At 40.6% G+C, this 112,584-nt stretch overlaps 10 protein-coding genes across 10 annotated transcripts; all 10 read right to left on the reverse strand.

Annotated features, from left to right (window-relative positions):
• Positions 1 to 8,822: 8,822 nt before the first annotated feature.
• On the reverse strand, positions 8,823 to 9,890 carry LOC146387763 (odorant receptor 131-2-like). Its single transcript, XM_084927266.1, has 2 exons — positions 9,759 to 9,890; positions 8,823 to 9,602 (listed from the first exon to the last, which is right to left on the reverse strand). The coding sequence occupies exons 1-2, from the start codon at positions 9,888 to 9,890 to the stop codon at positions 8,823 to 8,825; spliced, it is 912 nt and encodes a 303-aa protein (XP_084783392.1).
• A 3,512-nt stretch (positions 9,891 to 13,402) lies between these two features.
• LOC146387764 (odorant receptor 131-2-like) lies at positions 13,403 to 14,470 on the reverse strand. Its single transcript, XM_084927267.1, has 2 exons — positions 14,339 to 14,470; positions 13,403 to 14,182 (listed from the first exon to the last, which is right to left on the reverse strand). Exons 1-2 carry the CDS (start codon positions 14,468 to 14,470, stop codon positions 13,403 to 13,405), a joined length of 912 nt encoding a protein of 303 aa, XP_084783393.1.
• A 17,243-nt stretch (positions 14,471 to 31,713) lies between these two features.
• On the reverse strand, positions 31,714 to 32,896 carry LOC146387765 (odorant receptor 131-2-like). Its single transcript, XM_084929734.1, has 2 exons — positions 32,744 to 32,896; positions 31,714 to 32,493 (listed from the first exon to the last, which is right to left on the reverse strand). Exons 1-2 carry the CDS (start codon positions 32,894 to 32,896, stop codon positions 31,714 to 31,716), a joined length of 933 nt encoding a protein of 310 aa, XP_084785860.1.
• Positions 32,897 to 45,882: 12,986 nt separating this feature from the next.
• LOC146387766 (odorant receptor 131-2-like) lies at positions 45,883 to 51,415 on the reverse strand. The gene is made up of 3 exons (XM_084929736.1): positions 51,263 to 51,415; positions 50,234 to 51,012; positions 45,883 to 45,940 (listed from the first exon to the last, which is right to left on the reverse strand). Exons 1-3 carry the CDS (start codon positions 51,413 to 51,415, stop codon positions 45,883 to 45,885), a joined length of 990 nt encoding a protein of 329 aa, XP_084785862.1.
• Positions 51,416 to 61,627: 10,212 nt separating this feature from the next.
• Positions 61,628 to 62,705, reverse strand: LOC146387767 (odorant receptor 131-2-like). Its single transcript, XM_084929737.1, has 2 exons — positions 62,550 to 62,705; positions 61,628 to 62,425 (listed from the first exon to the last, which is right to left on the reverse strand). Exons 1-2 carry the CDS (start codon positions 62,703 to 62,705, stop codon positions 61,628 to 61,630), a joined length of 954 nt encoding a protein of 317 aa, XP_084785863.1.
• Positions 62,706 to 68,171: 5,466 nt separating this feature from the next.
• On the reverse strand, positions 68,172 to 69,667 carry LOC146387768 (odorant receptor 131-2-like). The gene is made up of 2 exons (XM_084929738.1): positions 69,512 to 69,667; positions 68,172 to 68,957 (listed from the first exon to the last, which is right to left on the reverse strand). Exons 1-2 carry the CDS (start codon positions 69,665 to 69,667, stop codon positions 68,172 to 68,174), a joined length of 942 nt encoding a protein of 313 aa, XP_084785864.1.
• Positions 69,668 to 71,343: 1,676 nt separating this feature from the next.
• LOC146387769 (odorant receptor 131-2-like) lies at positions 71,344 to 73,411 on the reverse strand. Its single transcript, XM_084929739.1, has 3 exons — positions 73,262 to 73,411; positions 72,088 to 72,872; positions 71,344 to 71,695 (listed from the first exon to the last, which is right to left on the reverse strand). The coding sequence occupies exons 1-3, from the start codon at positions 73,409 to 73,411 to the stop codon at positions 71,344 to 71,346; spliced, it is 1,287 nt and encodes a 428-aa protein (XP_084785865.1).
• A 4,506-nt stretch (positions 73,412 to 77,917) lies between these two features.
• LOC146387770 (odorant receptor 131-2-like) lies at positions 77,918 to 79,937 on the reverse strand. Its single transcript, XM_084929740.1, has 2 exons — positions 79,788 to 79,937; positions 77,918 to 78,268 (listed from the first exon to the last, which is right to left on the reverse strand). Exons 1-2 carry the CDS (start codon positions 79,935 to 79,937, stop codon positions 77,918 to 77,920), a joined length of 501 nt encoding a protein of 166 aa, XP_084785866.1.
• A 13,285-nt stretch (positions 79,938 to 93,222) lies between these two features.
• Positions 93,223 to 94,383, reverse strand: LOC146387771 (odorant receptor 131-2-like). Its single transcript, XM_084927261.1, has 2 exons — positions 94,234 to 94,383; positions 93,223 to 93,987 (listed from the first exon to the last, which is right to left on the reverse strand). Exons 1-2 carry the CDS (start codon positions 94,381 to 94,383, stop codon positions 93,223 to 93,225), a joined length of 915 nt encoding a protein of 304 aa, XP_084783387.1.
• Positions 94,384 to 109,589: 15,206 nt separating this feature from the next.
• Positions 109,590 to 110,345, reverse strand: LOC146387772 (odorant receptor 131-2-like). Its single transcript, XM_084929741.1, has one exon. It carries the CDS (start codon positions 110,343 to 110,345, stop codon positions 109,590 to 109,592), a length of 756 nt encoding a protein of 251 aa, XP_084785867.1.
• Positions 110,346 to 112,584: the final 2,239 nt, after the last annotated feature.

A 112,584-nucleotide genomic window follows, 5' to 3' on the forward strand; every position in this document is an offset into this window, starting at 1 on the left:
CCTGTCCTCATTTGTTCAGTGTCAGGTCATCGGTTGTCTTTGGTGCCACGTTTCCATGTTCCAGGTATCTTTGTATCCATGTCAGGTTTCATGGTTTGTTTGTTTTTTAATAAAAAATATTTTCCCCAGGTTAGGTTATTGTTTAGCTTCACCTCTGCCTTTTGTTTTGTAATCTTTTAATTAAATTAAATTACATTTTATTTATATAGCGCCAAATCACAACAACAATCGCCTGAAGGCGCTTTATATTGTACAGTAGATCGCACAATAACAGATACAGAGAAAAACCCAACAATCATAGGACCACCTATGAGCAAGCGCTTTGGCGACAGTGGGAAGGAAAAAGTCCCTTTTAACAGGAAGAAACCTCCAGCAGAACCAGGCTCAGGGAGGGGCGGGCATCTGCTGTGACCAGTTGGGGTGAGAAAAGGAAGACAGGACAAAGACATGCTGTGGATTAATAACAAGTATGATTCAGTGCAGAGAGGTCTATTAACACACAGTGAGTGAGAAAGGTGACTGGAAAGGAAAAAACTCAGTGCATCATGGGAATCCCCTGGCAGCCTACGTCTACTGCAGCACAACCAAGGGAGGATCCAGGGTCACCTGATCCAGCCCTAACTATATGCTTTAGCAAAAAGGAAAGTTTGAAGCCTAATCTTAAAAGTAGAGATTAATAAACGGCTTGCTTTCTGTTAATATTCAAATTTTCTTTCACGTTCCTTTGTGTCTGCATTTTGGGTCCACTCCTCAAATTCATACATATGCCTAACCGTTTTTCCCCACTCGGCGACACACCCGTCGGGGGTCAAACTCTGGTAATTGGTAATTCTGTTCTCAGACATGTGAAGCTAGAGACACCGGCAACCATAGTCAATTGTCTTCCAGGGGCCAGAGCAGGCGACATTGAAGGAAATTTAAAACTGCTGGCTAAGGGTAAACGTAAATTCAGTAAAATCATAATTCACGTCGGCAGTAATGACACCCGGTTACGCCAATTGGAGGTCACTAAAATCAATATCGAATCGGTGTGTAACTTTGCCAAAACAATGTCGGACTCTGTAGTTTTCTCTGGTCCCCTCCCCAATCAGACCAGGAGTGACATGTTTAGCCGCATGTTCTCCTTAAATTGCTGGCTGTCTGAGTGGTGTCCCAGAAACGATGTGGGCTTCATAGATAATTGGCAAACCTTCTGAAGGAAACCTGGTATTGTTAGGAGAGACGGCATCCATCCCACTTTGGATGGAGCAGCTCTCATTTCTAGAAATATGGACAAATTAATTAAACCCCCCAAAATATGACTATCCAGAGTTGGGACCAGGAAGCAGAGTTGCAGTCTTACACACCTCTCTGCAGCTTCTCTCCTCCTGTTACCCCCCCCCCCCCCCCCCCCCCCCCCCCAAAAAAAACCCATCTCCTTTGAGACTGTGTCAGCTCCCAAACAGACAAAAAACAAAATAAAAACCAGCAATAAACAACTTAAACTTAAAAAAATCACAAAGAAAGAACAATACAGTATCCACATCTTAACCAAAGAGTAAAACAGTGAAATGTGGATTATTAAATATTAGGTCTCTCTCCTCCAAGTCTCTGTTAGTACATGACTTAATAATTGATCAACAAATCGATTTACTCTGCCTTACAGAAACCTGGTTGCAGGTTTGAATTCAAAATTCTACTCCTCACATACAAGGTCTTAAATAATCAGGCCCCATCTTATCTTAATGACCTTGTAGTACCATATCACCCTATTAGAGCACTTCGCTCTCGCACTGCAGGCCTACTTGTTGTTCCTAGAGTATTTAAAAGTAGAATGGGAGGGAGAGCCTTCAGTTTTCAGGCCCCTCTTCTGTGGAACCAGCTTCCAGTTTGGATTCGGGAGACAGACACTATCTCTACTTTCAAGATTAGGCTTCAAACTTTCCTTTTTGCTAAAGCATATAGTTAGGGCTGGACCAGGTGACCCTGAATCCTCCCTTAGTTATGCTGCAATAGACGTAGGCAGCCGGGGATTCCCATGATGCATTGAGTTTTTCCTTTCCAGTCACCTTTATAACTCAGTATGTGTTAATAGACCTCTCTGCATTGAATCATATCTGTTATTAACCTCTGTCTCTCTTCCACAGCATGTCTTTCATCCTGTTTTCCTTCTCTCACCCCAACCGGTCGCAACAGATGGCCGCCCCTCCTTGAGCCTGGTTCTGCTAGAGGTTTCTTCCTGTTAAAAGGGAGTTTTTCCTTCCCACTGTCGCCAAAGCGCTTGCTCATAGGTGGTCATATGATTGTTGGGTTTTTCTCTGTACCTATGAAGCGCCTTGAGGCGACTTTTTTTGTGATTTGGCGCTATATAAATAAAATTGAATTGAAATTGAATTGTACTGCTGCATACTGTGACATTTACAGTTGCTTAGTTAATTAAGTGACTTAATTACTCACTTTTATTTACTAATTGAATTACTAAATGAAGCTGGAATTGAGCATTCTGCAGTTTTTAATAGTGTGTTATTAGTTTTTAAAGAAACAATATGCATTTTATACTATATTGTAAAAAGTATAAGGTAAGTTGAATTTAAAATATAATTAATGAAGTGTTGACTTTTTTCATCAATTCTTGTAGATACACAGAGTCGAGACTGAGCCTGATGATCATACTGAATCAGATGACAGCGGCAGGAATCTCCAAGTTCAACTGCAGATTGCAGATGCAATTATATTAATGCAGATTAATATAAACTCTTCAAGGGTCAAAATCTGCACACACATCATTCTGCATAGTGAAGGTCAGACAATTTGTGCATTGATCTTGAGAAGTAAGACTCATTAATTAATAGTAATATAATTAGACAAATGTTGAAACTTTATATTTCGATACATTTTGTCAACAACAAAAAAAAACCAAGCAGTGCAGGCACTGATAACTGAATCTAAAGACCTTCATTTTTGTCAAGATTTGCCTGATTTAACTGTTGTTACCCTTGCTTATAGCTCACCTTAATATGTATAAAAATGTGAAAAGTTTTTGATGCGTGTTAGAATGATTGTTTAATTGGCAAGGTTTGAACAAACAATTTTCAGAAGCCTCAAAATTCATCTGTTATTATTCCACGAATGATTCAAATAAAGTTCACCTCCATTTCAACATTGAATACGACTGTGGACATAAGAGCTAAAAGGTGCTGTCCACGCATGTGTCCGCTAAGCCCCAGAAGGGTATAACCTGGGTCAAATGTGTTATTGTGTCTGACACACCTACAATATGAGGACTCGCAGAGTGACGTCACTGAAAGTGTGTTTAAAGTGTGTTAAGTTCCAAAACTGGCCAGTAGGGCGTGAAACTGAAAGTGAGCAAAAACGCTAAACACACTTAAACACACTTTTTCATAAAATTGTGATGTTTCAGGACTTTCGAGATTTTTGGTTTGGGAGCATGTTGGGAGCCTCTAGAACACTTTAGAAGGCTCAGAAAAATGAGGACCTCAAAAATGTCCTCATTTTTCTGAGCGTCCTCATTTTGTGAGTGTGTTATCATAAAATTGTCCTAAGATGTCACGAAAACAAGTACACACACACACACACAGATAGTGTTGGAGGTTACTGTGTGGCATTGAAAAGGCTCAAACATTCATGAGTAAAAGAGCTGTTACAGTACAGCGCATTGATCTGTGAAAGACACTCGATCTTTCAAACACAGCTTGAAACTTTATCAAATCACAACTGCTCACATGTTCTTTACTTTCTTTGTTAAAATCAAACCTCCACCAAACAAATCCAAGTGACTACAGGAAACTGCATTCATTACACTTCAGTTCTAACTGCAATAAAACTGCTAAGACAACACTTGTAATCTAATAATCTAAAATTAAAACCCCCCAAAAAGTTACAATTATAAAACAAATATGGCAAACAGCAAAAAAGGATATCAAACAACAACACAGTAATTTATAGTCTGCAAAGTATTTCCAGTCCAGTAATGCAGTAACAGTACACACTAAATAAAGATTGTACTTACCCTCACAAACAACATGCTCAATTAGATTGTAGGGAGTGCAAGGAATTTATATAGATGCCAGTGTTTGCACGCCGGCTGCTCGCTTCCTCCATCTCGCCAAGAGGTTTGGAGTTAGATTGGATAATCCCAAATGATGTTATATGCAGTGATTGGTTGTTTAGTCTGTTTGGTTGCATCATTATGTTGAATATTTGCCCACTTCTGGTGCACATGAGTGAAAAGTTCCAGGATGAAGAAAAAAATTCAACACAGAAGTAAAAACAAAAAACTGGAGCCACATCAAAAATGAGTTGATCCCCACAGACTCTCACTTTAACTTCCTGAAAGGACAGTTTTACAGTCTGCTTTAAAAAAAGGTTTCATTCCTGGTGTGGAGTTCCTCCCTTTATAAACACGGTATGTTGGGTGATAATATTTTCTTTTTCTTCTGTTTAAAAAAAATCTTAACAGGCATGTCTGCTAATCGGAGTCACTAAACTGGACTTTGCATGTTTATGCCACTGGTGCAGTGTCACTGTGCAAATTGTTACTGATTTAACGTTATTAGATATATTTGTGGTTTTGTACTCTTTTACCTGAATCCTCATGCCATGAGACAAATGTTTTCAAAAACATCATCATCATCATTTATTTATATAGCACTTTAAAAACACACCTGGTAGACCAAAGTGCTGTACAATATGAATATGCACATAGTAATAAAACCAGAAATAGCAATTAAAAAAAAAAAATCAGTTACCCACAGAGTTAAAAGCCAGGGAATAAAAATAGGACTTAAAAACTGGCACTGATGTAGCCTGTCTAATATGGAGAGGAAGGTTATTCCAAAGCATCGGCGCTGCAACAGAGAACGCTCGGTCTCCTCTAAGTTTCAGCCGTGACTTTGGGACCGAAAGCAGCAACTGCTCAGCTGACCGAAGGGAACGAGTGGGGACGTGGGGCTTCAACAAGTCAGACAAATAAACAGGTGCCAGACCATTTAGAGATTTAAAAACCAATAAAAGGACTTTAAAACGGGTCCTAAATTAATAATTCGTCACCTATGAGGTGTTTTCAGTTTTGCTCATCATTGAGTGTTTTTTAGGTCTTAATCTCTTAAACTTGTACTTTCTTTTAAATTCTTATTCTTTTTGTTTCTTCCCCACATGCAGTGGGTTTTCAGGTGAAAGTAAAAAACTGGCAGTTCTTCTGAGATTTGGGGAAAAAATAGACAAGAGAAAATAATTTTGTACCTTGGTCTGGATGTCAGCTGATTTAGCTTTATCTAAACTTTTACAGGTTCCACTGATTACAGTAGGTGCGAGTTACGAGCTGAGCTGCTGGTTCTTTTGGTGCCTCTCTTTTTGTTTGGTTTTCATGTTGCTGAGTAACTTTTGTTTCAAGTCTCCTGAAGCGCTCAGATTGAGATTTTTGATAACTGTGAAGGTGTTTTTCTTTATCATGATGTCTTGTGTGGACATAAAAACCTTTTTATATTTCAGATCATTATTATTATTATTATTATTATTATTATTATCATCAATAAATGTGTTTTAGTGGCATAAAAAACCAAAACGTGTTAAAAATGTGCTACTATCAAAACATTTCCCGACCTCAGGATAAGTGTGGATTTGACATACCTGTAGGAGAAATTTGATCTGCCTTCACTCTTCAGAACAAAGCACATAAAGAGCCTGCAAGGCTTTATTTGGTTAGGACATAAATGAGCATCATTTGAACATGAATGATGATCAGAAATGGTTGGTTGGTTTTAGTTTACTGTAATTGGCAGTTTAGAAACATACAAACATATTTCTGGCAAAAAACACACATTTCAAAAGATGTGCTACACCTAAAGCTGTTTCTGTTTGGGTGGATCCAGAAGAAAACCATAATTAGATGAAGAAAGACTGATGAACCTCAGTCTTTAAAACAGAATAAAGCTAGTGATGTTGTTTTGGTGTTAATTATCAGAGTCAGACTTTGGTGTATAACACTGGTATCTTTTCAAGTACTTTCTGAATGTCTTGTCCTGTATGCCATAAACTGACGAGTCGAGCCAGAATGTGAACGAGCACTGAGATTGTGTAGCGAACAGTCAGCACTCATTTTGGGAACAACCTTGTCAAACCACCTAGTATCAAATCACAAATCAGCACCGTTGTTTACAGTGCACTCAGTTTCTCATCCACTCATCTTCTTTAGTTTTTTTTTAATTCACTGTGTTTATGCACTATTTACCTTCCCACTGTTGCCAGATTGCTTGCTCATAGGGGGTCATCTGATTGTTGGGGTTTTCCCTGTTTTCGCTGTATTGTAGGGTCTATACCAGGGGTCCCCAATCCCAGTCCATGTGGGCCGGTGTCCCTGCAGGTTTTAGATGTGTCCTTGATCCAACACAGCTGATTTAAATGGATAAATTAGCTTCTCGACATGTCTTGAAGTTCTCCAGAGGCCTGGTAATGAACTAATCATGTGATTCAGGTGTGTTGACCCTGGGTGAGATCTAAAACCTGCAGGACACCGGCCCTTGTGGACTGGGATTGGGGACCCCTGGTCTATACCTTAAAAGATAGAGCCCCTTGAGACAATTGGAGATTATGGATCGGAATTTCAGGAGCGGGACCACACCTCCAAACACGCTCCTTCTGGCTTTCATCTATATAGGTTCTCCCAGTTCTGCAAGCTGTCATTCTTGTTTACATGCACCTCCCTCCCTTCCTCCCCTTTTCAATTCTGTAACTACTTCACTTCTATTTAGTACATGGGGATATACCAGGGCTGGGAGCTGCCGCCTGTCTCCTTCGAGACCTGCTGCCGCGGCTCAATTCAGGTCCAAGCCATTCACCTTTACCTACTAAAATGCTGTCAAATCTAAAATGAGGATGTGGACGTGACTTTATATAAATAAAACTGAACTGAATTGAACTGAATCTGATAACATCTCTGGAGTGGGTAACACTCTTAGAGATCATTTCCTGTGAACTAAAAGTAATACGAACTGAGAAACTCCCATTTTTAGGTTGGTTAGATGCTGAAAGACCACGTCTTTCATGTGAACATGGAGGGGAAACCCTTGGTATGTTGGACCCTCTTTATATGTTTGTGAAGGTTCTCAGTCATCCAGGTCATGATAGTTTAAGGAGCTTGAAAAGAAAAGTGTCTGGACTTCTTTAAGTCATTCACACACATGGACCAGTACCTACTCTTTGACTTCCACTACCCTCTGGAACACAAACTTGGAGTAATCAGGACTGTTCCCTCTGGGACTGTGGCAGAAGGGGAAAAGGAGGAACACACACATGTAGGGAAAGCCCATCTATGTCCACTGTGAATGACTATCTTTGAAAAGAGGTGTGCCTTCTGACGCCAACTCTCTGCCATCTATAATCCAATTTTGAGAATGGCCCAAATGCCTTAATGCCCACTCACATCCTGGGCCATTTGACCTCAGTAAGTCACTCGATAGGGTGGGGCTATGTTTCACAATGGGTTCACCTGAAACCTTGGCTGATTGTGACCCACACATGTTTTCAAACCTAGGCTCTTGGGATTTGGCAGAGGATCAATAGGGGGTTCAGGACCCTCTTAAGGAAACTCCCAATAGCCCTTAAAAATCTGGGCCTCTGGGATTGCTCTTAGAACTGAATACACTTCTTGGATGAAACGTCTTCAAGAAACTTACAGAAGTCCGGATGCTTTTCTTTCCAAGCTCCTTAAACGGTCTTTGTAGTATAGGGCCCAGGATGGACTATGGCAAAGACATAAATAATGAGGATCATTTGTACATGAATAATGAAAAATGGTTGGTTTTGGTTTTAAAAAGCCTCATCTACAGAAGACTGAAGATGGTTTTAGAAGAAGATGGCTTTAGTTGATCTCTAATAAGAAACAACACATTTACATAAGTACTATGACTCTGCCAAGAAATAAAGCAGACTACAGATCATGCACTTCTCAAGAAAAGAATGTAATAGCACATTAAGGTAGGTGTCATCAGCATCGATCAACATGCTGCTATTTTTATGAGCACCACACTAATGCTGAAGAACTTTCCATTGTGTGAACCTTAGTGTTTTTACCTTAATGCATTAAGTCATTTAAAAATATCACTTGGAATGTATTAGTTAATTAAAGAGAAACTCTTAAACTCAAAAGAATGTATTTTGGATCTTATTTTATCAAGGAAAAATTACTGCATTCAACTAGTTTAAATATAGATAATATGATAAATAACTGCACATAATAAATGTCAGGAAAGACTCTTTATATTTCATGTGTCTGAAATAAAGTTTTACCATTTTTTAAGTCACCAAATATTGGCTTGAAAAATCCTGGCTGGGCTCTACTGACATCTTCTGGTGGGCGCTTCTGACTGTTTTACAGCTCTTGGGTTCCTTCACATTGCTCCTAAAAATGTATATATTTAAAATAGTTTTCTGTATTATTTAGTTATACTTACTCTTTTTGCATTGGTTCTTTTGGTAATATCTACTTCTTATGTTGATGGCTTTTGTTTTGCCTTTTTGTGCAACATTTTCTTCCATCTTTATTAACTTTGCTTTCATTTTGTCCAGTTTTATTTCGGTCCATATTTTCAGCTCTCTGGTTGAATTCTGCAGTTTTTGTCTTTCCGAACACTAAAGTGTCTTATAAAATCGTCTCTTATAAAATTGTGTCTTATAAAATTGCCACATAGTGAAAGTTACTGTTCGACACATTCACTGTGACATTAGATTAGAAAGATATGCAAACAAAAAAGGACAATAGAATAAGATAAACAAAGACTACTCAATCTCAGTATTTTAAATTAAAAGAGCTGATGGCATTGTTTTTAACTTTTGTTAACATTAGCCTTTGGTGAGTAGAACAGATATTTTCTCAGATATCTTCTGAATGCCTTGTCTCGTATCCCATAAACAAGTGGACTAACAAGTCGAGGCAGAACGTGAACAAATATTGAGGTTGTGTAGCGAATAGTCAGGACTCCTTTTGGGAACAAGGATGTCAAACCATTCAGCAGCAAATCATACATGTAGGTGAGCATGCACAGCAGCAGCTGGAAGCCGTGCAGCAGTACAGTGTTTCTTGCTTTCCTGGCGTTTGCAGCAGCTGCCTGTGCAGCGAAAAGGATTCTGAAATATGTGTAGACAAGGGTGAGCCAAACAATAACCAGAAATACAATGTTGGATATAGTTCTCTTCTTTTCTAATTCAGGAAGTCTGAAAACAGTTTCTCTAAGGCAGAAAACTCTTGAATGAAAGAAATCTCTGGATTCTGTGGCCAGGCTGGTGAATAAATATGGCAGAATTGTAAGTGAACTTAGCACCCATATCACTGTGATCACAACGGTTACATTTTTGACTGTACAGATCTGTGAGTGCTGGAGAGGGAAGCATATGGCAACATGACACTCTACTGCCATCACAGCGAGGGTCAGGGGATTGTTCAGGCTACAAATTATGGAAATCAACAATAAAATGATGCAAAATGGGACAGGAAGAGTGAAAATGATGTAACTGAGGACTTGAAGGAGGGTGAACATTATGAGCAGCAGGATATCAATGATTACCAGATGAATGTACAGGATGTAACGAGGATTTGTGTTGAAAACCTGAAGAGAAGGACAGGATAGTTTAGACTCATAGGTACATTACAGATGATCACCTAAGAATATGCATGAAATAAATCACATTATATGATGTCCCGCATACATCCCAAACGTATTGAATTATACAAAATTAATACCAGGAATGAATAAAATACAGACCTCATGTTTTTTGAATGTGTGCACCAAGCTGCTGTTGATATAGATGATGGAGACAGAGAGACCCACAGTAATCAGATTCTTGATGATGGCTGTGCTTAAGGAGTCCCGATACACCGCTGTTGTCGAATTCATACCAGCATTTGAACGGTTCTTGAGACGTCTGAAAAGTTTTCTAAAAACTGGACACTTTATTCATCAGCATTTCAGGTTCATATAACATAAAACATTAATATAGGAAAGCTTCAATACTGAAGGTTGATTATCTTGGAAACATTATTCTCAATAAGAAAAATAGCAAATAGAAGCCAGAAGAGTAAATAAATATACATATATGTATTCATTATATGCTTTTGTTTTTTCTTGTGAGCCCAATCATAATGATAATGATGATGATCCTTCTGTTATATGTTTCATTTTTATGCACCATGTCATTTTTTAACCTACCAATCTGTTGCCATGGAAAGAAAAACAGCAAACAGTAAAACAACGGTTTGTAAGGCACACATATTATTTATACTGTAACACTTGATAACATTTAAAAAAAAATCAAGTGAACACAATGATGAAAAAGCTCGTTATCATATGATATCGTTTTATCTCTTTACACACAAACAATTCAAGAACAGGCACTCACCTGGTTATGATCTCATACCACACAGGTCTAGTAAGTCAGGTAGATTTGATGTCACTTCTAATATAGAGTACTGGTACTAGTCAGGTAATAGTGAAGGGGTCTGGTTGTGTGTGTGTGTGCATGTGCACGTGGTTTCATGAGAGCCTTCAGAGTGCGTGTGCCTTAGAGGACACCCAAAGCTCATTACGTTTCATAAGTCCTGATGCTTACGCGCAGTACTGAACAAACCAATTTAGATGAATGAAATCTTAAATAAAATTCTACTACAGCTCTTTACAATCCACTTCTTTTGCCACATACTTTTTTTCAGTTGTGACTGATGACCTAAGGAGGGTATAATGAAAGCGAACCTGAACTTTCAATCATTTTCATGGCATGAGAGACAAAATTTCAACAACACCATGGTGGTTGCTGGTTTACTTGTGGTTCCTGGAGTATTTTAACCTCCACTGCATGCATTTTTAATTTCTCTTTGATATTTGGGCTGATTGGGGAGAAATGTAAAAATAAAGAATTACCAGCTTTATTTTTTTTTTTTACCTTATTTTTGTTTTTAAGAAAAAATATGAGCCACATCTGAGGATATTCGTTTAAAATTTTGATAGAACAGTAGCAGTATAATGTCCTGGATATCAGGCCCTTGCAGAGCAAAATTGAGTATTTTGGTCTAAATAAGCCAAAATGTGATGTCCACATATGTGGACGGAGGTAAAAATTAGAATGGGAGGCAGAGCCTTCAGCTTTCAGGCCCCTCTTCTGTGGAACCAGCTTCCAGTTGGGATTCAGGAGACAGAGACCCACTCCTGACGTTATTCATCAGCATGTCACTTCTCAGGGAATATATAACAGAGAAAACTTTAATACTGACATTGTTTGTCCTCTCATAAATATTATTATCACAAAACAATCTATGGCTTTTAAATCAATTTACAAATATAATTTTGATAATATGTTTATTACATAGTTTTGTCTTACATTGTAATGCCTACCATAAACTAGTTTTCTCATTTTCTGGTGATTGAGGATGACAATTATTTTAAATGCATCACACTTCTTATGGACCATGTCCATCCATCCTCTCATCCTATTCAGGGTCATGGGGCGTTGGAGCCTATCCCAGCTGTCTTCAGAGTAGGGTACACCCTGAACAGGCCACCAGTCTGTTACAGGGCTAACACGCAGAGACAGACAACACTCACATTAGTGCAAAAGGTTGCCCTATTTCCAATTTCGAATCAATTAACACTAAAACAGGGACAGACAGGGAAAACATGAAAACTCCACACAGATGTTAGAACTGAACTCAGGACTTTCTTGCTGTGAGGTAACAATGCTAACCACTAAACTACCATGCTGCCATGTGCTGCCACCATGCTACCATATCATTTTTTTAAACTTACTCATTTATCGGCATAGGGGAAAACAAAGGGAGAAAAATGGTACACCATAGACAAAAATAATTTATTCAAATCAGCATTTTTGAATTCAGCTAAAGTACTAACAGCACATTAAATTGAAGCTGCTAATTTAACCTTGGTCTTCAGTTGTTATTTTCAACATGTCTGTTGTGAGAAACAACTTCTATTCTCGCTCAAGCTCGATTTGTAAGTGATTTTATATGCACACATTTTTAAGTTCACACATATAACTCTCATTTCATAAGAGTAAATAGAAGAAGATCCAGACAATGTTTATTTCTAAACATGAAGTTATAACTGAAGTAATAGTTGATATACAGGCAAAATATTATATTATGAATTTATATGCTAGAAAACACAGAAGAGGCACTCACGTGGTTACCGTCATGTCAAACATCTGTCTAGTAGGTCAGCTACTAATACAGGGTAGTCAAGTAATAGCAAAGGCCTTTGTGTGTGTGAGAGAGTTTGGTGAGAGTGTGGTTTAGTGAAGGCCTCAAACTGTTGCCCCATTATGTGAGGTGTGACTCATGAACGCGTTTAGATAAAACTTAGCAACTTAACAAATTCACAAATGTGAATGAAAACATTTTAAATACTGCTTCAGCTCTTTACAATCCACTTTTTAGGGTTAGGGTTAAGGTTAGCATATTTTACTTGTGTTTACTAGTAAGATTTTTTTCTAATATTTAAATTTGTGATCGTGCTGGAGGTATTAAAGAGATTCGGTTGCAGTGGTTTGAATCCTATCTATCTCATAGAGTCCAATTTGTTCATGTATTTGCAGACTCCACTTCATACACTTAGGTTGATTATGGAGTTCCACAGGGTTCTGTGCTAGGACTAGTTCTGTTTACTTTATACATGATTATTTTAGGCAATGTCGTTACAGGGCGTAGCATCTATTTTCACTGCTATGCAGTTTATCTATGCATGAAGCCAGATAACGCACACCAATTTGTTAAACCTAAGGAATGGCCTAAAGACTAAATGACATGGATGGCCTCTCATTTTTTACTTCTAAATTCAGATGAAACTGGGGTTATTGTACTCAGGCCTAAAAATCTTGGAAATATGGTATCTAACCAGATATCTACTCTGGATGGCATTACCTTGGTCTCCAGAGACACTGTGAGGAACTTTGGAGTCATTTTTGACCACGAAATGTCCTTCAATGCACATATTAAACAATGTGTACCGTCCCTTCCTGAGCCTGGTTCTGCTGGAGGTTTCTTCCTGTTGCTAGCTCATAGGGGGTCATATGATTTGTGGGGTTTGCTCTGTTGTCTTTTTATTATTGTAGAGTGTTTACATTAGAATTCAAAGCACCTTGAGGCGAAATTGAATTGAATTAAATGTACGCAAAAGGGGGCAAACTATTTTTCACACCACTGCAATTATCAGTTAACATTCATTCATTCATATATATATATATATATATATATATATATGTATATATAAAGTTACTGTTCGACACATTCACTGTGACATTAGATTAGAAAGATATGCAAACAAAAAAGGACAATAGAATAAGATAAACAAAGACTACTCAATCTCAGTATTTTAAATTAAAAGAGCTGATGGCATTGTTTTTAACTTTTGTTAACATTAGCTTTTGGTGAGTAGAACAGATATTTTCTCAGATATCTTCTGAATGCCTTGTCTCGTATCCCATAAACAAGTGGACTAACAAGTCGAGGCAGAACGTGAACAAATATTGAGATTGTGTAGCGAATAGTCATTACTCCTTTTGGGAACAAGGATGTCAAACCATTCAGCAGCAAATCATACATGTAGGTGAGCATGCACAGCAGCAGCTGGAAGCCGTGCAGCAGTACAGTGTTTCTTGCTTTCCTGGCGTTTGCAGCAGCTGCCTGTGCAGCGAAAAGGATTCTGAAATATGTGTAGACAAGGATGAGCCAAACAATAACCAGAAATACAATGTTGGATATAGTTCTCTTCTTTTCTAATTCAGGAAGTCTGAAAACAGTTTCTCTAAGGCAGAAAACTCTTGAATGAAAGAAATCTCTGGATTCTGTGGCCAGGATGGTGAATAAATCTGGCAGAATTGTAAGTGAACTTAGCACCCATATCACTGTGATCACAACGGTTACATTTTTGACTGTACAGATCTGTGAGTGCTGGAGAGGGAAGCATATGGCAACATGACACTCTACTGCCATCACAGCAAGGGTCAGGGGATTGTTCAGGCTACAAATTATGGAAATCAACAATAAAATGATGCAAAATGGGACAGGAAGAGTGAAAATGATGTAACTGAGGACTTGAAGGAGGGTGAACATTATGAGCAGCAGGATATCAATGATTACCAGATGAATGTACAGGATGTAACGAGGATTTGTGTTGAAAACCTGAAGAGAAGGACAGGATAGTTTAGACTCATAGGTACATTACAGATGATCACCTAAGAATATGCATGAAATAAATCACATTATATGATGTCCCGCATACATCCCAAACGTATTGAATTATACAAAATTAATACCAGGAATGAATAAAATACAGACCTCATGTTTTTTGAATGTGTGCACCAAGCTGCTGTTGATATAGATGATGGAGACAGAGAGACCCACAGTAATCAGATTCTTGATGATGGCTGTGCTTAAGGAGTCCCGATACACCGCTGTTGTCGAATTCATACCAGCATTTGAACGGTTCTTGAGACGTCTGAAAAGTTTTCTAAAAACTGGACACTTTATTCATCAGCATTTCAGGTTCATATAACATAAAACGTTAATATAGGAAAGCTTCAATACTGAAGGTTGATTATCTTGGAAACATTATTCTCAATAAGAAAAATAGCAAATAGAAGCCAGAAGAGTAAATAAATATACATATATGTATTCATTATATGCTTTTGTTTTTTCTTGTGAGCCCAATCATAATGATAATGATGATGATCCTTCTGTTATATGTTTCATTTTTATGCACCATGTCATTTTTTAACCTACCAATCTGTTGCCATGGAAAGAAAAACAGCAAACAGTAAAACAACGGTTTGTAAGGCACACATATTATTTATACTGTAACACTTGATAACATTTAAAAAAAAATCAAGTGAACACAATGATGAAAAAGCTCGTTATCATATGATATCGTTTTATCTCTTTACACACAAACAATTCAAGAACAGGCACTCACCTGGTTATGATCTCATACCACACAGGTCTAGTAAGTCAGGTAGATTTGATGTCACTTCTAATATAGAGTACTGGTACTAGTCAGGTAATAGTGAAGGGGTCTGGTTGTGTGTGTGTGTGCATGTGCACGTGGTTTCATGAGAGCCTTCAGAGTGCGTGTGCCTTAGAGGACACCCAAAGCTCATTACGTTTCATAAGTCCTGATGCTTACGCGCAGTACTGAACAAACCAATTTAGATGAATGAAATCTTAAATAAAATTCTACTACAGCTCTTTACAATCCACTTCTTTTGCCACATACTTTTTTTCAGTTGTGACTGATGACCTAAGGAGGGTATAATGAAAGCGAACCTGAACTTTCAATCATTTTCATGGCATGAGAGACAAAATTTCAACAACACCATGGTGGTTGCTGGTTTACTTGTGGTTCCTGGAGTATTTTAACCTCCACTGCATGCATTTTTAATTTCTCTTTGATATTTGGGCTGATTGGGGAGAAATGTAAAAATAAAGAATTACCAGCTTTATTTTTTTTTTTTACCTTATTTTTGTTTTTAAGAAAAAATATGAGCCACATCTGAGGATATTCGTTTAAAATTTTGATAGAACAGTAGCAGTATAATGTCCTGGATATCAGGCCCTTGCAGAGCAAAATTGAGTATTTTGGTCTAAATAAGCCAAAATGTGATGTCCACATATGTGGACGGAGGTAAAAATTAGAATGGGAGGCAGAGCCTTCAGCTTTCAGGCCCCTCTTCTGTGGAACCAGCTTCCAGTTGGGATTCAGGAGACAGAGACCCACTCCTGACGTTATTCATCAGCATGTCACTTCTCAGGGAATATATAACAGAGAAAACTTTAATACTGACATTGTTTGTCCTCTCATAAATATTATTATCACAAAACAATCTATGGCTTTTAAATCAATTTACAAATATAATTTTGATAATATGTTTATTACATAGTTTTGTCTTACATTGTAATGCCTACCATAAACTAGTTTTCTCATTTTCTGGTGATTGAGGATGACAATTATTTTAAATGCATCACACTTCTTATGGACCATGTCCATCCATCCTCTCATCCTATTCAGGGTCATGGGGCGTTGGAGCCTATCCCAGCTGTCTTCAGAGTAGGGTACACCCTGAACAGGCCACCAGTCTGTTACAGGGCTAACACGCAGAGACAGACAACACTCACATTAGTGCAAAAGGTTGCCCTATTTCCAATTTCGAATCAATTAACACTAAAACAGGGACAGACAGGGAAAACATGAAAACTCCACACAGATGTTAGAACTGAACTCAGGACTTTCTTGCTGTGAGGTAACAATGCTAACCACTAAACTACCATGCTGCCATGTGCTGCCACCATGCTACCATATCATTTTTTTAAACTTACTCATTTATCGGCATAGGGGAAAACAAAGGGAGAAAAATGGTACACCATAGACAAAAATAATTTATTCAAATCAGCATTTTTGAATTCAGCTAAAGTACTAACAGCACATTAAATTGAAGCTGCTAATTTAACCTTGGTCTTCAGTTGTTATTTTCAACATGTCTGCTGTGAGAAACAACTTCTATTCTCGCTCAAGCTCGATTTGTAAGTGATTTTATATGCACACATTTTTAAGTTCACACATATAACTCTCATTTCATAAGAGTAAATAGAAGAAGATCCAGACAATGTTTATTTCTAAACATGAAGTTATAACTGAAGTAATAGTTGATATACAGGCAAAATATTATATTATGAATTTATATGCAAGAAAACACAGAAGAGGCACTCACGTGGTTACCGTCATGTCAAACATCTGTCTAGTAGGTCAGCTACTAATACAGGGTAGTCAAGTAATAGCAAAGGCCTTTGTGTGTGTGAGAGAGTTTGGTGAGAGTGTGGTTTAGTGAAGGCCTCAAACTGTTGCCCCATTATGTGAGGTGTGACTCATGAACGCGTTTAGATAAAACTTAGCAACTTAACAAATTCACAAATGTGAATGAAAACATTTTAAATACTGCTTCAGCTCTTTACAATCCACTTTTTAGGGTTAGGGTTAAGGTTAGCATATTTTACTTGTGTTTACTAGTAAGATTTTTTTCTAATATTTAAATTTGTGATCGTGCTGGAGGTATTAAAGAGATTCGGTTGCAGTGGTTTGAATCCTATCTATCTCATAGAGTCCAATTTGTTCATGTATTTGCAGACTCCACTTCATACACTTAGGTTGATTATGGAGTTCCACAGGGTTCTGTGCTAGGACTAGTTCTGTTTACTTTATACATGATTATTTTAGGCAATGTCGTTACAGGGCGTAGCATCTATTTTCACTGCTATGCAGTTTATCTATGCATGAAGCCAGATAACGCACACCAATTTGTTAAACCTAAGGAATGGCCTAAAGACTAAATGACATGGATGGCCTCTCATTTTTTACTTCTAAATTCAGATGAAACTGGGGTTATTGTACTCAGGCCTAAAAATCTTGGAAATATGGTATCTAACCAGATATCTACTCTGGATGGCATTACCTTGGTCTCCAGAGACACTGTGAGGAACTTTGGAGTCATTTTTGACCACGAAATGTCCTTCAATGCACATATTAAACAATGTGTACCGTCCCTTCCTGAGCCTGGTTCTGCTGGAGGTTTCTTCCTGTTGCTAGCTCATAGGGGGTCATATGATTTGTGGGGTTTGCTCTGTTGTCTTTTTATTATTGTAGAGTGTTTACATTAGAATTCAAAGCACCTTGAGGTAAAATTGAATTGAATTAAATGTACGCAAAAGGGGTCAAACTATTTTTCACACCACTGCAATTATCAGTTAACATAAGGGTCATTCCATTTCAAATCATCAAATTTTCAGAACAATTTCTGCACAATAATTTCTGATGGGTTTAAAAAAATTACATTCAAAATTTTGGACATATGTAATATTTGCTATGAAACTATAGCTTCATACTTAAAATATTTTTAAAGATATATGTTCTTGAAAAAAGAGTTTTGGTCGACACAGTTGCAGCATGTTATGTTTTTCACTTTGGAATCTGAGATCATGTTTGAACAGTATTATATCAAAATCTATTAAAGACTAGTGATGAGATTTCCGGCTCTTTTTAGAGAACCGGCTCTTTCGGCTCGGCTCACTAAAAAGAGCCAGCTCATATATATATATATATATATATATATATATATACATATAACACCCAGCACGCCCCTGCGGGCTGTTTATCCTTCAAGCTCGGGTCCTCTACCAGAGGCCTGGGAGCTTGAGGGTCCTGCGCAGTATCTTAGCTGTTCCTAGGACTGCGCTCTTCTGGACAGAGATCTCCGATGTTGTTCCCGGGATCTGCTGGAGCCACTCGCCTAGCTTGGGAGTCACCACACCTAGTGCTCCGATTACCACGGGGACCACCGTTACCTTCACCCTCCACATCCTCTCGAGCTCTTCTCTGAGCCCTTGGTATTTCTCCAGCTTCTCGTGTTCCTTCTTCCTGATATTGCTGTCATTCGGAACCGCTACATCGATCACTACGGTCGTCTTCTTCTGTTTGTCTACCACCACTATGTCCGGTTGGTTAGCCACCACCATTTTGTCCGTCTGTATCTGGAAGTCCCACAGGATCTTAGCTCGGTCATTCTCCACCACCCTTGGGGGCATCTCCCATTTTGACCTTGGGACTTCCAGATTATACTCGGCACAGATGTTCCTGTACACTATGCCGGCCACTTGGTTATGGCGTTCCATGTATGCCTTGCCCGCTAGCATCTTGCATCCTACTGTTATGTGCTGGATTGTCTCTGGGGCATCTTTACACAGCCTGCACCTGGGGTCTTGCCTGGTGTGATAGACCTCAGCCTCTATGGATCTTGTACTCAGAGCTTGTTCTTGTGCTGCTATGATTAGTGCCTCTGTGCCAAAGGCAGTGTAGTCTAACCACTACGCTATCCAGCTAAGATACTGCGCAGGACCCTCAATCTCCCAGGCCTCTGGTAGAGGACCCGAGCTTGAAGGATAAACCGCCCGCAGGGGCGTGCTGGGTGTTTTTTTTTTTTTAATATGGTATATATATATATATATATATATATATATATATATATATATTTATATATATATGCCTCTCCGTGAATCGCTACCTTATCGTGGTGGAGGGGTTTGTGTGTCCCAGGGATCCCAGGGGCCATGTTGTCTGGGGGCTTTTGCCCCCTGGTAGGGTCTCCCATGGCAAATTGGTCCTGGGTGAGGGACCAGACAAAGAGCGATTCAGAAGACCCTTATGAAGAGAACATCGAGGGAACAGTTTACCCTGCCCGGGAGAGGGTTACCGGGGCCCCGCCCTGGAGCCAGGCCCGGGGAGGGTGCCCGAGGGCGAGCGTCTGGTGGCCGGGCCTTAGTCCATGGGGCCCGGCCGTGCACAGCCCGAAGAGGAGACATGGGCCCATCCTCCTGCAGGCCCACCACCCACAGGAGGCACCATAGGGGTCGGGTGCATTGTGTGCCGGGTGGCGGCCAGGAGCGGAGGCCCTGGCGGACTGATCCCCGGCTGCCAAGACTGGCAATAGGGACATGGAATGTCACCTCTCTGGTGGGGAAGGAGCCTGAGTTAGTGCGTGAGGTTGAGAGGTACCGGCTAGATATAGTCGGGCTCGCCTCTACGCATGGCTTGGGCTCTGGAACCAGTCTCCTGGAGAGGGGCTTGACTCTGTCTCAGTCTGGAGTTGCCCCTGGTGAGAGGCGGCGGGCTGGGGTGGGTATTCTAATATCCCCTCGGCTTGCTGCCGGTACGTTGGGGTTTTTCCCAGTGGATGAGAGGGTTTGTTCCCTGCGCCTTAGGGTCGGGGAACGGGTCCTGACTGTCATCTGCGCTTACGCGCCGAGTGGCAGTTCAGAGTACCCAGCCTTCTTAGAGTCCCTGGGGGGTGCTGGAAGGTGCTCCACCTGGAGACTCTGTTGTCCTCCTGGGAGACTTCAATGCTCACGTGGGTAACGATAGCGAGACCTGGAGGGGCGTGATTGGGAGGAACGGCCTCCCTGATCTGAACCCGAGTGGCGTTTTGTTATTGGACTTCTGTGCAAATCACAGTTTGGCCATAACGAACACCTTGTTCGAACATAAGAGTGTCCATAAGTACACGTGGCACCAGGACGCTCTAGGCCGTAGGTTGATGATCGATTTTATAATCGTATCACCAGACCTGCGACCATATGTTCTGGACACTCGGGTAAAGAGAGGGGCTGAGCTGTCAACTGATCACCACCTGGTGGTGAGTTGGATCAGGTGGCGGGGGAGGACGCTGGACAGACCCGGTGCACCTAAACGCGTAGTGAGGGTGTGCTGGGAACGTCTAGCAGAGGCCCCAGTCCGCGAGATCTTCAACGCACTCCTCCGGCAGAGCTTCAACAGCATTCCGAGGTTGGTGCCTGCCGTGGTGGTAATCCCCGAACCAAATGGTGGACACCAGAGGTGAAGGGAGCCACCAGGCTGAAGAAGGAGTCCTATCAGGCTTGGTTAGCATGTGGGACTCCAGAGGCAGCCGACAGGTATTGACAGGCCAAGCGGAATGCGGCTCGGGCAGTGGCTGAAGCAAAAACTCGGGTGTGGGAGGAGTTCGGAGAGGCCATGGAAAAAGACTTTCGGACTGCCTCGAAGAGATTCTGGCAAACCGTCAGGCGTCTCAGGAGGGGAAAGCGGTGCTCTACCTGCACTGTGTATAGTGCTGGCGGAGCGCTGCTGACGTCGACTGAGAAAATTGTCAGGCGGTGGAAGGAATACTTCGAGGACCTCCTTAATCCCACTGACACGTCTTCCGAGGAGGAAGCAGAGTCTGGGGATGAGGGGAATGACCCACCAATTTCTGGGGGCGAGGTCACTGAGGCAGAGCAGAACTCCTTGGTGGCAGAGCCCCTGGTGTTGATGAGGTCCGCCCCGAGTTCCTGAAGGCTCTGGACGTTGTAGGGCTGTCCTGGTTGCATGGAGATCGGGGGCAGTACCCCTGGACTGGCAGACCGGGGTGGTGGTCCCCATCTTTAAGAGGGGGGACCGGAGGGTGTGTTCCAACTACAGGGGGATCACACTCCTCAGCCTCCCTGGGAAAGTCTATGCCAGGGTGCTGGAAAGGAGAGTTCGTCCGCTAGTCGAACCTCGGATAGAGGAGGAACAATGCAGCTTTCGTCCTGGTTGCGGAACACTGGACCAGCTCTTTATCCTCTCGAGGATACTTGAGGGTGCATGGGAGTTTGCCCAACCAGTCTACATGTGTTTTGTGGACTTGGAGAAGGCATTCGACCGTGTCCCTCGGGGTGTCCTGTGGGAGGTGTTGCGGGAGTATGGGGTGTCTGGCCCATTGCTACGGGCCATTCGATCCCTATACAACCGTTGCAAGAGCTTGGTTCGCATTGCCGGCAATAAGTCGGACTCATTCCCGGTGGGTGATGGGCTCCGCCAGGGCTGCCCTTTGTCACCGGTTCTGTTCATAAATTTTATGGACAGGATTTCTAGGTGCAGCCAAGTGGCGGAGGGCTTTCACTTTGGTGGCCTCAGAATCTCATCTCTGCTTTTTGCGGATGATGTGGTTCTGTTGACTTCATCGGGTGGGGGCCTCCAGCTCGCACTGGAACGGTTCGCAGCCGAGTGTGAAGCAGCGGGAATGAGGATCAGCACCTCCAAATCTGAGGCCATGGTTCTAAGCCGGAACCGAGTGATGGGAGAAGGGAGCCGGAGATCGACAGACGGATTGGGGCTGCAGCTGCAGTAATGCGGACGCTGCACCGGTCCGTCGTGGTGAAGAGGGAGCTGAGTGTAAAAGCTCTCAATTTACCAGTCGATCTACGTCCCTACCCTCACCTATGGCCACGAGCTGTGGGTAGTGACCGAAAGAACGAGATCGCGGATACAAGTGGCAGAAATGAGCGTCCTCCGAAGGGTGGCTGGCCTCTCCCTTAGAGATAGGGTGAGAAGTTTGGCCATCCGGGAGGGGCTCAGAGTAGAGCCGCTGCTGCTCCACATCGAAAGGAGCCAGCTGAGGTGGTTCGGGCATCTGACAAGGATGCCTCCTGGGTGAGGTGTTCCGGGCATGTCCCACCGGGAGGAGGCACCGGGGCAGACCCAGGACACGCTGGAGAGATTATATCTCTCGGCTGGCCTGGGAATGCCTTGGTGTTCCCCCGGATAAGCTGGAGGAGGTGGCTGGGGAGAGGGAGGTCTGGGCCTCTCTGCTTAGGCTGCTGCCCCCACGACCCGGCCTCGGATAAAGCGGATGAAGATGGATGGATGGATGGATGGATGGATATATATATATATATATATATATATATATATATATATACCACTCATATATATTCAAATGATTTAGTAAAAAAGTTCATTTACCTGTTACTACCACACACCAAATCCGGTTGTTGGTACTTGCTGGCTTGTGTAGCCACTAGGTAACAAAAGCTCAACACTTCGCCTGCATCCTGGAGCACTTCTGTTGTGTTTTGTACATGTTTTGGAGTTTTTACATGTTTTGGAGTTTGTACGTGTTTTGGAGTTTGTACGTGCTTTGTCTCTAGGGGCCACCGTAAATCTACTTTTATTTATTCTCTCCACATAAAATGTAATAAATAAATCATATATTACAAAAACCAACTATTCGCAGTTCAACTTTTAGCTATTTAAATTTTCAGCTTTTTCCTTGTAAACAAATTTTAAGTAAAACAACACAAAACACTGCAAACCACAACACAATTACATATAAATTAAAATATGTGTGCTACTGCAAGTGTAAATACCGCCCCTCCCCCCTCTTCCCAGCACAAAGCACAAGGCTCGCGTGCTGAGTGAAGCGGAAAAAAAGAGTGACAGAGAGAAAGAGGGTGAGAGAAAGAAAAAACGGAGAACGCTCGGTCTCCTCTAAGTTTCAGCCGTGACTTTGGGACCGAAAGCAGCAACTGCTCAGCTGACTGAAGGGAACGAGTGGGGACGTGGGGCTTCAACAAGTCAGACAAATAAACACGTGCCAGACCATTTAGAGCTTTAAAAACCAATAAAAGGACTTTAAAACGGGTCCTAAATTAATAATTCGTCACCTATGAGGTGTTTTCAGTTTTGCTCATCATTGAGTGTTTTTTAGGTCTTAATCTCTTAAACTTGTACTTTCTTTTAAATTCTTATTCTTTTTGTTTCTTCCCCACATGCAGTGGGTTTTCAGGTGAAAGTAAAAAACTGGCAGTTCTTCTGGGATTTGGGGAAAAAATAGACAAGAGAAAATAATTTTGTACCTTGGTCTGGATGTCAGCTGATTTAGCTTTTTTTTTTTTTTTTTTTTTTGTGTCCCGTTTGGATCTTTAGCCATCAGAATTGTTGTCTTAAGGCCAAGAAAGATGCCAAGCGGATTTATTTTACCAAGTGGCCAAGTGGAGCATCATGGTCTTGCCATATTGGTCCATTTGATTGACCTTTATTATAATTATGAATTTATTTGATTTTCGGTTGCTACAAATGGGACAGACATGACTGGGGGATAGGACAGGGAGAAAGAATGAAAGAAAGAGAGGGAGAGAAAGAAAGCCAAAGGGGAGAAGAGACGGTGAGAAGGGGGGGAAGAAAGAAAAAAACAAAAAAAAACAAACAAACAAAACACCTGGATCACCTGTATGGAGAAAAAAAACAGAAGAGAAAGCAAACAACAAAGAGCAACATAATAAAAAAAACAGCACCATCACAATAAACTAGCTAGCAGTAGATAACAGTAGATACTAAATAATAAACGATATTGTGCAGCACGCAAGATAGACAGCGCACAATGTGCTTTGAGGCAGCAGCCAAGAAAGGTGTAGTCCGCGTCTGTGAACACCCGTGTGTACACCTGTGTGCACACCTGTGTGCATACCTGTGTGGATCAGCATGCTTGTATTCCAAAGGTTTCTCCATGTAACGATCTGCTAGGGAGTGTGGGGAGCCATAACCCCGTCCACCAGGGTATGAAGCAGGTATGGAGGAGATCCAGGCCCCAGATATCCAGAGGCCCCAGAGTACAAGGACCCGAGGAGGACCACCAATGGGGGGGGAACCGTGCCACCCTCCTGGGAAGAGCTGAGTAGAGCCCCAAACGAGAGGTCACCCCGCAGCTACGGAGCAGAGGCCAGAGGGGGTTGCAGAGGCCAGAGGGGGTTGCAGTGGCGTGCCCGCGGGTTCTGCCGGCAGCCAGCTGTGCCAGAGAGGACAGAGCTTCAGGCCCAGAGGCCTGAGGGCATCCCACCCCCCGGAAGGAGCCCAGCCGGGCCGCAGGCCACCAGGAGTGAGCCGGTACATGCATGAGCGCAAAGCCCCAGACGACAAGGACCACCAACACACCAACGTCTGAGGGCATCAGCCACCGGCAGGGAGTGTGGTGAGGGGAGATAGGCCTCCGTACTTTGGAGGGCCTGAGATGTACCCAGAGAGGTTGAGTCTAAGACCCAACCTGACATATAGACACAGACGAACAGGCGCACGCGGACACAAACGTGCATTCCCACCCCATATGCACAACCAAATACTCGGCACTCACCCAACGTGTAGACAGACACAAATAGACACTGCACAGACAGTCGCACTCCCCAAACATACTCTATATCCCAGGTCCAGGTACCCCCGCCCTCAGAGGGGCAAGCCGCACCGAGACCCAGGAGATGTAACCCTTCTCTCTGGGGTGGAGGCAAGCGGACCACCTCCTTATCTGCAGTAGCAGGGAGGCCCCGCATCCCAGACCCCAGTCTGACGGCCAGCACCTCCTCCCAGCCCCCCAGCCCTGACGGCTAACAGAACCGGGGTGAGTGAAGACCTCAAACCTCCCTACGCCCGCTCATATGTAGTGTTGCTGTGTGCTGTTCTAAAGTGCATTTAAAACTCAGGAAAGCATGGTACTAGCGTCCTCTCAGAGAGCAGCACGGCTCCTCCCGAAAACCCTTAGCGTCTAAATGCATTTAAAATTGAGGGTAGGGCACCAGCGCCAGAGGTGGGTTGGAGTACACCGACCATCCTCTGGATGCTGTAAAACGTGCCCACCCCCAAGGCCCTATATGTATGTGTTGTGTGAGAGTGTGAGTAATGTGGATGTCTAGGTTGCAGAATAAAATTGAGGCACAGGCGGCCAGAAGGGGACAGAGGGGGAGTGCCTCCCCTGCACCCTGGTGACATATCTGCACCCCAAGCCCTGCGTGTGTGGGTGGGTGTGGTAGAGCGGGAATAGGGAGGCAGCTGAGGATGGGGAGGGAAGAAAGGGAGGGCCAAGCGGCCCCTCCCTGGGGCCAGCTCCCCCGCTGACCACAGTAGGCACCCCCACACTCTGGAACCCACCAGGGCAAGGGGGCCAAGGCCCATCCGGACCGGGGCCTGCAGCAGCAGCACCGCCCAGCCCCACAAAGTCCGGGGCAGCCCACCCGACTCCACCCCAGAGAAAACTGCACCCACCCCATCATCCAATCATCTCCCAAACTACACAAGACAATAGACACCCAGGTTGAGTTCATTCTCCACCTCTCCTATATCTCTCCCCCCACCTGCAGCTGATTTAGCTTTATCTAAACTTTTAAAGGTTCCACTGATTACAGTAGGTGCGAGTTACGAGCTGAGCTGCTGGTTCTTTTGGTGCCTCTCTTTTTGTTTGGTTTTCATGTTGCTGAGTAACTTTTGTTTCAAGTCTCCTGAAGCGCTCAGATTGAGATTTTTGATAACTGTGAAGGTGTTTTTCTTTATCATGATGTCATGATTTACATTTACAATAATTGATTACACAGCGGTGGAGAGTAGACTTTATCAAAGTAGATGTCTTTCTGAAAGCGCTGTAACTAAGTTTAAGAATATAATCCACCTTCAATGCCCTGTACCAACACAGAGCAGAGTAGCTATCTGAACGCTACCCCAACAGAGGTCGATTATCTTGTTAATAATTTCACCTCCTCACTACGTACGACTCTGGATACTGTAGCTCCAGTGAAAACTAAGGTCTCTAATCAGAAGTACCTGACTCCGTGGTATAATTCTCAAACACGTTGCCTAAAGCAGATGACTCGTAATCTGGAGAGGAAATGGCGTGTCACAAATTTAGAGGATCATCATTTAGCCTGGAGAAATAGTTTGCTGCTTTATAAGAAAGCCCTCCGCAAAGCCAGAACATCTTACTATTCATCACTGATTGAAGAAAATAAGAACAACCCCAGGTTTCTCTTCAGCACTGCAGCCAGGCTGACAAACAGTCACAGCTCTGTTGAGCCAACCATCCCTTTAACGTTAACTAGTAATGACTTCATGAACTTCTTCACAAATAAAATTTTTATCATTAGAGAAAAAATTACCAGTAATCATCCCACAGATGTAATATTATCTACAGCTACTCTTAGTACCATTGATGTTAAGTTAGACTCTTTTTCTCCAATTGATCTTTCTGAGTTAACTTCAATAATTACTTCCTCCAAACCATCAACGTGTCTTTTAGACCCCATTCCTACAAAACTGCTCAAAGAAGTCCTGCCATTAATTAATTCTTCGATCTTAAATATGATCAACCTATCTCTAATAATCGGCTATGTACCACAGGCCTTCAAGCTGGCTGTAGTTAAACCTTTACTCAAAAAGCCATCTCTAGACCCAGCAGTCTTAGCTAATTATAGGCCAATCTCCAACCTTCCTTTCATATCAAAAATCCTTGAAAGAGTAGTTGTCAAACAGCTAACAGATCATCTGCAGAGGAATGGTTTATTTGAAGAGTTTCAGTCAGGTTTCAGAGCTCATCACAGCACAGAAACAGCTTTAGTGAAGGTTACAAATGATCTTCTTATGGCCTCTGACAGTGGACTCATCTCTGTGCTTGTCCTGCTAGACCTCAGTGCAGCGTTCGATACTGTTGACCATAATATCCTATTAGAGCGATTAGAACATGCTGTAGGTATTACAGGTACTGCACTGCAGTGGTTTGTATCATATCTATCTAATAGACTCCAATTTGTGCATGTAAATGGAGAGTCCTCTTCACACACTGAGGTTAATTATGGAGTTCCACAGGGTTCAGTGCTAGGACCAATTCTGTTTACATTATACATGCTTCCCTTAGGCAGCATCATTAGAAGACATAGCATACATTTTCACTGCTATGCAGATGACACCCAGCTCTATCTGTCCATGAAGCCAGATAACACACACCAATTAGTTAAATTGCAGGAATGTCTTAAAGACATAAAGACCTGGATGGCCGCTAACTTTCTGCTTCTTAATTCAGATAAAACTGAGGTTATTGTACTCGGCCCTGAAAATCTTAGAAATATGGTATCTAACCAGATTCATACTGTGGATGGCATTACCTTGGCCTCCAGTAATGCTGTGAGGAACCTTGGAGTCATTTTTGACCAGGACATGTCCTTCAACGCACATATTAAACAAATATGTAAGACTGCTTTCTTCCATTTGCGCAACATCTCTAAAATTAGAAATATCCTGTCTCAGAGTGACGCTGAAAAACTAGTTCATGCATTTATTACTTCCAGGCTGGACGACTGTAATTCATTATTATCAGGATGTCCAAAAAACTCACTGAAAAGCCTTCAGCTAATCCAAAATGCTGCAGCAAGAGTACTGACAGGGACTAGAAAGAGAGAGCATATTTCTCCTGTTTTGGCTTCCCTTCATTGGCTTCCTGTTAAGTCCAGAATTGAATTCAAAATCCTGCTCCTCACATACAAGGTCTTAAATAATCAGGCCCAATCTTATCTTAATGACCTTGTAGTACCATATCACCCTATTAGAGCACTGCGCTCTCGCTCTGCAGGCCTACTTGTTGTTCCTAGAGTATTTAAAAGTAGAATGGGAGGCAGAGCCTTCAGTTTTCAGGCCCCTCTTCTGTGGAACCAGCTTCCAGTTTGGATTCGGGAGACAGAAACTATCTCTACTTTTAAGATTAGGCTTAAAACTTTCCTTTTTGCTAAAGCATATAGTTAGGGCTGGACCAGGTGACCCTGAATCCTCCCTTAGTTATGCTGCAATAGACGTAGGCTGCCGGGGGATTCCCATGATGCATTGAGTTTTTCCTTTCCAGTCACCTTTCTCACTAACTATGTATTAATAGACCTCTCTGCATTGAATCATATCTGTTATTAACCTCTGTCTCTCTTCCACAGCATGTCTTTTATCCTGTCTTCCTTCTCTCACCCCAACCGGTCGCAGCAGATGGCCGCCCCTCCCTGAGCCTGGTTCTGCCGGAGGTTTCTTCCTGTTAAAAGGGAGTTTTTCCTTCCCACTGTCGCCAAAGTGCTTGCTCATAGGGGGTCATATGATTGTTGGGTTTTTCTCTGTATCTATGAAGCGCCTTGAGGCGACTTTTGTTGTGATTTGGCGCTATATAAATAAAATTGAATTGAATTGAATTGTGTGGACATAAAAACCTTTTTATATTTCAGATCATTATTATTATTATTATTATTATTATCATCATCAATAAATGTGTTTTAGTGGCATAAAAAACCAAAACGTGTTAAAAATGTGTTACTATCAAAACATTTCCCGACCTCAGGATAAGTGTGGATTTGACATACCTGGAGGAGAAATTTGATCTGCCTTCACTCTTCAGAACAAAGCACATAAAGAGCCTGCAAGGCTTTATTTGGTTAGGACATAAATGAGCGTCATTTGAACATGAATGATGATCAGAAATGGTTGGTTGGTTTTAGTTTACTGTAATTGGCAGTTTAGAAACATACAAACATATTTCTGGCAAAAAACACACATTTCAAAAGAAGATGTGCTACACCTAAAGCTGTTTCTGTTTGGGTGGATCCAGAAGAAAACCATAATTAGATGAAGAAAGACTGATGAACCTCAGTCTTTAAAACAGAATAAAGCTAGTGATGTTGTTTTGGTGTTAATTATCAGAGTCAGACTTTGGTGTATAACGCTGGTATCCTTTCAAGTACTTTCTGAATGTCTTGTCCTGTATGCCATAAACTGATGAGTCGAGCCAGAATGTGAACGAGCACTGAGATTGTGTAGCGAACAGTCAGCACTCATTTTGGGAACAACTTTGTCAAACCACCTAGTATCAAATCACAAATCAGCACCGTTGTTTACAGTGCACTCAGTTTCTCATCCACTCATCTTCTTTAGTTTTTTTTAATTCACTGTGTTTATGCACTATTTACCTTCCCACTGTTGCCAGATTGCTTGCTCATAGGGGGTCATCTGATTGTTGGGGTTTTCCCTGTTTTCGCTGTATTGTAGGCTCTATACCAGGGGTCCCCAATCCCAGTCCATGAGGGCCGGTGTCCCTGCAGGTTTTAGATGTGTCCTTGATCCAACACAGCTGATTTAAATGGATAAATTACCTTCTCGACATGTCTTGAAGTTCTCCAGAGGCCTGGTAATGAACTAATCATGTGATTCAGGTGTGTTGACCCTGGGTGAGATCTAAAACCTGCAGGACACCGGCCCTTGTGGACTGGGATTGGGGACCCCTGGTCTATACCTTAAAACATAGAGCCCCTTGAGACAATTGGAGATTATGGATCGGAATTTCAGGAGCGGGACCACGCCTCCAAACACGCTCCTTCTGGCTTTCATCTATATAGGTTCTCCCAGTTCTGCAAGCTGTCATTCTCGTTTACATGCACCTCCCTCCCTTCCTCCCCTTTTCAATTCTGTAACTACTTCACTTCTATTTAGTACATGGGGATCTGCCAGGGCTGGGAGCCGCCGCCAGTCCCCTTCGAGACCTGCTGCCGCGGCTCAATTCAGGTCCAAGCCATTCACCTTTACCTACTAAAGTGCTGTCAAATCTAAAATGAGGATGTGGACGTGACTTTATATAAATAAAACTGAACTGAATTGAACTGAATCTGATAACATCTCTGGAGTGGGTAACACTCTTAGAGATCATTTCTTGTGAACTAAAAGTAATACGAACTGAGAAACTCCCATTTTTAGGTTGGTTAGATGCTGAAAGACCACGTCTTTCATGTGAACATGGAGGGGAAACCCTTGGTATGTTGAACCCTCTTTATATGTTTGTGAAGGTTCTCAGTCATCCAGGTCATGATAGTTTAAGGAGCTTGAAAAGAAAAGTGTCTGGACTTCTTTAAGTCGTTCACACACATGGACCGGTACCTACTCTTTGACTTCCACTACCCTCTGGAACACAAACTTGGAGTAATCAGGACTGTTCCCTCTGGGACTGTGGCAGAAGGGGAAAAGGAGGAACACACACATGTAGGGAAAGCCCATCTATGTCCACTGTGAATGACTATCTTTGAAAAGAGGTGTGCCTTCTGACACCAACTCTCTGCCATCTATAATCCAATTTTGAGAATGGCCCAAATGCCTTAATGCCCACTCACATCCTGGGCCATTTGACCTCAGTACGTCACTCGATAGGGTGGGGCTATGTTTCACAATGGGTTCACCTGAAACCTTGGCTGATTGTGACCCACACATGTTTTCAAACCTAGGCTCTTGGGATTTGGCAGAGGATCAATAGGGGGTTCAGGACCCTCTTAAGGAAACTCCCAATAGCCCTTAAAAATCTGGGCCTCTGGGATTGCTCTTAGAACTGAATACACTTCTTGGATGAAACGTCTTCAAGAAACTTAAAGAAGTCCGGATGCTTTTCTTTCCAAGCTCCTTAAACGGTCTTTGTAGTATAGGGCCCAGGATGGACTACGGCAAAGACATAAATAATGAGGATCATTTGTACATGAATAATGAAAAATGGTTGGTTTTGGTTTTAAAAAGCCTCATCTACAGAAGACTGAAGATGGTTTTAGAAGAAGATGGCTTTAGTTGATCTCTAATAAGAAACAACACATTTACATAAGTACTATGACTCTGACAAGAAATAAAGCAGACTACAGATCATGCACTTCTCATGAAAAGAATGTAATAGCACATTAAGGTAGGTGTCATCAGCATCGATCAACATGCTGCTATTTTTATGAGCACCACACTAATGCTGAAGAACTTTCCATTCTGTAAACCTTAGTGTTTTTACCTTAATGCATTAAGTCATTTAAAAATATCACTTGGAATGTATTAGTTAATTAAAGAGAAACTCTTAAACTCAGAAGAATGTATTTTGGATCTTATTTTATCAAGGAAAAATTACTGCATTCAACTAGTTTAAATATAGATAATATGATAAATAACTGCACATAAGAAATGTCAGGAAAGACTCTTTATATTTCATGTGTCTGAAATAAAGTTTTACCATTTTTTAAGTCACCAAATATTGGCTTGAAAAATCCTGGCTGGGCTCTACTGACATCTTCTGGTGGGCGCTTCTGACTGTTTTACAGCTCTTGGGTTCCTTCACATTGCTCCTAAAAATGTATATATTTAAAATAGTTTTCTGTATTATTTAGTTATACTTAATCTTTTTGCATTGGTTCTTTTCGTAATATCTACTTCTTATGTTGATGGCTTTTGTTTTGCCTTTTTGTGCAACATTTTCTTCCATCTTTATTAACTTTGCTTTCATTTTGTCCAGTTTTATTTCGGTCCATATTTTCAGCTCTCTGGTTGAATTCTGCAGTTTTTGTCTTTCCGAACACTAAAGTGTCTTATAAAATTGTCTCATAAAATTGTGTCTTATAAAATTGCCACATAGTGAAAGTTACTGTTCGACACATTCACTGTGACATTAGATTAGAAAGATATGCAAACAAAAAAGGACAATAGAATAAGATAAACAAAGACTACTCAATCTCAGTATTTTAAATTAAAAGAGCTGATGGCATTGTTTTTAACTTTTGTTAACATTAGCCTTTGGTGAGTAGAACAGATATTTTCTCAGATATCTTCTGAATGCCTTGTCTCGTATCCCATAAACAAGTGGACTAACAAGTCGAGGCAGAACGTGAACAAATATTGAGATTGTGTAGCGAATAGTCAGGACTCCTTTTGGGAACAAGGATGTCAAACCATTCAGCAGCAAATCATACACGTAGGTGAGCATGCACAGCAGCAGCTGGAAGCCGTGCAGCAGTACAGTGTTTCTTGCTTTCCTGGCGTTTGCAGCAGCTGCCTGTGCAGCGAAAAGGATTCTGAAATATGTGTAGACAAGGATGAGCCAAACAATAACCAGAAATACAATGTTGGCTATAGTTCTCTTCTTTTCTAATTCAGGAAGTCTGAAAACAGTTTCTCTGAAGCAGAAAACTCTTGAATGAAAGAAATCTCTGGATTCTGTGGCCAGGCTGGTGAATAAATTTGGCAGAATTGTAAGTGAACTTAGCACCCATATCACTGTGATCACAACGGTTACATTTTTGACTGTACAGATCTGTGAGTGCTGGAGAGGGAAGCATATGGCAACATAACACTCTACTGCCATCACAGCGAGGGTCATTGGAGTGTTAAGGCTGGGAATGACGGCAATCACTAGCAAAATAATACAGAAGGGCACATGAAGAGTGAAAATGGCGTAACTGAGAACTTGAATGAGGGTGAACATGATGAGCAGGAGGATATCATTGATTACCAGATGAATGTACAGGATGTAACGAGGATTTGTGTTGAAAACCTGAAGAGAAGGACAGGATTTAGAACATGAAAGGTGAATTATCCCACTAAACATTGAACGGTGGATAAAAAAACAACTGCTTCAGTGACCAAACTTGGACGTCCAAAAATATCATTTAAAAGACGTCACTCCAACGTCTCTTTGCGCGATGGAATGTTCGCAGTGCAGAATATATCACATTCTGTCATCTAGTATCTAGTTCTAAATGGATGTAATAAATAGATGCAAAATTTATGAGCAGGATACAGACCTCATGTCTTTTGAATGTGTGCAGCAAGGTGCCGTTGACATAGATGATGGCGATACAGAGGACCACAGTTATCACATTCTTGACAATAGCTATGTTTAACGGGTCCCGATACATAACTGTTGTCAAATTCATGGCAGCATTTGAAAGGTTCATGAGTTGGCCAAAAAACCTGTAGACATCATTGATTGTTATGGCAGGTTGTAACACAGAAGGTGTTAACTTTAAAAACACGGCAAAGTTTTGATATCTATGAGCATTCCTTATCTGATCAATAATACTCTTAGAAATCTTAAATATTCTGCAACACTATTACACCAACCATAAAACACCATATCCAAGCATCAAAAGAAATTCATTTTGCTTAAGCAAATAATTTACATTTCAGAAAATGCATTTTCTGCAATGTAATCCACCATAAATTATTTATTCTCATCAATTTTATAAAGTTCAAAAACCTTTCTGCTCCAGTTTACAACAAACTATGCTTTTCTGCACTAAACTCTGCTTTAGTTAAGTGTGAACTGCAATAAGACATTTTCATTAAAGAAAAAACTCCACATGTTTGACCTATAACATTAACTTAGTCACAACGAGCTGGATAATAGTAGCATTCTCATTCAAAGCAGTAACTTAAATGATAGTTGATAATTGCGCCTGGTTGTGTTACAATCAGAGTTATTATATAGCTGATCACAGAAAAAAGATTATACTACACTAAATGATTCAATACAATACAAATCTCAAAGAATATATAAATTGTTTTTATAAACAACCCCGCCCACCAAAGAATAGGTGCTCACCTGGTTATGGTTGACTTCTGTCTAATAAGTTAGTAGCACTTGCCAGTGATTGATAATTTATAATAGTGGTTATATGCAAATGGCGTCAGGTGTGTCTATGTGTGTGAGAGAGGGAGATATCCCCTCCCCCAGGAGTGCTCGTACCCGTTAGTGCATGCACGTGTGTATTAGGCACTTTTGCTAGCTCACGGAGAAGAGACAAGAATCACTGCAAATGTGTCAATATCATGCTTTGTCTTATGTTCAAAAAAAAAAAAAAAAAAATCAAAATTCAAATTTTATTTGTCACATACACAGTCATACACAGTACGATATGCAGTGAAATGCTTACACAACTGCTCGTGACCTAAAGAAAAAAGAAAAGGCTGTGAATAAGAGGAAGGAAATAAATATGAAAATTAAAAAGGGTAAATTTAACTAGGAAGGAATAAAATATAAAAATTAAAGTTAAAAATGAAATAACTGTACAACACAAATTAGAATGAAGGGTAAATTTAACTGGGAAAGAATAAGATAAAATATATAAATTAAAGTTGAAAATAAAATAACTGTACAACAAAATACACAATACACAGTATAGAAATATATAAGAATGTATGAAGAAATATAAATATATATATACACAATAACAGCAGCTGTACAAGTATTAAATGGAAATGAAGAATATAATGTCCAGTGGTCCATCTCCTTAGGTTGACATGACACCAACACATGGTCTAGTGTCTATGTTTAAAGTTTGAAAAGTCAGAGGATATTGTCAGCATTTAGGCTACAACATCCACTAACCCCAGCTCTCCAGCTAACCTGAAACATCTCTCTGTATTATATGTGTATCAGGGCCCTAGGCCATGTGCATGCATTAAAGGACTCCATTCAAAAGGCCTGCTCATTAAGGGCCTTAATACCCATTATTTTTTGTCTTTTACATCAGTATGACAAAACATAGATAGATTTTCTTTAGAACATGCAAATATAATTGAAATAACAAGGGAAAAAAGAAAAAACAAAATTTATAAAAAATGAAGTTTCATGTATATATCTATGTCTATACAATGTATGTGTTCGAAAAGGAGTAGGATTACATTTTTCCTGTTCCTACCCCCTTATTTCAAATTTCATTACTTACAGATCAATATTCAGAATTCGACATTAAATGATCCATACATGTTTAACTATATACAAGTCTACACTCATGTACAACACATGAACACACACACATAAAACATTTTCACTTAAACCAAAACAACAACAAACTACATTGTTACATAACCTAAGCACCCTGTGGTTAACACTAGGGTTGGACGATATGTAAAAATTTTCCAACCGACAATTGTCAGTCCAATAATGAACGTTGGGCGATATATATTCGCACAGACTTTTTGATGGGCGGAGCCATGCAATCATGCATGGACTGATTTGCGTGTTCACAACTCAGAAGTCCAAGCACATCTTTGCAGGAGGTCTCCTCTCTGTTGCGCCTGTGCGTTCGTGTCTATATGTCAGCTTGGGTCTTAGACTCCACCTCTCTGGGAACTGTTAGGACTGAAAGTGTTTGTTTTCTCTTTGATCTTGTTATTAGAATAAGCGGTTATAATAGTTTTTTATACATATTGCAAAGTATGCTCATAAAGAGTTAAGCATTCAGTCGTTCGAGGGTCAGAAGCTTCATTTGGCGGGACTGTCCAGATGATACATGGGGAGAGGAGACTTGGAGTGTAATAAGGTCAACACCAACACGCTTACACACACATATATTACATAGATTTATTTCTAGGGTAGAAGTGAAACACATTTTGCTTTGTCTTTGCTTAGCAACTGGTGATGCAGAAGGTGTTAAAGATAAGCATGCCCTGAATAAGTTGATAGGAAACATGTTGAGAGTGGGACAACCATATAGGGCAAAATGTGGTTGAGCTTGTAACTGTATTTGTGCCTGTAAAAGTAACAGTTTTGTACAAGCCGTGCTCAAGATGTTCCAGAGATAAAGGGGAAGAGAGCAATGACAGGAAACTCTTGGAGCGGAGAGGGTGAAAATGTTTCTTTAAGTGTGTTAAAGGTTGTCAAAAGTGTCGCTTACACAAATAAATAAAATTGAAGATTAAATACATATAAAGGATAGAGCCCAGAACATGATAGGTTGAACCAACTTTGAATAATTAAGAGAACAATTGATGAACATAGTAGGTTATGGAGGCGTAGCAGAGAGAGAGAGTCCTTTACAGAAGAAGGAGCAGATTCCAGAACCACAGCAAAACTACGAAGGGGTTGGCGAGAATCCAGGAACCAACCAAAGAAAGGGGGACCCAAAAGAAGCACAGAGCACAGAGAATCGCACAGTTCCAGAAAATTTGTTGTTTAGGAGATTAAAAGCTTGTTAGACAGAGGTTAAATGTGAGCATAAATTAATGAAGAGTAATGAGAGGGACTTTAGTAATAGTTGGTAGGATTTTTATGTTATGTAAATTGCCCAAAAAATTGTGTTAAGGCCGGAAAAGCGCTACCCATTAAAGGGGGCGAGGAAACGAGCAGTAAATTTTTGAAAGAGGAAACGGGTTAACTCTATAGAGGCTGTTTTCAAAGAGAGACAAGAGTAATATAGGACCTTTTTATAGGAGAAAGTTAATTATATCTGATTGGATTTTACCGTGAGCATTGAGGGAAGTCAGAAGTGGGGTTAAATTGTGACTCTGGGGTCAAAAGGGGTGGTAGGAACAGAAGGAACGACAGCTCACAGCCCAGTGTAAACGCGAGGTGCTGTATGAGGGCTTGATTTATTTGTTTGATTTATTTGTTGTGGATACAAGTAATTACGCTAGAATAATAAGGGAACATTGAAAACATACAACCCGTTGAGGGGACAGATGACCTAAATGCTTGGGCAATGGAAAGGTTTTATTTTTCGGCATGATTTGTTTTGTTATACTTTAGCTATTATTCTCACATGCAAGTAAACTTAACGGGATAGATCAGGAATTATGTCGTCTTTTAAAAAAAGATGAAAAGGGAGACTGTTAGGATTTAAATATATATTCTTAATGCTTATTTTCTGGTTATATTGTTTTATGTATTTTAATAAGAGAGGCCTTTAGAAACCAACCCCAGACGAGACAAAACTAGGTCAGAGGGAGACAGGTCGCCCTGGCAACAGACTTTAGAAAGGGGAAGTTTAGTGCAGAGCTGCACAGGAAGTAAGACACAAAGAAAGAGGAACTAGGGACATATAAGGAGTTGTTTTGATCGCGTAGCCGAACTATACAAACGTCACTGCTGTGTAGTTTTCTGTCTTCATTCATGTTGGAAGTCATAGCAGAGCTGTACGTTTTATTTTTGCCCAGAAATCTCTCAGTCAGAACATGCTATATCATGTTTAGGTAACTAGCGAAACTAGCGAGCTATCTTTCTGCTAACTTTCTGCTAACTTCTAACTCCGTTAAATTTAATAAATTCTGTTTTCATGGATGCCTGGATGTTAAACTTAATTGTTAAACCTGGTAAAGCAGCAACACTGATCATTTTATTAAAGATGAAAGAATTTACAGGTCGTTTAGGACCTGACACGAACTGAGTTTTAGACCCAGATTAGTATGAGCCGCGAGGCTTCTGACTACGGTAGCCATAACGCTCAGACAATCCATCAAGCGGTACGGCTTCGTAGCTTAGCAAAGTCCTACTAAAACATTTTTTGACAGATTTTTGAGCGCCATGTACCACATAAAATCGGTTCGAGGTCAGTAAGCACAGCCAGGATTCATAGATAAGGCGCACTGCCAATTTTTGAGAAAATTAAAGGATTTTAAGTGCGCCTTATAGTGCTGAAAATACGGTAATTACTTTTGCAAAGTAACTTGCCGAACACTGCTCTTTTGCCCTCTTGGTTAGTTGACACAACAACCTATACATGAACAAAGCTGCAAAGCTACTTTGAGTAACTGTTTGCCAGTCCTTTCAAGAGTATTGTTAAGGTTTATTCAAGTTATAGTATGTTTTATAAATACAGAAAAGGTTTACAGCTCACAGTTCAGTGAAAAATGTCATCAGGTTTTCTTCCACACTTGGGTGACTTGTAGTAAACAAAAGGTTGGTTTGTTCTGACAGCTTGATTCACAAAATGGGAGGTGAAAATAATCTTTATCTTACTGATGTAGAAGACAAATACAAATAATGGGTATTAAGGCCCTTTTGAAAGGAGTCCTTTAATGCTCCCCTGAACCACCAAACCGTCGAGGCCCCTCCTTAACACACACAAACACACACGCTGTTGTCAGCGTTTGACATGATATGTTGGCGCATGTGTTGTGTCTGTGTATATGAGTTTTAAAGCATGAGTGTGTGTGTGTAAACTACAGTGCTATTTAATTTAGAGACAGATAACATGAGCATGTGACTGCTGATTAGGGATGGGTACCGGTATCCGGTGCCATGATGGCACCGGTTCTGACATAAACGGTAGTAACCAGACCGAAAAGCAGCGCACATTTCGGTGCTTTTTTTTCCTGAGCTGTGATACACTTTAGATTCTAGCCAATCATTTTACGTTTCCGAGGATAGTAGGCGGGCCCAGGCATGTACGTTCTTTTAGAGCAGAGCTACAGATTAAAAATGCCCAAGACAAAGCGGTCAAAAGTCTGGCTGTACTTCACAGCAAAAGATGCAAACTCATCAGCCTGCAACAAGTGCTTTAAGCTGATACTGTGATACTGTCAAAGGAGGTAACACCTCAAATCCGATGAAACACCTGGTGACGCATAGCGTTTTTTTTTAAAGCCGAGAAATGCGCCGTATTTGATAGCTTGCTGCGAGACCTCACACCGTGCACAACTACTGCGGGTGTGGTGCCTGTTATCGGACCTGGAGTTAGCAACATCCCCCAAAAACCCGAAGAGGAGAGTCCTGGCCCCTAGCCCTGCCAGTGTAGCAGAAATGATGAGGATGATGATGGCAGCAGCAGCCGTTCTTCTCTGCGTGAGTAGCTTAATGTTGTTCGTGTGTAATTTACGTTGAGTAGGCTAACCACGTTATTACATTAATGCATGTAAGGTGAACTAGCAAACACCGTCGTAGTTACATGCGGCTGTCTTCTTGTTTGATGGCAGATACTCCCTTCACCCTGGCCAAAAAGGCTAAAATGACCAAAGAAAAAGTGGAAAACAGCTAAACATGAAAGGTTTTTGGACAAAGTTTGTGTTTTTTCCATTGTTTAGCCCTTTAGAGCCGGTCGGAGCGGGCACGCTTTGTTTTGCTTAACTATTTTTAAATCCCGGTAGCACTGCAACCACATAAGCTAGCGCAATAATTTTTTTGCATATGAAACCGGAGGAGTTGTACTTACATCTTATGCCATCAGCTTGTCCTAGGTCACAGTTTCCTTCCACATATAGCTTTGCAAAAACTGCATAAAAAGCACTTGCAGCAACAAAAACATAATATTCCAGAAACACGCTTTGCCGATCCGATCAGCTGTTCATAACACTTCCTACGTTGGAATAGACGTCAGCGCGAACTTTTGCATGTCCGCCATTACCTGCCTGAAACCGGAAGTGACGTCATTTTCGCGGAAATGTAGTTTTTTTTTACCATCAGGGCCTCAGGGCCTACACTTGTGTTTTTAAAAGTTATCTTTGACTTTATGACTTTCTGTGTCGTTTCTGGGACGCTGAGGACTCATATTGCACTGCTGGAAATATTTTATTTTGATGCATATGCTGCTTTTTTTGCAAATTTGCACTATAATATATTTTTTCGTTTTTCCTGCAGTATATGAAAATTGGTGTATCTCAAAAATAAAACTATGAAGACACTTAAAATAAATTTCCTGTGGTAGGAAACTATTTTGTTCAACGTTTTTATATTTACAGTTTTGAGGGATAAGCCTCCTAAATTTCTCTAACTAGAAATATATGTTAAAAAAGCAAAAACGATTTTCAATTTTTTTGTAGTTTATTGCACTTTTTTGCAATTTATGTAACTACTATGCACTTAATGAATACATATTATTAAAATCTGGGCTATAATTGTTGTATTGATGTATAGCAACTTGAAATGCTCCCAAAAATGGCACTATAGCATGTAAAAATATAATATAAGCTCTGGCGGACTTGGTTCTATGGTAGGTCTTAAAGGGTTAAGCACTGCTTCCAGCCAAGAGTGATGCCATATATGCCCCATAGCTGCAGAAAAGGCTAACATTGTTATCTTTTTACAAAAAAAACAGCTGAACATGAGAGGTTTTTGGACCAATTTTGTGTTCTCCATTATTTAAGCACCGGTTTGAGCACCGTTTAAGCACCGGCACCGTTTCAAAAGTACCGGTTTGGTACTGGTATCGGATAAAACCTAAACGATACCCATCCCTACTGCTGATCATCCAAACCTCCCCCCTCCAAACTCTGTGTCTTTAGCTCTCTTCCACTAGTACGTATTTGGCTTCACTCAAAGTGACTCAACTCATCTATTACAATCGTGTACCACTTAATATGTGTGGTGTTGTTATAGCAATGTGGCTGAAAGTCTGTGACATCATTTGTACGCAATACAAATGCCACAACAAAGGAGGATGTCGAGGTGATGGTATACCTGCTGCTCGGTGTATGGCATGTTTTCTGTGCAGACATTTCCCTTAATGGCTGCACCAATGGTTTTAAAAATAGCGGTTTGGATTTTTTTGAAGGAGACACCGTCATGACTCATTGAGTGCCACCACTAGCCGATTGGTGGCATACAGTCGGTTGACATCACATTTTGCTTGGAACCCTAACGGAGTAATTACCTGGTACCAGGAACTATCACCTAATGGAAAGCACTAAAAACGTAGTCAAGCCGAGCTAAAATAAGCAGGTACAAGTGGAAAAGGCCTATATAGTGCAGATCAAATTGAGAGGCAGACAATAGCCCCAACCACAAATCTCTGGCTAACACACCTGCTCCTGCAGGCCCTATTTCTATAGTGATGTACTGAGAACCATAATCACTATAGGGTAATTAAAAAGGAGGGGCAGGTCACCGCACAGCAGCTGTTTGAGTGATGTGGGGGGAGGGTCAGGATGCAAAGGCTAGGAGCCAGCTGCAATTCATGGTTTGTTTTTATACCACTGAGTATTTAATCATTCTTTGTTAATTTTTGTCTCTAAACGAAACACCCAGCGTACATCATTAGACATACACACACAATTATGGGCACGCTGAGGTTTGTCACATGGAATGTAAATGGAGCTGGCACCAGAGGAAAGAGGTTAAAGATATTTAACCAGCTTAAAAAACTACAGGCAGATGTTGTTTTATTACAAGAAACTCACAGACCTGTCACAGGTTTAAACGAACTTAAAACACCTGAGTTTCCTAATGTGTTTGCAGCCTGTTATAATTCTAGACAAAGGGGAGTAGCAATTTTAATACATAAAACTGTTAATTTTACAGTACTCGATACAGTTATAGATCCAGAGTGTAGATTTCTAATTATTAAACTATCAATATTGAACAAAAAACTATGTATTGTAAGTATATATGGTCCAAATGTTGATGAATGGCCTGGTAATGGCCTGCATTTGTATAGCGCTTTTCTAGTCCCTAAGGACCCCAAAGCGCTTCACACTACATTCAGTCATTCACACACACATTCACACACTGGCGATGGCAAGCTACATTGTAGCCACAGCTGCCCTGGGGCGCACTGATGAACCCTCATTCTTCCACGGATTTTTTAGTGCACTCTCTGAACACCTCGATTGCACACTCATTCTTGGAGGCGACCTCAACCTTGGACTAAATGAAGAAATGGATAGGCTCAACACAACAGGAACTCAGCGCAATTGGCAATCCACAAATATAATCAAACAGTATATGAGCGACTATGGCCTTTGCGATGCATGGCGCTCCCTTCACCCCAACAGTAAGGAATATTCTTTCTTCTCACATGTTCATCACTCCTACTCTCGTCTGGATTATTTTTTGGTCAGCAGCTCACTGCTGAGCGACATTTCAGACACTGAGATTCACCCTATAGCTGTCAGCGATCATGCTCCTGTATCTTTAACACTAATGCACAAGAATAACACTACGCCAAGTAAAAACTGGAGATTTAATACATCACTGCTTAAAGATGAAGAATTTATTAAACATTTTAAAAAGAGTGGACTTCATATTTAGACTTTAATGACACTCCCGGAATATCTGCTTCTGTTCTATGGGAAGCAGGGAAAGCTGTGATGAGAGGTAAAATAATTTCTTTCTCATCACACAAAAAGAAAGAAGAAAACAAGAATATTCAGGAATTAGAAAAAACCATCAAATCACTAGAAGAAGCCTACGCGTCCCACCAAGATCAGGAAACATTGAACAAAATACGCAAAACAAAACTAGAATTAAATGAAATTATTAATAAAAAAACACAATTCCTTGTACAAAGACTTTGCTTGCAGAATTTTGAACACAGTAACAAATCAGGTCGATTTCTAGCAAACCAGTTAAAAATAAATAAATAAAAAACAACTATATGTGCTGCTAAAGATTTATCGGGGAACACAATATATGACCCTGGAAGAATAAACAACATTTTTAGGGATTTCTATTAAACTTTATATTCACCACAAATAAACCCATCTAAAAATGAAATTGATTTGTTTCTTGACAACGTAACTCTTCCAAAATTACTAGACAGTCAAGCAATGGCACTGGATTCGCCACTGACGCCACGTGAACTCCAGGAAGCCCTGATAAGTATGCCCAATAATAAGGCTCCATGTCCAGACGGCTTTCCTGCAGAATTCTACAAAGAATTCTGGACAATTTTGGCACCAGTATTCCACGGAATGTTGCAGGAAATCGAGGAAAATGGCAGACTACCACCAAATATGAATTCTGCCAACATTAGTCTCCTGCTAAAACCAGGCAAAGACCCTTTATTTCCCTCAAGCTATCGTCCAATTTCTCTTTTAAATGTAGACCTTAAAATAATCTGCAAAGCTCTCTCAAAGAGATTAGAGAAAATAACCCCCCTCTTAATTCATCCTGACCAAACTGGTTTCATAAAAGGTAGGCACTCATCAACAAATACACGTAGATTACTTAATCTAATAGACTACTCATACAATAAAAAACATTGAAACCATAATATTATCTCTAGATGCAGAAAAAGCATTTGACAGAGTTAACTGGAAATTTTTATTTGCAACTTTACACAAATTTGGTTTTGGAAACTCTTTCATAAACTGGATAAGAATATTATACAATTCCCCAACAGCTTGTGTCAGAACAAATGACCAGACATCCTCCAGCTTCTGTCTCCTGAGGGGCACCAGACAGGGATGCCCACTCACCCCTTCACTGTTTGCTATTTTTATCGAACCTCTAGCAGCAGCATTTAGACAGGCTACAACAATTAAGGGCATAAAATGTAAGAACGTAGAACATAAAATCTGTCTCTATGCGGATGATGTGTTGCTTTTTCTGCAAAACTCACAAACCAACCTTTCTGAGGTAATCACTCTAATAAACTGGTTTTCAAGAGTTTCAGATTATTCAATTAACTGGTCAAAATCTACAGTTCTTCCAATTAATTGCTCCTTCCATAATTCCTCTTCTGCCCCACTACAATCTGGAAATATTAAATATTTAGGTATTAATGTTTCTCCTAAGCTTTCAGACTTAACTAAATTAAACCACATCCCACTTCTAAAGAAAGTAGAAGGCGATCTGACTAGATGGAAATCTTTACCCATATCACTCGATGATCTTGCCAAAAATAAATTACTTATTTTTAATGATCCCTAACAAACCATCACAAGATTGGTTCAGATCTCTGGATTCATATATTTCTAAATTCCTTTGGAAAGATAAACCCAGCGTATCAGCTTAAAAACGCTACAAAGAACCAAGGATAGAGGAGGATTACAGGGAGTGCAGAATTATTAGGCAAGTTGTATTTTTGAGGAATAATGTTATTATTGAACAACAACCATGTTCTCAATGAACCCAAAAAACTCATTAATATCAAAGCTGAATGTTTTTGGAAGTAGTTTTTAGTTTGTTTTTAGTTTTAGCTATTTTAGGGGGATATCTGTGTGTGCAGGTGACTATTACTGTGCATAATTATTAGGCAACTTAACAAAAAACAAATATATACCCATTTCAATTATTTATTTTTACCAGTGAAACCAATATAACATCTCCACATTCACAAATATACATTTCTGACATTCAAAAACAAAACAAAAACAAATCAGCGACCAATATAGCCACCTTTCTTTGCAAGGACACTCAAAAGCCTGCCATCCATGGATTCTGTCAGTGTTTTGATCTGTTCACCATCAACATTGCGTGCAGCAGCAACCACAGCCTCCCAGACACTGTTCAGAGAGGTGTACTGTTTTCCCTCCTTGTAAATCTCACATTTGATGATGGACCACAGGTTCTCAATGGGGTTCAGATCAGGTGAACAAGGAGGCCATGTCATTAGTTTTTCTTCTTTTATACCCTTTCTTGCCAGCCACGCTGTGGAGTACTTGGACGCGTGTGATGGAGCACTGTCCTGCATGAAAATCATGTTTTTCTTGAAGGATGCAGACTTCTTCCTGTACCACTGCTTGAAGAAGGTGTCTTCCAGAAACTGGCAGTAGGACTGGGAGTTGAGCTTGACTCCATCCTCAACCCGAAAAGGCCCCACAAGCTCATCTTTGATGATACCAGCCCAAACCAGTACTCCACCTCCACCTTGCTGGCGTCTGAGTCGGACTGGAGCTCTCTGCCCTTTACCAATCCAGCCACGGGCCCATCCATCTGGCCCATCAAGACTCACTCTCATTTCATCAGTCCATAAAACCTTAGAAAAATCAGTCTTGAGATATTTCTTGGCCCAGTCTTGACGTTTCAGCTTGTGTGTCTTGTTCAGTGGTGGTCGTCTTTCAGCCTTTCTTACCTTGGCCATGTCTCTGAGTATTGCACACCTTGTGCTTTTGGGCACTCCAGTGATGTTGCAGCTCTGAAATATGGCCAAACTGGTGGCAAGTGGCATCTTGGCAGCTGCACGCTTGACTTTTCTCAGTTCATGGGCAGTTATTTTGCGCCTTGGTTTTTCCACACGCTTCTTGCGACGCTGTTGACTATTTTGAATGAAACGCTTGATTGTTCGATGATCACGCTTCAGAAGCTTTGCAATTTTGAGACTGCTGCATCCCTCTGCAAGATATCTCACTATTTTTGACTTTTCTGAGCCTGTCAAGTCCTTCTTTTGACCCATTTTGCCAAAGGAAAGGATGTTGCCTAATAATTATGCACACTTGATATAGGGTGTTGATGTCATTAGACCACACCCCTTCTCATTACAGAGATGCACATCACCTAATATGCTTAATTGGTAGTAGGCTTTCGAGCCTATACAGCTTGGAGTAAGACAACATGCATGAAGAGGATGGTGTGGACAAAATACTCATTTGCCTAATAATTCTGCACTCCCTGTAGATCTGCCTAATTTTCACCAATACTTCTTAGCCAACAGGCTTCAGTTCATCTCAGAATGGTTAAAACATACCTTCTTAGATGAGCCCTGGCTAGATGTTGAACAGGCACTATGCAATGATCTAGAGATTTCAGACCTACCGTTTATTAGCTCAAACATCAAAAGACATGAATGCTTTAAAAGCATCAACATCAGCTTTTCTCTGACAGCATGGTGGGAGCTTCTAAAAATAACGGAGTCTTCATTAATCCCATGCAAATGTACACCTATCTGGAATAACCCTGACATATTAGAAAACAATAATATGATTAAACATATATTAGCGGGAACAGAATTTATTCCATTTGACAGACTAGTTATACAATATGGGATCAACAAGAAAAGATTTTTAGAATATCAACAAATTAAATCCATAGTAAAAAAGAAATTTAACCTCAGTCAAGTTGAATTACAAACACCACCAAGTGCGGTACATTTTCTTACTCTTAAATCCCCCAAATTATTATCTAAAATATACAGAACACTTTCTAAAATAGATGAATCAATATGGAGGACCCCTAGAGACGTTATCCCTGGAGGGCTTAACCCGGGGGTTGTGTTCATAACCTGGTTAGTGGCTCTGGTCGCTCTTAGAGGTTGTTCTCCTCGTGGCTGCGTGCAGCGGGGCTGGAGGATGGTCTGTGCTGGCGGACGTAGGTTACTGGCCTGGTGGCCTGGCTGCCCCTGGGTGGATTCGGGGCAGGCGTGGGGGTTCGGGGGTGCTTCGCCTCCGTGCTGGGGCTCTGGCTGGGCCTTGGGGGCTTCGGTCCTCGTCGGTGTGTCGCCGAGGTTGTGGGGGGGTGGTTGCACAGGGGCTCAGCCCTGGCGCAGGGGGCCTCTTGTGCATCGGCCTAACTGGGGGGCTCTTCAACTGGCAGGGAGGTTGTTCCATCCTTGCAGGAGTCCACTCTGCAGGTGGGGGAGAGACATAGGAGATGTGGAGAATAAACTTAACCTGGGTGTCTGTTGTCTTGTGTAGTCTGGGAGATGATTGAATGTTGGGGTGGGTACAGTTTCCTCTGCGGTGGGGTAGGGTGGGCTGCCCCGGGTCCTGTGGGGCTTGGCAGTGCTGCTGCCATAGGCCCCAGTCTGGATGGGCCTGGGCTCCCTTGCCTTGGTGGGTACCAGAGGTCGGGGGTGCCTACTGGGGTCAGCGGGGGTCATCCTCCCCTCCCTTCTTTTCCTCCCCATCCCCGGCTACCTCCCTCTTCCCGCTCCACCACACCCACCCACACAGGTAGGGCCTTGGGGTGCGGGTGTGTCACCAGGGTGCAGGGGAGACATTCTCCCCCCCCCCCCGTCCCCGTCCCCCGTCCCCTTGTGGCCACCTGTGCCTCTAATTTTATCTCACAACTTAGACATCCACATTACTTACACTCTCATAACACACACATGTACATATAGGGCCTTGAGGGTGGGCACGTTAACGGCGTCCAGTGGACGGTCTGTGTATTCAACCCCACCTCTGGCGCCGGTGCCCACCTCTCAATTTTAAATCCATGTAGACATTGAGGGTTCTCGGGAGGGGCTGTGCTAACACCTGCTGCTCTCTGGCAGCAGCACCATGCTCTCCCTTGTTTTAAATGCACTTTAGAGCAACACGCAGCAACACTACACATGAGCGGGAGGAGGGAGGTTTGGGGTCTTCACACACCCCCGTTCTCTACTAGCCATCGGGGCGGGGGTCTGGGAGGAGATGTTGGCTGTTCGATTGGCCTCCCTGCTACTGCGGAGCCTGGGACGGTCTGCTTGCCTCCACCCCGGTGGGAAGGGTAACATCTTTTGGGTCTGGGTGCTGTTTCCCCCTCTGGGGGCGAGGGTACCTGGACCCGGGGTATAGACTATGTTTGGGGAGTGTGATTGTGTGTACATGTCCATTTATGTCAATCCTTACGTTGGGTGAGTGTTGAGTGTTTGTATATGTGTGCATGAGGGTGGGAATGCATGTCTTTGTCTGTGTGTGCCTGTTTGTCTGTGTCTATATGTCAGGTCGGGTCTTAGACTCCACCTCTCTGGGAACTCCCAGGCCCTCCATAGTGTGGAGGCCTATCTCCCCTCACCACACTCCCTGCCGGTGACTGATGCCCTCAGGGGTCGGTGCATTGGTGGTTCTTGGTGTCCGGGGCTAGGCGCTCAGGTATGTACCAGCTCACTCCTGGTGGCTACTTGGCGGGGCCTGGCGCCTGTTGCTCGGCCAGGCCTCTTCTGGGGCGCGGGGGGCCCTCGGGCCTCCGGCCTCTGGGCCTGCGGCTCGGTTCACTCTGGCACAGCTGGCTGCCGGCAGAGCCGGTGGGCACGCCGGTGCAGCCCCCTCTAGCTTCTACTCGGTGGCTACTGGGTGACCCCTCGTCTGGGGATCCTCAGCCCTTCCCATGAGGGTGGCATGGATGCCCCTCCGGTGGTCCTCCTTGGGCTCTCGCACTCTGGGGCCTCTGGATGTCTGGGGCCTGGATCTCCTCCATGCCTGCTTCATGCCCTGGGGGACAGGGCTATGGCTCTCTACACCCTCTAGCAGACCATTACATGGGGAAACCATTTGAATACAAGCGCGCTGATCCACACAGGTGTGCACACGGGTGTTCACTGTTCGTAGACTTAAATTACACCTTTCTTGGCTGCTACTTCAAAGCACATTGTGCGCTGTCTGTCCTGCGTGCTGCACAACAACATTGAATATTTAGTATTTACTGCTGTTTACACTTAGCTAGATTAATGCGATGGTGTTGTGTTTAGTATGTTGCTTTGGGTTTTTTTTGCTTGTTTTCTCTTCTTTCTCTCTCAACAGGTGATCCAGGAGATTTTTTTTTCTGCCCTTTCTCACTGTCCCTCTCCCCTTCTGTTTTTCTTTTCCTTCCTCTTTCTTTCTCCCTTTCCTATCCCTCAGTCATGTCTGTCCCATCTGTAACAACTGAAAATAAAATAAAATAAATAATAAAAACAAAGGTCGATCAAATGGACCAATACGGCAATGCCATGATGATCCATTTGGCAAAATAAATCCACTGGGTATCCTTGTTGGTCTTCACACAACAATTCTGACGGCTAAAGAACCAAATGGGACAGGCATAAAAAAATAAAAATTAAAAAAAATTAAAAAAAATTTTGGTCGACACACTTGCAGCATGTTATGTTTTTCACTTTGGAATCTGAGATCATGTTTGAACAGTATTGTATCAAAATCTTAAAGACTAGTGATGGGATTTCCGGCTCTTTTTAGAGAACCGGCTCTTTCGGCTCGGCTCACTAAAAACAGCAAGCTCATATATATATATATAATTTTATAAAGTTCAAAAACCTTTCTGCTCCAGTTTACAACAAACTATGCTTTTCTGCACTAAACTCTGCTTTAGTTAAGTGTGAACTGCAATAAGACATTTTCATTAAAGAAAAAACTCCACATGTTTGACCTATAACATACATATATATATATATATATATATATATATATATATATATACCACTCATATATATTCAAATCATTTAAAAAATATGTTCATTTACCTGTTACTACCACACACCAAATGCGGTCGTTGGTACTTGCTGGCTTGTGTAGCCACTAGGTAACAAAAGCTCAACACTTCGCCTGCATCCTGGAGCACTTCTGTTGTGTTTTGTACGTGTTTTGGAGTTTGTATGTGCTTTGTCTCTAGGGGCCACCGTAAATCTACTTTTATTTATTCTCTCCACATGAAATGTAATAAATAAATCATATATTACAAAAACCAACTATTCGCAGTTCAACTTTTAGCTATTTAAATTTTCAGCTTTTTTCCCTTTTAAACAAATTTTAAGTAGAACAACACAAAACACTGCAAACCACAACACAATTACATATAAATGAAAATATGAAAACAAAAAGAAGATGCACATTCTCTGTCATATGGGCCTGCATGAATAAACTTTGTGAATCCTTTAACATCCACGACTGTGATTACTATACCTTTCTAATGTGACGTTGTTGTCCCTTGTCTCTTTCTCTCTCTCTCCCTCCCGCTCTGTTCCTGTGCTACTGCGAGTGTAAATTCCGCCCCTCCCCCCTCTTCCCAGCACAAAGCACAAGGCTCGCATGTTGAGTGAAGCGGAAAAAACGAGTGAGAGAGAGAGAGAGGGTGAGAGAAAGAAAAAAAACCCCAGGGCTGGCGATAAGGAGCCGGCTCGTGTCGTTCACTTCAAAGATCCGGCTCTAAGAGCCGCTTTGTTCGTGACCGACACATCACTATTAAAGACAAAAGGCTTACATTTTCACTGGCCTTTCTTACCATAAACTTGAATCAGCATCCATAATTTAAGACAAATGTATTATTATTACCATATTATTACATTTGAGCACACATAAATAAAAAACATAAAATGTTCTTAAATACAGCGGAACCCCGACTTACGAATGCCCCATGTCACGAAAAATTCAAGTATGATACCAAATAACACGAGTAACAAAACTGAAAAGCTGGATCAGATCACTGACAATGAGCCAGTCCATTCAGATCAGTTCAGTGGTGTTCTGCATTCACTTCATCACTGCAAGTGCAAGCACTAATATAGCTTGCAGGAAGCCAAAAGCAATAATTACTAATTAACAGTACTATATAAAGTATCCTGCTCTGCAATTTCAAAATTTCCCTCCACATAAACCACCACATAAAATTCATTAGTGAGCCAAAGGTAGCAAAATGTTTGCAGGAAAAAGGCTCATTTGATTATTTTCCCATCATGCACATAATTGGAGAACCTGTCTTACATAAGTAACAACAAAACTGTTATACCATTTTTCAATTTAGCACAGTAATGCTTTATGGAAAAATGGACTGTCAATGAAGTAGCATGTTACTTTGGAACATATTACACTAAACACTGAGCACCAAAAATGAATCCAATAACCCCAAATTCTGAAAACTCATGAAAATATGTTTTTATTTGCTGTAGGTTAGGTTACTGCAGTTTTCTCCTTTGTGATACAAACAGGAAGTTACAGTATTTCTGCCTACAGCTTCAAAATGCAGAGACTAACGGAACACTGTTTCACTGTGAATGAGAGTTTAGAAAGATCAAAAAAATTGTAAGTCAGGATGATATGAGAAACATAAAGTGAATTTCACTACTCCCATTACTTCTACTTAGTCTGTATCTAAAAGAAAATGGTAATAAAATTAAGAGAAATTGATAAATGTGTAACGTCAACAATGTCTGTCTTGTCTGGGTTACCTGTGTACAAAAGCATTAGCATTTTTTGTATGAAACAAGTATTTTTTCAGGTACTTTCTGAACATCTTATCTCGTATTCCATAAACAATTGGACTGATGATTCGAGGCAGAACATGTATTAGTATTGCAATTGTGTAGCGAATAGTCAGGACTCCTTTTGGAAACAAGGATGTCAAACCATTAAGCAGCAAATCATACACGTAGGTGAGCATGCACAGCAGCAGCTGGAAGCCGTGCAGCAGTACAGTGTTTCTTGCTTTCCTGGCGTTTGCAGCAGCTGCCTGTGCAGCGAAAAGGATTCTGAAATATGTGTAGACAAGGATGAGCCAAACAATAACCAGAAATACAATGTTGGATATATCTCTCTTCTTTTCTAGCTCAGGAGGTCTGAAAGTTGTTTTCCAAAGGCAGAAAACTCTTGAATGAAAGAAATCTCTGGATTCTGTGGCCAAGATGGTGAATAAATCTGGCAGAATTGAAAGTGAACTTAGCACCCATATCACTGTGATCACAACGGTTACATTTTTGACTGTACAGATCTGTGAGTGCTGGAGAGGGAAGCATATGGCAACATAACACTCTACTGCCATCACAGCGAGGGTCATTGGAGTGTTAAGGCTGGGAATGACGGCAATCACTAGCAAAATAATACAGAAGGGCACATGAAGAGTGAAAATGGCATAACTGAGAACTTGAATGAGGGTGAACATGATGAGCAGGAGGATATCATTGATTACCAGATGAATGTACAGGATGTAACGAGGATTTGTGTTGAAAACCTGAAGAGAAGGACAGGATTTAGAACATGAAAGGTGAATTATCCCACTAAACATTGAACGGTGGATAAAAAAACAACTGCTTCAGTGACCAAACTTGGACGTCCAAAAATATCATTTAAAAGACGTCACTCCAACGTCTCTTTGCGCGATGGAATGTTCGCAGTGCAGAATATATCACATTCTGTCATCTAGTATCTAGTTCTAAATGGATGTAATAAATAGATGCAAAATTTATGAGCAGGATACAGACCTCATGTTTTTTGAATGTGTGCAGCAAGGTGCCGTTGACATAGATGATGGCGATACAGAGGACCACAGTTATCACATTCTTGACAATAGCCATGTTTAACGGGTCCCGATACATAACTGTTGTCAAATTCATGGCAGCATTTGAAAGGTTCATGAGTTGGCCAAAAAACCTGTAGACATCACTGATTGTTATGGCAGGTTGTAACACAGAAGGTGTTAACTTTAAAAACACGGCAAAGTTTTGATATCTATGAGCATTCCTTATCTGATCAATAATACTCTTAGAAATCTTAAATATTCTGCAACACTATTACACCAACCATAAAACACCATATCCAAGCATCAAAAGAAATTCATTTTGCTTAAGCAAATAATTTACATTTCAGAAAATGCATTTTCTGCAATGTAATCCACCATAAATTATTTATTCTCATCAATTTTATAAAGTTCAAAAACCTTTCTGCTCCAGTTTACAACAAACTATGCTTTTCTGCACTAAACTCTGCTTTAGTTAAGTGTGAACTGCAATAAGACATTTTCATTAAAGAAAAAACTCCACATGTTTGACCTATAACATTAACTTAGTCACAACGAGCTGGATAATAGTAGCATTCTCATTCAAAGCAGTAACTTAAATGATAGTTGATAATTGCGCCTGGTTGTGTTACAATCAGAGTTATTATATAGCTGATCACAGAAAAAAGATTATACTACACTAAATGATTCAATACAATACAAATCTCAAAGAATATATAAATTGTTTTTATAAACCACCCCACCCACCAAAGAATAGGTGCTCACCTGGTTATGGTTGACTTCTGTCTTGTAGCATTTGCCAGTGATTGATAATTTATAATAGTGGTTATATGCAAATGGCGTCAGGTGTGTCTGTGTGTGTGAGAGAGGGAGACAGTGCCTGAGTGTTTGTGAGTAGTAAGAGTGCTCGTACCCGTTAGTGCATGCACGTGTGTATTAGGCACTTTTGCTAGCTCACGAAGAAGAGACAAGAATCACTGCAAATGTGTCAATATCATGCTTTGTCTTATGGTCCATCTCCTTAGGTTGACATGACACCAACACATGGTCTAGTGTCTATGTTTAAAGTTTGAAAAGTCAGAGGATATTGTCAGCATTTAGGCTACAACATCCACTAACCCCAGCTCTCCAGCTAACCTGAAACATCTCTCTGTATTATATGTGTATCAGGGCCCTAGGCCATGTGCGTGCATTAAAGGACTCCGTTCAAAAGGCCTGCTCATTAAGGGCCTAAATACCCATTATTTTTTGTCTTTTACATCAGTATGAGAAAACATAGATAGATTTTCTTTAGAACATGCAAATATAATTGAAATAACAAGGGAAAAAAGAAAAAACAAAATTTATAAAAAATTAAGTTTCATGTATATATCTATGTCTATACAATGTATGTGTTCGAAAAGGAGAAGGATTACATTTTTCCTGTTCCTACCCCCTTATTTCAAATTTCATTACTTACAGATCAATATTCAGAATTCGACATTAAATGATCCATACATGTTTAACTATATACAAGTCTACACTCATGTACAACACATGAACACACACACATAAAACATTTTCACTTAAACCAAAACAACAACCAACTACATTTTTACATAACCTAAGCACCCTGTGGTTAACACTAGGGTTGGACGATATGTAAAAATTTTCCAACCGACAATTGTCAGTCCAATAATGAACGTTGGGCGATATATATTCGCACAGACTTTTTGATGGACTGATTTGCGTGTTCACAACTCAGAAGTCCAAGCACATCTTTGCAGGAGGTCTCCTCTCTGTTGCGCCTGTTCGTTCGTGTCTATATGTCAGCTTGGGGACTCCACCTCTCTGGGAACTGTTAGGACTGAAAGTGTTTGTTTTCTCTTTGATCTTTTTATTAGAATAAGCAGTTATAATAGTTTTTATATATATTGCAAAGTATGCTCATAAAGAGTTAAGCATTCAGTCGTTCGAGGGTCAGAAGCTTCATTTGGCGGGACTGTCCAGATGATACATGGGGAGAGGAGCAACTGGTGATGCAGAAGGTGTTAAAGATAAGCATGCCCTGAATAAGTTGATAGGAAACATGTTGAGAGTGGGACAACCATATAGGGCAAAATGTGGTTGAGCTTGTAACTGTATTTGTGCCAGTAAAAGTAACAGTTTTGTACAAGCCGTGCTCAAGATGTTCCAGAGATAAAGGGGAAGAGAGCAATGACAGGAAACTCTTGGAGCGGAGAGGGTGAAAATGTTTCTTTAAGTGTGTTAAAGGTTGTCAAAAGTGTCGCTTACACAAATAAATAAAATTGAAGATTAAATACATATAAAGGATAGAGCCCAGAACATGATAGGTTGAACCAACTTTGAATAATTAAGAGAACAATTGATGAACATAGTAGGTTATGGAGGCGTAGCAGAGAGAGAGAGTCCTTTACAGAAGAAGGAGCAGATTCCAGAACCACAGCAAAACTACGAAGGGGTTGGCGAGAATCCAGGAACCAACCAAAGAAAGGGGGACCCAAAAGAAGCACAGAGCACAGAGAATCGCACAGTTCCAGAAAATTTGTTGTTTAGGAGATTAAAAGCTTGTTAGACAGAGGTTAAATATGAGCATAAATTAATGAAGAGTAATGAGAGGGACTTTAGTAATAGTTGGTAGGATTTTTATGTTATGTAAATTGCCCAAAAAATTGTGTTAAGGCCGGAAAAGCGCTACCCATTAAAGGGGGTGAGGAAACGAGCAGTAAATTTTTGAAAGAGGAAACGGGTTAACTCTATAGAGGCTGTTTCCAAAGAGAGACAAGAGTAATATAGGACCTTTTTATAGGAGAAAGTTAATTATATCTGATTGGATTTTACCGTGAGCATTGAGGGAAGTCAGAAGTGGGGTTAAATTGTGATTCTGGGGTCAAAAGGGGTGGTAGGAACAGAAGGAACGACAGCTCACAGCTCAGTGTAAACGCGAGGTGCTGTATGAGGGCTTGATTTATTTGTTTGATTTATTTGTTGTGGATACAAGTAATTACGCTAGAATAATAAGGGAACATTGAAAACATACAACCCGTTGAGGGGACAGATGACCTAAATGCTTGGGCAATGGAAAGGTTTTATTTTTCGGCATGATTTGTTTTGTTATACTTTAGCTATTATTCTCACATGCAAGTAAACTTAACGGGATAGATCAGGAATTATGTCGTCTTTTAAAAAAAGATGAAAAGGGAGACTGTTAGGATTTAAATATATATTCTTAATGCTTATTTTCTGGTTATATTGTTTTATGTATTTTAATAAGAGAGGCCTTTAGAAACCAACCCCAGACGAGACAAAACTAGGTCAGAGGGAGACAGGTCGCCCTGGCAACAGACTTTAGAAAGGGGAAGTTTAGTGCAGAGCTGCACAGGAAGTAAGACACAAAGAAAGAGGAACTAGGGACATATAAGGAGTTGTTTTGATCGCGTAGCCGAACTATACAAACGTCACTGCTGTGTAGTTTTCTGTCTTCATTCATGTTGGAAGTCATAGCAGAGCTGTACGTTTTATTTTTGCCCAGAAATCTCTCAGTCAGTATATGCTATATCATGTTTAGGTAACTAGCGAAACTAGCGAGCTAACTTTCTGCTAACTTCCTGCTAACGTCTAACTCCGTTAAATTTAATAAATTCTGTTTTCATGGATGCCTGGATGTTAAACTTAATTGTTAAACCTGGTAAAGCAGCAACACTGATCATTTTATTAATGATGAAAGAATTTACAGGTCGTTTAGGACCTGACACGAACTGAGTTTTAGACCCAGATTAGTATGAGCCGCGAGGCTTCTGACTACGGTAGCCATAACCAGGGGCGGAGCGTGGGGGTGGCTTACTGGGCTTAAGCCCGGGTTGTTTTGTCAGAAGCCCGGGGTCTTTTGGAGTGTAATTTTTTCATAGTTAGATGCCTGGCTGACAACTGTATAAAACAAAAAGTACACACAATATTCGAAGCACATAGTGCACACTGTGGGAATTTACGACTGTGCGTGAATTCCCCCCTGATATTGGTATGATCCGAGCTCAGGCACTAAGCGACTGAGCGAGAGGGCGGGGCAGCTGCTGCCTGTGAGTGCGCTGTTGGAGAAACGGAGAAAGCCATACTAAGGAGAGCTTAAGTTTGACCAGGTACCAAAGCAAATCATTCGTACCGTACAAATAATGTAAATATGACGGTGTATCACGAAAGATTGATATCAAACTGATCACTTGACCAATATCACGTTACTTGCTCTTCAAGTGAATCAACAAATGGCGAAATGAAAAGCCGAACAAATGCTATTTTTTTAGAGAGTCTTAGCTTACATGTGTTTATTTCATATTTTCAGTTCTTACCCTCCCCGACTAAATAGGTTTCAGTTATGTACTGAAATATAAGAATGGACATTAGAGGGTTCTTTCAAAGAAAAAACTCAGGTAAATGTTATTTTATATATTATGCTTTGTATGTTGTTCAGTATATTTCTATGCAAAACAAGAGGGATTTCAGTACACAGCAGGATATTCACATTGGTAACCAGATATTTACATACACTTTAGGGAGAAAACATAAAACATTTTTACTGCACAACATCAATTTAGAGTAAACTTTTGTTTTAGATAAATATTGAAATATCTTTTGAATTAGTTAAATGTCAGAATAAAGAGAGACAGAGCTGTCTATTTTTTATCACTTTGATCAAATTTAGGAGTACATGTACACTAAGTTTATTGTCCATGTGAGTAAATTGGTGGCACAGCTGTGGATGCATATAAGGCAAAACACAGAGCCTGTTTCTTTGAAATGGGAAAATCAAGAGATATCAACCAAAACACCAGAAAAAGAATCGTGGAGCTCCATAAGTGTGGCTCAATTTTGAATACAATTTGGTGCCATTTGCAATTAAGAAATACAGATAGTTTCTCTCTTTACTCTTAAAGTTAACAAATATGTTTTTTATATTTATCAATCTAAAAAAATAAACATTTAGTCTGATTTGATGTTACAATTAAAAAAGTGTTTGTGTTTTGATCTGAAGAGTGTGTAAATATCTGGTTTCAACTGTATATTTGATGATTGTCAGCACAAAGAGGGAGAGAGAGGAACAGAGAGGAAGATGGAGAATGAGGACAGAACAGAGATGGAACAAGAGCAGGTGAGACACAAATGTTAGTCAAATGGTTGTTTACCAAAAGTATCACCGTATCATAGGTACTCATGCATCTCGTACCTAGTGTTTCTTTTTAGGTTTGCTATTTTTCAAATTCTACATTTATTAAGTTATGCAGGCTTGTTTGCACAACAAGGCTAAATAATTATATAAACTTTTCTCAATCTAAATAGTGGACTTTGGTAGAATTAAAAAAACAAGTGTAGTACAGGTCTATGATGATTTTTAGTGCTACTATCATCTAGTTCTGATTCTGGTTCTGTCTTGGTTAAGTCCTCAGTAGTCCTGATTTTGAACTGTTGTAGTCCTGTTTTAATTCCGGATCAGTTCTTGGTCTGGTTGAATTGGGGTTTAGTCCTCGTGTCTTGATACAGCCCCGACTTTGTTCTGCCTTGCTGCTTAATTAAAAAACTAGTTTAAGGTGTCCTGCACATGTGATATATATTTTTCCCTATATGAAGTCATTCTTTTTTGAACAAAACTCAAAACAGAGCCTATTAATCTTTCAGTCATTTCTAACCCCCCCCCCCCCAAAAAAAAAAAAAAAAAAAATCCCACATGCATACTACCCTTTAGGGCTAAGCCCCGGGTGTTTCAAATGTCTGGCTCCGCCTCTGGCCATAACGCTCAGACAATCCATCAAGCGGTACGGCTTCGTAGCTTAGCAAAGTCCTACTAAAACATTTTTTGACAGATTTTTGAGCGCCATGTACCACATAAAATCGGTTCGAGGTCAGTAAAGACAGCCAGGATTCATAGATAAGGCGCACTGCCAATTTTTGAGAAAATTAAAGGATTTTAAGTGCGCCTTATAGTGCTGAAAATACGGTAATTACTTTTTCAAAGTAACTTGCCGAACACTGCTCTTTTGCCCTCTTGGTTAGTTGACACAACAACCTATACATGAACAAAGCTGCAAAGCTACTTTGAGTAACTGTTTGCCAGTCCTTTCAAGAGTATTGTTAAGGTTTATTCAAGTTATAGTATGTTTTATAAATACAGAAAAGGTTTACAGCTCACAGTTCAGTGAAAAATGTCATCAGGTTTTCTTCCACACTTGGGTGACTTGTAGTAAACAAAAGGTTGGTTTGTTCTGACAGCTTGATTCACAAAATGGGAGGTGAAAATATTCTTTATCTTACTGATGTAGAAGACAAATACAAATAATGGGTATTAAGGCCCTTTTGAAAGGAGTCCTTTAATGCTCCCCTGAACCACCAAACCGTCGAGGCCCCTCCTTAACACACACAAACACACACGCTGTTGTCAGCGTTTGACATGATATGTTGGCGCATGTGTTGTGTCTGTGTATATGAGTTTTAAAGCATGAGTGTGTGTGTGTAAACTACAGTGCTATTTAATTTAGAGACAGATAACATGAGCATGTGACTGCTGATCATCCAAACCTCCCCCCTCCAAACTCTGTGTCTTTAGCTCTCTTCCACTAGTACGTATTTGGCTTCACTCAAAGTGACTCAACTCATCTATTACAATCGTGTACCACTTAATACGTGTGGGGTTATGTTACGTCCCTCTGCAGCCTCTAATCTGCTCAGTGTGTTCAGCTGGTGCTAATTGGCCACACCTAGTCAGGTGTGGATAAAAGCATACCTGAGGCAAGCTTCCCAGGGAGCTCACTTGTCTTTGCCTTGGTGGCATCAGCCATTTTAGCAACCTGGTTTTCCATTTTAAGATAAAACCTCTTCTCACTAACACTCTGGTATTCGTCTCCTTTTTTATGTTGCGTCTTTTGAGCTGGGTCGTAACATAAGTGGCGGCTCGTCCGGGATATTTGGACATTTTAGTGGAGATTGAATATCAGTTTTTTGTATTGCTTTTAAGTGGGTGAGTGAAGGTGTTCACTGTAATTGAGCAACGTCCCTTTAGTAAGTGTGTTTCAGCTGGGTGGCTGTGCTTCCATCGAAGCACTTGTTTGTTGTTTTGCTTTATTGTTTTCGTTTATTGTGTTTGGTGGTTATCCTGGGTGGGGGTACGCTTCAGAGTTTGGTAGGAGATTATATCTCTGGTCTGCTGCCTGCTCTCGAGTTCGCGTTTAAAGTTGCCTCGAGCCCAGTACACCACTGAAGACTAGGGTAGGTAAAGTTAGGGTTTTGTTGTTTTTAGTGTTTTAGGCTGGGAGTTGCACATAGTGAATCAGTGGCACCAAACTTGGTAGGAGGTTTGAGACCATTCATGATTATGGTCTGTAGCTGAGGCAGGTAGGCTGTTTTTAAGTTGGCATTGTGTGTACGCCATGTGTGTGCATATGTCAGTGTTGATGGATGCTAATGAGATCCTTGTGAGGTGAGTGTTTTGTGCTGTGACCTTTAGTGTTGTGGGGAATATGGCTATTTTGTTGGATTACTTGTGAGTGTTGTTGGCCAGGTGATGGCAATAACACTGTGGGGTGCTGAGCCACCCTTGATGTGATCATTGTGTGGCCATAGCTCTCCATTTTGTGGTTGGTCACTAGCATGCTTGCTTTACTGAACTTTGTGGATTGAGTAACTTGTTGTGGTGGAGACCACAGATCACTTGTGTGTGTGATTATTCGTGGCTGCTTTCATTTTGTGTTGTAACAGGCTGAATAATCATTTTGGGTTTGACTGTTGTACTCCTTTGTGTTGGTCACATGTTACTTTTTGTGTGTTCAGTGTGGCAACTTCAGATCCTCATGTAGGGGCATCCATGCTTAAAGATGCCAACTTATTTTTGAGGGATCAAGGCTTCAGAGGGACTTTTAATTTGTTTAGGGGTCCTAGAGGAACCGTTTTAAGGGAGGTGTTACGTCCCTCTGCAGCCTCTAATCTGCTCAGCGTGTTCAGCTGGTGCTAATTGGCCACACCTAGTCAGGTGTGGATAAAAGCATACCTGAGGCAAGCTTCCCAGGGAGCTCACTTGTCTTTGCCTTGGTGGCATCAGCCATTTTAGCCAACCTGGTTTTCCATTTTAAGATAAAACCTCTTCTCACCCATACTCTGGTATTCGTCTCCTTTTTTATGTTGTGGCTTTTGAGCTGGGTCGTAACAGGTTGTTATAGCAATGTGGCTGAAAGTCTGTGACATAATTTGTACGCAATACAAATGCCACAACAAAGGAGGATGTCGAGGTGATGGTATACCTGCTGCTCGGTGTATGGCATGTTTTCTGTGCAGACATTTCCCTTAATGGCTGCACCAATGGTTTTAAAAATAGCGGTTTGGATTTTTGTGACGGAGACACCGTCATGACTCATTGAGTGCCACCATTAGCCGATTGGTGGCATACAGTCGGTTGACATCACATTTTGCTTGGAACCCTGACGGAGTAATTACCTGGTACCAGGAACTATCACCTAATGGAAAGCACTAAAAACGTAGTCAAGCCGAGCTAAAATAAGCAGGTACAAGTGGAAAAGGCCTATATAGTGCAGATCAAATTGAGAGGCAGACAATAGCCCCAACCACAAATCTCTGGCTAACACACCTGCTCCTGCAGGCCCCATTTCTATAGTGATGTACTGAGAACCATAATCACTATAGGGTAATTAAAAAGGAGGGGCAGGTCACTGCGCAGCACCTGTTTGAGTGATGTGGGGGAGGGTCAGGATGCAAAGGCTAGGAGCCAGCTGCAATTCATGGTTTGTTTTTATACCACTGTGTATTTAATCATTCTTTGTTAATTTTTGACTCTTTTCCCGTGTGTTTTTGGTCCTGTCTCCTGCTCCTCCTGCCACCAGTAGATGTCAGCCATCTACTGGTCTTAGTAGATGGCTGCCCCTCCCTGAGTCTGCTGGAGGTTTTGTTTAAAGGGAGTTCTTCCTTCCCAGTGTCACAGGCTGCCATCTATTTGTTGGTGATTTTTCTGTTTTATTGTAGGGTTGCAATCTTGCAATAAAAAGCAGCTTGAGGTGTCGTTGCTTTGTCTGTTTTTATATAAATATATTTAGCAGCATTTTGTCAATTCAAGAAAATGTTATTTATATAGTTCCAAAAGACAACCAAAATTGCATCAAGGCATTTTATGCTGTAATGTAAAGAACCTACAATAATACATCAGTAAGCATGTATTTATTTATTTTTTTTACACACTGCTACTGCATATTGGCATAATTTAAAAAAAAAACAACTAACGACAATATGTCACGCTGTTTTCATGTCAGATTGCATTTGCTTATTTTAAAGACCTGCTAAAGGCCAGATTACTCTTTCCTCAAAAGGGAGGGAGTATGAAATCAAGTGCTACGTCATATGAAAGGAAATGAAGAGAGGTGTTCATCACACATTTTATTTTTCCAATACAACGCCCTACAACTTCTCAATGACTGCATAAAGTTTCGCAAAATCACACACTGCATGAATGTATCTTAAGTATTTAAAGCTCATAGAAACCAAAGATTTAAGCCAGTTATGCTCCAATCAAATGGGTAAAGATATAATTACACCTTTTAGTATCTGCTTCAAGGTCAGAGATCAAACATCACACAGTCACACAATTAGGAAAACACTAGTTTCCACTGGATCATCTCCAAACTTTAAAGCAGTATATTAGGCATTGTGAGACAAAGGAACTTTCTTTCTTTGAGCTTTTTTTAAAAAAAATTTTATACACCATTATATGATTCATAATGACACTAAACTATACTACATTATAAACTACAATATAGATAATGCTGACATCAACACAAGAAGAACAAAAACAATGCAGATGAGATTTTGGGGGATTTCCATATTACCACTGCTGACATCAGCATTAGTTTTAGTATCGCCTGTTACTTACATATCATGTTTTGATACATAAAACCTTAGAACTGAAGGAGGATGCTCTTTTTTTTTTTTAAAGTGGACAAATATTTGCCAAAGAGTTAAAACAGTACATTATCACTAGTAACAGTAACGTTTTTTTTTCTTTCTTTTCCTTTTTTTGTTGCTTTTTTAAAATTGTTTTTTACTTAATTCAGATTCTATACAACTCTACTAACAAGAGCAAGGGTAATGTGTGATTTTCAAGACTGATGGTGATACCTATGTCTGAGCATTTAAAAATCCAACATATCAACTAATATTTGGTTTTTTTTCTGGAACACAATGTGCACCCAATGCATGTCCAGAGGATGAAATCCAGTTAACCTGATGATTAATTAATGTTTTTTACCAATACACCTTTCTACTGCCCTCTGCTAGATCAAGAATATTATAGTCTAAAATCTGTCTCGTCACCCATTTTCATGGTACACAACAGATACTTTTTCAAATACTGTTTAAATGTCTTGTCTCGTAACCCATACACAATAGGGCTAACAAACCTGGGGACAATGTAGATTATGATATAGGAAATAAAAACAACTATTAGATACTGTTTAGGGAACCAGCGCACCAGAGCCTGCGTTAATGCAGTTGCTATATAGGTTAGCATAGACAACAGAAGCTGAAAGCCGTGGAGCAGGATTGTGTTTCTCGCCTTCTTCGACTCTCGCTTGGCTGATTTAGCTTTGTTAGCAGCAAAAAATATCCTGAAGTATGTGTAGATGAAGGTGAGCAAAACACCAATTAGGAAAATTAAATATGAAACCTCTTTCTTTTTTACAATCATTGGATGCCGGAATAAGTTATCTCTCTCACATTGTATTGTGGAATAAAATAACTCCACTGGCTCTGTTGCCAGAATAATAACGATGTCTGACATAGCTGAGACTGCACTCATGGCCCAGATCCAACCTATAGCCACGTATGTTCTTTTAGTGGTGCAGTACTCAGCGTGTTGCAGTGGTAAACAAATAGCAATGTAGCACTCTAGTGCCATGAGAGCTAAATTTATTGGAGTATTGAAGGTGGTGAAGATAGCCAAAGTGATAAGGAAGCAACAGAATGCAACATTAATTTGATAAAAGATATAAGTGAAAACAAATAGACTAATTGAAGAAGTGAGCTGGATCATGTCATTCACCACCAGGTGGATGAACAGGATGTAACGAGGATTCAAATAAAATATCTGAAAGACATGAAACACCTCATCGCACTTTTATTACTTTAATAAGGTTAGGGTTAGCAATATTTAGGTATATTTTTCCAATAATGATAATTAAATAAAAACAACAATAACAATAAATACTGACCTGGTGTTTTCTGAAGGTGTGTATCAGTGTACCGTTAATATAGTTGATGGTAAAGCCGAGAGCCAGAACGATGACATTTTTGGCCATGGCTGCACTTGGCGAATCGCGATATTTCAGACTGCTCGACGCATTGAGGGCATAAGATGAGGAATTCATAGAGATGCTTTTTCGGGATCCTTACAAAAGAGTAAAAGTAAGTCACACACACTTTATTGCCTAAATTATTCATTCATCCATCCAAATAATTGAATTCAGATGTTCCATGGCCACAGGTGCATAAAATCAAGCATCTAGGCATGCAGTCTGCTTCTACCAACATTTGTAAATCAATGGATTGCTTTCAGGAGCTCAGTAAATTCCCGCTTGGTGCCACCTGTGCAACAAACCCATGAAATTTCCTCAGTACTAAATATTCCACAATCAACTGTTAGTGGTGTTATAACAAAGTGGAAGTGACTGGGAATAACATCAACTCAGCCACAAAGTCATGTAAAATTACAGAGAGGCATGCAGTGGGTTTCCATGACTGAGCAACTGCATCCAAACCTTACACCTTCAAGTGCAATGGAAAGTGTTGGATGCAGTGATGTAAAGCACAACATTCATTTTACTTGAAGCAAAACAATGATCCTAAATACACAGCTAGGAAACGCTCAACTGTTTCAGAGAAAGAAAATAAAAGTTGTAGAGTGGCCCAGCCAGTCTCCAACTGAAACTCTGGAAAGAACTCAAGCTCAGAGTACATAGAAGGGGTCACTCAACCTTCAGGATTTGAAGACTGTGTGGAAAAAAACTGGGCCAAAATCAGACGTGAGCAATGCATGCGACTAGTTTCTCCATTACAGGAGGCGTCTTGAAGCCGTCGTCACCAACAAAGGCTTTTGTATGAAGGATGAAATACATTTCAGTAAGCGTTTTCAATTATTTTTCCCAGTGTCATTTTTAATTATTACACATAATTTATGGACATCTATGGTTTGATTCCATTGCTTGTGTGGATTGGGTGGGTTGTGACGACATCTGGTGGGAAATTCATGTCAATAAAATATATTTACTTAGAAAATTAGTGACATGTTCAGTCCTTACCCACTGTATGCTTAATTTATGAGCTAAAAAATACTAGTCACAAATAAGCTGCTTTGCTCGAGCTTTATGCATTAAAGAATCCTAAATACTGCACTGTAATGAGCTGATAGCAGCGACAAAGACAAAAAACTTCCCTACCTTAGACAGACCACTTCAGTCTCCACTTTGACCAGTTAGGAAACTGATGTGGAAATAATTTGTCTTTATATTAAGGAGTTTGATGCATGACTCCTGTTAAAGGTTAGAAATGATGTCACTGATACTGTTTCTCCTCATTGGTTAAACTTTGGCATCTTTTTTTAAAAACATTTCTGTTCTGTAAACTAATACCAACCCCTGTTATATCACTCTGGGTGTTATTACATTTAAAAAATATATCTAACATGAAAAAAAAACCAAAACAAAAAAACAAGAAGACAAAAATACATTTTCATTTATTGACAGTTAAAAACGTTTCCTCTTTATACTTTTTATCCTGGTGGCAGAAATGTGTGATGTGGGAAGGTGTCAGTTTCAGAGCCCTTATAGCCCTCATTAGCACTCACTCAGTCACTGAACTCTTTAAAATACATTACAAAAGATCTGAATTATTTATATAGAACAAATACTTAAATAGAATGTATTATAAAGCATCAATGGAAAATTCTCAAAATGGGGCAAAAGAAAAAGAAACAAAGAAAAAAATCAAGAGCAAATTAGCCCAACCTTAACACCAACAGACATAACCACACACCAAAGTACCAAATGCCTCCTTTGACTTACACTATGTTGCCAAATGTATTCCCTTGTCTGCACTTGTCACGTGCATATGAGCTTGAGTGACATCCCATTCCTAATCCACAGAGTTTAACATGATGTCAGCCCACCCTTTGCAGCAAAACATCCTCAACACTACTGGGAAGGCTTTCCACAAGTTTAGGAGTGTTTATGGGAATTTTTGATCTTTCTTCCAGAAGTGCATTTGTGAGGTCAGACACAGATGTTGGATGAGAAGAATTGGAGCGGTGACTGCTCTAATTCATCCCAAAGGTGTTCTTTAGGTTGAGGTCAAGACTTGGTCAGGTCAGGGCCAAACTCCCTCTTATATGTCCTCATGGAGCTTGCTTTGTACACTGGTCTGCAGTCATGTTGGAACAAAAAGATGTATTCAAACTGTTGTCTGTGAAGGTTCTCAGTCATCCAGGTAATGGTAGTCTAAAGAACTTAGAAAGAAAAGTGTCTGGACTGTGAAACCTGGCCCCACCCTATCTTGTGATTTCCTGAGGTCAAAAGGCCCAGGATGTGAGTGGGCATTACAGCGTCTGGGAAGGGATCTCAAAACTGGATTATAGATGGCAGACAGTTTGTGTCGTAAACCACCGCCTCTGTTCAAAGACGGTTGTTCACAGAGGACTTACAAGCCATCTATGTCTATGAAGAAGCTTCTCGGATGAGAGTTGAAACGTCTTCAAGCAACTTAAAGATGTCCAGCTTTTGTTTTCAAGCTCTTTAGAGTCTTCAAACTGTTCCACCTTCAAACTTTTAAATCTTCAAACTGTTCCCACAAAGCTGGGAGCATGAAAGGTTCCTTTCACTGGAACTAAGGGGCCCCTTCAAGAATGTGTTAACACACCATTATGATTAGTGTGATTAAAATCTTTAATGCATTTAACCCAGTCAGTCATTTAATCCAGTCATGAAATTTTCTCGCTATGAAATACTTCATAATCGACTATTAGTAGTGTTAAAACTGGAAGTCATGTGAAACAACAGCAAATAAGTCATGAAGTGGTAGGCCGTAGTACAGAGGTCACCAGCTTTCTGCAGTCAATCGCTACAGACTTCCAAACTTCGTGTAGTCTTCAGATTAGCTCAAGAACAAGTTTCCTAGCAGCTACATTAGTGCCTTACATCGCTAAGCTCAGTGATGTAAGGAAGTGTCAGATGTAGTGGTGTAAAATATCACAGCGCAGAGTGGACAAGCTTTGAACATACTGCCCGAAATGTAAGAAGTTATGACCTGCAGTCTATCTGGGTCAGATATAAACCAAGTTTAGGTTTAGTTTATTTTAGTTTTGCTGACTTTTTACAGTCAGTTACAATAACTCGCACTGCGTACTAGCTAGCATGACGGAGTTTCTATACAGCTGGGTGGGTGCTATGATGTTACTGATAGTGAACTTTATTTTATTCATAAGGTTAGTTAGTAGAGTTGCCAAACGTCCCGTAAAAAATGGAATTGTTCCGTATTCAGAGAAAATATTAGGCGTTTCATATTGAGCCACAAAGGAACGCGATTTGTCCCGTATTTCAGCTAGAATGGAAAAAAGACACAAAGCTGGAGTTATGCTGTCAGCTGCCTCTTCTTCTCTCATTCGCTCCCCTCTCTCTCCTGTTGCTACTCTAGTCATGAAACTGATCAATGATCAGCTGATCGGCTTTTCTCTCTTGTTTGTTTATTGCCCACTTTGCCAGAAAGAGGAAACCAGCGGATGTTACGCTTAACAACAGCAGCACGTTTAAGCTTGATCAGCTGTTGTTAGAATTTATTTAATATTAATTTCTATTATCAGCTGATATTTGCTGGAGCCACAGCTGTAAAGCTGCTGGTCATGATATCGGTTTGGATATCCTGGTGAGAGGGAAACATGAAGATAAAACCAGAAGATGTCCTTACTCAGAGCTGAACCAGCCCGTTCTCACTCCCGAGGCGTAATGTCCCGACATTTTGTCACGTCCTGCAGCATTCCTGAGAAACGCAAAAGGTGACCGTTCGCGTTCTTATGGTATGCGCCGGTGTTGTGCCAAAAAGTGATTGTCTGCCAAAAACTGATTGCTCGTATTTAAACTGCTATAAGTAACTTGTTGGGCTACAAGGTAGAATCAGTTTTTGGCAGTGACTTTTATATAACCTTTATTTATGCAGTTAAAAAAAAAATCCCATTAACATTAAAAATGTCTTTTGTAAGAGTAAGTTGGCCAAGAGGACAGCAGAAATGGCAGCAAATATTACAATAGTGGGGATAAAGGACCGGATTGGTTATAATGTAGTACAGTAACACAGAGTTGTAAAGATACTTGAAAAATGGATAATTTTTTAATTCTCTTTATAACCCCTTTGTAAACTCTGTTCACCGAAGTCTATTTACGAACATACATAAAGATATTACACATAAAAAATACACAGAAACATTGGAAATCAGTTTTTGGCAGACAATCACTTTTTGTCACAACACCTGGTTATGGATGAAATCCAGTGTAATGACGGTCCCGCGGTAATAGACGTTCCAGCCCTAAACCTAACCTTATCCGTAACCCTAACCTTATTCCTAACATTAACCATCACTTTAATGACGTTAAATAGTGTTTTCCCAAGTGATTTTAAGAAAAAGAGCAAACATGTGTAGATTGAGTCCAAACGGTTCTCATATTTCCTAATTTTTCCGATGTCGTGATTTAGGAACGTGTTGGGTGGCCGAAAACGTAATATGTTGATGATTTCTCACCTAGCGTAAAATGTTACGCTTGCAGGTGATGGAGAAACAGGTTTACCTTTTAGGTGACATGAATGAGTTGAAGGGAAGTTTGTGAGACAAATAACACCTGGATCCTTTTCTAAGGAGCTGACAGCTGGTAACTGTGCAGGGCGGGTCTAGCAGGTAGGGCATTAACAGGGAAAGGGGGCACAAAGAAATACTTTTCTTTCTTATTCTCATTTAAAATGTCTAGCTGTAATAAATAAAGCTAGACATTTTTATCTAGACATAAGTATCTGTATCTATAATATCTGATGCAAAATGTATAGAAATCATACATATATACCAACAAGACAGTGTACATCCCTGTTACAACAGCGTTTGTTTTCATTCGAAGGCTTTATGGCTTTTCCTATAATACCTGGTGGGCCGGTCTCTAGTCAAAATGCCCAGGCCGATTTTTTGTCCCAGCCCAGCCCTGGTTGGAGCCGGTTCCTGCCTAGGAGCTGGAGCTGCTTTTCTTTCTTTTTTTCACCTCCTTGTTTTCTTGTTCCATGTTTGTTGTCATATATCGTAAGACATATAAATAATCATAATTTTGATTACATTAGTATTTCTTTTTACACAAAACTTTTTTGGTAATAAATTTATTTAAGAATCAAAAAATCTGAAGAGCCAAAAGAAGTACCATCAATAAGCCTCAGTTCAGGTGTGGAGGTAAAAAGAGGGAAAACCACATTTTAAATAAAATTCTCTAAAAAAATGTCAATTCAGAAATGAGTGCCATGTCTCTAGTGCTACCCAAGGCCTGACCTAGCAGTGACCAAGGACACCCAAATATATGCAACACATCATGCACAGACCTGTTATCTGATTAAAAACTTTTAAATGAATTATAATATTGCATATAAGCTTTTGTGCAGAGTTTATAATCTTTCAACTTCCTCCTTGATTGTGTTAAACAACATTATTTTTACACTAAATATTTCAGCTATGAAAACAGCAGAGGTTATACAAAATGACATGCTGAAAATATGTTCCCATCTAAAATCAGTATATGAGTTGGATATGTATTACTGTTTTATGATGACCGTATCATCTTTGGAAGGTGGTTCACTGCACACAAATGCCTTTTCAAGAACTTTCTGAAAGTCTTGTCACGTAATCCATAGATTATAGGACTTCCTAAGCGAGGGAGAACTTGGTTAACAATAAAAGTGGCAAAGTTTATGTCACTTAGCCCTTCAGGAAAAAAGTATACCAGGAGTTTGATTAACGGAGGTTGCACATAAACCGTTGTACACAACAGCACCTGAAACCCATGAATCAGGATGGTGTTTCTTGCCTTTTTAGTATCTGAATCAGCACATCTAGCCACAAACAAAATTTGGCAGTAAGTGTACAACAGTGTGGCCGAAACTACCACCAGAAACAGTGTGTGGGATGCATCCCTCTTCTTTACACTATAGCTGCTCCGAAACACAGTATCTCTGTTGCAGACCACTCTCGACTGTAAGAACTGTGAAGACTCAACAGCCAAGAGAATGAACAGATCTGGCAAAATGGAAAGTAAACTTATTGTCCAGATTATTCCAATTACAATATATGTTCTTTTGACTGTACATATGTAGCTGTATCGAAGAGGGATGCAGACAGAAACACAACACTCTGCTGCCATAAAAGCTATATTAAGAGGAGTGTTTTGTGTGGTAAAGATCGCCGGCAAGATGAGTAACAAACAGAGGGAGACGTGGATGGTGTGGAATGCGTACGAGAAGATGAAGAGGGAAATGCTGGTTGACAGTTGGATGATATCGTTAAACACCAAGTGGATGAACAGGATGTAGCGAGGGTTCCACCTGAAGATCTGATTTAAATGACATAATTAATTATTAGTTTAGAATATATCTTTAGAGTAAGGTTAAAGAAAGGCAGAGATTAAAACAACAGTTGATTTAAAAAGACATTTTTTCAGACAGCGTTACTGTAAAAACATGTACATATTAAAATTAGATTTAAGTATTGCCTCACAGAAACAATAAATCACATAGAAGTGAATTATTGAGTTAGTAGAGAGACTTTAGGAAAAAAAACAATGTGCTGCAATTACTAAAATAAAACAAAATGCGCACAGAGAAGATTTTGTTTGTTTGTTTCAGTCTAAATCAGGGGTTTACAAACACCCAAATAATATCCAAAAATAAGCTAACATTGAAAGTAATAAGGTCTACATCAAAAGCAAGCATTTCTAAATGATATTCTTTTTAAAGTACAGCAGACAAGCTCAGCCTTCGAACCAAAGGAACATGAGCTGAAAACAAAATAAAAAAAAAAATCAACTTAAAATAAAAAATAATAAAGATAACAAAATATGACAACTCTTTGACAGGTAAAGTAAAGTAGCAGGCCTACTTTACACACATGATACTTGTTGAATGTGTGGATCATGGTGGCATTAACGTAGTTTATGGTGATGCCCAAAACAACAACGGTCACATTCTTGCCAACAGCTTTGACAAATGTGTTCCAGTAATTCAAAGTTATTGTTGCATTGCTGTCAACTTGTGTCAAATTCATATCAGCATCCAAAGAACCTGTTTCAGGGGCAAAAAACAGTCAACGGTGCAAAGTACAGCAAATATGATTTAAAAACAGTGTTACATTGTGAACAGTTCTGTGGTGGTTCTTTTTTCATTTCCAATAAAAGAAGTGTGAAGTGAAGCATGACAGTACTGACCTTGAATGGATTTTGATCCTAATGTGATTGTGGTATTGCAGCAGCCTTTTTATATAGAGTGAGTACACATGGACTGTGGGGGTTGATCTGTGATACATGTGTGCACAGTTTATCCAAAGCCCAATGAGATCTGAGAATTTTTAAAAATAATTCTAAATTATACATTAGATAAATTCTTACTCTCTTCAAAGCCAACATGAAGAGAACAAGCAGGAGGAGAATACAACAAGCCGGGATTTTTGTGATTGTGTAGCTGATGACAAACATGTCATTGACCATCATGTAAAGTAAAAACCTGGGATTACTGCAGAACAGCTGAAGGGTGAAATAAAAGACCGGACAAATGGCGAAAAGGTTTAACAAGCAGGGGAGTCATTTACATCATTCACACAAAGAACTATAAAATATTGTGAGACATGTTATGTACACCAGAATTTTATCACTTTTATTGTAGAAATGTAAATTCTGTTACACAAAATGAACTTTTCTAATTTAACTGCAAGACATATTTTAAACTGTATACAGGTATGTTCATTGTGTTTGAAATTGTAATCTTACATGCACCACAACTTTGTGTATTTGATTTAAATGAGGGAAATCAGTGTTTGCATCAGTAACTATTTATTTAAAGGAAGGACTTCTCTACAGCCAAAACTAATTCTTTCTCCTCATGCATGTAACTAAAGGCAGCTTTTGGAAAGGTTGTCAGCATAGAGTTCACTTACATTTCTAGTCTAGACTATTTAAGCCAGATTTCCTTTGCTTATAATTAACTTGACACCAGATAGCTAATCAGTGCATAAATTCTGATAAGTACACAAACTTTTTTCTTGACATTAGACATGTTTAGTGGCTTCAGCTTTAAAGACTAAACATACATATATGCCCTAAATGATCCACGTGTTGCAAATACATTTTTCACTGTTTGCACCCTAAAGGAGTACTTAACTGTACCTCATGCAAAAATTTAAATTTTGACAGATTTTACAAAAGCTCTCTGATAAAGGATTTTAATTATTGCTAAATATAAATAAAATTATGCTGCTTATCAAAAGAACATGGAAATTTGAAGCATGGATTCAAATTAAGTGAAAAAAGAAAAAGGTATTTACAAAAACAAACATAAAATTGTTCACAATTACACAAGCTTTTAAATCCAGTTAAAAGTTCCTTAAACAAGATAACTGAATATCATCTGCACATACAGTACTATACACTGTAAATGTCCACGACGACATGAACATGCTTTCCAGCATCTTTATTCTTTCATTCACTGGTTGCTGTCTCGTTACATACAGAGCTGCAGCTTTCCAGCTGTGCAGCTGAACACTTCTAAAACAACAACAACATCAATAGCAGGCAGAGTGCAGATTTTAAGCTGACAAGGTGTGATTGCGATGCTGCGCAGGCGCGTCTGCCTTTCCTGCTGAGACCATGCACCCCTATCGCCCGACTGAGGCCGGGAACCATCCAGTCGAACCTACTCAGGGAAAGGCCCTGCGAGTGGGAGAGGGAATCAGCCCGGATTGTTGGCCCCACTGGCACCTGGCACAGTGACTGGGAGGTGTGCGTTCAGGTGGCTGTCCGTGGATCCAGCGGCGTTGGAGAAGCTGGTCTGGAGGTTGGGCAAGTGGCAGGCGGAAACAGCACGTTGGGCTGACGTCCAGCACGCATGATCAATTGGTGCGCCGGCTTCTGGTGGAGGTGAGGCCGGTCTGGCCAGAACGGTGACCTCAGGCTTGGTGGGGCTGTCGCACGCCTTGCCCTCCAGCTGAGCAGGCTCACCTGGTACGGGAACCATTTGGGCCACCATTTTCACTTCCGCCTCCCTTTGGTGGCCCAGTTCCCCATCCTGGGTTTCAGCACCACTGTAAATAACCACAGCAGACCCAACAGCATGAACATTCTTTCCAGCATCTTTATTCTTTTATTTATCGGTTGCTGTCATGTTACATACAGAGCTGCAGCTTTCCAGCTTGCAGCTGAACACTTCTACAACAACAGCAGGCAGAGCACAGATTTTAACCTGGTGAAGTGTGATTGCAATGTTGCGCAGGTGCGTCCACCTTCCCTGCTGCGGCCGACCACGCCCCGCAACATACACAAATTAACAATATAAAAACCATAAATATATAACAATACCAATTAATATATAAGACTAATCAAGCTATCAAGATTTTTATTAGATGTTCATGGCATTTCAACTTACATGACTGAATGAACTGAATAGAGGTATAGGGGCCAGGACATTCACTTTTACTTATTTTGATTGTCTGATTTATGTACGGTGATTTTACACAACAGATTCCCTTTCAAGAACTTCCTAAAAGTCTTGTCACGAATGCCGTAGATAATGGGGCTGATGGATCGTGGCAGTATTTGAACTGTAACATAGATCGCAAAGAGGGAATCAGTGTAATTCGTAGGAAACCATTTCTGCAGAGCATTTGTTAAGTGGGGAGCTGCATATGTTGCCATGCACAGCAGCAGCTGAAACCCGTGCAGGAGGATTGTGTTTTTGGCTTTCTTGGCATCTTTGCTTGCTGTTTTGGCAGTGAATAGGATCTTTAGGTACGTGTAAATGATAGTAACCCAAACTATAACTAGAAACACTCCATATGTGATATCCCTCTTCTGGATGATGAGGGGATGTGGAAAGACGGTGTTTCTGAGACAAAACACACGAGAATGAAAAAAATCCAGGGGTTCTGTGGCCAAGGTGATGAATAGATCAGGAAGGACAGACAATGTTGTGATCATCCAAATTAAACTAATCAACATTAAAGTTCTTTGGACAGTGCAAATCTGAACATGACGCAAGGGGAAACAGATGGCTATGTAGCACTCCACTGCCATGCAAGCCAGGTTCAGAGGGGAATTTTCAGTGGTGAAGAGAGCGAGCAACATAAAGATGCAGCAGACGGAGACATTGAGTTTGTAGATGGTGTAGCTGATGATGAACAGGATGGCAGTCAGCATCACTTGGACCATGTCATTGATCACCAGGTGAATAAAGAGGACATATCTGGGATTCTTGTAGAAAATCTGGAGAGGTATAGAAAGACAATGTTTGAAAACAATTCTGTTTAGGCAACACGTTTAAAATTTTCAATTTTGAAAGGCAAGGCATCTTTGCTTTGAATAGTGCCCCTACAGCCACAAGCAGTAGAAAAGGGTGGATATCGTCAAATGGTGCAATTTCTTAAGAGACATGTAGACACCGTTTCCACAGATACTGGTTGCATCTCATCATTATGCGTGAGATGTCTGATGCTTTGACACACTGGTTGTGTCTCCAGATTAGTTTTGATTTTGTATGATTTCAACTTTGTACAGGTCATCCTGTTAAAGAGATCGGATTTCACTGGGACTTTCCTGTTTCCTGTTTAAAGCTTCTGATTACATAAGTGGTCATGGAAGAAAGACTACAAGACCTGGTGTTTGCAGAACGTGTGAATGAGGTTGGCATTGATGTAGCCGATGGAGATGCCAAGGAACATGACAATCAAATTCTTGGTCACAGCTTTAGCAAATGAGTCTCGATACTGTAAGACTACAGTCACATTGTCAGATGATGCATTCATCTCTTGACAGCTGAAAAGAAACAATAAATATTATATTTTTAAGTAATAAGTAATATTTCCGTCACATTTCCACTGAGTAATTCACAAGTGCATGAAAATAAAGATTTTAAAGATTTTAAATTTGTGATTAGAGTGGTAAAAGTGGCACTTTGTCCTTTTGGCAAACACATTAACTGACAAGTACATCTCAGTACAAGTTCACTGAGATGGTGAAAAAGTCTGCAACCATCAGTCTAGAAAAGCTTTACATAAGCAGCTTGGGACAACTGTTGCTGTGATTTGCTTCTATATTAAGAAAATGTCATTAACCAGTTACACATTTACTTACAATGCTATCATAATTTCATAATTTTATCATTATGTCACTTTTAAATATCAAGGCTATCATGACACCCCTACAAGTTATGAATTCATCACTGTAAAAGATGACATTCTAGCTACAAACAAACAACACTGTGAGAAAACTGTTAGAGAAATTCAAAAAGGAAAAATAAAAAAACACACAATTTAAAGAAAATTAAAGAGCCCTTGTTGAGTTGCAGGTATTGGCCCCTTATGGTAAAGTTACTTTGAAAAGGTAATCATCATGATAATACTAGTAATATTAATAATACTAAAACAACCAGAGACAATTTAATAATATAAAATAAAAAATAAACATACATGAACATTTAGGGCTGATCAAAGTTCACAAAACAGGCACACATGAGGCATTGCTCTTTCCCTCATGTTGTTTTACATCGCAGAGCTTGTGTTGTATATGAGTTTTTTTACTTATAACCTTTGAAAGACCGTGCAGTAAGAAAAAGGAAACCTGACTTGCATAACCTCTGAAGCAAAGAGTAAATATATCTATATAATAACTATAACTTTAACATTCAACTGAAGCATGATGATGGAAAGGACTATATAATTTAATTTTGATTATTTTTTCATCTACATTTTTTCTAAACTTTTCTAAACTGAAGTGTAAATTAATGTATATCTCTTTTAACATGTTAGTGTGTTATCAGCTGAAAACCCTGTTTTACACATTTAAAAACAATATCATTTGTAAATAGCTGCAGTTTTCAAGAAGAGCTCAAACAGGCCTATATAATGTACATTTGCATATACATCATGACAATGTTGTCAGAATATAGTTCAAAGAAAAATGTAGTTGGAGGTGGTACTTACCTGACTGCATCTAAACACCAACATAATGCAGCAGATAATCTTATACAGGTTTATGGTGTCCTGGGATTCCTTGTGTGTGTGCACATAACAAGATGCTCCATTTACAAACATGGGTTGCTGTATCAATATGGTTAGCATTGCATGTTTGATTCTTATAAATTTATTAGAACACCTGTCATAAAAACAAGAAAACACAAATATTTTAGAATTTTGTTTAAAAATGTTTTCTTGGCAATTAACAAACTGTTTTTGTGCACAAATTTGAATTGGCACACTGGACTTTATCTGTCATTTTTGTGGACCAATTCCTGTGGTCAGGAACAGCAGGTCAATAATCATAATTTGGCAAACCAAAACTAATAATGTGCTTTACAATTTATTTTGCTTTTTCTAAAACAGCATGGTTATAGAAAGAGAGGCACAGAAATAGAACGTAGTCTAGTTACAGTATATAAAATATACACACACTCATGTATACGCATAAAACGTGCACACTAACTGCAGATATAGAATACATAATAGAAAGAAGTAGCAGTTAGGGGAGGGGTGCACTGAATGTTGCTGGAACATATTGTGTGTAGGTGTGCGCAAAATTATTATAGCCTGAATAAGTAAGCATGTAACTGTGACACATTTAATGAGTAGTGAGAGGGTCAGTGGGTGTTCTTGAGCAGTGTGACAGTCTGGAGAAAGAAACTGTTCTGGGTTCTGATGGACCACAACCTCCTGCCAGAGGGGCACAACAGAGCAGAAAGAATTTAGACAGTTTTTAACTCTCAGTGATGCCGCTGTGTTCGTTTAACTTTGGGACCTGAAGCAAATAGAGTTTTGGACTCAGATTACGACGCAAGGCTCCTGACTACGGCAGCCGTAATGCTCAGGTGTTCTGGGTATTGTTAGGAAATAAAATATATAATCTGAATGCTGATTAGTGTGTTTTATGAGAGGCCCAGACTTCAGTGTAAAACTAGGTTGCAGGCTGACAGGAAACTGCATGCTTTTGCAGAAGCGTGCTTTTGCAGCTAGAAAGTGAAACCAACTAGGCTGTTTGATCGAAACTTAAAGTGTGGTGTGACGTAGAGAGCAAGTATATAAATACCTAGGCTTCCGTTTGTGCTTCAGACCTGGGGTTGTGTGCTGTGTGCTCAGGTCTCCATATCCCGGATATGTAAAATAAAGATCATTTTTTAAAGTAAAAAGACCACTTTTGAGCCGTGTCTTTCTTGGCCCTAAAGAATCCAAAAGAACCGGAATTTAATAGTATCCATCAAGCGGTGCGCCTTCATAGCTTACCAAAGTCATACTAAAACATTTTTGACAGATTTCTGCACACCGTGTACCACATAAAATCGGTTTGAGGTCAGTAAGCACAACCAGAATTCATACATAAGGCACACTGTCGATTTTTGAGAAAATTAAAGGATTTTAAGTGGGCCTTATAGTGCAGAAAATACGTTATACAGAAGAAAAGAATATACTGCGATATATATCGTTACCGCACATGCTTCAAATTATACCGCGATATGGATTTTAGGCCTTATCGCCCAGTCCTAGTGCTTATTGAAAAGGTTTTTTCAATACAGATTATGACTTTAATATGCAGCATTAGACTTCCAAATAAAAAATGTAGACTTCAGTACAAATAAACTATGAAAATAATGCAGATGCCATTGAAAACCTCACAGTTTTAATAGACCACTGGCCCTTCAGGGGGCGTTGCACTCTACAGGGGTGTCCAAATTAATAGGCTGCATCCTCCTGAGGATTCAGCCTTTGCGGTCTACGTGGGTCTTGTCCTCTGAAGGCCGGGTAGGCCAGAAGTGAGCAGCTGTGAAATTGGACGGCCTAGCCTTCAGTTTTGCATCACTGCTGTCTCGGTGGAGTTTAATAAACTCAGCCGTCTGCTCCGTACTATCTAAAATATAACAGGACACTGGAGTAAATTCTCGACCATCTCACACTTCTGCTTAAACAGTTTTCTGTTTGATGTTTATTCAGCTGTGTGAAAACTATAACTTTAATCTTTTTTAATCTCAGCCAAACTGATTTACTCAGGAACAAATAAAACACTGAAAAAAGCCAAACAATAACATATTTAAGTTATCTAAGTGCCTTATATATCATGTTTAACCTGAGTAGCGAAAGACCGTGGGGTGGTTGAAAACTATGTGTGGGGAATTCGCTGTTATCACCACAGCTGGCTATCGAGCTGGTGGGCAACAGACGTCTCTGAAAACGTCGGAGCACTTTGTTGGAAACTGGAATTGGCTGGGCCACGCTGTGAATTCAGGGATGTGGTGGGCCACGAAGGATACAACCGATCCTTCAAATTCGGGGATAAGGAGGATGCATTTGTTGGCTGCATTCGGAGGAGTCTAGAAATGCGGCCTGAGGAGGATGCAGCCCATGAATTTGGACACCCTGTATGAGTGCTTTGTTTTTTTTTTATTACAAATCGTGGTCTTAGTAAAGCACTTTATAATGATTTGGCCAAGGGCTTTATAGGCAGTAAGAAAATACTGGACTCAAAAACAGACTTGAATGAGGCAACTTGACTAAGTTAAAAAGTTTTATTTACAACAATAACTTGTAACATGTAATTATGGGAAAGGTCCCTGGGGGAAGAATGCTAGGAAAGAGGAGAACAAAGTTAGTACGATGACCCATATAAATGAGTTCCAGTGACATGTGCATGGGTAAGGAGAGCAAAGAGTAAAGGTTACTTACTTCATACTGGAGATTTAATTCTTAGGTGGGGAATGTCAATCTGGTGTTTAAAAGAAAGGAAATGTCCCTACGGGTCTGTTACTGGGTCTGTGGAGCAGGAGGGTACAGCAGGGCAGGCAGGGTGATCGAAGGCTGGAAGTTTTATACAGGAGGAACACCAGCTTTGAGGAATCAGATGTTGAGCAGGTTAAGCTAGGCCGGATTAAACTGGAAACAGGGAGACAACAGAACTAACGCAGGAAAGGAAAAAGTAGGACACGACTGGGGAGCCAATTTACCACTTACTGATAGCCAGCAATCTGGCGAGGAGTGACGGCTCAAGCTGGTTCTTAAGTACAGTGGTTGATTGCAGCTTGAGGAGGTGCAGGTGTGCCTGGCAGGAGGGAGGGTGGGAGGAGAAACCCAGCCCAACCTGGACTCGAAGATTGGGGAAAAAAAGACCACGACAGTGCAGAATATGAGCGTTTTCTTCCTTCTTCTAACATATGTAACATTCCATATGTTAAGAAATCCAATAGGCTAATGTTGAGGCTTCACACTGAGGGTTACAGAAACCAAAGTGTGGCTACATCCATCTTTATTTACTTCTAATATTCCAAAAAACTATTGATATGGGAAATATGCCAAGGTGATGAAGAGATCAGGAAGAACAGACAGCATGCTGGTCATCCAAATTAAACCAATCAACATTAACGTCCTTTTGACTGTGCAGATTTGGACGTGACGAAGAGGGATGCAGATGGCAATGTAGCACTCCACTGCCATGCAAGCCAGATTCAGAGGGGTGTTTTCAGTAGCAAAAAGAGCAAGCAGGATGAGCACACAACAGACAGAGACATTTATCTGGAAGAAGATGTAGCTGCTGATAAACATCATGGTGCTCAGTGTTACTTGGATCACGTCGTTGAGTACCAGGTGGATAAATAGGATGTAGCGTGGATTCATGTAAAAGATCTGAAGAATGCGAAGAAAAGTGAAAAACAATAAACAAAAGATAAGTAAAGTAGCAGGAATTAGTCTTTAAAGAGTAATCAATGAATACTGGCCCAAAGACCTGCTTTACATCACATTTGTTTATTAATATTGTGAAATGAGATACCAGAAAGCCAAGACTAAATTTGTGTATTAAACATAGATCACAGTGAATTGTTCCTGGAGGCAAAGGAACAAGGCAATATACATCCTACAGGCTAATTTCACCCCCAAATAAAAAAGAAGAAGAAGCATCTGTTGGAGTGGATGTTGCTTAATGTGGACATATCCTAAAAAAGTTGAGGAATGTTATTAATCTTGCATTGCTTAAGAATACTTAAAAGAACAATCTGGATTAATTTTAAAGTTCATCACTCAGAAACTGGGACAAGCCCCGCTTGTAGGAAACATTCAAATTACAATCCAGCAATCGCTTTTTGACTAATCCTGCTAACAAACACACAAATCCAATCCCAAAAGTTCTCAAAAAGAATACAAAATATGTTTCATTCCTTGTTAGTACGATCTTCAGATATGTACTATGTATGCAAAAGTAATTTCATCATATTTCTTTTATCACTATGTTGTTTATTGCTTGTCAAGTCAAGTTGGCTTTATTGTCACTTCAACCATATACAGTTAGTACACAGTGAAGCGAAACAACGTTCCTCCAGGACCAAGGTGCTACATGCAACATAAATTTACAACATAAATTAACAGAAAACACTAAACTAGCTAACTAAGAGGCCTAGTTAGCTGGCTAGCAGAGACAAGACAGACTGACCTAACATAAATTACAACATAAATTAACAAAAACTAACTATCTAAGGAAGACTTTTTTTTTTTTTTTAACAGACAGTAGACAACACAGTGCACGTGCAAATGTGCAAACAAGAGCAGCAAAGTGACAGTGTGACAAAAAAACACAACGTAACATAATAATAATAATGTTTTGTGATGATGAGTTGAGCTAGTGGAGGAACAGTAAACATTCCTTAGTGTAGCAGCAAAAATTAGGAAGTAAAGAAGTTAGTGCAAAAAGTCCAGTAATAATATTGTGCAAAAGAGCATTTACAGGTTGGTGTGTACGATAATTTGGTGGTGTAGGTCAGTGTGTTTGCGCTTGTGTTGATTAGTTAGTCCAGTCTCAATGTTTTGAGGTAGTTGAGTTAAGCTGAGTGATAATGTTTGTGTGTGTGTGTGTGTGTGTTTATCAGTCCAGTCCCTTTTTGCTGAGGAGACGGATGGCTTGTGGAAAAAAGCTGTTGCACAGTCTGGATGTGTGTGCCCGAATGCTTCGGTACCTTTTTCCAGATGGCAGGAGTGTGAAGAGTGTGTGAGAGGGGTGTGTCCGATCAGCCACAATGCTGGTGGCTTTGCGAATGCAGCGTGTGGTGTAGATGTCCTCAATAGAGGGGAGAGAGACCCCGATGATCTTCTCTGCTGTTCCCACTATCCGCTGTAGGGTCTTGCGGTCCGATATGGCACAGAAATATCATACCTGGTTTTTGGAAAATGTTTGAATCAGTGCTACATTGATGTAGTTGATGGAGATGCAGAGTACCACAACAATCAAGTTCTTTGGCACAAAATTGGTTAAAGCGTCTCGATAGTTTATGGCCACGGTCTGATTGATAGATGACGTTCTCATTGCTTGAAAGCTGAAAAACTAACATAGGAGAAACATGTTAACGAATATATCATTTGTTAAAAATCCCAAATAAATTATACTTATTAAGAGTTAACCATTTAAAAAGATGGCAATTTTTATGTAAGTAACTATTAGAAGCCAATAAAACAAACCAACAGTGAGACTTTTTTTTTAACTTAAATATGCTGCATTCTTATCTTTTATTTTACTTTAATTTCAGTTAGTTTAGTAACATATCGTTCACTTTTTTCCCCCTCAATTTAGTGTTACTTACATCTAATAACCTAGGAGCACAAAACCTTGAATATGTATTTTATTATACATTTATTTTCTAGACTAATTGACTAATTGAAAATAAAATGAACACTCACCCAAGGTTTAGTATCCTGACATCAACTTGAAAGATAAAAATCTTTGTACTCATCTGGAATTAAAGGTTCTTGCAGCTCACATATAGAGGAAAAATATATATGTTTTTCCTCTTTAAAAAAAGTTGTTTTCACAACTAACATCATATATAATGCCATTTTTTGTGACAAGATTAGCCATTGAATTAGATGTTCAGTCTTTTAATTTTCATAACTGCTTTTGTGATGTTTAAGATTGTTTAAACAGCAAAGATTTTTTTGTTTTCTTTTGTTATTAACATTTTATTAAATCAAAGATTACTTCATCCAGCACACTCAAACTGTTTGCTGGAATTATGGATAAAAGCCTTACAAAAAGTATAATGTGTCCTGCAACAGAAAGAAAAACATCATATTAAGGTTTTATCAAGAAAATACACCAATAAAAGGTGTAGCATTTCATAGTTACGTGGAGCTCCAGACATTCAACATTGGCTAACATGTCAGCTATGTCTGAATATAGTCAAAGTCCAAGAGTACAGTTACAAGCTTTTAAAACATATTTGCACTGAAGTACTTCAGTAATTAACTTGTATACTAAAACATTCCAAGCCATGTTGTGCCTACCTGCATTTATGCATTTAGATCACTGCAGCAGCATGACATCAGATTTTAGATGAAGTTTGGTGTGAGGTCCTTCAAGGATTCAGAATTATTAGTTCAGATGCAGATGTAATGCAGGTGTGAGACTGTAAACTCATCAGGGCTACTAGGGTGATGAGTCGTGTGAGCAGTATGCTGATTTTTCCATAAACATCTTTACAAGCATCATTTTTTTCAATTCATTTCCATTCTCTTTCCACTATGAAAGAGGTTAAATGCAGAATGGTGTATAAACACAGTAAGTGAAAAAAGCTGAGAGAAGAGGAAATGTTCTGTGCATCACGGGAAGCCTCATAAAGAAGAGGGCCCTGAAAACTGAAGACTCTGCCTCCCATTCTACTTTTAAATATCGTAGGAACCAGAAGTAAGCCTGCAGTCTGAGAGAGATGTGCTCTATTGGGGTGATATGGTTGTATCAGGTCTTTAAGATAAGATTGGCCCTAGTTATTCAAGACCTTGTATGTAAGGAAAATCATTTTAAATTCAATTCTGGATATAACAGGAAGTCAGTGAAGAGAAGCCAATATAGTGCCTGTCAGTTCTCTTGCATTTTAGATCAACTGAAGATTTCTTGAAGATAAGTATTAATGGAGGCCAAGGTAATGCCATCCGCAGTAGGTAGCTGGTTGGACACAATGTTTCTAGGATTTTTAGGACAGAGTACAATAACTTTAGTTCTATCTGACGTTTTTAGGCAGGAAATTGGATAAAGCTCTGTATCATGTATGCTATTGTCACGGTTCTAGGTCAGTTTTGACCCAGTATTTTAAGTTCTCATGTTTTGGTGTGATTTTGCATTATAGATTCTTTTCTTATTCTCTTGTGGTGCTTTTGTTGATTATTATTATTATTATTATTATTATTATTATTATTATTATTATTAATCTATGTTTCAGTTATTCTTGTTCAGGGATTAGTTCTAGGTTTTGTGTTCTCATGTTTATTGCAGGTTTAGTTCAGTGTCTAGTCTGTCTCTCTCTGTCTAGTCCGTGTCTTTGTTTAGTGTGTCTTGTTTGCTGTTTTACTTTGAAGGTTCATGTTTGATGTCAGTGTTTCCAGCTTCGCTCCCCCTGTCTCGTTAGCCCTAATCTCTCCCAGCTGTGTCTCCCTCCTGTTTTCCATTCCCTGATTACTCCTCTGTGTATATTAGCCCTGTGTTTGCGTTTGTTCAGTGTCGCGTCGTGCCGTCAGACTTGCCTGTGTGGTTCAGTTTCCAGTGAGTCAGTGTCAGTTCATGTTTTGTTTTGTTACCAGCAAGAAAGCTGAGGTTTTTGAGTTTCAATTCAGTGTCCGAGTCCTGCATTTGGATCCTCCTGTCCGTCTGCCCGCACACAGAGCCCTGACAGCTATGCCTTCTAATAATACTACCTATGGCAGGCATGTTATATGGACCGTTGCTTTTACCTTAAAATGCATTATTTGTTGTCCGCCTCCACAAAAAGAATTAATAAAGTGTAATTCCTCTTTCCACCTAGAGTGGCAGCACCATCTAATCTCGATTATATAATATATAATCATTTATTGGTTGAAAACCAACTGTGGCTAATTTCTGCCATGGCAGCTGTAAAAAAGTAAAGCTGATACTGAAGGCTGCTATCAGGGAGGGACTCTGCTGAAAAAGTAAAGCAACTTAAACCTGGCTTGGATTCCCAACACCAGTTCTTCAGATAAATGTAAATAAATTTGGCCAGAGCTGCCCGTCCAAAGTGGGATGAGGCTCGTCTCTCCTAACAGACCAGGTTTTTCCCCAAAAGTTTCCAAATTATCTATGATATCAACATCATCCTCAGACAGTCAGTACTTTAAGGAGAAAATATGGCTTAATATGTCATGTCACAGCAAAAACGACAGTGCAACATTGATTTGGTTTCACCCTAATTCAATTTTAATCTTAGTGACCTCTGATTACGGTAATCAGGTGTCATTACTGCCAACATGAATTTTATTTTACCAAATTTACATTTATCCTTATCCCACAGTTTCAGGTTTCCTTGATGTTGCCAGCTTTGGCCCTTGGAAGACAAGTGACTGGCTGCTGGTGTCTCTGGCAGTGCTGGTGAAGTTACTTGAAAAAAGTAATCAGTAACTAATTACTGATTACTTTCCCAAAAAAGTAATCCCATTACTTTACTGATTACTTATTTTCAAAAGTAATTAATTACTTAGTTACTTTTTAAAAACACGATTTACAACCTGAATAGGTGATAAAGCGATAGATCTTTCAGCCCAGTTCTACTTTTTCTGCATAATCCATCATACAAAATGTAATCAAATGGAAAAGTCCCTTTTTAAAACTTGTTTTATTAGTTTTACTCTTTTAACTTTATGCATCAAGCAAAAATGTAATTATATGCAACATTCTCTGACTGGAAGAAATTTGTTTAATATTTAAACCTATTTTCTGCACATTCCAGCACATAATTTTTTTTTTTTGTGTGTGTTTACACTCAGTCTTTCAAATAGATGCAAGTAAAACACAGCAGAAAATAAATAAAATCAAAGACTAGCAGTCCTTTTGCTCTATTTTCACCTGTAAAGCAGGAGTTGGGTAGGCGGAGGTTTACCCTGGTGCAGGTGTGCCGCAGCAGTCAGTGGAAGGATACGGCAGTTTCTCTGTGAAATTCCCATTAGGTCATAGCGCACTCGGAGCTTGCTTGGAAGTTTAGGGGTTTTTTTTCACTGTAAAAAGAAGTTTTCTTCCCAGGCACAATGCTAATGGACACTGTTTTTGTCACTTTTTATGGAATCAAACTTAAAGTAAGGTCAGTACTTCCACGCTTTAAACGATTCACGCTCATACTCTCTCCCGCACTTGATATATGATCCATTGTTGATCTGCACACAGCTGTTGCCACGAATGTCGCACTTGCTTACCTCACTGTCATGAGACATTCTCGCAAAAAAATCACGGTTTTATTAACGCAGTAACGCAGCGTTCCTACGGGAAAGTAAAGGTAATCTAATTACCGTTTTTGTACGGTGGCCCCTAGAGACAAAGCACGTGCAAACTCCAAAACACTTGCAAACTCCAAAACACTTGCAAACTCCAAAACACAACGGAAGTGCTCCAGGACGCTAGGGGCAGTGTTGAGCTCGATTTGCAAAATAAACGGCAAGTTTGTCTGTATGGGACGTCTAGTCTCCGTCTTGCTTCCCAGGTTGCCTAGCAACCATGATACTAACCGCTGGAAACGTGTCATACAACTTTGTTTGACAGAAATGAAGGAGAACATATTTTGTTAATTTGTTTGTTTGTTTGTTTCTACAAGAGCTTTGTGTGATTTGATAAGTATCTGAGGCTGAGACCACAGGACAGTAAAACATGATTTTTGGGCTTCATTTCTGTACTGAACAGTCATTTAAGATTAGTTAGTAAATGACAATTAGCTAATGTTGTTCATGAGACTAAAGTCATATCACTTTGGTAATGTAAATATAATATGGCCAATATTATAGTTATTATATTAATCATTATTAGCTATTACAGCAGTGAACATGAACTCTGTGTCAAATACTGAGCCTCAGTACAGATTCAAGTTGCAGTTATTTATATGTCTTATCACCTTAAATCTTCACTCAAAGACAAGTGTCTTTGACAGTGCATATATAGGTGTATCATATATAAGAGACAAATGTTGTTCCTTCAGTATGTTAGCATTACTAAATTTGGCTCATTGCTTACATATATTTATAAAAAGAAAATGTACAAGCTGTGATAACTGTTTCTGATAAAATGAAGAGTAGACTGATATATTGAATATTCCTTTATTGGGTGAGAAAATCAGACCATGTCATAACTGCTTTAAGTCATACAGAATAGATATCAGAGCCTTAAACAGGCTGACTTCTGCTAAATGGGTCAAACTGGGCAGAAAGTATACAAACACATAACATCCTTATAGAATATGATGTAACACTATAGATCAACTTACCTCAGAATATATAAAGCATATAAACAATTACAGCAATATGATGCAACAAACACAGCAGTGCTACTAATGCAAAATACTCAAAGCTTCATAGAACTGAAACAAACATTTATTTTTAGCTCCATTCTGCTGCTGATACATACTTTAGGTTTCTGAATGTTAAACTTGTTGCTGCCTTTCATAGTGTGTAACTTGAAGGCCCTGAGTACTTTCTCCCACACTGAAAACACTGGGAGGATAAGATTATTTGAACATTACCTAATAAGACTGATTCAGGACAGACAATTAGTTGTTTTAAACTTTCCTAGCAGTCCTTCACAAACAGGGAACAGTCTGTCTATTCTCTCCATCTGTCAGCTGCTGCTGGCTCTTCCTCCTCCTCTTCCTCACACACTGCTGAGTTTGTCCTGGTGGATCATCAGGGGTGCAAAGCCTCACAGATGATGTGCAGCAGTGGGTCCCTCAGTCTGTCCTCACTCTGGACACTTGCAGTTGTCACACATGGAAATCAAATGTGTGATAAGCTGCAGGATTCAAACACAAGTGTAACTTATAAATGAATGTTCATACTTTTATTACACAATCAGAGAGAAAGAAACAGAGAGAGAGAGTGAAGGACAGACAGACAGGTGACAGTCTCAGGTGTACACACTGCTACAAAACAGCACAAAAGAAGGAGGATTTAGTGTTTGTGTTATTACGAAACAAAAAGAGTTCCCAGATGGTACAGTGGACACATGTGTGACTCCTGTGATTAAAGCATCTTTCTTTCAGCTTAACGAGTGAACCGTCAGCTCGTTCAAACACACGTTAAAGTCCGTTTGGCTCGACACCACCAAACAGAGGCAGCAATATAACATAGCTAACATTAACAGTGCAGTGAATCCTGCTTGTGCCGTGATATTCAGGACTGCAAACCGAGCAGCATTACTGACTTTCAGCTTGTTGTGTTTGTGGATATATGACTGACTTTAATTATCCATAAAATCATCACATTCTCTGTAAGATTAAAGTCAACTATTGAAAGGCGTATATTTTGAAGTAAAGGCTTTAAAACCAAGTTAGTACAAACATCGCTAATGTCACATAACTTTCCCGACATGTAGCCAACAGTAATGTTTTAATGTTCTTCATTATAAAAACATTTGCGCATAAATAAGTGACATAATATTCAGTACTTACTTCTGAAAGTTTACTCTTCGGCGGCTCCGCTTCCACCGTTTTTTTCGGCAAAATTATCCACACCACCGCCGCGCTATGAAATCTGGGATATGTTGGGCCCATCCTTAAAATTCAGGGAAATTAAGGACGCATTTGAGGGCCGCATTTCGAGCAGCCTTTGAATTGGGACAGCCTTCGTCGTGTTGCTGTGACGTAATCGGCCTTAAAATGCGGCCTTTAAGGCTGCAGACCCTGAATTGGGATACAGCCCAAATCCGGTCATTGGTACTTCCTGGCTTGTGTAGTTACTAGGTAACAAAAGCTCAACACTGCCCCTAGCGTCCTGGAGCACTTCCGTTGTGTTTTGGAATTTGCATGTGTTTTGGGGTTGGCAAGTGTTTTGGAGTTTGCAAGTGTTTTGGAGTTTGCAAGTGTTTTGGAGTTTGTACGTGCTTTGTCTCTAGGGGCCACCGTATTTTTGCAATAGTAATCCCTTACTTTACTCGTTACTTGAAAAAAGTAATCGGATTACAGTAACGCGTTACTGCCCATCTCTGGTCTCTGGATGGGGTGGCTGTAGCTCAGAAAGTAGAGCAGGTTGTTTACTGGTCAGTGGTGCGATCTTGGCTCCCCCTAATCTGCATATCAGATATCCTTGTGCAAGATATTAACGCCAAGCTGTTCTCCAATGCATCCACTCGAGTATGAATGTGTATGAATGGTACTTAGTAAGCAGTGAAAAGCTCAGAAGGAAGTGCTTTTGTGATTGAGTGAATGTGGTATGTTGTACAGAGCGCTTTGAGTACTCCAGGAGAGTAGAAAAGCGCTCTATAAGAATCAGTCCATTTACCATCTAACATTATGTTTCTCAAAACAGATTTTCCAATAACCAGAGTTTGTTCCTTAGCAGGTGTGTCACAGAGTGGGGAAAATGTATTTGAGGTTGGAATGGGTTGGTGGCGTACTGGAAGCTGCTTGGGACAATTTACTGGGGGAGAGTTAACAGTGGCTAAGCTACCTTGTAATGCACTGACAGCAGGGGCCTGGCTAGCAATGCTTCTTCAGGGTGTGGAGCCAGTACTCCAGGGCCCTATTTCAGGAAGCCAGTTTAGTGCAAACTCTGAGTAAGTACACCCTGAGTGAACGAAAACTCTGGGTCTTCGGTTTCACAAAGCGAGTTCAGATGAAGCCTGAGTGAGTCACCATGACGACACACTCCGTGAAGCTAACCTGCCCCCTAGCAGGTTTACTGCAACTAACCCTGACTGTCCCCGCCTCTTTGTCGGAAACCTGACTGTAGGAAGTGTCAGACATGGCGTGCCCCTTCCTTGAAGAGCCAGTAGATGTTGGAGCCCAAATTCTCCGCAGAGCTCTCTGCCGGGAGAGAGTGGTTAGAGCGCGTTTGGACATATTATCATTCCCTGATGATTTCCTGTGTGAACGTTACCGTTTCTCAGCACAATCCATAATTTATTTGGATAACATCCTCAGGCCATATATTGCTCATGTGACACATCGCGGACATGCTCTCAGTTCATTACATATTATTTGTACTGCACTCCGTTTTTTTGCAAACGGGAGCTTTCTGTACAATATTGGTGACGCTGAGCACGTTTCCAAGGCTACCGTCTGTTGGGCAGTCAGGAATGTTACAGTTGCACTGAAACGTCTCCTGCACTCGTTTGTGGTGTTCCCCGGTCACAGACCCACAAGATTCATCAAAGAGGGATTCCACAAAATTGCAGGTATCAGGATGAACAAAACCTAATCCATGATGTGGTGATACTTGAACTACTACTTACATGTTGCAGCTATTTTCAGGGTTCCCAGGCGTGATTGGCTGTATAGATGGCACCCACATTCCAATCATTGCACCCTCAGTAAATGAAGGGGACTATGTGAACAGGAAGTCTTTCCACAGCATCAATGTACAGGTACATAGTTCCCTGTAGCATTTCACACTAACAAGTGATGTCATTATAGTAATGGATGCTAATTTGTGTTCTCTGCACTGTGAAGATCATATGTGATGCTGCCAACATCATCACAAATGTGGAAGCCAAGTGGCCAGGCTCTGTTCATGACTCACGAATTTTCCGTGAATGTACACTGAGCACCAAATTTGGACATGGTGGGTCGAAAATACTTTGAAATATACAGAGACCAATTGCTACAGGGACGTTTGCACTGACGTGTATCCTTCTGTCCTAGGAGAGTTCACTGGCCACTTGCTTGGTGATAGGGGGTATCCATGTTTACCCTATTTGCTTACCCCTTACCCTGACCCTGAACCGGGCCCACAGCAGCGACATAATCTGGCCCATTGCAGGACACGGGCCAGAGTTGAAATGACCATCGGAATGCTCAAGGCCCGGTTCCAGTGCCTGCAAAGACTCAGGGTCGCCCCAGAAAGGGCATGTGACATTATTGTGGCATGTGTGATTCTTCACAACATTGCCACAATTAGAGGAGAACACTGTCCATCTGAACCAGACATCAGCAGTGATCCACACGATGTACATCCTGACCCACCCACGAACATACAGGATGGAAGAGTAGTCAGAGACACCATATGTCACAACCATTTCCTGTGACCCGTCACCTCAACATGTTACAAGACGAATACACAGATTTTTTGGTCAACTGGCTTTATTGGTCGCCCTGTATGTCCTGTACACAAGGTATAAAAAGGTATATTAGTATGTTGTACAAACACTGACATAATTCGTCCATCTCTGACCACTTCACCCACCCTTAACTGTTGTTCCAGCAGTAAAATCTCCAACTTGGACTTTTGGATCTGCTGCTCGAGGTGTACCATTTCCATGTCGCACTTCTGTATTTTCTTGACCAAATATGTCTTGTACAGCTGCTTTACAGGGAGCTATTGCAACACAGGACATAGCATTGACATCCATAGTACATGCCTACTTAGGTTGGTTGTGACTCAGTGCTGAACATCCTACTGTGGAAAGGTTTGTTGGAGGAGTGGCTGGACCCTCTTCCTCTTCATTTCCATCATCACTCTGTCAGGGACATAGTACGTCCATGGTGTTATCATAGTACCACATTGTATTCAGTTGTTATATTTTCCACTGTAAGATGTAAACCTCATGGTGTGTCTCTGTTGCTTCCTCCTCTGTAACAGCTGTCACTGTTTCGTCATCATTTGCCTGTAGTGGAGACATTAACAACATTGCTGTTCTACTGTTGACACATGTAGTCTGTGGAGTATTACGAGTACTCACAACTGCATGTTGGTCTGGCTCAACAGGGGGCTGCACCAGATGCAGTACACCATCACCATCAACTGAAAGAATATGGGGTTCATACAGGTCACTCATAACTTACAAGGGCCCAACTGGCAATTAACAGACATACCAATCACCGTACACCTCATTGTCATTATGCTCTCAAAGACAACCAACACTGAGGGAAGGCAAAATCAGTAGGACAATAACTTCACTACAACATAGTTCATTTTGGTAAGGAGTTCATCAAATGAATGTGTCGCACTGCAAAGGTGACTGTGAAGAAAGGATGTATGCACATCATGTATTGTTTTGGATTTACCCCTTATGTAGGCACTTGTGTCTTGCGGGGTTATTGCCTCAGAGGATGTCCCCGCAGAGATGCCTTCAGCCACTGGGCGCCCACTGTTTTGGCTGAGGGCCAACTGCTCAGCCTCTGTGAGTGGTGGTGGTGGAGGACCCCCACCTGTTTTTCGGGCCTCCGCTTTTTTTCTGTTGGCTATAACGGCTCACATTTGAGCATACAGAGTAAGCAAATATGTACTTGTAATGTGCTCAGATAATTTCAATGAGTGCTTACAGAAGGACAATGAATGTAGCCTCTAACTGCAATTGATTTGCATGGGACAAACAGACCAAGCACCATGGCTCGTAATACAATTACACCTCACCTGTTTGGACTATATTTTTGTATTTCATTTTTACTTGCTGCCAGGAACGTTTGGGGCCTGTTGGGTTGCACCTGCGCTCACATCACATCACAACATTAAATGTATACAATGATAATAGATAGGATATAGTACAATACCGTGTTAAATGGGTGGAGATCCCTAGATCAATGTTTACATTTGCACTCACGCATTGACTCTGTCGGCTATGTTTTGCCATGCATGCTCCCTTTCTTTTGCAGCTGTGGCTGTGTTACTTTTTTTCTGCAAGATGTGCATGTTGTCGGCATATGCTGCCATCAGGGTTTCGGCCTCAAGCGCTGTGAAATACGTCGACCGCACCTTCTTTCCCTCCGTCTCCATGGTGACTCGCTTGATCTGTGCTCCACTGATCAGGGCTTTATGTATCCTCGTGCGCGCGCTTAACTTGGGGTTGACGCAACTCCGCGTTGATTGAACTAATTGTTATCAGCCTTTCTGAAACCAAATATTCCGAGTTGGACAGTTCGGGGTTACTCAACCCTGAGTATCGTTTTTCACTCTGAGTTTTCTAAACCGGCTTCCTGAAATAGGGCCCAGTTCGGCAGAGAGTCGACTTTGGGTAATGTCAATATTACACCATGGAAAAAATAATCTAACGTTTTTTAATTAAGCAGGCTACACAATATACTACTGTGCGCTGTAGCAGGAAGGGGAAGTAGTATAATCCCACAGTGATAGCCAACAGCATGTAAGATGGCCACCAATAGATCACCCCAGTAGAATGAGCTGTTTGTGGATCAGATGCCTCACCTCCTGCTAGCAGTTAGGAAGAATGCATGTTCCATTAGTTTCGCTCAAAGACCTCTTACTAAATTCTAGAGTTTCGATTGGTATTCCCAGTTTTATCAGTTCCCTTCATAAATTTAAAATCTCATAAATTTGAATGTTTCTCTTGAAATTTTCTGTCTTTAAAATTAATTCTGAAAAAAATATTTTTTCTTGTGAATTTATGACTTTAACCTTTTGATTCTCACCAACCACCAATGACCCATTTGACTCTGGAGCATTTTTCTTCTCCTGTTCTTTTTTTGTTAAGAAAGAATAATTCTGGCATTTGTAAGTGACTGTAACACCCAGCATCATGTTTACTTATTGAAGTATTGCATTTGCTTGAGTAAACGTCTTGTATATTTCACTTGGTTTAACTTTGTACAGCGATGACTGTTGGGACATACTGACATTTTCAGCAGTCCTTGGTGCATTGATAGCAAGTCACATGATGAGAAACAATCTCATTGGCCTTCATTAGGCACTGATGGTAAAGGTCACACTGGGTTTAGTTTGTATGTGTGACCTTTACCGTGTGTCTGTGAAGGTTCTCAGTCATCCAGGTCATCGTAGTCAAAGGAGCTTGCAAAGAAAAGCGTCTGGACTTCTTTAAGTTACTTGAAGACGTTTCACCTCTCATCCGAGAAGCTTCTTCAGTTCTAAGGTCAAATGGTGGAGAGTCCCAGATATAAACCTAGTGGGAGTATCCCCCCACAGAGGGACAAAAGGACCCCCTGATGATCCTCTAATCGCCTGAGCCAAGGTGTGAAACTGGGTGTGGGTCCCAATCAGCCAGAGTTTCGGGTGTGTTCATTGTGAAACCTGGCCCCACCTTATCATAGCACCCCCACCATATCACAATGAACACACCCGAAACTCTGGCTGATTGGGACCCACACCCAGTTTCACACCTTGGCTCAGGCGATTAGAGGATCATCAGGGGGTCCTTTTGTCCCTCTGTGGGGGGATACTCCCACTAGGTTTATATCTGGGACTCTCCACCATTTGACCTTAGAACTGAAGAAGCTTCTCGGATGAGAGGTGAAACGTCTTCAAGTAACTTAAAGAAGTCCAGACGCTTTTCTTTGCAAGCTCCTTTACCGTGACTCCAACAGTGAAAGAGCCTAATAGCTAGATCTTTGGTACAACAACCTTTCTAGTTTACATTTAACTGCTCTATCCGGTCGTTAAGTGATGACGTGACGAATCCTACTTCCGGGCCTAAAGTAGTCTGCGTTTAATATGGCTTTTGTGTTGTTAACATGTTTAATGTTTTGTATTTTCTTCTATTTAATCTCAAAAAGCTCCTAAAACAGTCAGTGATCACTGTTGACCTCCCTCGGCTTTTATTACCGCTAATCATTTATTTAAGCTCAGTTTTTAAAACCATAGGATGTAACTACAGCCCAGCCCATGCAGCAGTATATGAATGACTAACCTCGTATTGTGGATGGATTATTTCAGTTGTTCTCCTGGCTGAAGTTTGGTCCTTTTACAGCATCCTGCCATGCGATTACATTTGTTCCTGACCACCGAGAACACTCACGTTAACTTTTATCGAGTGGAAAAAAAGTTAGCTTGTTTATATTATGCTAACATAGCTGTGTCACTAGCGGTCACGTAGCATATCATTATATACCAGCTAGCCAAACTTCAGTAACCCTACAAATGTCACTGCTGTTTAGTTTTGTGTCTTCATTGATGTTGGAAGTGATAACAGAGCTGTACGTTTTAATTTGTTTCCAAAACCCCGCAGTCAGGACATGCTATATTGTATTTAGATAGAAGCTAGCCAGCTAACTTCCTGCTAACTTCTAACTCCGTTGGATGCCTGGATGTTAAACTCAATTGTTACACCTGGTAGAACAGAACGCTGATCATTTTATTAGAGATGAAAGAATTTATACAACTCTCAGTAATGCCATAGTGATCGTTTGATATATGGACCTGCAGCGGAGTTTAGGCCCAGACACGGCTAGTGACGTCAGACTTAACGACCGGATTGGACAACCATTTGTGTAGCATTTAGCTGCATGGAGATAAACAGGAATTAAAAATCCGTCTAAAAACATCTGATATCAAGTGGTTATTGTCTGATAGAAATTTTTTTTTTTTTTAATTTCATCTACATTTTTAAACAATAGCTTGTGGACGGAAATGTAAGTCCTTACCAAAAAAAGAAAATAGAAATACAAAATACAAATTGCAAATGGTGGGCTTACTATGTAACACACAATATGTTGAAAAATCTAATAGGCTAATGCTGAGGCTTCAAAATATGAACTTCAGATTACAGATCTAATAAGGATTAACGTATCATTATTAGATCTGTAATCTGAAGTTCCAAAATAGTATTGATCTTGATCTTCAACACTACATATCATTAGTGAAATAAACTGTGTGTAATAATTTTAAAGTTAAAAAAACCCAAATCTGCCTCCATGAGTCTGCATTTCCTAGAGACTCATTTTACACAACAAATACCTTTTCAGATACTTCCTGTAAGTTTTGTCTCTTACTCCATAGACTATTGGACTAATTGCTCGTGGCAGGATCTGGAAGAGAATATAACAAGCAAAAAGGGAATCTGAATAATTTTGAGGAAACCACTGCTGCAGGACTTTCCTCAGCAAAGGTTCAGCATATATTGACATACACAACAACACCTGAAAACCATGGAGAATAATTGTATTTCTGGCCTTTGTAGCATCTTGACTTGCTGCTTTTGCAGTGAACAGGATTTTGAAGTAAGTAAAAAAGATAATAAACCAGACAATAACCAGATAGACTATATAGGTGATATCTCTCTTCTTGATGATGTGGGGATTTCGAAAGACTGTTTCTCTGAGGCAAAACACGCGAGAATTATAGAAATCCAGTGGTTCTATGGCCAAGGTGATGAAGAGATCAGGAAGAACAGACAGCATGCTGGTCATCCAAATTAAACCAATCAACATTAACGTCCTTTTGACCGTGCAGATTTGGACGTGACGAAGAGGGATGCAGATGGCAATGTAGCACTCCACTGCCATGCAAGCCAGATTCAGAGGGGTGTTTTCAGTAGCAAAAAGAGCAAGCAGGATGAGCACACAACAGACAGAGACATTTATCTGGAAGAAGATGTAGCTGCTGATAAACAGTATGACGGTCAGTGTTACTTGGATCATATCGTTAAGTACCAGGTGGAAAAACAGGATGTAGCGTGGATTCATGTAAAAGATCTAAAGAATGGGAAGAAAATCACACAAAAGTAAAGAAAAGTAGAAGCAATTAGTACTTACATTAGAAAAATGAGTGAATAATGGAACTAAGACCTGCTTTATAATACATCAGCCATATTGTTTGGAATAACACTGATAAAAAATGGTAAACAAACACACAAAACAATCCAACAACTTCCTCAAAAACAAAAAAATGTAATTGTTGCACACATTTTTTTATCCCATGTGATTAAAGAAATGTCATACCTGTTGTTTGCAGAAAGTTTGAAGAAGTGCTACATTGATGTAGTTAATGGAGATGCAGAGAACCACAACAATCACATTCTTGACCAAAGCTTTGGGGAAAGCATCTCGATAGTTTACAACCACAGTCTCATTGGTATACGAAGCGCTCATCTCTTAGAAGCTGAAAAACATGTTTTTAAATATATCATGTTCATGACCCAAAATACATCCTTTACCTGAGATTTAATGAATCTTTTAAAATTGATTATTTTATCATTTTTAAATCAGTAATTGTTAGATCCTGTTAAAGCTGGTGTGGCACAACAACCCAGCAGTGACAGAAACACTTTAGAACCGATCGACAATTGTCTCTACTATTTATTTTTATTTTATATAATTTTGTAATAAACTACAGGTCAAGATGTTTACTACTGTTACTGTTGGGATTAAAATTATTTTAGTTTTCATTATTATTTTTTACGGAAGATTAATTTGGTTTTGTCTTTTTTGTTGAAATAAATTAAGGTGCAAAGTGTCATTCAAGAGTTTTCAAGTCCAAATGATGTCTTGCTATGTTATATTTTGACATTTTTAACTTAGCTTTAGTTACCTATAATAACCTTTGTTAGGAGAAGAAACTGTGAACTTTTTCCTTTTCAAAACGAAACAGAAAAAAGTACTCACCCAAGTTTGAGGATCCAGACATCGAATAGAAAGATAAAAATCAGTGCACAGCCATCTAGAATTAAAAACAAATACAACATAATCACACAGCTAACCTGCACGGCAAAAAGGATGATCTGTCTGTCTGTTAGAAAAAGCATGTTTCATGAATAACATCATGCAATATTAAACTTACCTTTGCAAAACTAAGACAATTAGATGTTCAGTCTTTTAAACTTTACATATGTTATTCATATTATTTAAACAAAAAAGCTATTTGATTATTAACCATTTTTAATGAATGAATCGAACAAACTCAGATGCGTTTCCCTGGACTTGAATAAGTGCATGTCCTGCAACAGAAAACAACAATCACATTAGACATTTATTTAGAAAATACCAACAATGAGAGTTTGGCAGCAGATCTCACATCTGTTACTATTTCACCCTAATGTTTTTTTGTATAATGTAAATATCAGCTATGTCTAAAAACAGTCAAAGTCACAGTACAGCTAAAAGATTTTAAAATATCATGAATGCATTAAAGTATTTTAGTAATTCATTTATACATTAACAAATTGCAAGTGATGCAGTGCCTACCTGAGTTTATTATGCATTTAGATCCCTACTGTAACACGACATCAGACTTTATATATTGGTTGGTTGGAGGTCCTTTAAGGATTGAAGTATGTGTGTCCAGGTGCTATGTACTGCAGGTTGGCACATGCATGCACGCAGTGTTTTTTCTTTTTTCCTTTTTGTGACAGGCATGCCTGGAGTAGCTTCACATAGAAGTCCAGTCTTTTACAATCTAACCAAAAGCCTATTTTGAGAGCCAAAAATTCTTCTGCTCAGGAAAAAACAAAGTGGCTGTAAACAAATGTTTATTATGTTCATTATAAGTAATAAATCCAGTGAGCAGTGTGCTAATTGTTCTACAGAATTCTTTACAACAGAGGTTTCTCCACATGCGCCCTGCTAACTGTTAGAAGAGAAACCATAAGAAAATATTTAAAAAATAAAAAATAAACTACACACTGAATTTAAAATCTATAAAATGCACTTTATTGTTACACCAATGAAATAATATTAGCCAGTAAATCTTATATCTCACTGTTAATTAATCAGCGTAATTCTCTTTTTTATTCTAAGTACTTCATAAATGATTCAATCCAACACATACAGACAAGAAACAATTTCTATTTACAACTACAAGCAATTCGAGACTTTCTTCCAGTTTCTAATATTAGAGAAAATATCTTAGCCAGCACCTCCTCACATTCTTATCAAACAAGCAAAAACTGAAACTGAGTTTGTCCTTTTATTTGTATTTTCTGATTTCATTGCTGCTATTGATCTTGACATTTTCATCTAAAGGCTTCAAGCTTTAGTTGGTGTAACAGTTTAGTTTCTTGTTCTTGCCATCATGTCTACTATGGTGTCATTTAATAATGTTAGATTTGCAGAGATATAAATTCAATCAGGGGTTCCCGAAGGGTCAGTTCTTGATCCATTACTCTTTGACCTTTACTCATAATATATCCGACCATTCTTATGCAGATGACACACAGTTATATTGATCATATTTCTCTGATCTTACTTCTATTCACAAATTAAGCAGCTACACTGGTGACATTAACTGGTGGATGTCTAGAAACATGCTGTCTCAGCATAATGCTGAAAAACTAGGTCATGCAGTTATTCTAGGAGGGACTGTTGTAATTCATTACTAACGTCATCTATTAAAATGTCACCTGTCAATCCAAAATGATGCACTGAGAGTACTGACATGGATTAGGGAGCATATTTTTCCCATACTGGCTTCCCTTTATTGGCTCCCTGTTAAATCCAGAATCCTTCTCTTTTAGGATCCAGGCTGGCTGGAGTTTTGCTGTCCTTGGTTAGGAAGAGGTGGGTGGCTAGATGTGGCCATGAGGTTTCCCTGGCACACCTAAGGACTGTCTGTGTCAATCAGGCTCTTTTATTTAAGGAGTGGTGTAACAGCTATTCCTCGATTGATCTTCGTTTGTTGTTACATTTAAACTGCGTCATTGTTTTAGAAAGTCTGCGTTTTCAAGTGTCCACACTGCGCCGCTGCTCAGTTTTGAAATGTATGCATTTTCGAGAGCGTTTTCAAAACGCTGCGTTTTTCCTTGAGGAAAACGCCGTCTCAGTCTGGACTGGAGACCCTTTTCAAACGAAAACGCATTAGTGTGGTTGTAGCCTAAGGCAAACAGGTCCACCAAGGATGCAATTTCTCATCTCTCTGTTCTGCATCACCTGGAGAATCTTGGGAATTCAGTAAGGATGTTCTTCACTGATTTCAGATTGGCTTTTAATACCATTATTCCAGAAATCCTTAAATATCAAATCAAATCAAAATGTATTTCTATAGCACATTATAATACAACAAAGTTGACCAAAGTGCTTCACAGTCGGTCAGAGCAATAGCATAAGACAACAATATGGGTAAACGGCATAACTAGCCATGAAATAACCAACTAGTTTGAATCCTAAGCTTAGAAGAAGGTCAATAAAAACCCTAAGTGTGCTGTCTTAGTGCTATGGCGAGGTCTAAATTTAGACTGAAATTTTTCATTGATACCATTAGTGTCAGGAAAGGTCTGAAGTTGTTTTATCGACGCTTTTTCCAGAATTTTGGATATAGGAGGGAGTTTGGAGATCAGTCTGTAATTAGTTAGAGAACTAGGGTCGAGATTCTTTTTCTTTATAATGGGTTGAAAGGCAGAATGCTTAAATACTGACGGTACACAACCTAATGACAGTGATAGTTTCAGTAAAAGTTGGGACCAATAGTGGGCAAAGCTTCCATAAGGAAATGAGAGGGAAGGATATCATGGGAGAGATTTTGAGATGATCAGTTATAGCTATTGAATCAGAATAAGACAGTGGCTCAAACTGTTGAAAGACAGTCAAGCATTCAGGGACTGGGTCAGAAACTAACAATGACTGAGATGAGAGAGATGTTCTCAGAACTGAAATTTTGTCATTTAAATAACCTAAAAAATTATCAAGAAGTACAGGGGACTATCTCAGTGAGATAGCTTATATAATCCAGTGGGACAGCCTCTGTTTAGACAGCTCTACCTCCTTTACTCCTCAGATGTACAGGGAGTGCAGAATTATTAGGCAAGTTGTATTTTTGAGGAATAATTTTATTATTGAACAACAACCATGTTCTCAATGAACCCAAAAAACTCATTAATATCAAAGCTGAATGTTTTTGGAAGTAGTTTTTAGTTTGTTTTTAGTTTTAGCTATTTTAGGGGGATATCTGTGTGTGCAGGTGACTATTACTGTGCATAATTATTAGGCAACTTAACAAAAACAAATATATACCCATTTCAATTATTTATTTTTACCAGTGACACCAATATAACATCTCCACATTCACAAATATACATTTCTGACATTCAAAAACAAAACAAAAACAAATCAGCGACCAATATAGCCACCTTTCTTTGCAAGGACACTCAAAAGCCTGCCATCCATGGATTCTGTCAGTGTTTTGATCTGTTCACCATCAACATTGCGTGCAGCAGCAACCACAGCCTCCCAGACACTGTTCAGAGAGGTGTACTGTTTTCCCTCCTTGTAAATCTCACATTTGATGATGGACCACAGGTTCTCAATGGGGTTCAGATCAGGTGAACAAGGAGGCCATGTCATTAGTTTTTCTTCTTTTATACCCTTTCTTGCCAGCCACGCTGTGGAGTACTTGGACGCGTGTGATGGAGCATTGTCCTGCATGAAAATCATGTTTTTCTTGAAGGATGCAGACTTCTTCCTGTACCACTGCTTGAAGAAGGTGTCTTCCAGAAACTGGCAGTAGGACTGGGAGTTGAGCTTGACTCCATCCTCAACCCGAAAAGGCCCCACAAGCTCATCTTTGATGATACCAGCCCAAACCAGTACTCCACCTCCACCTTGCTGGCGTCTGAGTCGGACTGGAGCTCTCTGCCCTTTACCAATCCAGCCACGGGCCCATCCATCTGGCCCATCAAGACTCACTCTCATTTCATCAGTCCATAAAACCTTAGAAAAATCAGTCTTGAGATATTTCTTGGCCCAGTCTTGACGTTTCAGCTTGTGTGTCTTGTTCAGTGGTGGTCGTCTTTCAGCCTTTCTTACCTTGGCCATGTCTCTGAGTATTGCACACCTTGTGCTCTTGGGCACTCCAGTGATGTTGCAGCTCTGAAATATGGCCAAACTGGTGGCAAGTGGCATCTTGGCAGCTGCACGCTTGACTTTTCTCAGTTCATGGGCAGTTATTTTGCGCCTTGGTTTTTCCACACGCTTCTTGCAACCCTGTTGACTATTTTGAATGACACGCTTGATTGTTCGATGATCACGCTTCAGAAGCTTTGCAATTTTGAGACTGCTGCATCCCTCTGCAAGATATCTCACTATTTTTGACTTTTCTGAGCCTGTCAAGTCCTTCTTTTGACCCATTTTGCCAAAGGAAAGGATGTTGCCTAATAATTATGCACACCTGATATAGGGTGTTGATGTCATTAGACCACACCCCTTCTCATTACAGAGATGCACATCACCTAATATGCTTAATTGGTAGTAGGCTTTCGAGCCTATACAGCTTGGAGTAAGACAACATGCATGAAGAGGATGATGTGGACAAAATACTCATTTGCCTAATAATTCTGCACTCCCTGTAAACGGAGGGGAGCAAAAGCTCAGCAACTCAAACTCCATTGAGCTATAAGATGCAGGCATGATCTTGGGAAAATAGGCAGCATTTGGACGCAATACGACCTTCTGGCCATCAGGAGAGAACTTTGTGCAGGAGGGATGCACAGACAGCACATGAAGGTCACCCACTCGCTTTGCTGAAGCCAAAGCGAGAAGTAATGCAGTAATATGAGAGAAATTTCATATCCAGAAACTCAATGGGTTCAAACCAGGTCTAGAAAGGGCCTCCAGCACCAAAGACAAGTCCAGTGCTTGGGACACTGGACTTAAGCGCGGGTCTTGTAGATGTGGCCCCAGCGCTCTGAATTGTCGCTATCACACTAGGTGGCAGACCCTTAGGAGTCACCTGTTGAGATTAAATAATTTGCAGCGCCTCAATAATGCTATGCTTTTTATTAATAATAAGTGTTATAAAGTTATATAATGTAGTAAGCTGAACCTCTTTGGAGGCAACAGAGGGGTAAAAGCAGCGTCTCCCTGCCGTTGGACCCCTTCTCCACTTGGAACCACCGCTAGGAGGGCTGAGGCTTCTTCCTCCTGGGCGTCGGGTCCCTCCAGAGGCCCGATGGTGGGCCTTTGCTCCAGGACGACTGATGTGGAGCTCGGACTGAAGGATGTGCTTGCGCTGGCGGCACACCCACTGCAGCAGTGGGCGCCGGTCTCTTGCCAGTCGACAGAGGAGTGGCGGGCCTGTGAGAGCTAGCTGCAGGCTTGGTCTTCGTCTGATGTCTGGGGATGATGTCGCGCAGAGCTTCTGTCTGCTTCTTCCTCAGATCGAATCTAGTCTGAATGGCTTCAAGTGAATGTCGGAATAACCCAGCCGCAGACACTGGTTCGTCCAGATTTACAGTCATGTCCCTATCTGGGACGTCAGAGAGGGTCAGCCGCAGGTGCCTCTGGACCACAACTGTCGAAGCCAGTGTGTTTGCAGGGGAATGCATCACCTGCCTGACCCAGTTCATTCTGCCTGCAGCCTGAGAATTTGTGACGCACGGAGGATGTAATTCATGGCGACTCTGACCTCGTTAAGAAGAGGTGCCAGCGGACTGTCATCGCGAACCAGAGATCCAAGCTCCACCAGGCACATTGGCTAGGACGTCTGGAGCATGGTGACGGAGGTCATGGCAGAGCTGTGCTGGCCTGAGCCCGATAAATCTTCTCCAGGTGCGAAGCAGAGAATCTGCAGTGATTGGACGGCAGAGTTGCACAGCCGCAGACACCATGGTCATGGGACGGGGCCAGATAAGCAGCCAGAGACGGCTCCATAGGGGGTCGGTTAGCTAAGCTAGCCTCGTCAGCGCCGTCCAACTCCATGTACTGTACATAGCTGGGCACAGTGACGCGGGTTGACAGAGGTTTGTCCCATGATGCTGTTAGCTCGCACACAAAGTCTGGAAACATGGGAAGGTGGTTTTTGGCTGTTGCGGGCTCCGGTGGGAAGAAAAAACCCACTGAGCTGGTGGAGAAGAGGGCCAGTCCACCTGCAGCTTTTAAGCAGCATGGCGAAACAAAAAAGGGGAAAAAGAGAGGTGTCAGTGTGGCAGACGGGCACAGCATTGGTGGCCCATTGGGCCGACAATGAGCTCTCCTGCTCATGGAGCAACCATAGATGTCCAGGCCGATGTCCAGCACGTCGGGCTTCAACCCAGCCTGAACTCCGTCAGCGCTCCTGCATGGTTCCAGCCGGTCATTTGCTAACCCATCAAGATATTCCATGTGGTCAGCCCAGATGGGGACATCGACAGGATAATCCTCGGTCTCGGAAAGGAGAGGGTCATGCCGTGTGACAGCCGAGCGTCCCACCACTTTTTGGACTGGTTCTTACATAGCAGTGTTAACTAATTACAGACCAATATCTAATCTATCTGTGCTGGCCAAAGTTCTTGAAGCTCTTGTGTGTGAGCAGTTAAAGGAGTTTTTACACACCAATGCCATTTTATCTGAATATCAATCAGGCTTTAGGAAGAATCACAGTACTATCACAGCTGCAATTAGAGTGGTAAATGATATTACTATTGCACTTGATAAAAAACAACACAGTGCATCCCTTTTTATTGATTTGTCAAAAGCATTTGACACTGTTGATCATTGTATTTTAAAACTTAGACTCTTCCAGTCAGGACTCTCTGAGAGAGCAGTGGCATGGTTCTCAAACTACCTCAGTAACAGGACTCAGTGCATTAAATCTGACGGTCTATGTTCTGACTTTGTTACAGTGCACAACGGAGTGCCACAGGGTTCTGTATTAGGTCCCCTTCTATTTATCATTTACGTAAACAATCTTAGTCTACATGTGCCAGATGCAAACTTGCACTTCTATGCTGATGATGCAGTTATTTACAGCTGTGGTTCAACTCTTGTCCAAGCCATTGACTCCTTGCAGAAAGCCTTTTCTGCTGTCCAGCACTCATTACTTCAGCTTAAACTTGTTCTCAACGCAGAAAAAACAAAGCTCATGTTGTTTTCTAAATCAAGGAGACGAGCCCAAACAATCCCATCAGTAACCACTCTTGAAGGTAATAAAATAGAGTTGGTTCACACCTATAAATATCTGGGAATCTTAATTGATGACTCGCTTACCTTCAAACCACATGTAGAGAATCTTGTGAAAAACCTGAAGTTAAAACTGAGATTTTATTTTCAAAATAAGTTGTGTTTCTCTTTTAATACAAACAAGCGGCTTGTTGCTGCAACATTCTTGCCTGTGCTGGATTATGGTGATATTCTATATATGAATGCTTCTGCTCAATGTCTTCGAATGGTTGATTCTGTGTATCATGCTTCTCTGAGGTTCATCACTAACCGTAAATTTCAGACTCACCACTGTGAGTTATACTCTCAGGTAGGATTGCCTGCTTTGGTAAGTCGGAGGAACTCTCATTTATACAGTTTTATATATAAGGCGATACTTGGGTTGCTGCCTTCTTATCTGTGTTCCCTGCTTGTAATGAAACATGCTGGTCGGTATTCTCTTCGTCCGCATGGTTACTTGTTGCTTTCTGTTCCATTTGCCCGAACTGAACTTGGTAAAAGAGCTTTTGTCCATTTAGCACCCTTGGCCTGGAACAAACTGCAGAAGGAATGGAAAATGACTGAATTCATTTCATTAAGTGCTTTTAAATCTAAACTACGAATCCTTGAGGCCAAGTCCATAACATGCAACTGTTTCAATTAGATTGATTGTCATTTTAACTGACTTTTTTATTTTTATTTGAATTTTATTTTTTATTTTATTTGTATTCTTTCACTTATTGTTGCATGTGTGTTGTTGCGGCCTGTGTTTGAGTAATTTCTGTAACTGTGAGACATCTGCTGCTGCCTATCTTGGCCAGGTCTCCCTTGAAAAAGAGGTTTTTAATCTCAATGGGACCTTCTTGGTTAAATAAAGGTTAATAAATAAATAAATAAATAGCGCTTTTCTACTCTTCTGAGCACTCAAAGCGCTTTACACAACTTGTGCATTCACCCATTCGCACAAGCACATTGATCTAAGTGCTTTCTAAGTAACATTCACGCACATTCATACTCCGATGGATGCATCGGAGAGCAATTTGGGGTTAATATCTTGCCCAAGGATATTTGGCATGCAGACTAGGGGAAGCCAGGAATCGAACCACCAACCTTCCGATCAGTAGATGACCTGCTCTACCGCCTGAGCTACAGCCACCCCACCCACCCGTCTTTTCAGGGCCTAGTACCGGAGCTGGCAACAAAAGGCACAGGCTTCAGGCTCCATCAACGCTCACCTAGCGTGGACAATAACCAGGCAGACAAGGCATGCATCGGGCTGGTCGCTGTCGTGCAAAGAGAAACAGCATCCCTGAGGACAGGGGCGAACAGAAGATTTCTGCTTTGCTCGCTTCGGTTTGCAGTCCATTCCAAAACGCAAAGCAAAAAGCTGCACAGGAAAACTCGAAATTAGCGCTCCGCGGGCAACCTACACACCAACTCCGTGGTGGAGGCTAACACCAACAGTTAAGCTAAATTCAAGTCGGCAGACCCCAGAGCTAACTAGCAGCAGACAGCTAGTCCAACAGAGCAGAGGTGTTCTCAGCAAGATGAAGAGCGTAAGAACTGAGAGATGACTGTGATGACAGCGGTTATATGTCCAGGCGGGGCTGTGTGTCATCTGTCTTAAAGCCGTGAATAAAGATTTCTTCAGCTAGGACATGCTAGGGTGTGATATCCCATACCTCTGAGTTGTACCGAGTGAATCAACTGAAAGGGAACTTTCTTGCACCTTTGTGCTGTGAAGGCAACTGTACAATGACAACAAATAAATTTCTAAGTTCTTAAAGGCCTGTTACAAAAAACAACAAAAACAGTAAGCTACGTTCAAGCCACCATCTTCTACTTTTTGCATTTCCAGTTTATCTGTCTTATAAATCAAATCTTACAAAATATTCATTTTCGCAAATTTTTGACTTTAATCTTCAAAATTCTGAGTTTTCTTGTTTGTCTTCAGGCTCCGGCGGCATTTCTTTAACCTTGAATGGCACATTTCATTCAGGGACATCTTTTCTTTTTCCTCAGTTTTCCAGTTCAGAAACAACCATTCTGACTTCTTTGAAACACCCAACCCTACTTCTTACAATATTGCTTGAGTAAACTTCCTGTAAGTATGACTTTGTTCTGCCCTCCACAGCGATGACTTTTGGGACATCTTGACATTTTCAGTGATCCTCTGTGTATTCAGGAAGCAAGTCACACTGCAAGCTCCAGAATGAGCAACAGTCTCATCAGCCCTCATTAGGCCGTGACGTTAAAGGTCACACACACACTGGGAAAGCTTGTTATGCGGCACCCAGCATGCAGTTCACATACACAGCATCAAAGGGATTTATTAGGTATGTCTTATGAGGGAGTTTTTCATCATTGCCATTAAACAACTCTGCAATTACTTTGGAACTAGAGTACGCTGTACCATCTGTGATATTTGAGACAATGATATGATTTACTTTAAATGGCTGTTCTGGTTAATTATAAACAAGTAGAGCATACCCAATGGAAAACATGAGATTGTCTGAAAGCAAAAAGATAAATAAATAAATCTCTGCAGACGGGCTCTGTGGACAACTCACAACCCACTGAGGGGAAAAGCTTCATTGCTCATATGTTTAATGAGCTTTTATTGTGAAACCAGCTGCTACAAAGTTCAGAAATTAGAAATGATCACTGATACTTATTAATATAATTATTTTTTAGAAATGCTTTATATATCTTCAAGTTTTGGACTACTAAAAAAAAAAAATTGCAGCAGAAGTAATAAAGTACTTTTTTACTGTGATTTTTCAAAGTTTTATCATTTAATAACTTTACTTGGTTCAATTCAATTTTATTTATTTATTTATTTAGTGCCAAATCACAACAACAGTCACCTCAAGGCGCTTTATATTGTAAGGTAGACCCTACAATAATACATACAGAGAAAAAAACCCCCAACAATCATATGACCCCCTATGAGCAAGCACTTTGGCAACAGTGGGAAGGAAAAACTCCCTTTTAACAGGAAGAAACCTCCGGCAAAACCAGGCTCAGGGAGGGGCGGGGCCATCTGCTGCGACCGGTTGGCGAGAGAGAAAGAAGACAGGATAAAGACATGCTGTGGAAGACAGCCAGGAGTTAATAACAAGTGTGATTCAGCAGAGAGGTCTATTAACACAAGTTAAGTGAGAAAAGTTACGGAAAAGGGAAAACTCAATGCATCATGGGAATCCCCCAGCAGCCTACATCTATTGCAGCATAACTAAGGGAGGATTCAGGGTCACCTGATCCAGCCCTACCTATAACTATATGCTAACATATATGCTATATGCCTGTCTCCCGAATCCAAACTGGAAGCTGGTTCCACAGAAGAGGGGCCTGAAAACGGAAGGCTCTGCCTCCCTGACCTGTCTGGTGTCTAAATCCAATCGAGAATCTGTGGCAAGGTCTGAACACTGCTGTTCACAAACGCTGTCCATCCAATCTGACTGAGCTGGAGCTGTTTTGCAAAGAAGGATGGGCAAGGATTTCAGTCTGTAGATGTGCAAAGCTGGTAGAGACAGACCCTAAAAGACTGGCAGCTGTAATTGCAGCAAAAGGTGGTTCTACAAAGTATTGACTCAGGGGGCTGAATAATTACACACACCCCACTTTTCAGTTATTTATTTGTAAAAAATGTTTGGATTCATGTATGATTTTTGTTCCACTTCTCACATGTACACCACTTTGTGTTGGTCTTTGACGTGGAATTCCAATAAAATTGATTCATGTTTGTGGCTGTAATGTGACAAAATGTGGGAAAGTTCAAGGGGGTCGAATACTTTTGCAAGCCACTGTATGTCTTCTGATGATACTGCCTAAGGGAAGCATGTATAATGTGAACAGAACTGGTCCTAGCACTGAACCCTATGGAACTCCATAATTAACGTCTGAAGCATCTGAAGAAGACTCTCCATTTACATGCACAAATTGGAGTCTATGAGATACGATACGACGATGACGATACTTGGTGATGGTTTGATTGTGACAGATTTTGTTTAAAACAAATATGTTTTTCATAACAGCCTATTGAGAAAATGTGACCTTCGGCAGCAGTTCAACAGTTGAAAGCAGTTGATGCTTTCGTGGAGCTGCTCTTTAAACACAGCTGATGATGACTTGGCTTTTTCCACCTTCAACTGTGGGGTAAATCTAAAATTCAAAAATTTCCCCTTTCCAAGTGTCATCAGTTACTGCACAAAACATTACCGTAATGCCTGTTAATTCTTTCTGATGTTAATATTTTCTTGAAGTTCATCGGGGTAGGTTTAAATTTTGCACTTATTTTTTTCTACCAAATCTGTTTCCCACTCACTAAAAAAACCTAATATCAAACTTTGAATGAACTGCAACAGTCTGTGACGTAGAGAAACAAAAACAAGCATCAGTACCCTTGGTGGATGCACTTGAAAAAGTGCATTATGGGTAACCTTTCATGGGTTGCATGGAACAATTGGTATAATATGCACAATTTAAAAAAAAAACAAACAAATATTAAGAGAACACTTTTTAATCAGAGTGTAGCATCAAAACTGTAAAACTCCTTGGATACTGATCTGTTCAGTTAAGTTGCAGAGGGGGTTGTTAATCAGTTTCAGTTGCTTTGGTGTTAATGAAATTAACAACAGGGAAACTTTTGGTGTCTGGCCCTTATCAACGGATCAGACACCCCATACTCCTGAAGCATCTCCAACAGGATACCCCAGTGGACACGGTTGAATGCCTATTCCAAGTCCACAAAACACATGTAGAGTGTAGGGCAAACTCCCATGCCCCCTTGAGTATCCTTGAGAAGGTAAAGAGAGTATTCCACACCTGAGATAAAAAAAAAAAAAAATTGTTCCTCCTGTATCCGAGGTTTAACTAATGGATGGACTTTCCTGAGGAGGCTGAGGATTGTGATCCCCCCATAGTTGGAGCACACCCTCCAGTCCCCTTTCTTGGAAATGTGAGCCACCACCCTGGTCAGCCAATCCAAAGGTACTGCCCCTGACATCAATTTCGACATTGTAGAGGCATGTCAACCAAGACAACCTTACAACATTCAGAATCTTCAGGAACTCAGGGCGAAACTCGTCTACCCCCGGGTCCCTGCCACAAAATAGCTGTTTAACTGCCTCAGTGACCTCACCCCCAGAGTTAGATGAGTTGTCTCCCTCTTCCCCAGACTGTGCTTCCTCTATGGAAGACGTGTCAGTGGGATAAAGGAGGTCATCAAAGTATTCCTTCCACCACCTGACAGTCAAAGCCAGCATTACTCTGTCCACACTACACAGTGCAGGTAGAGCACCACTTCCCCCTTCTGAGTCACCTGACAGTTTGCCAGAATCAGTCAAGTTTTTTCCCCATGGCCTTCCATGGTGTTTTACTTTAGCCACTGCCTGGATATACTGGCAGCAAGCCGAGAGGATACACACCTCAGCCCGCCACCTCTCACCAAGGGAAACTTCAGACTGAGACAGAGTCCATCTGCTTTAACGCAGAGCCCAAGCCTTGCGTTAAAGTTGAGTCTGACTATAACTAGCCGATACCTCTCAAGCCCCCGCACTAACTCAGGCTCCTTCCCCACCAGAGAGGTGACATTCCATGTCTCAGTTGCTAGTTTCAGTAGCCAGGGATCAATCCGCTAGGGTCTCTGCCCCCAAATATTTTCCGAAATCCAGCTGAGCATGTCAGACCTGCACCCTGCATAGCCAGGCCTAGTTGCTAGGCTAGATGATGGCTGAGCTTGCTGCAGGTTACCAGGACACCTGCGGTGGAAGTGCCTAATGATGGAGGTCGGGCAGGTGTTCCTAATAGGGCTCCAGCACCCTTCGCCAGTGCAAGAGGGACTTAAAGCATGCTGGTAAGGTGGCAATGGGGTGATGGCTGGTCTTTGGTGGATTTCGGCCATTGTACACTGTCACTGTAATGCTCTAAAAGTTAAAACTAGAATTTAAAAATGGAACCTAAATCTGATTGGTAGCCAGTGCAGCGACATTAAAACAGGGGTCATATGAGCTCCCTTGTTCGAGCTGGTCAGTAGCCTCGCTGCATAGTTTTGAACAACCTATAGATGAGCTAGCCCTTTCTTGTTTAGAGAAGTAAAACGGCTGTTATAATAGTCAAGTCTTGTAGAGACAAAAGCATGTATTATCATCTCAAGTTCACTTGTTGACACGATGGATCTTAGTTTAGAAATGTTCCTCAACTGAAAAAAGCAGGTTCTTACTATCTGAAAGCTTCATCAGAAATAACACCCAGGTTTCTAAGGTTATGTTTCTGTGAGGAACAGAAGTCACCCAGTCGCCGTTTAATATCAGGTATTGCACTGCCTGGTGCAGTAATCAAAGTTTCTGTTTTGGCCGGGTTTAGCTGTAAGCAATTATTGTTCAACCATTGTTTAATGTTGGTTAAACAGTCAGTCAGATTGCTTCAGCAGGCTTAAATGAATAGTATAGCTGAATATCGTCAGCAAAAAGATGATAAGATACTTCAGGAAACTGCTGTATTTTCTGGCTTAAGAGAAGAATGTATATTAAAAACAGAATAGGTCCGAGTACAGAGCCCTGAGAAACTCCACACAGCAACTCTGTAGATTCTGACATGATCTGGTTTACAGACACACTAAAACTCCTTTCAGATATATCAATCAATCAATCAAGGCTTTATTCGCCACGTGCAGGTTTCCCTGCAGTGAAATAGGATGAAACCAGTCTAGAACAGAGCCAGACATCCCAACCAGGTCGCTCAGTCTGTTTATCAGGATGGTATGGTTGACTGTACCAAAGGCTGAGGTAATGTCTAACAAGACTAGCACTGTGTATTCTCCGGAGTCTGCTGATTGAATCTGATTGGTCCTGCATTGGGCTCAGGGGGCAGTTCCCGGCAGGCTGACTGAGTAGCTGAGCCTAATAGACAAATTATGCTTTCCTTATTACAGTGACGCCGGGACATTGAGCTTTTGTGTCACCATTAGCAGATGCAGAAGCTGGAAGGTTGCCAGGAGAGCCGACAAACATATCACAAAAAAATAAGTTTCACTGCCCAAAGCTGCATGTCCTGGGTCGCGTGTGTTTACAGTTTCATCTTATCTGCATTTTTAAATAATTGCCTGTGGATGGAAATGGATCTACATCAAACATCAAAAATTAGGGAACATACGTTGGACAAATGGCTTTCTAAAGACTTAGAGATCAGTACCAAGGAACATTGAGATTATTTTGTAATTGCAAAAAGTGGTTTTAATATGTAACACACAATATGTTTAAAAAATAATCTAATGTTGAGGCTTCAAAATATGGATTGCAGAAACCAATATGAGTATACATTAATCCTTATTAGATTTGTAAGGATATCTAAGGTTCCAGAAAAGTATTGATATGAATGCCACGTCCTGAACATTACCTATCATTAGTGAAATTAACTGTGTGTAATAATTTTAAAGTTAAAAACCCAAATCTTCCTCCATGAGTCTGCATTTCCTAGGGGCCCATTTTACACAACAGATATCTTTTCAGATACTTCCTGTAAATTTTGTCTCTTACTCCATAGACTATTGGACTAATTGCTCGTGGCAGGATCTGGAAGAGAATATAACAAGCAAAAAGGGAATCTGAATAATTTTGAGGAAACCACTGCTGCAGGACTTTCCTCAGCAAAGGTTCAGCATATATTGACATACACAACAACACCTGAAAACCATGGAGAATAATTGTATTTCTGGCCTTTGTAGCATCTTGACTTGCTGCTTTTGCAGTGAACAGGATTTTGAAGTAAGTAAAAAAGATAATAAACCAGACAATAACCAGATAGACTATATAGGTGATATCTCTCTTCTTAATGATGTGGGGATTTTGAAAGACTGTTTCTCTGAGGCAAAACACACGAGAATTATAGAAATCCAGTGGTTCTATGGCCAAGGTGATGAAGAGATCAGGAAGAACAGACAGCATGCTGGTCATCCAAATTAAACCAATCAACATTAACGTCCTTTTGACCGTGCAGATTTGGACGTGACGAAGAGGGATGCAGATGGCAATGTAGCACTCCACTGCCATGCAAGCCAGATTCAGAGGGGTGTTTTCAGTTGCAAAAAGAGCAAGCAGGATGAGCACACAACAGACAGAGACATTTATCTGGAAGAAGATGTAGCTGCTGATAAACAGTATGACGGTCAGTGTTACTTGGATCATATCGTTAAGTACCAGGTGGAAAAACAGGATGTAGCGTGGATTCATGTAAAAGAATCCACGCAACAATCACACTAGACATTTATTTAGAAAATACCAACAATGAGAGTTTGGCAGCAGATCTCACATCTGTTACTATTTCACCCTAATATGTTTTTTTGTATAATGTAAATATCAGCTATGTCTAAAAACAGTCAAAGTTACAGTACAGCTAAAAGATTTTAAAGTATCATGAATGCATTAAAGTATTTAGTAATTTAGTAATTAGTTAATATGCATTTAGATCCCTACTGTAACACGACATCAGACTTTATTTATTGGTTGCTTGGAGGTCCTTTAAGGATTGAAGGTTGTGTGTACAGGTGCTGCAGATTGGCACATGCATGCATGCAGTGTTTTCTTTCCCTTCCAAGGCCAGAGGCCCCCATCCCCAACAGCAGCCTCAAATTCACAGAGGAGCTCAACATATTCTTTGCTCAGTTTTAGTCCGCCCCTCCCCCAGACCTCCCCTTCCAGGAACATGAGGTCAGAAGGAGACTGAGACCCCAGGAGAGCTGCTGCTCCGGACGTCATCCCAGGGCCGTGGTTAAAGCCTTCGTGGACCAACTGGCAGGGATCCTCACTAGGCTGTTCAACCTCTCCCTGACTCATGTTACAGTTTCCACCTGTATGAAGGCCTCCGCTGTCATTCCCATCCCCAAAACAGCCTTAATGTTTACAGATCTATATCCCTTACAAAAAACAACAACATCTGTAGTTATGAAGTGCATCAAGCAGATAGTGTCTCAGCACATCAGAGGGTGTCATTACTGCTGACATGAATTATAAATTTACTAAATTTACGTTTACCCTTAGCCAGCAGTTTTAAATTTCCCTTAATGTTGCCTGCTCTGGTTCCGGTTGCTGCTGTCTCTAGCCTCGCATGTCTCAGAACAGAAATGTCAGTTACCAGAGTTTGACCCCCGGTGGGTGTGTTGCAGAGTTGGGGTAAACGATTAGAATCATGAACTGATCAATGTACCTGGGGCTTCTGTTTAGGACCATGCATCCTCCTCTGTTCCCGGCTGCTTGGGACAATCTACAGGGGAGAGGTAACGGGGTCTAGGTTACCTTCAGCCTACAGAGGCCTGGCTAGCTATGGGTTTTTCGAGGGTGCAAAGCTGAGTCTGCAAATCAGTGATCCCCCCTTCCACAGCTGCAAGGAGGCTACATTTATTAAAAGTATTGTTACTGCTAAAGGAGGCCGAGGAGTAACTAAACATCTGAAATAAAAAGCTTCTTTTCCATTAGTACCTAATCAGTACCACAGTTGGCAACGGTTTTCAGTGTTTTCCATGAAGCCATAGTACCTGGTACCAGGTGCTAAAATAGTACCTGCTCGGCCGGGGTTCCAAGCGATCTGAGCAGGTACTAAAATGTGACATCTTTAGAATAGAATAGAATAGACTAGAATAGAATAGCTCTTTATTGTCACTGTTACAGGAACAATGAAACACAGTTTGGCATCTCTCCGTTGTGTGTAATACACAATAACATAAGTATCGATGCAGTAACACAGGCATTTACATTTACACAAGAAAGACACCTACAGACTACACTGACCGTCCTCTGGACTCCGTATAACATGCCTACCCCCAAGGCCCTACATGTATGCACTATGAGAGCGCGAGTATTGCTGATGTCTGAGGTTTGGAATAAAATTGAGGCCCAGGTGGCCAGAATGGGATGGGAGGGGGCGTCCCCTGCACCCTGGTGACACACCTGCACCCCAAGGGCCTGCATGTGTGGGTGAGTGTTGGTGAGTATGGTGGAGCGGGAAGAGGAAGGGAAGGGCAAGCAGCCCCTTCCTGGGGCCAGCTCCCCTGCTGACCCCAGTAGGCACCCCCGCCCTCTAGAACCCACCAAGGCCAGGGGGCCCAGGTCCATCCAGACCGGGGCCAGCAGCACGGCCAAGCCCCACAGGGCCCGGGACAACCCACCCGGCCCCACCGCAGAGGAAACTGTACCCACTCCATCATTCAATCATCTCGTAGACTACACAAGACAACAGACACCCAGTTTAAGTCCATTCTACACCCCTCCTATGTTTCTCCCTCACCTGCAGAGTGGACTCCTGCAAGGATGGAACAAGTCCTGCCAGTTGAAGAGCCCCCCCCTCCAGTTGCTGGAAGACGTAAAGCCCACCTGGAACATCAGATGACCAGTATAGTGCACTCTATGTAATATTTTGTATTGTATTAATTGCAGATTGAGAATTCTAATCAATTAAAAGGTTTTTAAGCATACC

Source organism: Perissodus microlepis, chromosome 5 (genome assembly GCF_051167445.1).
Source record: "Perissodus microlepis isolate ML-2025 ecotype Zambia chromosome 5, ASM5116744v1, whole genome shotgun sequence".
Classification (NCBI taxonomy): Eukaryota; Metazoa; Chordata; class Actinopteri; order Cichliformes; family Cichlidae; genus Perissodus; species Perissodus microlepis.

What these genes read in the sequence shown, in the direction of transcription:
- LOC146387765 (XM_084929734.1), bottom strand. Translation starts at nt 32,896, where the DNA reads ATGAACCTTTCAAATGCTGCCATGAATTTGACAACAGTTATGTATCGG. An exon ending in ACACATTCAAAAGACATGAG is followed by an intron (nt 32,494 to 32,743) that starts GTCTGTATCCTG and finishes CCTTCTCTTCAG; the next exon opens with GTTTTCAACACAAATCCTCG.
- LOC146387769 (XM_084929739.1), bottom strand. Translation starts at nt 73,411, where the DNA reads ATGAATGCATCATCTGACAATGTGACTGTAGTCTTACAGTATCGAGAC. An exon ending in ACACGTTCTGCAAACACCAG is followed by an intron (nt 72,873 to 73,261) that starts GTCTTGTAGTCT and finishes ATACCTCTCCAG; the next exon opens with ATTTTCTACAAGAATCCCAG. An exon ending in AAATCAGACAATCAAAATAA is followed by an intron (nt 71,696 to 72,087) that starts GTAAAAGTGAAT and finishes GGTTATTTACAG; the next exon opens with TGGTGCTGAAACCCAGGATG.
- LOC146387768 (XM_084929738.1), bottom strand. Translation starts at nt 69,667, where the DNA reads ATGAATTTGACACAAGTTGACAGCAATGCAACAATAACTTTGAATTAC. An exon ending in ACACATTCAACAAGTATCAT is followed by an intron (nt 68,958 to 69,511) that starts GTGTGTAAAGTA and finishes CATTTAAATCAG; the next exon opens with ATCTTCAGGTGGAACCCTCG.
- LOC146387766 (XM_084929736.1), bottom strand. Translation starts at nt 51,415, where the DNA reads ATGAACCTTTCAAATGCTGCCATGAATTTGACAACAGTTATGTATCGG. An exon ending in ACACATTCAAAAAACATGAG is followed by an intron (nt 51,013 to 51,262) that starts GTCTGTATCCTG and finishes CCTTCTCTTCAG; the next exon opens with GTTTTCAACACAAATCCTCG. An exon ending in GCTAATGCTTTTGTACACAG is followed by an intron (nt 45,941 to 50,233) that starts GTAACCCAGACA and finishes CCCCACCTGCAG; the next exon opens with AGTGGACTCCTGCAAGGATG.
- LOC146387763 (XM_084927266.1), bottom strand. Translation starts at nt 9,890, where the DNA reads ATGAATTCGACAACAGCGGTGTATCGGGACTCCTTAAGCACAGCCATC. An exon ending in ACACATTCAAAAAACATGAG is followed by an intron (nt 9,603 to 9,758) that starts GTCTGTATTTTA and finishes CCTTCTCTTCAG; the next exon opens with GTTTTCAACACAAATCCTCG.
- LOC146387772 (XM_084929741.1), bottom strand. Translation starts at nt 110,345, where the DNA reads ATGAATCCACGCTACATCCTGTTTTTCCACCTGGTACTTAACGATATG.
- LOC146387767 (XM_084929737.1), bottom strand. Translation starts at nt 62,705, where the DNA reads ATGAATTCCTCATCTTATGCCCTCAATGCGTCGAGCAGTCTGAAATAT. An exon ending in ACACCTTCAGAAAACACCAG is followed by an intron (nt 62,426 to 62,549) that starts GTCAGTATTTAT and finishes CATGTCTTTCAG; the next exon opens with ATATTTTATTTGAATCCTCG.
- LOC146387764 (XM_084927267.1), bottom strand. Translation starts at nt 14,470, where the DNA reads ATGAATTCGACAACAGCGGTGTATCGGGACTCCTTAAGCACAGCCATC. An exon ending in ACACATTCAAAAAACATGAG is followed by an intron (nt 14,183 to 14,338) that starts GTCTGTATTTTA and finishes CCTTCTCTTCAG; the next exon opens with GTTTTCAACACAAATCCTCG.
- LOC146387770 (XM_084929740.1), bottom strand. Translation starts at nt 79,937, where the DNA reads ATGAGAACGTCATCTATCAATCAGACCGTGGCCATAAACTATCGAGAC. An exon ending in AAACATTTTCCAAAAACCAG is followed by an intron (nt 78,269 to 79,787) that starts GTATGATATTTC and finishes CGCATTCTTCAG; the next exon opens with ATCTTTTACATGAATCCACG.
- LOC146387771 (XM_084927261.1), bottom strand. Translation starts at nt 94,383, where the DNA reads ATGAGCGCTTCGTATACCAATGAGACTGTGGTTGTAAACTATCGAGAT. An exon ending in AAACTTTCTGCAAACAACAG is followed by an intron (nt 93,988 to 94,233) that starts GTATGACATTTC and finishes CCCATTCTTTAG; the next exon opens with ATCTTTTACATGAATCCACG.